Source organism: Ranitomeya variabilis, chromosome 3, assembly GCF_051348905.1.
Source record: "Ranitomeya variabilis isolate aRanVar5 chromosome 3, aRanVar5.hap1, whole genome shotgun sequence".
Classification (NCBI taxonomy): domain Eukaryota; kingdom Metazoa; phylum Chordata; class Amphibia; order Anura; family Dendrobatidae; genus Ranitomeya; species Ranitomeya variabilis.
The window spans coordinates 230,846,674-230,990,852 of NC_135234.1; positions in this window are offsets into that span (position 1 = coordinate 230,846,674).

Genomic DNA, 144,179 nt, shown 5'->3' on the forward strand with positions numbered 1-144,179 from the left:
CACATGTGCTTTTTATTATTTTTTTGTATAAAAATTTTTTTTCTTATGGAATAAAAATGGATGCTAGGGAGTAGATATACTTACCCATATAGATACCGGGGTTGAGACATCATGGTCTGGAAAGATGTGTTTCCCTAAGGTGCTACTTGGTGACTGGAGGTAGCCCGGACAGGGTGCCGTCCGGTCCACCAGGGTAGGTTAAAATACCTTTAAAAACCCTAAAAGCGCCCACATTCCTATTATGTTCACCTCTGTAAAATAGCAACTTGAAACATAGCTAAAAGTGTAATATAATTGCCTTTTTAAAAAAAAAAAAATAAACAGTAGTTGCCAATCAGAGAAGTGACAATATCTATATAAGAAATGGGAATTCTAAGTTTTCCATCACAAATAGGGTTAAGGCAGCTTTACGTGCGCTAGAGATGCGCTGTGAATTGAAAGCGCCGCCCTTTGAGATTCAGATGGATTTCTCTGCAACATAAGCTTGGATTATTTCATTATGCCACATCTAAGATGGTGCCAAGATGTCAGTAGTATGGAAGTGTGCAAGCACGAGTCGGAGGTGCCACACACTCCATAGGATTGGCTGACAGCCTATGACAAGGTAGTGATGTGCCCAAACAGCGTGAATGGCATTCTCCATGTGGAACAGCATGATCCCATGGGGTAGGACATATATTTTTGTTACACAGCTGCACTAAATATAATAGTGTGATTAAGCCTCGTTTGATGCATGATGGTATTACATACAAGAAATGGGTATAGAATTAATTTTAATATGGATATAAATGACACTTTAGCACATAAGAACTTTTTTGACAATATATACGAAATGGTGTCACATGAATAATAATGGATTTGTATATATTTCATGAAATGTTTTCCCGATGCACTTTACCATATGATAATGAATATTCAATGAATGTTCATTATGTCTATAAAAGCACACTTGTTTGTAACACCCACTGCTTGAGAAAGGCTCAGTGTGAGCCGAAACGTTGCCCAGACATGTGGGTCTGAATAAACTTTACCACTTTTTCACTTTGAATACCATGGAGCGCTGCCTTCATTTTTATTACATATACATATATATATATATATATATATATATATATATATATATATATATATATATATATATTGTAAGGTTGCACTCGCTCAGGTGCGACGGGTGACACTCAGGAGACACGTTTCCTTAAAAGTTCACAGGGTTTATTGCTCCATAAACCACATTGCAGCAGGAATAACAGGTAAACAGTCTTACGTCAGACAGATGATTCCTCAATGTCCATTATAGAGCTCCGCTCTCTCAGGTCTGTGGGCACACAGACTGTGCTATGTCCAGCACGTAGGTGCTCCAGCCTAAATATGGTCTGTGTGTTGTTCAGGACGTCGGTCCCCACGTGGAACCGTCCAACACACAGGCCACTCTGCAGTGTCCAGCCAGGATACATGGAAGTGTGTCCACCCTGACAGACTCCCGCATACTCACACCATGTGCTACACACACCTCCTTTACATAGGTGCAACCACACCCAGGTACCTGTCACATGGCTAGTCAGGTGAGCGTGACATCACCACAGGTCCTTAAAACACAAAACCATCTTACATGTTCAGACATGCCTCTTTGGGTGGGTTTGTAGGTGACTGGATCCACCCATCTCTCCAATCACCTGGAAGCCTTCACAATGTAAACAAATCCCTCAGCAGTAGATCTGCTTGAGCAAAACATACCCAGGCTTCCATCACAGGGCCACCCACCTCTGCGATACATACCGTCCATTAATCACATGACCAGTCGCTATGCCACTATATATATATATATATATATATATATACACTGTATATATATATATATATATATATATATATATAAATAGTTTGTAGCCAAAAAAAGTCAAATATACAATAGATCAATGGCCAAACTTATATGTGCTAAAAAACAGGGAAATGTGAAATATGTGAAATATGAATAGCATACTGGCTTATGAACTTTATGAACAAACACATGAGATTTTTAGCACAAGATTTGCAAACGTTGTGAGCCCATTCACCAAAACGTCAAGGTAATCTCAGATCGAATGGGTAACTACACTGACTGTCTGGTGTGAACACTTACCTATGGTATCTGAGCTGAATGCCTAATGTGAACACTTGCTTATGGCTAATGACAGGGTAAAGCCTACTTATATAGGACGCTCAGAACCAATTGTGTTGAGATGTAATTAAAACATGGAGAAGGGCAGGGCGTTCAAGTCAGAAAATAATATATAGTAAATAGATCAACTGACCGAACAATATATATATATATATATATATATATATATATATATATATATATATATATATATATATATATATATATAATATATATATATATACATAAGCAAGTGTTCACATTAGGCATTCAGCTCAGATACCATAGGTAAGTGTTCACACCAGACAGTCAGTGTAGTTACCCATTCGATCTGAGATTACCTTGACGTTTTGGTGAATGGGCTCACAACGTTTGCAAATCTTGTGCTAAAAATCTCATGTGTTTGTTCATAAAGTTCATAAGCCAGTATGCTATTCATATTTCACATATTTCACATTTCCCTGTTTTTTAGCACATATAAGTTTGGCCATTGATCTATTGTATATTTGACTTTTTTTTGCTACAAACTATTTATATATATATATATATATATATATATATATATATATATATATATATATATATATATATATATATATATATATATATATATATATATATATATATATATATATATATTGTTCGGTCAGTTGATCTATTTACTATATATTATTTTCTGACTTGAACGTCCCGCCCTTCTCCATGTTTTAATTACATCTCAACACAATTGGTTCTGAGCGTCCTATATAAGTAGGCTTTACCCTGTCATTAGCCAAAAGCAAGTGTTCACATTAGGCATTCAGCTCAGATACCATAGGTAAGTGTTCACACCAGACAGTCAGTGTAGTTACCCATTCGATCTGAGATTACCTTGACGTTTTGGTGAATGGGCTCACAACGTTTGCAAATCTTGTGCTAAAAATCTCATGTGTTTGTTCATAAAGTTCATAAGCCAGTATGCTATTCATATTTCACATATTTCACATTTCCCTGTTTTTTAGCACATATAAGTTTGGCCATTGATCTATTGTATATTTGACTTTTTTTTGCTACAAACTATTTATATATATATATATATATATATATATATATATATATATATATATATATATATATATATATATATATATATATATATATATATATATATATATATATATATATATTGTTCGGTCAGTTGATCTATTTACTATATATTATTTTCTGACTTGAACGTCCCGCCCTTCTCCATGTTTTAATTACATCTCAACACAATTGGTTCTGAGCGTCCTATATAAGTAGGCTTTACCCTGTCATTAGCCAAAAGCAAGTGTTCACATTAGGCATTCAGCTCAGATACCATAGGTAAGTGTTCACACCAGACAGTCAGTGTAGTTACCCATTCGATCTGAGATTACCTTGACGTTTTGGTGAATGGGCTCACAACGTTTGCAAATCTTGTGCTAAAAATCTCATGTGTTTGTTCATAAAGTTCATAAGCCAGTATGCTATTCATATTTCCCATATTTCACATTTCCCTGTTTTTTAGCACATATAAGTTTGGCCATTGATCTATTGTGTGCCACTTTATTAGGTACACTATGCTAGTAACGGGTTGGACCCCCTTTTGCCTTCAGAACTGCCTCAATTCTTCATGGCATAGATTCAACAAGGTGCTGGAAGCATTCCTCAGAGATTTTGGTCCATATTGACATGATGGCATCACACAGTTGCCGCAGATTTGTCGGCTGCACATCCCAAAGATGCTCCATACAAGGCAGGATGGATCCATGCTTTCATGTTGTTTACGCCAAATTCTGACCCTACTATCCGAATGTCGCAGCAGAAATCGAGACTCATCAGACCAAGCAACGTTTTTCCAATCTTCTACTGTCCAATTTCGATGAGCTTGTACAAATTGTAGCCTCAGTTTCCTGTTCTTAGCTGAAAGGAGTGGTACCCGGTGTGGTCTTCTGCTGCTGTAGCCCATCTGCCTCAAAGTTCGACGCACTGTGTGTTCAGAGATGCTCTTAGGCCTACCTTGGTTGTAACGGGTGGCGATTTGAGTCACTGTTGCCTTTCTATCAGCTCGAACCAGTCTGCCCATTCTCCTCTGACCTCTGGCATCAACAAGGCATTTCCGCCCACAGAACTGCCGCTCACTGGATTTTTTTTCTTTTTCGGACCATTCTCTGTAAACCCTAGAGATGGTTGTGCGTGAAAATCCCAGTAGATCAGCAGTTTCTGAAATACTCAGACCAGCCCTACTGGCACCAACAACCGTGCCACGTTCAAAGGCACTCAAATCACCTTTCTTCCCCATACTGATGCTCGGTTTGAACTGCAGGAGATTGTCTTGACCATGTCTACATGCCTAAATGCACTGAGTTGCCGCCATGTGATTGGCTGATTAGAAATTAAGTGTTAACAAGAAGTTGGACAGGTGTACCTAATAAAGTGGCCGGTGAGTGTATATATATATATATATATATATATATATATATATATATATATATATATCCTAAAAGCCTAGAAGTGTGTCATCTTTAACTTGCCTAACTGTTCACAATAGCAGTAATTTTGACCGGAGGTGCCAAATCATTTACACGCCACTGTCTAGTATGTGCAATCTCTATATACCCTTATTAAGTGTCTGATCTCTATGGTATACATATCTTCTGTTCTGTTTCACCATTTTTTGACTTATTGTTTTTGGTCTTCTGTCAATACATTTTTTTAGATTTGTCTTTGTGGTTATTTCCTACTTGGTACAGTAGTACAGTGCAGTAAAGTGCTATTTTATCATAGTCACACCCTAGTTTAAATCACATCTTTTAAATGCTTTTAATAATGCTTTATTAGGTGTCCTATGTCTTAACCCCTTACCCAGGAGCTTTTTTTGTTTTTTTTCGTTTTTCGCTCCCCTTTTTCCAAGAGCCATAACTTTTTTATTTTTCCGTCAATATGGCCAAGTAAGGGCTTATTTTTTGTGGGATGAGTTATACATTTGAACAATATCATTGGTTTTAACATGTCATGTAACAGAAAACGGGAAAAAAATTCCAAGTGCGATGAAATTGCAAAAAAAGTGCAATCCCACACTGGTTTTTTGTTTGGCTTTTTTGCTAGGTTCACTAAATGCTAAAACTGACCTGCCATTATGATTCACCAGGTCATTATGAGTTCATAGACACCAAACATGTCTAGGTTCTCTTTTATCAAAAGTGGTTAAAAAAAAATCCAATGTTTGCGCAATTTTCCGATACCCGTAGCGTCTCCATTTTTCGTGATATGGGGTCGGGGGAGGGCTTATTTTTTGCGTGCCGAGCTGATGTTTGTAATTATACCACTTTTGTGCAGATACATTCTTTTGATCGCCCGTTATTGCATTTTAATGCAATGTCACGGTGACCAAAAAAAGTAATTTTGGAGTTTTTAATTTTTTTCTCGTTACTCCATTTAGCGATCAGGTTAATCCCTTTTTTTATTGATAGATTGGGCGATTCTGAACTCGGCGATACCAAATATGTGTAGGTTTGATTTTTTTATTGTTTTATGTTGATTCGGGCGAAAGGGAGGGTCATTTGAACTTTTGTATTTTTAATTTTTTTTTATATTTTTAAACACATTTTTTTTAAATTTTGGTATGCTTCAATAGCCTCCATAGGAGGCTAGAAGCATGCAGTACGCGATCGCTTCTGCTACATAGAGGAGATGCACATATCACCTCTATGCAGCCGATTTACGACCACAGGGAGGAGACCTCTGTTTGTGATGGCAACGCACCACTGACCCCCGATCACGTGACGGGGTCAGCGGTGAGCGTACTTCCGGCCGCGTGGCCGGCAGCGCTTGTTAAATGCCGCTGTCAGAGTTTGACAGTGGCATTTAACTTGTTAATGGACGCGGGCGGGTCGCGATTCCGCTCGTGCCCATTGCGCGCACATGTCAGCTGTTGAAAACAGCTGACATGTCGCGGCTTTGAGGTGGGCTCACCACTGGAGCCCACTTCAAAGCGGGGGATACTGCCAGCTGACGTACTATCCCATCAGCTGGCAGAAAGGGGTTAAAACAGATTTATAATTTATTGATGATCCTCTTCATATGTTACACTCTTCTTTGTCTTTTTCTGGTTTTTGCTGCTGCCTCCAGTGATACATGTAGCGCCCCCACTGCCGCAGGGCCGAGGGGTACCCGGTACCGGGCCTCTGAGTCTCTGCTCTGGGGTTGTCATGGTGGCTAGACCCGGTCCGTGACCCTGCTGAGGGGCGCCCAATGAAAGGTGTGGGTGGTGATGCTGTAGTGGTGCGGTGCAGGTCGCAGTAAATAATGAGGGCACCAGGTTGCAGTCTCTTTACCTCTTTACTGAAGGCTTCAGGATCCTCAGTACGGAATACGGTTAACCGGGCTGTGGGAGTCCGGCCGGTCCGATGGCACCTCCAGAGTTCCCTTTGCAGGTGGAAATCTGTGCCTACCTTCTAGCGCTTGTGTGTTGTGGTCCTCCCCTGCTGTGCTTACGGGATAGTCCCCACAACTGTTGTGTCTGTTTCTGAAGTTCCCTCACAACTCGATTATGATGTTCTTCTTCGTCCCCCAGATGATATGGCTAGGACGCACCCGTATGACGGGTAGGCTCGGAGCTCTTCCTGGACCCTAGTGTCGCCCCTCTCCTGTTGTTGCCCCCTATGTCTTCTTAGGTGATTTGGGTGAGACAGCCCGCCTATAACTGACTGTCCTGCCGTAGGTTTGAAGTTAGGCCTGGAGCTCTATACTTCCTCGCTGTTCCGGCCACCGGCTGCGCACCTCAGTAGGATGTTGCCTCGTCTTACAGCACGACTCCTACTGGTGTTTCTCCTTGTTGCGTTGATCTCGTTTCTCACTCAGCACAATAAACCTCGCTTCTTGTCCTTTCTTAGGGTACCGCCGCGATCAGGTGCAGGCGCGGTCCCGTAACGTTCTCTCAGTTCGCTAGGCCTCTGTCAGGATCCCACCCCTGACAGGGACCCCCTGAATCTTCCCCTGCAACACCCTCTGCCACAGGATGTTGCCTGGTTCCAACCCAGTCAGCTTCTAACTAACTTCCTATCCAACCCCCAGTTTTACCAGATTGTGAGGAGTGGCCTAATACATAGCACCCTTAGCTCCCCCTGGAGGCCAGACTGTGAAGTGTATTGGTGTCTGTGATACCTGGTCAGGTGAACTCCTTCAGTGCCATCAGATGTACCATAGCCCCCCTTAGCGGCGGAGCATCAGTACTGCAACGACCAGGACTCTGGGGCGCTGCACTCCCCCTTGGTTAAATCCAATACTCCTGGACTGGGAAGAAAACAACAATACATGTCAGCAAAAAGACATACAATTTTGAAACACAGTAACAATATGCAAATTTGAACAGAGCTTCCCTTTATGGGAGGTGAGGACACTTGAACGTTACAAACATGGTTAAATACTTTAAATAACGTACTATAAATAACTTTTTCTTACCCAACCGGGTATTCTACTAAGTGCAAATTTTTGAACAATAATTTAACGTTGCCTTTAAGGACGTACACACTGAATCCACTAAAGACCTTCTTATAAAACACTATAAGGCTAATCAACTTTTCTTCATTTTCCATCCTTACATCTGCAGGACCGCCTGTCTATCTGCCCCAGGCCTACTGCCTCTCGTTCTGTTGCAGGACCGCCCCTTTCCACCCGGGCCTACTGCCTTTCTGCTACTATACACAGTATAGAACGTATCATCCATCTCTCAGTTCAAGATCACTGAGCCATCTCTGTATGGCTCCTAAGAGGACTCACCGACTAACCCCGTACGGGTCCACTTCCTGTCCTCATTCTCTGACACATCATTAAACATTTCTTACTATCAACTGTCTGACTACATATAACTTTACATGTAAGCATTATCACTATTTCTCTTAAGGCATCATTATACTTTAAGTGCTATGAGTGAACGTTCCCTTTAAGAGGGGACCAAGTCTCTATGAGGTAGTGCAACTTCTCAAGCTGCAAGTCCGTATGCACTAAGGACTCTGGTGCTGTTTCCAGGAACAGTTTCTTCGCAAAGAGTCCTTTCTTTTGTAAAACCAGTAGAGGGCACCTTTAAGAAGGTGCAAACTATTTACAATGAGTTTGTAATAATGCAGTGTTCATGATCCAGCAGTTCTTTTAACAATGATAAAACAGGAAACAAAAGCAGGAGAAGGGATCCCGGGTCTACAAAGGGATCCCTTTAAGAGTTAACCCTAGTCAGGTTGTAGCAGCAAGAAGACACATAGAAGAACGGACAGTTAACTATATACAATTGATGAAGCATTCTTGCTTATTCAGTTTCTGGCTGAGCAGGAGGCGGCCTCCTTCCGGGCCTCACCTGGCAGACGGGTCGTGGTGGCGTGACAAGGACCGGTCCTGGATTCAGCAACGACAGGATTCCTCGTCGGGACACCCTCCTTGCTCGTGGGTGAGCACAACCCGTAGCTACACGGTGGGCCTGGATTCCCTGTGGTTCCGCGGGGGCAGGTTCCGGCATCTTCCCTGCAGGAGGCTCGTCTTCCGACGTCCCGGCAGCGGCCTGGAGTGCGACGCACTGCTGGACACCCCGAGCTATGCAGCCAACCTCCCTCCTCCACCGGGTGTAAGTTACCACGTCTCCGAGCTCCAGGTCGTGACTGTAACTTCCCCCGCAGGGTTCCACCTCTTTCCGATCCACACGGACCCGCAGTGGCTCTCCAATTTCTTGTATAACTCCCCGTCCTTCCTGGGAGTTGAAGAACACCACCACACCCCAGTCTGACGGGGGAACCTCCTCAGCATCCGTCAGGTCAATCTGGACCACAGGTGGGGGTCTATTCCTCCACGCCGTCATCAGGCGCCGCAGATTTTCTGCCTCCGGCAGGATCCTCATGCCCTGTGCCTGTACCTCGCACTCTGCCGCGGCCGGGATGGAGGAAGCGGGGAACAACGGAGTTAGGCGGACTTCCTTAGGTTGGCCCAGCCGAGCGGTCACATGGGCGTCGGCCTCCCGGCGGCGTGCTATCTGCCAGGCCTCGGCTGCGGCCACACACTCCTCAGACGGCGGCCAGTTGGGTCTGCCCATCGGTAACTCCGTAAGGGCCAGTCCCTGCAACGATGGCGCATCTGGGGCTGTGTCGGGGGGTGCAGCCTCATGCTGGGTCAGGTCGTCCCCACGCGGTACTCCCGGCGTCGCCATCTTTGCTTCCTCTCCAGTGTCTTCTTCCCGCGGCCTCTTTCGTGGGCGGCCCCGTCTCCATGGTCTCCACCCTCCAAAGAGGATGAGAAGGCGGACCTCGGCTGCTGACGGACACGTCCTCAGGATGCAGAAATATTTAGACTGGGCGGCCATTGTCTTTCGCGCTCTTCAACTGGTCCACGCCTACTCCACGCCCCTCTTCTCCTCCTGCGCTCTCCTCAGCGCTGCAATGGCGGCGGTTTTTGGCGGCAAATGGCAATGCACAGTCTTTACAATAAGTCACAGTCCAAGCACAATAAATCACAGTTCCAAGGCACACATGACCTGATTCTTCAGGCTTAAGTAGATCCTGTTCGTGACGCCAAGTTGTAGCGCCCCCACTGCCGCAGGGCCGAGGGGTACCCGGTACCGGGCCTCTGAGTCTCTGCTCTGGGGTTGTCACGGTGGCTAGAACCGGTCCGTGACCCTGCTGAGGGGCGCCCAATGAAAGGTGTGGGTGGTGATGCTGTAGTGGTGCGGTGCAGGTCGCAGTAAATAACGAGGACACCAGGTTGCAGTCTCTTTATCTCTTTACTGAAAGCTTCAGGATCCTCAGTCCGGAATACGGTTAACCGGGCTGTAGGAGTGCGGCCGGTCCGATGGCACCTCCAGAGTTCCCTTTGCAGGTGGAAATCTGTGCCTACCTTCTAGCGCTTGTGTGTTGTGGTCCTCCCCTGCTGTGCTTACGGGATAGTCCCCACAACTGTTGTGTCTGTTTCTGAAGTTCCCTCACAACTCGATTATGATGTTCTTCTTCGTCCCCCAGATGATATGGCTAGGACGCACCCGTATGACGGGTAGGCTCGGAGCTCTTCCTGGACCCTAGTGTCGCCCCTCTCCTGTTGATGCCCCCTATGTCTTCTTAGGTGATTTGGGTGAGACAGCTCGCCTATAACTGACTGTCCTGCCGTAGGTTTGAAGTTAGGCCTGGAGCTCTATACTTCCTCGGCGTTCCAGCCACCGGCTGCGCGCCTCAGTAGGATGCTGCCTCGTCTTACAGCACGACTCCTACTGGTGTTTCTCCTTGTTGCGTTGATCTTGTTTCTCACTCAGCACAATAAACCTCGCTTCTTGTCCTTTCTTAGGGTACCGCCGCGATCAGGTGCAGGCGCGGTCCCGTAACGTTCTCTCAGTTCGCTAGGCCTCTGTCAGGATCCCACCCCTGACAGGGACCCCCTGAATCTTCCCCTGCAACACCCTCTGCCACAGGATGTTGCCTGGTTCCAACCCAGTCAGCTTCTAACTAACTTCCTATCTAACCCCCAGTTTTACCAGATTGTGAGGAGTGGCCTAATACATAGCACCCTTAGCTCCCCCTGGAGGCCAGACTGTGAAGTGTATTGGTGTCTGTGATACCTGGTCAGGTGAACTCCTTCAGTGCCATCAGACGTACCATAGCCCCCCTTAGCGGCGGAGCATCAGTACTGCAACGACCAGGACTCTGGGGCGCTGCACTCCCCTTTGGTTAAATCCAGTACTCCTGGACTGGGAAGAAAACAACAATACATGTCAGCAAAAAGACATACAATTTTGAAACACAGTAACAATATGCAAATTTGAACAGAGCTTCCCTTTATGGGAGGTGAGGACACTTGAACGTTACAAACATGGTTAAATACTTTAAATAACGTACTATAAATAACTTTTTCTTACCCAACCGGGTATTCTACTAAGTGCAAATTTTTGAACAATAATTTAACGTTGCCTTTAAGGACGTACACACTGAATCCACTAAAGACCTTCTTATAAAACACTATAAGGCTAATCAACTTTTCTTCATTTTCCATCCTTACATCTGCAGGACCGCCTGTCTATCTGCCCCAGGCCTACTGCCTCTCGTTCTGTTGCAGGACCGCCCCTTTCCACCCGGGCCTACTGCCTTTCTGCTACTATACACAGTATAGAACGTATCATCCATCTCTCAGTTCAAGATCACTGAGCCATCTCTGTATGGCTCCTAAGAGGACTCACCGACTAACCCCGTACGGGTCCACTTCCTGTCCTCATTCTCTGACACATCATTAAACATTTCTTACTATCAACTGTCTGACTACATATAACTTTACATGTAAGCATTATCACTATTTCTCTTAAGGCATCATTATACTTTAAGTGCTATGGGTGAACGTTCCCTTTAAGAGGGGACCAAGTCTCTATGAGGTAGTGCAACTTCTCAAGCTGCAAGTCCGTATGCACTAAGGACTCTGGTGCTGTTTCCAGGAACAGTTTCTTCGCAAAGAGTCCTTTCTTTTGTAAAACCAGTAGAGGGCACCTTTAAGAAGGTGCAAACTATTTACAATGAGTTTGTAATCATGCAGTGTTCATGATCCAGCAGTTCTTTTAACAATGATAAAACAGGAAACAAAAGCAGGAGAAGGGATCCTGGGTATACAAAGGGATCCCTTTAAGAGTTAACCCTAGTCGGGTTGTAGCAGCAAGAAGACACATAGAAGAACGGACAGTTAACTATATACAATTGATGAAGCATTCTTGCTTACTCAGTTTCTGGCTGAGCAGGAGGCGGCCTCCTTCCGGGCCTCACCTGGCAGACGGGTCGTGGTGGCGTGACAAGGACCGGTCCTGAATTCAGCAACGACAGGATTCCTCGTCGGGACACCCTCCTTGCTCGTGGGTGAGCACAACCCGTAGCTACACGGTGGGCCTGGATTCTCTGGGGTTCCGCGGGGGCAGGTTCCGGCATCTTCCCTGCAGGAGGCTCGTCTTCCGACGTCCCGGCAGCGGCCTGGAGTGCGACGCACTGCTGGACACCCCGAGCTATGCAGCCAACCTCCCTCCTCCACCGGGTGTAAGTTACCTCGTCTCCGAGCTCCAGGTCGTGACTGTAACTTCCCCCGCAGGGTTCCACCTCTTTCCGATCCACACGGACCCGCAGTGGCTCTCCAATTTCTTGTATAACTCCCCGTCCTTCCTGGGAGTTGAAGAACACCACCACACCCCAGTCTGACGGGGGAACCTCCTCAGCATCCGTCAGGTCAATCTGGACCGCAGGTGGGGGTCTATTCCTCCACGCCGTCATCAGGCGCCGCAGATTTTCTGCCTCCGGCAGGATCCTCAGGCCCTGTGCCTGTACCTCGCACTCTGCCGCGGCCGGGATGGAGGAAGCGGGGAACAACGGAGTTAGGCGGACTTCCTTAGGTTGGCTGTTGTGATCCGCTTTTTGGGCTCCCCTAGTGGTGGCTGGTGGTACTGGAGACTTGTGTGTTCTTTTCTGCCTCAGCTCACCTGCTTCCATCAGTTTTGGGAGTTCCCTATTTAGCCTTGCTCTCCAGTCACTTCCTTGCCGGTCATTCATTGTAACCTGAGTCTTTCACTTGCATGTTCCTGCTACCAGTCTGCTGATCAGCTAAGTGGACTCTTGTCCTTTTTGTTTTGTATTTTTTGTCCAGTTTACAGTTTGTCATTTCCTGTTACTGGAAGCTCTTGTGGACTGAAATTGCCACTCCTGTGTCATGAGTTGACACAGGAGTCTTAAAGTAATTTCAGGATGGGTTTTTGAAAGGGTTTTTCAGCTGACCGTGAAGTCCTCTTTTGTATCCTTCCTCTATCTAGTAAGTGGACCTCGCTTTGCTAAATCTACCTTCATACTGTGTATGTCTTTTCCTCTGAACTCACCGTTAATATATGTGGGGGCTACTATCATCTTTGGGGAATTTCACTAGAGGTAAGCCAGGTCTGTTCCTTCCTCTTCCAGGCGTAGTTAGTTCTCCGGCTGGCGCATGGCATCTAGGCAGCCGTAGGAATGCTTCCTGGCTACTGTTAGTTGTGTGGTAGATTTAGGTCACGGTCAGCTTGAGTTTCCATCACCCGAGGGCTAGTCTGTTATTTTGTGTTTCTGATGTTCCCATGCCATTGGGGAATCATGACAGTATGACCGGCCACTGTTAAAGTAATTGGCAGAAGAAAGGAGAGTAAAAGAAGTCTGTAGATTTTTATTTTTTTTTTCCTCACATGTTTGCTACTTAGTTGGCTCAGTTGTATTTCTGCTCTATTTACAGCCTTGCCTTTCTCTCCTTCTAATCCTTGAATGGCTCTGATCTCTCCGGTTTAAGGATGGACTCTCAGAGTTTGGCTGCAGGTTTAAATAATCTTGCTACGAAGGTTCAGAATTTACAAGATTATGTTATACGTACTCCTATTTCTGAACCTAAGATTCCTACACCAGAGGTATTTTCCGGAGATAGATCTCGGTTTCTGAATTTCAAATGTAATTGTAAATTATTCCTTTCTCTCAGACCTCACTCCTCTGGAGATCCTGTTCAGCAGGTTAAGATTGTGATTTCTTTGCTGCGAGGTGACCCTCAAAATTGGGCATTTTCATTGACACCAGGGGATCCTGCGTTGCTCAATGTGGATGCGTTTTTTCTGGCTTTAGGGTTGCTGTATGAGGAACCTAATTTGGAGATTCAAGCTGAAAAAGCTTTAATAGCCCTGTCTCAAGGGCAAGATGAAGCTGAGATATACTGCCAAAAATTTCGTAAATGGTCTGTGCTTACTCAGTGGAATGAGTGTGCCCTAGCGGCAATTTTCAGAGAAGGCCTTTCTGATGCCGTTAAGGATGTCATGGTGGGGTTTCCTACGCCCACAGGTCTGAATGAGTCCATCACAATGGCGATTCAGATTGATCGGCGTTTGCGGGAGCGCAAACCCGTGCACCATTTGGCGGTATCTTCTGAAGGGACGCCAGAGAAAATGCAATGTGACAGAATTCTGTCTAGAAGCGAGCGGCAGAATTATAGGCGCAAAAATGGCTTGTGCTTCTACTGTGGTGATTCCGCGCATGTTATATCAGCATGCTCTAAACGTACTAGGAAGGTTGACAAGTCTGTTTCTATTGGCACTTTACAGTCTAAATTTCTTCTGTCTGTAACTCTGATTTGTTCATTATCAGTTATTACCGTGGATGCCTATGTGGACTCTGGCGCCGCTCTGAGTCTCATGGATTGGTCCTTCGCCAGGCGCTGTGGGTTTGATTTGGAGCCTCTGGAAGTTCCTATACCTCTGAAGGGTATTGATTCTACACCTCTGGCTTGTAATAGACCACAGTTCTGGACGCAAGTGACTATGCGTATGACTCCAGACCATCAGGAGATGATTCGCTTCCTCGTGTTGCATAATTTACATGATGTGTTAGTGCTTGGATTACCATGGTTGCAATCTCATAACCCAGTACTGGACTGGAAAACTATGTCTGTGTTAAGCTGGGGATGTCGGGGGGCTCATGGGGACATACCTTTGGTTTCTATCTCGTCATCTATTCCCTCTGAGGTTCCGGCATTTTTGTCGGATTTTGGGGATATTTTTGAAGAGCCTAAAATTGGTTCTCTCCCTCCCCACAGAGAGTGTGATTGCGCCATAGATCTGATTCCAGGCAGTAAATTTCCAAAGGGTCGTTTGTTTAACCTATCTGTACCTGAGCATGCTGCCATGCGAGAGTATGTTAAGGAGTCCCTGGAAAAGGGACATATTCGTCCTTCTTCATCACCTTTAGGAGCTGGGTTTTTCTTTGTCTCTAAAAAGGATGGCTCGCTGAGGCCTTGTATTGATTATCGACTCCTGAATAAAATTACTGTCAAATATCAGTATCCGTTGCCGCTGCTTACTGATTTGTTTGCTCGCATAAGGGGGGCTAAGTGGTTCTCCAAGATTGATCTCCGTGGGGCGTATAATTTGGTGTGAATTAAGCAAGGGGATGAGTGGAAAACCGCATTTAATACGCCTGAGGGCCACTTTGAGTATTTAGTAATGCCTTTCGGCCTTTCTAATGCACCTTCTGTTTTTCAGTCCTTTATGCATGATATTTTCCGTGAATATCTGGATAAATTTATGATTGTGTATTTGGACGATATTTTGATTTTTTCTGAGGACTGGGAGTCTCATGTTCAGCAGGTCAGGAGGGTTTTTCAGGTCTTGCGGGAGAATTCTCTGTGTGTAAAGGGTTCTAAGTGTGTTTTTGGGGTTCAAAAGATTTCCTTTTTGGGGTACATTTTTTCCCCTTCTTCTGTTGAGATGGACCCTGTCAAGGTTCGGGCTATTTGTGACTGGACGCAGCCTACTTCTCTAAAGGGTCTTCAGAAGTTCTTGGGCTTTGCTAATTTTTATCGTCGATTTATAACTGGTTTTTCTGGTGTTGCTAAGCCTCTTACGGATTTGACTAAGAAGGGTGCTGATGTTGCCAATTGGTCCTCTGCCGCTGTGGAGGCCTTTCGGGAACTTAAGCGCCGCTTTTCGTCTGCCCCTGTGTTGTGCCAGCCTGATGTCTCTCTCCCCTTTCAGGTTGAGGTCGATGCTTCCGAGATCGGAGCGGGGGCGGTTTTGTCGCAGAAAAGTTCCGATTGCTCAGTGATGAGACCTTGTGCGTTCTTTTCTCGAAAATTTTCTGCCGCCGAAAGAAATTATGATGTCGGTAATCGGGAGCTTTTGCCCATGAAGTGGGCATTTGAGGAGTGGCGTCATTGGCTTGAGGGTGCTAGACATCAGGTGGTGGTTTTGACTGATCACAAGAATCTGATTTATCTTGAGTCTGCCAGGCGCCTGAATCCTAGACAGGCGCGCTGGTCGTTGTTTTTCTCTCGGTTTAATTTTGTGGTCTCATATCTACCAGGTTCTAAGAATGTGAAGGCAGATGCCCTTTCTAGGAGTTTTGAGCCTGATTCCCCTGGTGATTCGGAACCTACAGGTATCCTTAAGGATGGGGTGATATTATCCGCTATTTCCCCAGATCTGCGACGTGCTTTGCAAGAGTTTCAGGCGGATAGACCTGATCGCTGTCCACCTGGCAGACTGTTTGTTCCTGATGATTGGACCAGTAGAGTCATCTCGGAGGTTCATTCTTCTACGCTGGCGGGTCATCCTGGAATTTTTGGTACCAGGGATTTGGTGGCTAGATCCTTCTGGTGGCCATCTCTGTCTCGAGATGTGCGTGTTTTTGTGCAGTCTTGTGATGTGTGTGCTCGGGCCAAGCCTTGTTGTTCTAGGGCTAGCGGGTTGTTGTTGCCCTTGCCTATTCCGAAGAGGCCTTGGACGCACATCTCGATGGACTTTATTTCTGATCTTCCTGTCTCTCAGAGGATGTCTGTTATCTGGGTGGTGTGTGACCATTTTTCTAAGATGGTTCATTTGGTGCCATTGCCGAAGTTGCCTTCCTCGTCTGAGTTGGTTCCTTTGTTTTTTCAAAATGTGGTTCGCTTGCATGGTATTCCTGAAAATATCGTTTCTGATAGGGGTACCCAGTTCGTTTCTAGATTTTGGCGGGCATTCTGTGCCAGGTTGGGCATTGATTTGTCTTTTTCGTCTGCCTTCCATCCTCAGACTAATGGCCAGACGGAGCGAACTAATCAGACTTTGGAGACGTATTTGAGGTGTTTTGTGTCTGCGGATCAGGATGATTGGGTTGACTTTTTGCCGTTGGCGGAGTTTGCTCTTAATAATCGGGCTAGTTCGGCCACTTTGGTTTCCCCTTTCTTTTGCAATTCGGGGTTTCATCCCCGTTTTTCTTCTGGTCAGGCGGAGTCTTCGGATTGTCCTGGAGTAGATGCTGTGGTGGATCGGTTGTATCGGATTTGGGAACAAGTGGTGGACAATTTGAATTTGTCCCAGGAGAGGACTCAGCGGTTTGCTAACCGCCAGCGTCGGGTTGGTCCTCGCCTTCGTGTTGGGGACTTGGTGTGGTTGTCTTCCCGTTTTGTCCCAATGAGGGTTTCTTCTCCTAAATTTAAGCCTCGGTTCATCGGTCCCTATAGGATTTTGGAGATTATTAACCCTGTTTCCTTTCGTTTGGACCTCCCGGCATCTTTCGCTATCCATAATGTGTTCCATCGGTCGTTGTTGCGGAGATACGAGGTGCCGGTGGTTCCTTCTGCTGAGCCTCCTGCTCCTGTGCTGGTTGAGGGTGAATTGGAGTACGTTATAGAGAAGATCTTGGACTCCTGTATTTCCAGGCGGAGACTCCAGTATCTGGTTAAATGGAAGGGCTATGGTCAGGAAGATAATTCTTGGGTAACTGCCTCTGATGTTCATGCCTCGGATTTGGTTCGTGCCTTTCATAGGGCTCATCCAGGTCGCCCTGGCGGTTCTTGTGAGGGTTCGGTGCCCCCTCCTTAAGGGGGGGGTACTGTTGTGATCCGCTTTTTGGGCTCCCCTAGTTGTGGCTGGTGGTACTGGAGACTTGTGTGTTCTTTTCTGCCTCAGCTCACCTGCTTCCATCAGTTTTGGGAGTTCCCTATTTAGCCTTGCTCTCCAGTCACTTCCTTGCCGGTCATTCATTGTAACCTGAGTCTTTCACTTGCATGTTCCTGCTACCAGTCTGCTGATCAGCTAAGTGGACTCTTGTCCTTTTTGTTTTGTATTTTTTGTCCAGTTTACAGTTTGTCATTTCCTGTTACTGGAAGCTCTTGTGGACTGAAATTGCCACTCCTGTGTCATGAGTTGACACAGGAGTCTTAAAGTAATTTCAGGATGGGTTTTTGAAAGGGTTTTTCAGCTGACCGTGAAGTCCTCTTTTGTATCCTTCCTCTATCTAGTAAGTGGACCTCGCTTTGCTAAATCTACCTTCATACTGTGTATGTCTTTTCCTCTGAACTCACCGTTAATATATGTGGGGGCTACTATCATCTTTGGGGAATTTCACTAGAGGTAAGCCAGGTCTGTTCCTTCCTCTTCCAGGCGTAGTTAGTTCTCCGGCTGGCGCATGGCATCTAGGCAGCCGTAGGAATGCTTCCTGGCTACTGTTAGTTGTGTGGTAGATTTAGGTCACGGTCAGCTTGAGTTTCCATCACCCGAGGGCTAGTCTGTTATTTTGTGTTTCTGATGTTCCCATGCCATTGGGGAATCATGACAGTTGGCCCAGCCGAGCGGTCACATGGGCGTCGGCCTCCCGGCGGCGTGCTATCTGCCAGGCCTCGGCTGCGGCCACACACTCCTCAGACGGCGGCCAGTTGGGTCTGCCCATCGGTAACTCCGTAAGGGCCAGTCCCTGCAACGATGGCGCATCTGGGGCTGTGTCGGGGGGTGCAGCCTCATGCTGGGTCAGGTCGTCCCCACGCGGTACTCCCGGCGTCGCCATCTTTGCTTCCTCTCCAGTGTCTTCTTCCCGCGGCCTCTTTCATGGGCGGCCCCGTCTCCATGGTCTCCACCCTCCAAAGAGGATGAGAAGGCGGACCTCGGCTGCTGACGGACACGTCCTCAGGATGCAGAAATATTTAGACTGGGTGGCCATTGTCTTTCGTGCTCTTCAACTGGTCCACGCCTACTCCACGCCCCTCTTCTCCTCCTGCGCTCTCCTCAGCGCTGCAATGGCGGCGGTTTTTGGCGGCAAATGGCAATGCACAGTCTTTACAATAAGTCACAGTCCAAGCACAATAAATCACAGTTCCAAGGCACACATGACCTGATTCTTCAGGCTTAAGTAGATCCTGTTCGTGACGCCAAGTTGTAGCGCCCCCACTGCCGCAGGGCCGAGGGGTACCCGGTACCGGGCCTCTGAGTCTCTGCTCTGGGGTTGTCACGGTGGCTAGACCCGGTCCGTGACCCTGCTGAGGGGCGCCCAATGAAAGGTGTGGGTGGTGATGCTGTAGTGGTGCGGTGCAGGTCGCAGTAAATAACGAGTACACCAGGTTGCAGTCTCTTTACCTCTTTACTGAAGGCTTCAGGATCCTCAGTCTGGAATACGGTTAACCGGGCTGTGGGAGTGCGGCCGGTCCGATGGCACCTCCAGAGTTCCCTTTGCAGGTGGAAATCTGTGCCTACCTTCTAGCGCTTGTGTGTTGTGGTCCTCCCCTGCTGTGCTTATGGGATAGTCCCCACAACTGTTGTGTCTGTTTCTGAAGTTCCCTCACAACTCGATTATGATGTTCTTCTTCGTCCCCCAGATGATATGGCTAGGACGCACCCGTATGACGGGTAGGCTCGGAGCTCTTCCTGGACCCTAGTGTCGCCCCTCTCCTGTTGTTGCCCCCTATGTCTTCTTAGGTGATTTGGGTGAGACAGCTCACCTATAACTGACTGTCCTGCCGTAGGTTTGAAGTTAGGCCTGGAGCTCTATACTTCCTCGGCGTTCCAGCCACCGGCTGCGCGCCTCAGTAGGATGCTGCCTCGTCTTACAGCACGACTCCTACTGGTGTTTCTCCTTGTTGCGTTGATCTCGTTTCTCACTCAGCACAATAAACCTCGCCTCTTGTCCTTTCTTAGGGTACCGCCGCGATCAGGTGCAGGCGCGGTCCCGTAACGTTCTCTCAGTTCGCTAGGCCTCTGTCAGGATCCCACCCCTGACAGGGACCCCCCTGAATCTTCCCCTGCAACACCCTCTGCCACAGGATGTTGCCTGGTTCCAACCCAGTCAGCTTCTAACTAACTTCCTATCTAACCCCCAGTTTTACCAGATTGTGAGGAGTGGCCTAATACATAGCACCCTTAGCTCCCCCTGGAGGCCAGACTGTGAAGTGTATTGGTGTCTGTGATACCTGGTCAGGTGAACTCCTTCAGTGCCATCAGACGTACCATAGCCCCCCTTAGCGGCAGAGCATCAGTACTGCAACGACCAGGACTCTGGGGCGCTGCATACAGGTTGGGAGTTCAATTCGTTAGAATACCAGACTTAAAGAAAAGAGGAGAAGGAGTTATTTAAATGACTTTAAGGGAAGCTTTCACATCAGGATACATCACAGACAGAGCAAGTGAAAGTCAGAATATAACCCTGGCCTCCCTGGAAAACGGGTTAACTACGCCAACCGAAACAGTCCTGCTGAATCTGGGATGGTTATCATTATTATTTATTTTTGGAGCACCATTGATTCCATGGTTCTGTACATGAGAGCGAGTTACATACTGGATACAAATATAAAACACAGTGAGAAAACTAACAATGACAGACTGCTACAGAGAGGGCTCTGCCCTTGCAAGCTTACAGTCTACAGGATGATAGGGAAGGAAACTGTAGGGTAGGGGGTTGTGGCAGCATCAGTGGTGGTGAGGTAGCAGCAGGGTAATTGTAGGCTCCAAGCCTTCCTGAAGAGGTGGGTTTTCAAGTTCTGTCTTAAAGGGAACCTGTCACCCTGGTTTTTCACTCGGAGATAAAAATACCACTACATAGGGCATGAGCTGTGCTTTACAAAAGTGTTTTTTTTCTACCCTGATTCCCTACCTAAGCTGCTGAAATTAGTTACCAAAGTCGCCGTTTTCGCTTGTCAATCATGCTGGTCTGGTCATAGGGGCGTGGTGACAAAGCTGTTTCTTCCCCCAGATCTTGCTTAGGTTTCTGTTGGTGGCGTAGTGGTTTGCGACTGCGCAGGTGACGAAAAACAGCGCGCTCTGCGCTATATCCCTGGTGATCGGTGGGGGCGGCCATCTTCCTGTGGCCGCGCGTGCGCAGTTGGAGCGCTCTGCTGCCCGGGGCTTCAGGAAAATGGCCGCGGGATGCCGCGCGTGCGCAGATGGGGATCGCGGCGGCCATTCTCCTGAAGCAGAGTTCGCATCTTGGCTTCAGGAAAATGGCCGCTGCGATCTCCATCTGCGCACGCGCGGCAGTCCGCGGCCATTTTCCTGAAGCCCCGGGCAGCAGAGCGCTCCAACTGCGCACGCGCGGCCACAGGAAGATGGCCGCCCCCACCGATCACCAGGGATATAGCGCAGAGCGCGCTGTTTTTCGTCACCTGCGCAGTCGCAAACCACTACACCACCAACAGAAACCTAAGCAAGATCTGGGGGAAGAAACAGCTTTGTCACCACGCCCTATGACCAGACCAGCATGATTGACAAGCGAAAACGGCGACTTTGGTAAGTAATTTCGGCAGCTTAGGTAGGGAATCAGGGTAGAAAAAAAACACTTTTGTAAAGCACAGCTCATGCCCTATGTAGCGATATTTTTATCTCCGAATTAAAAACCGGGGTGACAGGTTCCCTTTAAGGCTCCAATTGTGGCAGATAGTAGGATGTGTTGAAAAATAACTTGGCACACACGTGATCTGATGCTGGGTGAGGTTTAATAAAGAGAGTACATACAAACGTTTCGGTCATAGACCTTCTTCAATGTACTAAACAAAATAATGAATAACGTAATAAATAAAGTATATACACAAAATACATACAATTAATTAATGGTCTCATGTAGATTCAAACTGAATAAAAGGTACAACTGCTAGAGATTCATCATGTGCTAAATATACCACTCTCTTATGGAGTGCAGTTGTTATGAAGAAACGTGCCAATAATCATGCACTAGGGTGTGAGAAGGCTTATACCATAGTGACCGTAGGAGTGGAGAGTAAAGTTCATGTTACATATAAGAGGGAGAAGGAGAACTTACCCTCTCACAGGATAAATTATCTGACAAGCGGATTATTTGGGGAAAATAGACCTGTAATTGTATATACAGCGTCTCAGACTACTATACTTTGTGGTGGCGCACTCTGCAGGTGGTAATAAGAAACAACATACCCCTTGTAAATCCCGTTGGGAATAATCGCGGGCTGTGTGTCAGTTAGGCACTGTGGGGGAAGAGAGCACACATTGCTGTACAGGCTCTAACGTGACGTATTGGAGAAGTACTTAGTCCGTGATGTGGTGCTCCGCTTACCTAGGGTGATCCCGTCTGGATGCGGTATCCACCGCTTGTCCTCAGTGTGGGGAGGCTGCAGTGTTAGTGCCGTATATAAGCGCGTTAAGAAGCGCGCTACCGGAAGTGCCTGACCGGAAGTGACCCGGCGATGTGGGTATGATTTTAGATGCGTTCCACTATTGCTGGAGTAGGTGGGGCCGTGCGTTCCACTGCAGGCATGCGTAGTGAGACTGTGCTTGAAGGTCTGGGAAACAGGACCCGCTCATCCAGAGTAATGTAGCAATGTTCTGGCTGACAAGTGGTGAACACGTGATCTTACTTGGTGACCACTAGCTGTGAGTTTTAATAGGGGTGATCCATTTGCTGTGAGTTTAGCAGAGGTGATATCTATTCCAGACTATATTAATAAAGCCGATTCTGTGGAAAAGAGATAATAATATTAGAATGGAGGTCACACATAAAGTCAGTATATAATTCAACAGTGCTTTATAACAAGAGGTGGCATTATAAGGGTCACATTAAAAATACTCAAAAAACGTAGTCCACTGAATTGACTCATATTTAAGAGAGGAAGGACTGGATGTCATAGTCTCTGTTCAGGCCCCTTGGGGCTAGGGTCTGTAGTTCATGTATCCAGTACGCCTCCCTCTTTTTAAGGAGGCTTATCCTGTCACCCCCTCTGCGTGGTACTGTTACCTGCTCGATCACTTGGAATCTTAATTGGGCTATAGTGTGGCCCTGAGTGATGAAGTGGTAGGGGATGGGTAATAGGGTGTTTTTGCACCTTATCGTGGATTTGTGCTTCGAGATCCTCTGTTTAATGGGTTGAGTAGTTTCCCCCACATAATAAAGTCCACAAGGGCACTTGATTATGTAAATTACATATGCTGAGTCGCATGTGAAGAAGCCTTTGATGGGATATTCCTTACCATTATGTGGGTGGTGTACAGTCGTGCCTCTTTGTATATTGTTACACTGTGTGCACTGGAGACATGGAAATGTGCCTGTCTTTGGATTGGTTAGAAAACGTTGTCTGGGTATAGATTGTATACTCCCTATATCTGCTCTCACCAACTTATCACGTATGTTGCGCGGTCTACGGAAGCAGGGGAGGAAAGGTTCAACGAATTCTTTAACCCCTGGGTGGGTTGCTCCTAGGATGTGCCAATGGCGTCGAATTGACTTATGGAGTAAGTAAACCAGGGGGTGATAGTTGTGGACGAAAGGGATGCGGTGTTTTGTGTCTCTCTTGCTACTAGGGGAAGGATTTGTAGAAGTGACATCTAGGGTATGCGGGGGATAACCCCTCTCTAGGAATTTTGTCCGCATCTCGTCCAGCCGTGTGTTTTGTAAGCCTTTGTCAGAGACTATTTTCTGGACTCTCTGAAATTGGGATTTTGGGATAGAGTCTTTCATTTTTGTGGGGTGGAAACTGTCATAGTGTAAAAGGCTATTGCGGTCTGTTGGTTTGACGTGTAAATCAGTGGAAAGTTCGCCTGCACTATTTTTGAGAATTGTGGTATCTAGGAAATGAACTTGGTCCTGATCGTATGTAATTGTGAAATCCAGGCCTGGCCAGGAAATCTTGAGGAATTCAAAAAAGGATAATAATGTTGTTTCGGGGCCATCCCAGATGCAGAATATGTCATCAATGTACCTTTTCCACACTATGGCGTGTGTGCGGAAAAGGTCATTGACATAAATGGTGCTGCTTTCGTAATCTGCCATATAGGCATTTGCATACGGTGGCGCAGCATTACTACCCATCGCGGTGCCTCTCTTCTGTAGGTAAAATTTGTCCTCAAATAAAAAATAATTTTTCGTGAGTACCAGAGATAATAATTCACAACAGAGGTTGACCTGATCTGGGTCTAGGTCTGAGGTATTGAGTAACCTCCTCACTGATCTGATTCCTTCCGCGTGGGGTATGGACGTGTATAAGTCCTTCACGTCAAATGTGACCAAATAGACTTCACACGCATAACCTGCTCTCAGGTACGAACCCCCTGGTGATTAACATTTCCTGTAAATCACTAAGTATCGCAGAACACCAGGTACTACAAAAAGGGCTATCCTTCTGCCCAAGTTATAGACTAAGCACTTTCAACTTAGAGATGGATCTACAGAGATTCTACAGATCCCTTAGACTGAAATTACACTTTGCGGATCTGAATACCGATAACCCACCCCGGAGTATCATAGAAGACCGACTCCTTACTTCAAGGAGCCTAGGCCTGAGGAACAAGAGTAATTACAGACCACCAACAGGTTCCCCGGCACTAGAAACATTTATCTCATTAGTGAATGACTCATTTCACAAATTAAGGGGTGACTTAGATAGAGGCAGACTACATGCTCCATCCAACCTTACTGCCCTAGATCAACAAGCGCTTAACTCTTTACAGGCAGACAGGGATATAATAGTGAAACCAGCAGACAAGGGGGGAGCCATAGTTGTACTTGATAAGTCCACATACAGACAGGAAGTCTACCGCCAATTAAACGACAGCTCCATCTACACACCGCTAGAAAGGGATCCAACCAACAACATCAGAGAACAAATACAAAATACACTTACCACATATAGGGAATTAAAAATATTGGACCAAAAAACATGTGAATTTCTGACCAGACAAAACCCCATCACGCCAGTTTTCTACGTACTACCAAAAATTCACAAAAGCTTATCAAATCCACCAGGGAGACCCATAGTGGCTTCAACAGACTCCATTCTCTCACCCATATCCAGATATCTAGAGAAAATTCTCACCCCCATGATTAAGCAAACTCCCTCTTTTCTATTGGACACAGGAGCCTTTTTGAAACTCATAGATGAGCTCAAAATTATTCCAGCAGAGGCCTATTTGGTCACATTTGACGTGAAGGACTTATACAAGTCCATACCCCACGCGGAAGGAATCAGATCAGTGAGGAGGTTACTCAATACCTCAGACCTAGACCCAGATCAGGTCAACCTCTGTTGTGAATTATTATCTCTGGTACTCACGAAAAATTATTTTTTATTTGAGGACAAATTTTACCTACAGAAGAGAGGCACCGCGATGGGTAGTAATGCTGCGCCACCATATGCAAATGCCTATATGGCAGATTACGAAAGCAGCACCATTTATGTCAATGACCTTTTCCGCACACACGCCATAGTGTGGAAAAGGTACATTGATGACATATTCTGCATCTGGGATGGCCCCGAAACAACATTATTATCCTTTTTTGAATTCCTCAAGATTTCCTGGCCAGGCCTGGATTTCACAATTACATACGATCAGGACCAAGTTCATTTCCTAGATACCACAATTCTCAAAAATAGTGCAGGCGAACTTTCCACTGATTTACACGTCAAACCAACAGACCGCAATAGCCTTTTACACTATGACAGTTTCCACCCCACAAAAATGAAAGACTCTATCCCAAAATCCCAATTTCAGAGAGTCCAGAAAATAGTCTCTGACAAAGGCGTACAAAACACACGGCTGGACGAGATGCGGACAAAATTCCTAGAGAGGGGTTATCCCCCGCATACCCTAGATGTCACTTCTACAAATCCTTCCCCTAGTAGGAAGAGAGACACAAAACACCGCATCCCTTTCGTCCACAACTATCACCCCCTGGTTTACTTACTCCATAAGTCAATTCGACGCCATTGGCACATCCTAGGAGCAGCCCACCCAGGGGTTAAAGAATTCGTTGAACCTTTCCTCCCCTGCTTCCGTAGACCGCGCAACATACGTGATAAGTTGGTGAGAGCAGATATAGGGAGTATACAATCTATACCCAGACAACGTTTTCTAACCAATCCAAAGACAGGCACATTTCCATGTCTCCAGTGCACACAGTGTAACAATATACAAAGAGGCACGACTGTACACCACCCACATAATGGTAAGGAATATCCCATCAAAGGCTTCTTCACATGCGACTCAGCATATGTAATTTACATAATCAAGTGCCCTTGTGGACTTTATTATGTGGGGGAAACTACTCAACCCATTAAACAGAGGATCTCGAAGCACAAATCCACGATAAGGTGCAAAAACACCCTATTACCCATCCCCTACCACTTCATCACTCAGGGCCACACTATAGCCCAATTAAGATTCCAAGTGATCGAGCAGGTAACAGTACCACGCAGAGGGGGTGACAGGATAAGCCTCCTTAAAAAGAGGGAGGCGTACTGGATACATGAACTACAGACCCTAGCCCCAAGGGGCCTGAACAGAGACTATGACATCCAGTCCTTCCTCTCTTAAATATGAGTCAATTCAGTGGACTACGTTTTTTGAGTATTTTTAATGTGACCCTTATAATGCCACCTCTTGTTATAAAGCACTGTTGAATTATATACTGACTTTATGTGTGACCTCCATTCTAATATTATTATCTCTTTTCCACAGAATCGGCTTTATTAATATAGTCTGGAATAGATATCACCTCTGCTAAACTCACAGCAAATGGATCACCCCTATTAAAACTCACAGCTAGTGGTCACCAAGTAAGATCACGTGTTCACCACTTGTCAGCCAGAACATTGCTACATTACTCTGGATGAGCGGGTCCTGTTTCCCAGACCTTCAAGCACAGTCTCACTACGCATGCCTGCAGTGGAACGCACGGCCCCACCTACTCCAGCAATAGTGGAACGCATCTAAAATCATACCCACATCGCCGGGTCACTTCCGGTCAGGCACTTCCGGTAGCGCGCTTCTTAACGCGCTTATATACGGCACTAACACTGCAGCCTCCCCACACTGAGGACAAGCGGTGGATACCGCGTCCAGACGGGATCACCCTAGGTAAGCGGAGCACCACATCACGGACTAAGTACTTCTCCAATACGTCACGTTAGAGCCTGTACAGCAATGTGTGCTCTCTTCCCCCACAGTGCCTAACTGACACACAGCCCGCGATTATTCCCAACGGGATTTACAAGGGGTATGTTGTTTCTTATTACCACCTGCAGAGTGCGCCACCACAAAGTATAGTAGTCTGAGACGCTGTATATACAATTACAGGTCTATTTTCCCCAAATAATCCGCTTGTCAGATAATTTATCCTGTGAGAGGGTAAGTTCTCCTTCTCCCTCTTATATGTAACATGAACTTTACTCTCCACTCCTACGGTCACTATGGTATAAGCCTTCTCACACCCTAGTGCATGATTATTGGCACGTTTCTTCATAACAACTGCACTCCATAAGAGAGTGGTATATTTAGCACATGATGAATCTCTAGCAGTTGTACCTTTTATTCAGTTTGAATCTACATGAGACCATTAATTAATTGTATGTATTTTGTGTATATACTTTATTTATTACGTTATTCATTATTTTGTTTAGTACATTGAAGAAGGTCTATGACCGAAACGTTTGTATGTACTCTCTTTATTAAACCTCACCAGCATCAGATCACGTGTGTGCCAAGTTATTTTACAAGATTATATGGTTTGGGCACCTACTTGCGCACCACCCTCAATAGTAGTGCCTACGGTTATCTCTCATAGTAGGATGTGTTGAGGCACATAATTCCGGAAGATGGGGGACACTTAAGGTACCGTCACATTAAGCGACGCTGCAGCGATAGCGACAGCGATGCCGATCGCTGCAGCGTCGCTGTTTGATCGCTGGAGAGCTGTCACACAGACCGCTCTCCAGCGACCAACGATGCCGAGGTCCCCGGGTAACCAGGGTAAGCATCGGGTTGCTAAGCGCAGGGCCGCGCTTAGTAACCCGATGTTTACCCTGGTTACCAGCGTAAAAGTTAAAAAAACAAACAGCACATACTCACCAGCGCGTCCCCCAGCCTCTGCTTCCTGACACTGACTGAGCTCCGGCCCTAACAGCACAGCGGTGACGTCACCGCTGTGCTTTCACTTTCAGTTTAGGGCCGGTGCTCAGTCAGTGTCAGGAAGCAGAGGCTGGGGGACGCGCTGGTGAGTATGTGCTGTTTGTTTTTTTAACTTTTACGCTGGTAACCAGGGTAAACATCGGGTTACTAAGCGCGGCCCTGCGCTTAGTAACCCGATGTTTACCCTGGTTACCAGTGTAAAATATCGCTGGTATCCTTGCTTTTGCTGTCAAACACGGCGATACACGGCGACCTAGCGACCAAATAAAGTGCAGACCTTCTAGCAGCGACCAGCAATTTCACAGCGGGATCCAGATCGCTGCTGCGTGTCAAATACAGCGATATCGCTATCCAGGTCGCTGCAACGTCACGGATCGCTGGCGATATCGCCTAGTGTGACGGTACCTTTAGGAAAAGTTTTTGAGGCAACTGGGTGTGGAATATATACAGTAAATGTGGAGGAGAGAGGGAGGTCTTGGGAGGACCAGAGGTTGTGTGTTGAAAGATATCAGGAGATTAGTTCGGAGATATACGGAGGAGTATATGGAGGAGACAGATTTTGGATGGCTTTATAGGTTAGTTTTAGCAGTTTGAACTCAATACATTGGGGAATTGGGAACCAATTAAGGGATTTGCATAGGGGATAAGAACAGGATTATCGTGGAGAAAGTTGGATTATTCAAGTAGCAGATTAAATGATGGACTGAAGAGCTGCAAGAGTATTACCAGGCAGACCTCAGAGGAGGATATGAGGGCATGTACTAACATTCTAGTAGATTCAGGGTTGAGGAAGGGACAGATTCTGGAAATATTTTGAAGGCAGCAGGAAGTAGCAAGAGCTTATATGTGTGGTTTGAAGGGATGGTTCAGAATCGAGAATAACTGTGAGGCAGTTGACTTCTGGTTCTACAGAAAGGGTGGTGTTGTTAATTGTGATAGATTGGATAAAAGGGTAAGGCGAGATGAAGGAAAGATGATGAGTTACGTTTTGTCCACATTGAGTTTTAGGAAGCGAGAGGAGAAGAAGGAGGATATGGCTCATAGACACCCTGGGATTCTGGACTGCAGAGCGGTGACATCTGTGCCAGAGAGATAGATCTGAGTGTCATCAGCATATAAGTAGAAATGGAAGCCAAGGAACTTCATGAGCTTTCCTAGGTGGTTGGGCGCTGTGTGTATTTGGAAACCAAAACCAACATAAAGGGAAAATATAACAGAGATTTGTACTTCTAGCATGTTTTGTGGATTAGGTTTGCAGTGGAAAAAAATCAGTGATAAATTCACTGCATTTTTGCAGCAAAATTTACAGTGGTTAGTATTATTGCCTTGTAGCACTGTATTCAAATCTTAGCCCATTCCTTATGAGCAATGGCCTCTAGCTGCTCACTAATATTCTTGGCAACCACCTTCAATTCCCATGACAGACTTTATATGGTGTTCAAGTCAGGCGATTTTAAGGCTGTGTGCACAAGTTGTGCTTTTTTCACGTTTTTGTGCGATAAAAACGCATTAAAAAACGCATACATATGCATCCCATCAATTATAATGCATTCTGCAATTTTTGTGCACATGATGCATTTTATTTCCGCGAAAAAACGCATCGCGGTAAAAAATGCAGCATGTTCAATAATTTTGCAGATTTTTTGCGTTTTTCCCGATATTTAATGCATTGGGAAGCTCCGGAAAAAAAATGCGAAAAAAACCGCATGCGGATTTCTTGCAGAAAATGTCCAGTTTTCTTCAGGAATTTTCTGCAAGAAATCCTGACGTGTGCACATACCCTAACAGCTACTTTAGAATTGTAGGCTCACCTAGTGAGGTGGATCCACTGAGCCTCTGGTCTGGGTGGGCACACAGACCCCTGGTTTTGGTGCAGCTTCATTGGGAACATATGGAACTATGATGAACTTGGGTAGACAGCAATTAGAGAAGTACTGTAGTAGGACAGATGAAGTGGATCAGTCAGAAAAACTGCTGAGGACACAGCTTAAAGTGTATGGTGCATTGGTTCACTGAACCTTGGCAAGCCTAATTAGCCATTAAAACACGCCGGAGTGGGCTAATGTGGAGATGTCTCCCAAGCAGAGTGTTGCAGACTTAGGGTATCGTCTCACAAAACGATTTACCAACGATCACGACCAGCGATACGACCTGGCCGTGATCGTTGGTAAGTCGTTGTGTGGTCGCTGGGGAGCTGTCACACTGCTCTCCAGCGACCAACGATGCCGAAGTCCCCGGGTAACCAGGGTAAACATCGGGTTACTAAGCGCAGGGCCATGCTTAGTAACCCGATGTTTACCCTGGTTACCGTCGTAAATGTAAAAAAAAACAAACAATACATACTCACATTCCGGTGTCCGTCAGGTCCCTTGCCGTCTGCTTCCCACACTGACTGACTCCCGGCCGTAAAGTGAAAGCAGATCACAGCGGTGACGTCACCGCTGTGCTCTGCTTTCACTTTACGGCCGGGAGTCAGTCAGTGCGGGAAGCAGACGGCAAGGGACCTGACGGACACCGGAATGTGAGTATGTACTGTTTGGTTTTTTTTACATTTACGACAGTAACCAGGGTAAACATCGGGTTACTAAGCGCGGCCCTGCGCTTAGTAACCTGATGTTTACCCTGGTTACAAGCGAATGCATCGTTGGATCGGTGTCACACACACCGATCCAACGATGACAGCGGGAGATCCAGTGACGAAAGAAAGTTCCAAACGATCTGCTACGACGTACGATTCTCAGCAGGATCCCTGATCGCTGCTGCGTGTCAGACACAGCGATATCGTATGGATATCGCTGGAACGTCACAGATCGTACCGTCGTAGCGACAAAAGTGCCACTGTGAGACGGTACCCTTAGTATTAGGTGGTGGCAAATGTTGAAGAGCTAGTTGTGGTGTAACGGTAGGAGTCTGAAACAATGCATTCATATGAGCTGAGAAGTTTTGGACAACCTGAACAAGTTCATGGCTGACAGCAAGTTGCACCACGAGTACTGGCAAATTGTTCATATCCCATAGCAATAGTGTTGCGGCTGCTGTACCATTGGGAACCATTCTGTAAGACTCACCTGGTGAGATGGATTCATAAATTCTCTAGTCCAGGTGCGCACACAGCCTTGGTGCAGCTTTCTCGAAGACACGTGGAACCGTGTGGACTTGGACAGACAGCAATCACAAAAGCAGTAAGACAGATGAAGTGAAATTCAGCAAAGATAAATGGAAGATAAAGGACAATAAAATGCTAAGACAGAGGTATGTGTCCTAATGGATGTTAAATAGGATTAGGAAGATGACGTCATTGAGACATGCTGTGCAACTTGTAAAACCAAAACCTGACGTGGAGCACAACAAAGAGCAACGGACAAAGTTGAAGGAAGCAGAGACGGATACCTGGACAGTTGTCCAACAGTACCCCCCTTAGGGCCCATCCCAGATGAGTCCGTAACAGGAGAAAGAGGATGCAGAACTGAGTTTTCGAAGATGTTTGGGTTAGAGCTATGAGGCAATAACGAAAGCAAGATGTACCCACACTGTGTAATCTGGTCAGTCAACCAGTCAATGACTGTAACAACCCTGCCGGCATCACTGCATGGCCTTCCATCCCTCACTTGCCTGATACATCAACTCACTCACCCTGTACCATGCTGTGAGATCTGTTTGCTGCCGGCTCCATGCCATGTGCTTCATGGCCACTTGCTTTGTGTACACTTCCTGGCTGTGTGCATAGGGGGGGGCGGCGTTGGCAAATCCAGATTCTTATTGAGACTGTGTGCACCTCCCTATGGTGTCCCCGGCCAATTGCCTAAAGGCCTCTGATACTTAGTGTCCTCACCCATTAGAGGATGCCTGAGCAAACTATTTCCCTCAGTTAGTATTTGCGATTGAGCTGCCAGGTCGTGTTCTGTCTCTGAGGGCTGCTATACGCAGGCCTTTATCCGTGTTCTGTTTGTGTATCCGTTCCTGTCTGAACTCTGGTCTATGTCTGTTCCTGTCTGTACTCTGGTCTATGTCCGTTCCTTCTTTGTTCATTTGCCATTCCCACTCTGCTGTGTGTACCTCTGCATTATCTCTCTGCTCTGTTTGCCACTACAGTGGCTCTGCACCTCTTTGCTCTGCATGCCACAATCAGTGGCTCTGCATCTCTCTGCTCTGTTCGCCACTACCTGTGGCTCTGTGCTTCTCTGCTTTGCTTGCCACAACCTGTGGCTCTGTGCTTCTCTGATTTGCTCACCACAACCTGTGGCTCTCCGCCTTCTGGCTCTTGGCATTGCCTACTGCGGTTCTGCTCTTGGCTCTGCCTCCAGCGGCTCCGCCTCCAGTGGCTCCGTCCTTAGCTCTGCCTTCTCCTTCTCTATCTTCTCCTTCTCTGCTCTTAGCTCCTCCCTCCTCTTCTCTGCCTTAGCTCTGCCTCCTCCTTCTCTGCTTAGCTCCGCCTCCTCCTTCTGTTCTTGGCTCTGCCTCCGGCTCTTGGCTCCGCCTCCTGCATTTCTGTTCTTAGCTCTGCCTCCTGCTCTTGGCTTCGCCTCCTATGTTTCTGCTCTTGGCTCCGCCTCCTGTGGTTCTGCCTTGCATCCGCTCTTGCTGTCCTGCTCTATCTCCGTTCAGCAACTGTCCAAACAGGTCCCTACCTGTTCTCCTATACTCTCCTGTCTGAACAGGTTTATACCTGTTCTCCTATTCTCTCCAGTCTGAACAGGTTCCTACCTCTTTCCATACACCCGCCTGTATACCAGTTCCTACCTGTCCTACCAAAGTATCTGCCATGTCCGCCTGTCCTGCCAGCTGTGCCCAGCTGCCTGTGTCTCTGCCGTGCCTGCCTGTCTGCCAGAGTGCCGGCCATACCCGCCTGCCTGCCAGTGTCTCAGTCATGCCCGTCTGTCTGCCAGTGTCACAGCCATGCCTGCCTACCTGTGTTCTGTCCCCTGATGGGATCAGCAGCCACTGCCAGACACCACCCTGGAGTGGTGCCTGGTAGCTACCTGCCGCATAAGTCTGACCTCAACATTAGAGGCTCCAGCGAACACCTAGGAAGCTACTTAGTTATGCCCCTTCCAGGGTAGTCTGGCCAGTGGTCCAGTGGGGCCACTCCCCCGGACGCCCGCGCCAAGCAGTCTGAGCGCGAGCGTTACAATGACCATAGCATAAAGCCATAGCCATGCAACTCCCATAATTACTGGTGCATCAGAATGTGGAAATTTAAAAAAAAAATAAATGTAATCAATGTTTAGTGCACCCATCTGAAGAGTTACCGTCTCTGTCTGGAATTAGAGACGACCACCAGGAATTACAGAGCCAGTTGCATAGATTAGTTGTAAATGTGTCTGCAAAAAAAACAAAAGGATTTTCAGCCTTTGGCCAACGAGAAGCCCATAAAATTCTCTGCTTCTCCAGAATAAATATATAATTAAAAAATGCATGTCCTGTGAACACAATGAAATCAAGGGGAACAAACATAGGCACAAGTTATTTATCTTTAATGGATGATAAATAGTGTTGAGCATTCCGATACCGCAAGTATCGGGTATCGGCCGATATTTGCTGTATCGGAATTCCGATACCGAGATCCGATACTTTTGTGGTATCGGGTATCGGTATCGAAACAACATTAATGTGTAAAATAAAGAATTAAAATAAAAAATATTGCTATACTCACCTCTCCGACGCAGCCTGCACCTTACCGAGGGAACCGGCAGCGTTGTTTGCTTAAAATTCGCGCTTTAACTTCCTTACGCGAAGTCCCGGCTTGTGATTGGTCGCGCGCCGCCCATGTGGCCGGGACGCAACCAATCACAGCAAGCCGTGACGTAATTTCAGGTCCTTCAGGATTTTAAAATTACGTTCCGGCGTTGTGATTGGTTGCGTCGCGGTCACATGGTCGACGCGACCAATCACAAGCCGTGACGTCACGGGAGGCTGGACACGCGCGCATTTTAAAATGCGCGCGTCTCCTGCCTCCCGTGACGTCACGGCTTGTGATTGGTTGCGTCGCCCATGTGACCGCGACGCAACCAATCACAGCAAGCCGTGACGTAATTTCAGGTCCTTCAGGATTTTAAAATTACGTTCCGGCGTTGTGATTGGTTGCGTCGCCCATGTGACCGCGACGCAACCAATCACAACGCCGGAACGTAATTTTAAAATCCTGAAGGACCTGAAATTACGTCACGGCTTGCTGTGATTGGTTGCGTCCCGGCCACATGGGCGGTGCACGACCAATCACAAGCCGGGACTTCGCGTAAGGAAGTTAAAGCGCGAATTTTAAGCAAACAACGCTGCCGGTTCCCTCGGTAAGGTGCAGGCTGCGTCGGAGAGGTGAGTATAGCAATATTTTTTATTTGAATTCTTTATTTTACACATTAATATGGTTCCCAGGGCCTGAAGGAGAGTTTCCTCTCCTTCAGACCCTGGGAACCATCAGGAATACCGTCCGATACATGAGTCCCATTGACTTGTATTGGTATCGGGTATCGGTATCGGATTAGATCCGATACTTTGCCGCTATCGGCCGATACTTTCCGATACCGATACTTTCAAGTATCGGACGGTATCGCTCAACACTAATGATAAAGTTACTTCCAGGGCAGTACCCTCTCCTCACATAGGGTTTGATTCCATGTGAAAGTCAGCAGGATCTTTCAGCCAGTGACAATCTGTCAACCTGATGGATCTTGAACCCATTACACAATGGGCTGGGCTTACACTGAAGAGGTGTAACTAAGCAGATACCTGGTTTTCATTAGAGCCCCTGATGGTAGAGTTAGGCTTCAGCTGCAGTTAGCTGCAGGTAAGATTCCAGGGCAGTCGCCGGTACTGCGGCAGCTGATCCCAAGGGTCAAGTATAGCAGTCAAGGACTCAGAATCACAGGCACAATAGGATTCGGATAACTGGTAGAGCAGATATCGGAGCCGATTCAGACAGAACAGGGTCAGGCATGAGCAGAACAGGACAATCAGCCAGGATGGACTCAAGGTTTAGACAAGATAATTTCTGGATCACTAGTAGATAACATCGGCACAGGTTCAGACAGGATGGGTTCAGGACTCATGATTAGGTTTGGGCAGGATGGACTTAGGAATAGGTTCAGGTTCAGACAGGATGGGCTTAGGAACAGAGAACTAACAACAGACTAGTGGGTACAAACACAAACTAGGAACTAACATTGCTCAGGCACCTCCCTACAGAGGAAGGTGCCTTAAATACTTAATGCCTCCCAGATATTGGCTGGGGGTATTTCCAAGAGTACGTGTGCTGCCCCTTAAAGAAGCAAGGAGCGTGAGTGCCTTAAGCACAAAGCCAGGAGACCTGTGCAATGTGCGCAAACCCTGGGAGCAGGAAACCGTGGCAGAATGAGACACTGCTGAGGGGCCATGGTGCTAAGTATGTTGGCATCTCTGCCAGGAGGAAGGACAGGGCCAATGAAGGAAGGCTGCGGTGCTGGCATTACATAATCTCTTCTGACCGATTTGCATAGGTTCTGGTGCGACCACTCTGAGAGGAGGTTTTGAAGATGATTTTAAAAGTGATACACAGTTTTTTCCCTAGGTCATTTTTTAAAATGTCAGTCCACATGAGTAGCTAGGGAAATTAAATTCTCAAGTGAAGAAGGCAAATCTCTACTCATAAGTTCATCTTAGACATGATTGGACAGTCTGGGGTAGATGATAGCCAGGAGGGCATCATTGTTTCAGGCCAATTCAACAGACAGGTTATGGAACTCGCATAATGTCCCACTACGTCTGTCCCTTGTTTTAGACGCATTATGGAATCAGCAGCTGAGTGAATGTGACCTGGTTCATCAAACATTCGGCGAAATGCAGTCAGGAAAAAAATGTATCATAGGGTCATCACGCGCCCGCCATGGCATAGCACAGGGAATCTCCAGAAAATAAATTAAAACTATTTGCCACTTAGAGTGGTCAGAAAAACCAGTTGACAACATAACTCAAAGTGTACAGTGCATTGGTTCACAAAACCTAAGCAAGCCATCTGATATTAAAAGATGCAGGAGTGGACAAATGTGGAGATGTCTCCCAAGCAGAGAGTTGCAGGCTGAGTATTGCGTAGTGGCAAATGTTGAGGAGCTATGGTGCAACTGTAGGAGTGCAAGGCATTGCATCCATATGGGCTGAGAGGTTTTGTACAGCCTGGGCAAGTTAACGTAGGCTGACAACCAGTTGCACCACCAGTCCAGGCGAATCATCCGTATCCCACGGCAATAATGTTGTGGCTACTGTAAATATGATATCCATTGTCTTAGGATTCTGTAATGTTCAGCTGGTGAAATAGATCCACTAATCCTCTAATTCGGGTGGGCATACAGACCCTGGGCCATAGTACAGTTTTCTCAAAGACACGTGGAACCACGTGGAATTGGACAGACAGCAATCACAGAAGCAGTAGGACAGATGAAGAGGAATCCAGCAAAGGTGAATGGAAGTTAAAGGGAACCTGTCAGGAGGATGGTGCTGAGTAACCTACAGACAGTGTCAGGTTGGCGCCGTTATACTGATTAAAATTAAACCTTGGTTTATGAAATCCAACATGTGGTTGTTGTTTAATCTTTATTTTCAGTTTTTAGTTAATGATATGCTCGTGCTCAGGGGCGGCTCTTTATGTGGTGCTCTGCTTAGCTATTCATCTGTATGGCTTCTGACGGGTCACTGATCCCTCAGTGACCTGCCCCCTATTTTACATAATGAATATTCTATATATTGGAAAAAAAAAAAAAACACCTTCAGCAGGCAGGCGGCAGCGGCACCTGCGCTGCAGCATGATCGCATGTAAAATGTGCATACAATTCTTTTATTTGATACTATAAATAAAATCATTAAAAAAAGTCTCAAAATGGCGCTGGCTGTTTCTGCGCAGTAGCTGCTATCGGCAATCCGATAATTCCTACTGCGCAGGTGCTGGCGGCGCCATCTTGTAGGAGGCAATTTTTTTTCTCTGGGAAGATGGCGCCACCGGTGCCTGTGAAGTAGCATCTATTAGATCGTTGATAGCTGCTACTGCGCAGGCACTGATGGTGCCATTTTGAGACTGTTGTTTTTTCTATGAATTTATTTATAGCATCAAATAAAAGAATTATATCTATCGGCAATCCGATAGATGCTACTGCGCAGGTGGAGACATTTTCTTCCCTCTAGTAAAATGGCACCAGCGGCACCTGCGCAGTAGCATCTATCGGATCACTGATAGATGCTACTGTGCAGGCACTGCCGGCATCATCTTGGTGGAGACAAATTTGTTTTCCTCTAGCTAAATGGTGCTGGCAGTGGTGCCAGCGCAGCAGCATCTACAGCGTTCCAAATTATGCTACTGCGAAGGTGCGGCCGGCACCATTTTGAGAAAGATCATGCTACAGTGCAGGTGATGCCGCTGGAGCCTGCATGATGAATGCTTTTTCAAAACCATAAAATATACCGTAAGTAGAATAGGAGGCAGGTCACTGAGGGATCATTGACCTGTCATAAGCCATACAGATGAATATGCAAGCAGAGCACCACATGAAGACCCCCCACAGGCCGCCCCAGAGCACGAGAAGCTCATTAACTGAAAACTACAAAGATTACACAACCACAAGACAGATTTCATCAACCAAGGTATCATTTTAATCTGTATAAGGCCGGCGTGACACTGGCGTATTGCATCCGATGCGTGATCATCGGATGCGATATGCTAATGACACTCGGCTCCTGCTCGCAGCAGAGCAGGAGCCCAGTGTCATGCGTTTGTGCTCCGATTCTCTCGCACAGGGAGGATCGGAGCACAGCTGCGGAGGAGGCGGAGAAATGAATTTCTCCATCTCCTCCATTGCTGGGGTCCGCTTATAACGCACATCACTCGGATAATATCCGAGTGGTGTCCGCTGTCTCACTCGCACCCATAGGCTTATATGGGTGCGAGTGAGCCGAGAGTTTTCCTCGGTCCGAGACAATCGCAGCATGCTGCGATTGTCTCGGACCGAGGAAAACGGCCGACAAAAAGTGGGCTGGTGAGAGCTGCCCCATAGCTTACCGTAACATTGGTCCGAGTGCAATGCGATTTTTTTTATCGCATTGCACTCGGCCGTTTAAAACACCAGTGTGACGCCGGCCTAACGGTGCCGACCTGACACTGTCCTGCTGACAGGTTCCCTTTAACAACCATCACAGTCAATTATGGCACAGCCCAGACATCTGGAACAGTAAAGCAGTTTTCAGATATCTTGAAAAACCCCTTTAATCATTCATCACATTATTTTAGTTTTTAGCCCTATCTATAAATAGTATGCATTTTTTGCAAAGAAATGTGATAAATGCTGTGGTTTTTTCTGAGAACTTCTTAGAAAAGCAGAGGATGAACTGACATCAGCGGACTGATGCTTATCTATCACAAATGTCTATACACAAAGATTTCACCACAGCCTTTTCAATATTAAGCAACAGCTGCTCATGTAACAGACTTTTGTAAGGCAGCAAAAATTCTTTATTAGGCTAGGTTCACTTTTGCGGTTGAGTCCGCAGCGTATCGTCCGCAACCGCAAACGCATGATAACGCAGCGTTTTTTTATCCGCATCAGCTTACGCAAGACGGCAAAAAAACCACAGCGTTTGCATGCGTTTTTACATGCGTTTGCGCTTTTTATGCGTTTGATATTTCCAGGAGGGCGTGTCTCAATGGGCGTGTCTAAATCAGTTCCTGGACATGCGCAGTCCAAAGTACGCAAGTGCATCGAACGCATGCGTATGCAAAGACATGCGTACGCATGCGTTCCCATAGACAGTAATGCGATCTTTAACACACTCATCTGCATACGCATGCCTGCGCTTATTTGATGGAAATTTGCCGCCTCAAAAATTGCAACATGGTGCATTAGCCGCGCCCCGCCGCACATCGCAAAAAGATGCATGCGTAAGCAAACGCGGGCGAGCGCATGCAAAAGCATGCACCTGCGTCTACAATGTTTTAGGTAGGAAATCTAGACGCATGTGGATGTATGCGTCAGAAACGCTGCGGACACAACCGCAAATGTGAAACCAGCCTTAGTTGGTAAATGACCTATAATTGTTTTTAAGAACATATTTAAGGAAATTTTAAAAACAATATTTTTTTAAATATCAATACAAATTTGCAAAAAATGAGAGTTAACATTATGTATTAATATATAGAATGGTTATTATAAACATAGAGAGTTCAAGTACCTCTCTTCGATATCACAATGTTTTGTTGCTTGGAATTAATTAAAAATGTTCCTCTTTCCAGATATTGCTGTATATGTTAGATGTTACAAGCACTGGATATATTATGTCCAATAGATATTCTGCGAGTGAATAAAAAATTTCTGAGGATGAGTTCAGACATGACAGATTTGCTGCAAATTTGAGGTATGAATTCCGCACTACAAATCTGCAGCAAATTAAAGAAGTTGTCAAGTGAAAACAGATTATCACACATTTGCAGGGCTGTCCAACTGCTAAGGGTATGTTTGCACATTCAGGAAACGCTGCGTGTTTGACGATGCATAGAGCCGCAGCGTCAAACACGCAGCGTCCAGATGTTACAGCATAGTGGAGGGGTAACACGCATCCGGCGGTCCTGCGATTCCGGACATGCGGCGCGTCTTTTTAGATCGCAGCATGTCCGTGTACCTTGCGGCGGCAAACACAGGGCCCTATGTGTGGGGTGTGATGATTCCGGATGTGTGCAATGAACACATCCGGCATCATCGCGTCTCCAGAAGGGGGCGGAGCTTTGGTCAGAGCGGGTTTGCCGCTCCGTCCAAACCGCCGGCCATCCTGAACGTGGACACGTACCCTTAGACCCCCACTACAAAAGTTTGCGGCCGGTTGGACCCTCCATTCATTCTCTTTGGGGCTGCCTGATAAATCTAAGTGCAGCACTGGAAAACCCCATAGGAAATTAACCCCTTCACTCTGCAGTCCTTTTTCGTGTGTGTACTCGAAAATGCGAAACAAAAATCCAAGTACTGTGAAATTGCAAAAAAAAGCAATTCCACAACTGTTTTTTGGATTTTTTTTACCATGTTCACCAAATGCTAAAACTTACCTGCCATTATGATTCTCCAGGTCATTATGAGTTTATGTATGCCAAACATGCTTGTTGAAAAAAAAAAATTGTGTCATTTTTGAGACCTGTAGCTTCTCTATTTTTCATGATCTGGGTCCGGGTGAGGGCTTATTTTTTGCGTGCTGAGCTGACATTCTTAATGGTACCAATTTTCTGTGGATACGATCTTTTGATTGCTTGTTACTGCATTTTATTTCAATGCTGAGGTGACCAAAAAAACTTAATTCTGGAAATTGGGCTTTTTCGCTACGTCGTTTGCCGTTCAGAATAGTTCTTTTCATAGCTTGATAGATCTGGCGATTCTGAATGCAGCGATACCAAATATGTATATATATTTTTTTATTGCTTTATTTTCTGGCGAATGGGGGGGTGATTTGATCTTTTATGTGTATATATATATATATATATATATATATATTTTTTTTTTATATATATATTTTTTAAAACTTCTTTCTTACTTTTTGCATGCTTCAATAGTCTCCATGGGAAACTAAAAGCTGCGATAACCCGATCTGCTCTGCTACACACAGGTGATGACCAGATCTCCTGTGTGTAACAGAAATGCTCACTTGCTATGAGTGCCAACCACCAGGCAGGGCTCATAGCAATCTTTCAATGACAACCATAGAGGTCTGCTGGAGACCTCTGGTTGTCATGCCGTCCCATCGGTGACCCGTGATCATGTGACGGGGTCACCGATGGGTGGGATTAGTGATGCGCTTCTGGCATGATCACATTAAATGCCGCTGTCTGCGATTGACAAAGGCATTTAATGGGTTAACAGCTGTGGAAGGATCGTGGTTCCACCTGCGACTGTTAGGGGCACATGTCAGTTGTTCAAAACATCCGACATATGCCAGGAAAGGGACACAACGTGTGCCGTACTAGTACGGCGCATGTCGTGAAGGGGTTTCAATGTAATGCAGGTTGCGCAAAGAAAGTTACTCGTTCTGCTGATTGATGTGCGTCCCGGAAGTCGAACTCTCACAAATCAACAAGTTATCACCAATCCCAAAAACATGTGATAACTCGGTTTCACAGAGCAACCCCTTTAAGGTACAATACATGTGGATGGAGTTTTGAAAACTTAATTCAGAAGTAGAAGAATAATTCTGTGTAGGTAAACAAGAATGTTTATTAAATCTGATTTAACCCCTTAAAGACCTCCAATACGCCTTTTAACGGCGGTAGTTAAGGGTACTTAAACCAAAGCGCCGTTAACGGCACTGTGGAAAAAGTGCATAGCGCCTCCCAGGGTCGGATTTTCTCCGGGGTCTTGGCTGCCGGAGTTAGCTGAGACCCCAAAGAACATGATCCAGGTCGGTTTTTACGGAACCCCGGGTTGCGATTGACATTATTAACCATATAGCGGCGATAAAAAAAAAAATCCGCTGTGCCATTTAATTTCTCTGTCCTCCAATGTGATTGCACATCAGAGGACAGAGAAATAGGGTCCCCGATCGCCCCCCGATGCTCACCAGTGTCTCCCGGTGCTCCTCTGCTCTCCTGCTTCCCCCGATGGGTGCCACCATCTTTTTGTGGGAAGAAAATGGGGGGCACATGTGCAGTGCGCCCGCCAAGATCTGCCGACCGGCACCCGGCAACAATAGGAAGATTTTTCCTATTGGTTCATTTTGGTCACTGTGATAGACCTTATCACAGTGATCAAAATAAACAAAATCGTAAATAAACCCCCCCTTTATCGCTCCCTTAGTTATGAAAAAATAATAAAATAAAGAAAATTTATTTATTTCCATTTTCCAATTTGGGTTTGAGTTGGGCTAAAGTGAGTTGGGCTAAAGTTAGGGTTAGGGTTGGGGCTAAAGCTAGTGTTAGGGTTAGGGCTAAGGTTAGGGTTGGGGCTAAAGTTAGGGTTAGAGTTGGGATTAGGGTTTGGATTAGGGTTAGGGTTGAGATTAGGGTTAGGGTTGGTATTAGAGTCAGGTTTGGTATTAGAGTTAGGTTTGGGATTAGGGTTAGGTTTGGGATTAGGGTTAGGCTTGGGATTAGGGCTAGGCTTGGGATTAGGTTTGGGATAAGGGTTATAGTTAGGGTTGGGATTAGGGTTAGGGGTGCGTTGGGGTTAGGATTGTGATTAGGGTTATAGTTAGGGTTGGGATTAGGGTTAAGGGTGTGTTGGGATTAGAGTTGTGTTTAGGACTATGGATAGGGTTGGGATTAGGGTTAAGGGTGTGTTGAGGTTAGAATTGGGGAGTTTCCACTGTTTAGGTACATCAGGGGGTCACCAAACAGGACATGGCGCCACCATTGATTCCAGCCAATTTCACTTTCAAAAAGTCAAATGGTGCTCCCTCCCTTCCGAGCTCTGCCATGCGCCCAAACTGTGGTTTACTCCTACATATGGGGCATCAGAGTACTCATGACAAATTGGACAACTTTTGGGGTCCAGTTTCTCCTGTTACCCTTGGGAAAATAAAAAAAAATTAGTGGCTAAAAAATCATTTTGTGGAAAAAAAATGTTTTTTTATTTTTATAAACTTCTGTGAAGCACTTGGGGGTTCAAAGTGCTCACCACACATCTAGATAAGCTCCTTGGGGGATCTTGTTTCCAAAATGGGGTCACGTGTGGGGGATTTCTACTGTTTAGGCACATCAAGGGCTCTGCAAGCACAACATGATGCCCGCAGACCATTCTATCAAAGTCTGCATTCCAAAGCATCACTACTTCCCTTCTGAGCCCCGATGTGTGCCCAAGCAGTAGTTTTTTTTCCCACATATGGGGTATCAGCGTACTCAGGACAAATTGGACAACAACTTTAGCAGTCCAATTTTTTCTGTTTCCCTTGGGAAAATAAAAAATTGGGTTCTAAAAATTTTTGTGGAAAAAAATGATTTTTTATTTTCACGGCTCTGCATTATAAACTTCTATGAAGCACTTGGGCGTTCAAAGTGCTCATCACTAGGGTTGAGCGAAACGGGTCGATCATTTTCAAAAGTCGCCGACTTTTGGCTAAGTCGGCGTCTCATGAAACCCGATCCGACCCCTGTGCTTGTCGGCCATGCGGTACGCGACTTTCGCGCCAAAGTCGCGTTTCAATGATGCGAAAAGCGCCATTTCTCAGCCAATGAAGGTGAACGCAGAGTGTGGGCAGCGTGATGACATAGATCCTGGTCCCCACCATCTTAGAGAAGGGCATTGCAGTGATTGGCTTGCTGTCTGCGGCGTCACAGGGGCTATAAAGGGGCGTTCCCGCCGACCGCCATCTTACTGCTGCTGATCTGAGCTTAGGGACAGGTTGCTGCCGCTTCGTCAGAAGCAGGGAGAGCGTTAGGCAGGGTCCACTAACCACCAAACCGCTTGTGCTGCAGTGATTTCCACTGTCCAACACCACCTTCGGTGTGCAGGGACTGTGGAAGCTATTTTTTTTTTTTTTCCCCCTCAGCGCTGTAGCTCATTGGGCTGCCCTAGAAGGCTCCGTGATAGCTGTATTGCTGTGTGTACGCCACTGTGGAAACCAACTGCTTTTTTCAAAGCACATATCCTCTTGTTCCTTCCTTTCTGCACAGCTATCTTTTTTGTTTGTCCACACTTTTTATTTAATTTGTGCATCAGTCCACTCCTATTGCTGCCTGCCATACCTGGCTTACATTACTGCAGGGAGATAGTAATTGTAGGACAGTCCCTGTTTTTTTTTGTTTTTTTTGTGGGAGATTAAGATTGGCATTTCTGCTACAGTGCCATCCCTGTGTGTGCCATCTCTCACTGAGTGGGCCATAGAAAGCCTATTTATTTTTTCCGTGATTTGTGTTCTAAATTCTACCTCAACACAAAAACACTACATCAATCAGTGGGAGAAAAATATTGGCCTCAGTCAGGGCTTGTGTGCCACTGCTGTGTGTGCTATCTCTCATTCAGTGGGCTATAGCAAGCCTATTTTTTTTTTTTTTTTTTTTTTTAATATTATTTGGTTTCTAAAGTCTCCCTGAAAAAAAAACAAAAACCTAAAAAAACAGTGGGAGAGTAATATTGCCCTTTCAGCTTGTGTGCCAGTCTTGACTCCTGGGTGTGCCACCTCTCTCCCTCTCATTCAGTGGGCCATAGAAAGCCTATTTATTTATTTTTTTAAATATTATTGGGTTTCTAAAGTCTCCCTTAAAAAACAAAAAATACATAAAAAAACAGTGGGAGAGTAATATTGCCCTTTCAGCTTGTGTGCCAGGCTTGACTCCTGGGTGTGCCACCTCTCTCCCTCTCATTCAGTGGGCCATAGAAAGCCTATTTATTTATTTTTTTAAATATTATTGGGTTTCTAAAGTCTCCCTTAAAAAACAAAAAATACATAAAAAAACAGTGGGAGAGTAATATTGCCCTTTCAGCTTGTGTGCCAGTCTTGACTCCTGGGTGTGCCACCTCTCTCCCTCTCATTCAGTGGGCCATAGAAAGCCTATTTATTTTTTTTTTTTAATATTATTGGGTTTCTAAAGTCTCCCTTAAAAAACAAAAAATACATTAAAAAACAGTGGGAGAGTAATATTGCCCTTTCAGCTTGTGTGCCAGTCTTGACTCCTGGGTGTGCCACCTCTCTCCCTCTCATTCAGTGGGCCATAGAAAGCCTATTTATTTTTTTTTTTAAATATTATTGGGTTTCTAAAGTCTCCCTTAAAAAACAAAAAATACATAAAAAAACAGTGGGAGAGTAATATTGCCCTTTCAGCTTGTGTGCCAGTCTTGACTCCTGGGTGTGCCACCTCTCTCCCTCTCATTCAGTGGGCCATAGAAAGCCTATTTATTTTTTTTTTTAAATATTATTGGGTTTCTAAAGTCTCCCTTAAAAAAAAAAAAAAACATAAAAAAACAGTGGGAGAGTAATATTGCCCTTTCAGCTTGTGTGCCAGTCTTGACTCCTGGGTGTGCCACCTCTCTCTCATTCAGTGGGCCATAGAAAGCATTTTTTTTTTTCCTTGATTTGTGTTCTAAAATCTACCTCAACACAAAAACACTACATCAATCAGTGGGAGAAAAATATTGGCCTCAGTCAGGGCTTGTGTGCCACTGCTGTGTGTGCTATCTCTCATTCAGTGGGCTATAGAAAGCCTATTTATTTATTTATTTTTTTTCTTATTATTTGGTTTCTAAAGTCTCCCTGAAAAAAAAAAAAAAAAACATAAAAAAACAGTGGGAGAGTAATATTGCCCTTTCAGCTTGTGTGCCAGTCTTGACTCCTGGGTGTGCCACCTCTCTCCCTCTCATTCAGTGGGCCATAGAAAGCCTATTTATTTTTTTTTTTAAATATTATTGGGTTTCTAAAGTCTCCCTTAAAAAAAAAAAAAAACATAAAAAAACAGTGGGAGAGTAATATTGCCCTTTCAGCTTGTGTGCCAGTCTTGACTCCTGGGTGTGCCACCTCTCTCTCATTCAGTGGGCCATAGAAAGCATTTTTTTTTTTCCTTGATTTGTGTTCTAAAATCTACCTCAACACAAAAACACTACATCAATCAGTGGGAGAAAAATATTGGCCTCAGTCAGGGCTTGTGTGCCACTGCTGTGTGTGCTATCTCTCATTCAGTGGGCTATAGAAAGCCTATTTATTTATTTATTTTTTTTCTTATTATTTGGTTTCTAAAGTCTCCCTGAAAAAAAAAAAAAAAAACATAAAAAAACAGTGGGAGAGTAATATTGCCCTTTCAGCTTGTGTGCCAGTCTTGACTCCTGGGTGTGCCACCTCTCTCCCTCTCATTCAGTGGGCCATAGAAAGCCTATTTATTTTTTTTTTAAAATATTATTGGGTTTCTAAAGTCTCCCTTAAAAAACAAAAAATACATAAAAAAACAGTGGGAGAGTAATATTGCCCTTTCAGCTTGTGTGCCAGGCTTGACTCCTGGGTGTGCCACCTCTCTCCCTCTCATTCAGTGGGCCATAGAAAGCCTATTTATTTATTTTTTTAAATATTATTGGGTTTCTAAAGTCTCCCTGAAAAAAAAAAAATACATAAAAAAACAGTGGGAGAGTAATATTGCCCTTTCAGCTTGTGTGCCAGTCTTGACTCCTGGGTGTGCCACCTCTCTCCCTCTCATTCAGTGGGCCATAGAAAGCCTATTTATTTTTTTTTTTAAATATTATTGGGTTTCTAAAGTCTCCCTGAAAAAAAAAAAAATACATAAAAAAACAGTGGGAGAGTAATATTGCCCTTTCAGCTTGTGTGCCAGTCTTGACTCCTGGGTGTGCCACCTCTCTCCCTCTCATTCAGTGGGCCATAGAAAGCCTATTTATTTATTTTTTTAAATATTATTGGGTTTCTAAAGTCTCCCTTAAAAAACAAAAAATACATAAAAAAACAGTGGGAGAGTAATATTGCCCTTTCAGCTTGTGTGCCAGTCTTGACTCCTGGGTGTGCCACCTCTCTCTCATTCAGTGGGCCATAGAAAGCATTTTTTTTTTTTTTCCTTGATTTGTGTTCTAAAATCTACCTCAACACAAAAACACTACATCAATCAGTGGGAGAAAAATATTGGCCTCAGTCAGGGCTTGTGTGCCACTGCTGTGTGTGCTATCTCTCATTCAGTGGGCTATAGAAAGCCTATTTATTTATTTATTTTTTTTCTTATTATTTGGTTTCTAAAATCTCCCTGAAAAAAAAAAAAAAAACATAAAAAAACAGTGGGAGAGTAATATTGCCCTTTCAGCTTGTGTGCCAGTCTTGACTCCTGGGTGTGCCACCTCTCTCTCTCATTCAGTGGGCTATAGAAAGCCTATTTTTTTTTTTTTTTTTTTTTTTTTTTTTTTTATATTATTTGGTTTCTAAAGTCTCCCTGAAATAAAAAAAAAACTTAAAAAAACAGTGGGAGAGTAATATTGCCCTTTCAGCTTGTGCGCCAGTCTTGACTCCTGGGTGTGCCACCTCTCTCTCTCTAATTGTGGGCCATAGAAAGCCTTTTTTTTTTTTTTTTTTTTTTAATATTATTTGGTTTCTAAAGTCTCCCTGAGAAAAAAAAAAAAATAAATTAGGTGGGAGATTAATATTGACATTAGTGCTTGAGTGACAGTCCTGCGTGTGTGTCATCTCTGTGATTTTGTGCCACAGAAAACAGAGTGTGTAACATTGTGCCTGATTTTCCTTGTGGTCTCACCAACCTGTTAAGGGATATTGAAATCATACTGAAGTTATAGCTCACCGTGTAAGTTGTTTGACAGCAACAAATAAAGTTACTTTGGTTAAGATTTTAAAACAATGAGGAAGTCTGGTGCAAGAGGTCGTCGTGGGCGTTCATTGTCAGCTGGTAATGATGGTAGTGGTAGTGGAGCATCAGGTGGTCGTGGGGATAAAAATATTCCACCTAAGTCTGGAGCTGTGGAGCCAGTTTCGTCGTCAGGCTACACAAGGCCTCGAACGCTCTCTTTTCTGGGAGTAGGAAAACCGCTTTTAAAGGCGGAGCAGCAACAGCAAGTTTTGGCTTACATTGCAGACTCAGCCTCTAGCTCTTTTGCCTCCTCTTCCGAAACTGGTAAATGTAAAAGCAGCGCGTCGCTTGTGGATGTTCACGGTCAGGGACAAGTCGCTTCCTTGTCCTCCTCAGCAAAAACTACAACAAGAGAGAAGGATGCAGCAGGCGACACAACGGGTCACTCCATGGAGCTCTTTACACATACCGTCCCTGGCTTAGAAAGTGAAACATTTAACAGGCCATGCCCATTACAAGTATATTCTGACATGGAGTGCACTGATGCACAGCCACAGCCAGAGTACTATGCTGCTCCTTTGACTCAGACCACCACATTGCCCTCTCAGGGTACAGATCCACAATCAGACCCTGATGAGACTATGTTGCCCCGCCACGAACGCTATACCACCGACCGACACAGTGACACAGACGAAGTTGCACACGAGCTCGAAGAGGAGGTAATAGATGACCCAGTTATTGACCCCGATTGGCAGCCATTGGGGGAACAGGGTGCAGGCGGCAGTAGTTCAGAAGCGGAGGTGGAGGAGGGGCCGCAGCAGGCATCAACATCGCAACAGGTTCCATCTGCCGGGCCCGTATCTGGCCCAAAACGCGTGTCAAAGCCAAAACCTGTTGGAGCACAGCGTTGCCATCCGGTTAAAGCTCAGTCTGCAATCCCTGAAAAGGGATCCGAGTCTAGGAAGAGTGCAGTCTGGCATTTTTTTAAACAACATCCAACTGATCAGCGTAAAGTCATCTGTCAAAAATGTTCAACTAGCTTAAGCAGAGGTCAGAATCTGAAAAGTCTAAATACTAGTTGCATGCATAGACACTTAACCACCATGCATTTTCAAGCCTGGACTAACTACCAAACGTCCCTCAAGGTTGTAGCACCCTCGGCCAATGAAGCTAGTCAGCAACGCAACATCCCTTCCGTCACTGTAAGGCCACCATTTTCCGCACCACCGGCAGTATCTGTGCAGGTTTCTTTGCCAGCCAAAAGCAGTCAGGGTCAGGGAATCACCAGTTTTGTAGGAGGAAATATTGCATCTAGGGCACCGGCGGAAACAATACCGTCTCCAACCGTCTCTCAGTCTGCCATGTACACCGGCACACCCGAAAGTTCCACGATCTCCAGCTCTCCAGTCCAGCTCACCCTACATGAGACTCTGGTTAGAAAAAGGAAGTACTTATCCTCGCATACGCGTACACAGTGTTTTAACGCCCACATAGCTAGACTAATCTCGTTAGAGATGATGCCCTACCGGTTAGTTGAAAGCGAAGCTTTCAAAGCCCTGATGGAGTACGCTGAACCACGATACGAGCTACCCAGTCGACACTTTTTTTCCAGAAAAGCCATCCCAGCCCTGCACCAGCATGTTAAACAGCGCATCGTCCATGCACTCAGGCAATCTGTGAGTACAAAGGTGCACCTGACTACAGATGCATGGACCAGTAGGCATGGCCAGGGACGTTATGTGTCCATCACGGCACACTGGGTGAATGTGGTGGATGCAGGGTCCACAGGCGACATCAATTTAGGGACAGTTGTGCCTAGCCCACGGTCTAGGAAACAGTTGGCTGTAGGCGTTCGCACCCCCTCCTCCTCCTCCTCCTCGTCCTCCTGCAGAAGCTACAGCTCTTCCACAGAACGCAGTCTGCCAACCACTCCATCGGCAGATGACACTGTTGCACACCAGTTGTCCCATTATGGGCCAGCTACTGCCAAGCGTCAGCAGGCTGTATTGGCTATGAAGTGCTTGGGCGACAACAGACACACCGCGGAAGTTCTGTCTGAGTTCTTGCAACAAGAAACACAGTCGTGGCTGGGCACAGTAGATCTTGAGGCAGGCAAGGTAGTGAGTGATAACGGAAGGAATTTCATGGCTGCCATCTCCCTTTCCCAACTGAAACACATTCCTTGCCTGGCTCACACCTTAAACCTGGTGGTGCAGTGCTTATTGAAAACTTATCCTGGGTTCTCCGACCTGCTCCTCAAAGTGCGTGCACTTTGCTCACATATCCGACGTTCGCCTGTACACGCCAGCCGTATGCAGACCTATCAGCGGTCTTTGAACCTTCCCCAGCATCGCCTAATCATAGACGTTGCAACAAGGTGGAACTCAACACTGCACATGCTTCAGAGACTGTGCGAACAGAGGCGTGCTGTTATTTATTTGTGGGAGGATACACGGGCAGGCAGTAGGATGGCAGACATGGAGTTGTCAGGTGTGCAGTGGTCTAAGATACAAGACATGTGTCAAGTCCTTCAGTGTTTTGAGGAATGCACACGGCTGGTTAGTGCAGACAACGCCGTAATAAGCATGAGCATCCCCCTAATGCGTCTGCTGATGCAAAGTTTGACGCACATAAAGGAGCAGGCGTCTGCACCAGAGGAAGAGGAAAGCCTTGATGACAGTCAGCCATTGTCTGGTCAGGGCAGTGTACAGGACGAGGTAGCGGGCGAAGAGGAGGTGGAGGACGAGGAGGATGATGGGGATGAGTATATTTTTAATGCCGAACCTTTCCCGGGGGCACAGGAAATTGGTTGCGTGTCACGGCCGGGTTCTGGTTTTTTGAGGGACACAAGTGACGTAGATTTGCCTGCAACTGCCCCTCAACCAATCACAACCGGAGATTTTACAACTGGAACTTTGGCCCACATGGCGGATTATGCCTTACGTATCCTAAAAAGGGACACACGCATTACGAAAATGATGAACGATGACGATTACTGGTTGGCCTGCCTCCTTGATCCACGCTATGAAGGCAAATTGCAAAATATTATGCCACATGAGAACTTGGAACTAATATTAGCAACCAAACAATCAACTCTTGTTGACCGTTTGCTTCAGGCATTCCCAGCACACAGCGCACGTGATCGTTCTCACACGAGCTCCAGGGGGCAGCAGACTAGGAGTGTTAGGGGTGCACACATCAGAAGTGGCGTTGGACAGAGGGGTTTTCTGACCAGGTTGTGGAGTGATTTTGCTATGACCGCAGACAGGACAGGTACTGCTGCATCAATTGAAAGTGACAGGAGACAACATTTGTCCAGTATGGTTACTAACTATTTTTCATCCCTTATCGATGTTCTCCCTCAACCGTCATTCCCATTTGATTACTGGGCCTCCAAATTAGACACCTGGCCAGAATTGGCAGAATATGCATTGCAGGAGCTTGCTTGCCCGGCAGCAAGTGTCCTATCAGAAAGAGTATTCAGTGCTGCAGGTTCAATATTAACCGAAAAAAGGACTCGTCTGGCTACCCAAAATGTTGACGATCTAACATTCATTAAAATGAACCACAACTGGATTTCGAAATCTTTTGCCCCACCTTGCCCGGCCGACACCTAGCTTTCCTATGAAAGGCTCTTGCCTGTGAATTACTTTTCTAATGTCTAATTTGCTGCAGCTGATTGTACAGCATACGACATGTTTACACCTCCCTAAATGGCCAAACTCCCCACACGGGGCCGTGGTATCGCGACTTGGCGCAAGCACCCGTGAGACTGCTGTTTGTCTGAAGAGGTGGGTGTGCTCGCTTTTGGTTGACGGCATTGCTACTGGGTCCCTCATAGTACAATGTAGTGTCTCTGGCGGTGGTGGTGCACACCCAACGTCAGACACACCGTTGTAACATGAGGGGCCCTGGGGCGGTCCCGCCGGCCTCTAGAGAGTTCCCCCCTACCCCAGCTCAAAATGTGCTCTACCACATGCAAAATTATGTCGCACAGCTCCACCAATCTTTAGTCTATTCGCTGACATCATTCAATGTCTGGCACTGACAATACAAATTTGTAGACATCTACGATGCAACTTAAAGTAGTCTGTGTCTGTGTCCTATATTGGCACCATTAAATAGTTACTGCCAAATTACTATGTCAGAAACTCAGCAGATGAGCCCACCCCTGTACCTAAGTATGCCACCTTTTTTTTTGTTTTGGTTGTTTTGCGAGACATTAACATCTATTTATATTTTGGGAGTACTGGGACAGACACTCCTTGCACTACTCCTCCACTCACCACCAAGCTGCCCGTGTATCCATGTAACCGCTGTAAAACTGCCATGAGCCTATTGTTTGTTATTTTAGGCCTTTGAAGCCTGTCTGCGGTCCCTCCTTCCACTAGTCCTCCACTGACCAGACCACTGCTGCCCGTGTACCCCTGGAACCAATTATAAAGTGCCTACAGCCAGCCCATTTTTTTATGTTAGGCCTTTGAAGCCTGTCTGCGGTCCCTCCTTCCACTAGTCCTCCACTGGCCAGACCACTGCTGCCCGTGTACCCCTGGAACCAATTATAAAGTGCCTACAGCCAGCCCATTTTCTTATGTTAGGCCTTTGAAGCCTGTCTGCGGTCCCTACTTTAAATACTCCTCCACTGACCACCAAGCTGCCTGCCCGTGTATCCATGTAACCGCTGTAAAACTGCCATGAGCCTATTGTTTGTTATTTTAGGCCTTTGAAGCCTGTCTGCGGTCCCTCCTTCCACTAGTCCTCCACTGACCAGACCACTGCTGCCCGTGTACCCCTGGAACCAATTATAAAGTGCCTACAGCCAGCCCATTTTTTTATGTTAGGCCTTTGAAGCCTGTCTGCGGTCCCTCCTTCCACTAGTCCTCCACTGACCAGACCACTGCTGCCCGTGTACCCCTGGAACCAATTATAAAGTGCCTACAGCCAGCCCATTTTCTTATGTTAGGCCTTTGAAGCCTGTCTGCGGTCCCTACTTTAAATACTCCTCCACTGACCACCAAGCTGCCTGCCCGTGTATCCATGTAACCGCTGTAAAACTGCCATGAGCCTATTGTTTGTTATTTTAGGCCTTTGAAGCCTGTCTGCGGTCCCTCCTTCCACTAGTCCTCCACTGACCAGACCACTGCTGCCCGTGTACCCCTGGAACCAATTATAAAGTGCCTACAGCCAGCCCATTTTTTTATGTTAGGCCTTTGAAGCCTGTCTGCGGTCCCTCCTTCCACTAGTCCTCCACTGGCCAGACCACTGCTGCCCGTGTACCCCTGGAACCAATTATAAAGTGCCTACAGCCAGCCCATTTTCTTATGTTAGGCCTTTGAAGCCTGTCTGCGGTCCCTACTTTAAATACTCCTCCACTGACCACCAAGCTGCCTGCCCGTGTATCCATGTAACCGCTGTAAAACTGCCATGAGCCTATTGTTTGTTATGTTAGGCCTTTGAAGCCTGTCTGCGGTCCCTACTTTAAATACTCCTCCACTGACCACCAAGCTGCCTGCCCGTGTATCCATGTAACCGCTGTAAAACTGCCATGAGCCTATTGTTTGTTATTTTAGGCCTTTGAAGCCTGTCTGCGGTCCCTCCTTCCACTAGTCCTCCACTGACCAGACCACTGCTGCCCGTGTACCCCTGGAACCAATTATAAAGTGCCTACAGCCAGCCCATTTTCTTATGTTAGGCCTTTGAAGCCTGTCTGCGGTCCCTACTTTAAATACTCCTCCACTGACCACCAAGCTGCCTGCCCGTGTATCCATGTAACCGCTGTAAAACTGCCATGAGCCTATTGTTTGTTATGTTAGGCCTTTGAAGCCTGTCTGCGGTCCCTACTTTAAATACTCCTCCACTGACCACCAAGCTGCCTGCCCGTGTATCCATGTAACCGCTGTAAAACTGCCATGAGCCTATTGTTTGTTATTTTAGGCCTTTGAAGCCTGTCTGCGGTCCCTCCTTCCACTAGTCCTCCACTGACCAGACCACTGCTGCCCGTGTACCCCTGGAACCAATTATAAAGTGCCTACAGCCAGCCCATTTTTTTATGTTAGGCCTTTGAAGCCTGTCTGCGGTCCCTCCTTCCACTAGTCCTCCACTGGCCAGACCACTGCTGCCCGTGTACCCCTGGAACCAATTATAAAGTGCCTACAGCCAGCCCATTTTCTTATGTTAGGCCTTTGAAGCCTGTCTGCGGTCCCTACTTTAAATACTCCTCCACTGACCACCAAGCTGCCTGCCCGTGTATCCATGTAACCGCTGTAAAACTGCCATGAGCCTATTGTTTGTTATTTTAGGCCTTTGAAGCCTGTCTGCGGTCCCTCCTTCCACTAGTCCTCCACTGACCAGACCACTGCTGCCCGTGTACCCCTGGAACCAATTATAAAGTGCCTACAGCCAGCCCATTTTTTTATGTTAGGCCTTTGAAGCCTGTCTGCGGTCCCTCCTTCCACTAGTCCTCCACTGACCAGACCACTGCTGCCCGTGTACCCCTGGAACCAATTATAAAGTGCCTACAGCCAGCCCATTTTCTTATGTTAGGCCTTTGAAGCCTGTCTGCGGTCCCTACTTTAAATACTCCTCCACTGACCACCAAGCTGCCTGCCCGTGTATCCATGTAACCGCTGTAAAACTGCCATGAGCCTATTGTTTGTTATTTTAGGCCTTTGAAGCCTGTCTGCGGTCCCTCCTTCCACTAGTCCTCCACTGACCAGACCACTGCTGCCCGTGTACCCCTGGAACCAATTATAAAGTGCCTACAGCCAGCCCATTTTTTTATGTTAGGCCTTTGAAGCCTGTCTGCGGTCCCTCCTTCCACTAGTCCTCCACTGACCAGACCACTGCTGCCCGTGTACCCCTGGAACCAATTATAAAGTGCCTACAGCCAGCCCATTTTCTTATGTTAGGCCTTTGAAGCCTGTCTGCGGTCCCTCCTTCCACTAGTCCTCCACTGGCCAGACCACTGCTGCCCGTGTACCCCTGGAACCAATTATAAAGTGCCTACAGCCAGCCCATTTTCTTATGTTAGGCCTTTGAAGCCTGTCTGCAGTCCCTCCTTCCACTAGTCCTCCACTGGCCAGACCACTGCTGCCCGTGTACCCCTGGAACCAATTATAAAGTGCCTACAGCCAGCCCATTTTCTTATGTTAGGCCTTTGAAGCCTGTCTGCGGTCCCTACTTTAAATACTCCTCCACTGACCACCAAGCTGCCTGCCCGTGTATCCATGTAACCGCTGTAAAACTGCCATGAGCCTATTGTTTGTTATGTTAGGCCTTTGATAGCCTGTCTGCGGTCCCTACTTTAAATACTCCTCCACTCACCACCAAGCTGCCTGCCCGTCTATCCATGTAACCGCTGTAAAACTGCAATGAGCCTATTGTTTGTTATTTTAGGCCTTTGATAGCCTGTCTGCGGCCCCTACTTGCAATACTCCTCCACTGACCACAATGCTGCCTGGAGTGCCTGCCTGTGTATCCATGTAACCGATGTAAAACTGCCATGACTGCCTACTGTTTGTTATTTTAGGCCTTTGATAGCCTGTCTGCAGCCCCTACTTGCAATACTCCTCCACTGACCACACCAATGCTGCCCGTGTACCCCTGGAACCTATTTAAAAGTTCATAGAGCCTAGTTATATATTTTATTTACTATTAATAAGGCCATGATGGACTACGCTGTACCACGCTACAAGCTAACCAGTCGACACTTCTTTTGCGAGAAAAGCCATCCCAACCCTCCACCAGCATGTAGAAGACCGCATTGTCCATGCACTCTGGCAATCTGTGAGTACAAAGGTGCACCTGACAACAGACGCATGGACCTGTAGGCATGGCCACGGAAGATTACGTGTCCATTACGGCGCAATGGGTTAATGTGGTGGATGCATGGTCCACAGGGGACAGCCTACTAAGTCTGTCTGCAGTCCCTAATTCAAATTGTCCTCCACTGTCTAAATCGGAGCTTCCACCTTCTGGCTTTCGGCCTATAGTATCAGAAATTAAACTGCATTTGGCCTTCAACTTTGGTTAGGGCCTACTAACGGCTTCTGCCCCTCCCTGGTGTTGCCCTCAACTAAATAAAGCTGAGCTTCAACCTTCCGGCTCTCATTAAGTGGTTTTAAAAAAAAAAAATGGTGGTTAGGGCCTACTAACGGCTTCTGCCCCTCCCTGGTGTTGCCCTCAACTAAATAAAGCTGAGCTTCAACCTTCTGCTCCAAATTACCATTTTAAAAAATGCAATAGGCTTTTCCGGCCTACTAAAGGTGTCTGTCTGTGTGCCCCTGCCTGGTGTTGCCCTCAACTAAATAAAGCTGAGCTTCAACCTTCTGCTCCAAATTACCATTTTAAAAAATGCAATAGGCTTTTCCGGCCTACTAAAGGTGTCTGTCTGTGTGCCCCTGCCTGGTGTTGTCCTCAACTAAATAAAGCTGAGCTTCAACCTTCCGGCTCTCATTAAGTGGTTTTAAAAAAAAAAAATGGTGGTTAGGGCCTACTAACGGCTTCTGCCCCTCCCTGGTGTTGCCCTCAACTAAATAAAGCTGAGCTTCAACCTTCTGCTCCAAATTACCATTTTAAAAAATGCAATAGGCTTTTCCGGCCTACTAAAGGTGTCTGTCTGTGTGCCCCTGCCTGGTGTTGTCCTCAACTAAATAAAGCTGAGCTTCAACCTTCCGGCTCTCATTAAGTGGTTTTAAAAAAAAAAAAGGGTGGTTAGGGCCTACTAACGGCTTCTGCCCCTCCCTGGTGTTGCCCTCAACTAAATAAAGCTGAGCTTCAACCTTCTGCTCCAAATTACCATTTTAAAAAATGCAATAGGCTTTTCCGGCCTACTAAAGGTGTCTGTCTGTGTGCCCCTGCCTGGTGTTGTCCTCAACTAAATAAAGCTGAGCTTCAACCTTCCGGCTCTCATTAAGTGGTTTTAAAAAAAAAAAAGGGTGGTTAGGGCCTACTAACGGCTTCTGCCCCTCCCTGGTGTTGCCCTCAACTAAATAAAGCTGAGCTTCAACCTTCTGCTCCAAATTACCATTTTAAAAAATGCAATAGGCTTTTCCGGCCTACTAAAGGTGTCTGTCTGTGTGCCCCTGCCTGGTGTTGTCCTCAACTAAATAAAGCTGAGCTTCAACCTTCCGGCTCTCATTAAGTGGTTTTAAAAAAAAAAAATGGTGGTTAGGGCCTACTAACGGCTTCTGCCCCTCCCTGGTGTTGCCCTCAACTAAATAAAGCTGAGCTTCAACCTTCTGCTCCAAATTACCATTTTAAAAAATGCAATAGGCTTTTCCGGCCTACTAAAGGTGTCTGTCTGTGTGCCCCTGCCTGGTGTTGTCCTCAACTAAATAAAGCTGAGCTTCAACCTTCTGCTCCAAATTACCATTTTAAAAAATGCAATAGGCTTTTCCGGCCTACTAAAGGTGTCTGTCTGTGTGCCCCTGCCTGGTGTTGTCCTCAACTAAATAAAGCTGAGCTTCAACCTTCCGGCTCTCATTAAGTGGTTTTAAAAAAAAAAAATGGTGGTTAGGGCCTACTAACGGCTTCTGCCCCTCCCTGGTGTTGCCCTCAACTAAATAAAGCTGAGCTTCAACCTTCTGCTCCAAATTACCATTTTAAAAAATGCAATAGGCTTTTCCGGCCTACTAAAGGTGTCTGTCTGTGTGCCCCTGCCTGGTGTTGCCCTCAACTAAATAAAGCTGAGCTTCAACCTTCTGCTCCAAATTACCATTTTAAAAAATGCAATAGGCTTTTCCGGCCTACTAAAGGCGTCTGTCTGTGTGCCCCTGCCTGGTGTTGTCCTCAACTAAATAAAGCTGAGCTTCAACCTTCCGGCTCTCATTAAGTGGTTTAAAAAAAAAAAAATGGTGGTTAGGGCCTACTAACGGCTTCTGCCCCTCCCTGGTGTTGCCCTCAACTAAATAAAGCTGAGCTTCAACCTTCTGCTCCAAATTACCATTTTAAAAAATGCAATAGGCTTTTCCGGCCTACTAAAGGTGTCTGTCTGTGTGCCCCTGCCTGGTGTTGTCCTCAACTAAATAAAGCTGAGCTTCAACCTTCTGCTCCAAATTACCATTTTAAAAAATGCAATAGGCTTTTCCGGCCTACTAAAGGTGTCTGTCTGTGTGCCCCTGCCTGGTGTTGTCCTCAACTAAATAAAGCTGAGCTTCAACCTTCCGGCTCTCATTAAGTGGTTTTAAAAAAAAAAAATGGTGGTTAGGGCCTACTAACGGCTTCTGCCCCTCCCTGGTGTTGCCCTCAACTAAATAAAGCTGAGCTTCAACCTTCTGCTCCAAATTACCATTTTAAAAAATGCAATAGGCTTTTCCGGCCTACTAAAGGTGTCTGTCTGTGTGCCCCTGCCTGGTGTTGTCCTCAACTAAATAAAGCTGAGCTTCAACCTTCTGCTCCAAATTACCATTTTAAAAAATGCAATAGGCTTTTCCGGCCTACTAAAGGTGTCTGTCTGTGTGCCCCTGCCTGGTGTTGTCCTCAACTAAATAAAGCTGAGCTTCAACCTTCCGGCTCTCATTAAGTGGTTTTAAAAAAAAAAAATGGTGGTTAGGGCCTACTAACGGCTTCTGCCCCTCCCTGGTGTTGCCCTCAACTAAATAAAGCTGAGCTTCAACCTTCTGCTCCAAATTACCATTTTAAAAAATGCAATAGGCTTTTCCGGCCTACTAAAGGTGTCTGTCTGTGTGCCCCTGCCTGGTGTTGTCCTCAACTAAATAAAGCTGAGCTTCAACCTTCTGCTCCAAATTACCATTTTAAAAAATGCAATAGGCTTTTCCGGCCTACTAAAGGTGTCTGTCTGTGTGCCCCTGCCTGGTGTTGTCCTCAACTAAATAAAGCTGAGCTTCAACCTTCCGGCTCTCATTAAGTGGTTTTAAAAAAAAAAAATGGTGGTTAGGGCCTACTAACGGCTTCTGCCCCTCCCTGGTGTTGCCCTCAACTAAATAAAGCTGAGCTTCAACCTTCTGCTCCAAATTACCATTTTAAAAAATGCAATAGGCTTTTCCGGCCTACTAAAGGTGTCTGTCTGTGTGCCCCTGCCTGGTGTTGCCCTCAACTAAATAAAGCTGAGCTTCAACCTTCTGCTCCAAATTACCATTTTAAAAAATGCAATAGGCTTTTCCGGCCTACTAAAGGCGTCTGTCTGTGTGCCCCTGCCTGGTGTTGTCCTCAACTAAATAAAGCTGAGCTTCAACCTTCCGGCTCTCATTAAGTGGTTTAAAAAAAAAAAAATGGTGGTTAGGGCCTACTAACGGCTTCTGCCCCTCCCTGGTGTTGCCCTCAACTAAATAAAGCTGAGCTTCAACCTTCTGCTCCAAATTACCATTTTAAAAAATGCAATAGGCTTTTCCGGCCTACTAAAGGTGTCTGTCTGTGTGCCCCTGCCTGGTGTTGTCCTCAACTAAATAAAGCTGAGCTTCAACCTTCTGCTCCAAATTACCATTTTAAAAAATGCAATAGGCTTTTCCGGCCTACTAAAGGTGTCTGTCTGTGTGCCCCTGCCTGGTGTTGTCCTCAACTAAATAAAGCTGAGCTTCAACCTTCCGGCTCTCATTAAGTGGTTTTAAAAAAAAAAAATGGTGGTTAGGGCCTACTAACGGCTTCTGCCCCTCCCTGGTGTTGCCCTCAACTAAATAAAGCTGAGCTTCAACCTTCTGCTCCAAATTACCATTTTAAAAAATGCAATAGGCTTTTCCGGCCTACTAAAGGTGTCTGTCTGTGTGCCCCTGCCTGGTGTTGTCCTCAACTAAATAAAGCTGAGCTTCAACCTTCTGCTCCAAATTACCATTTTAAAAAATGCAATAGGCTTTTCCGGCCTACTAAAGGTGTCTGTCTGTGTGCCCCTGCCTGGTGTTGTCCTCAACTAAATAAAGCTGAGCTTCAACCTTCCGGCTCTCATTAAGTGGTTTTAAAAAAAAAAAATGGTGGTTAGGGCCTACTAACGGCTTCTGCCCCTCCCTGGTGTTGCCCTCAACTAAATAAAGCTGAGCTTCAACCTTCTGCTCCAAATTACCATTTTAAAAAATGCAATAGGCTTTTCCGGCCTACTAAAGGTGTCTGTCTGTGTGCCCCTGCCTGGTGTTGTCCTCAACTAAATAAAGCTGAGCTTCAACCTTCTGCTCCAAATTACCATTTTAAAAAATGCAATAGGCTTTTCCGGCCTACTAAAGGTGTCTGTCTGTGTGCCCCTGCCTGGTGTTGTCCTCAACTAAATAAAGCTGAGCTTCAACCTTCCGGCTCTCATTAAGTGGTTTTAAAAAAAAAAAATGGTGGTTAGGGCCTACTAACGGCTTCTGCCCCTCCCTGGTGTTGCCCTCAACTAAATAAAGCTGAGCTTCAACCTTCTGCTCCAAATTACCATTTTAAAAAATGCAATAGGCTTTTCCGGCCTACTAAAGGTGTCTGTCTGTGTGCCCCTGCCTGGTGTTGTCCTCAACTAAATAAAGCTGAGCTTCAACCTTCTGCTCCAAATTACCATTTTAAAAAATGCAATAGGCTTTTCCGGCCTACTAAAGGTGTCTGTCTGTGTGCCCCTGCCTGGTGTTGTCCTCAACTAAATAAAGCTGAGCTTCAACCTTCCGGCTCTCGTTAAGTGGTTTTAAAAAAAAAAAATGGTGGTTAGGGCCTACTAACGGCTTCTGCCCCTCCCTGGTGTTGCCCTCAACTAAATAAAGCTGAGCTTCAACCTTCTGCTCCAAATTACCATTTTAAAAAATGCAATAGGCTTTTCCGGCCTACTAAAGGTGTCTGCCCCTCCCTGGTGTTGTCCTCAACTGAACAAAGCTGAGTTTCCACATTCTGGCTTTCGCCCTATACTATCAGATATTAAACTGCATTTGGCCTACTAGTGTGGTTAGGCCCTTGAAACAGTGTCTGCTGCTCTTGGGTTTGCTACTCCACTGAACAAAGCAATGCCGCCTGTTTAGTCCTGTTACCAATTTTGAACTGCATGTAGCCTACTTTATTCTTTGGCCCTATATCTGTTTCCTCCTCATCCTGCCCATTGCCCAGCCACTGCTAAATGAGTCTGCTGGTACATTGACCTAGACCACTACATTCCCCTTGTACTCTACACAGCCAGAATCTGACCCTGCTGAAAGTAAGGTTCCCCTTCCCGCATGTTATACCACCTTACACAGGGACAAAGAGGAAGGTGCAGATGAAAGTGCAGGTTCCTTCATCAGGTGGGGGGGCATACTCGTTGGCGACGTCACTGGCACAGGGCCCCTCAGAGTACGCAAAAGTGTCGCTGCTGGTGGGAGGCGCCCCCGCCATGCAAACACACCGCCGTACTTTGAGGGGCCCTGTGCCAGTGGCAATGCGAACGAGTGGGCCCCCCCCTGCTTGCTCAGGATCACAGCACTTGCAACTTTTAAATACTTACCTTTCCCTGCAACACCGCCGTGACGTAGTCCGCATTTCCTGGGCCCACGAAAAACTTGAGCCAGCCCTACTCCCCCCACAACTTTCCCCCAATTCCCTATGCCCAACTATTATTATACAGTTAATTAAGATTGGCAAGCTTCAGAAACAAGAATGGATGTTTTTGGCATTAAAATGGGCACTGTAGGTGTTTTCCTGGCCTCCACTCACTGCCGACTATGCTTCCCCATTGACTTGCATTGGGTTTCGTGTTTCGGTCGATCCCCGACTTTTAGCGATAATCGGCCGACTGCACTCGACTCGACTCTGGACAAAATCGGGTTTCCCAAAACCCTACTCGATCTTAAAAAAATGAAAGTCGCTCAACCCTACTCATCACACATCTAGATATATTCCTTGCGGGATCTAGTTTCCAAAATGGGGTCACGTGTGGGGGGTTTCTACTGTTTAGGCATATCAGGGGCTCTGCAAATGCAACATGACGCCCGCAGACTATTCTATCAAAGTCTGCATTCCAAAAGGGCACTCCTTTCCTTCCGAGCTCTGCCATGCGCCCAAACGCCACCCCCCCACATATGGGGTATCCGTTTACTTTAATTGCACAACAACTTTTATGGTCCATTTTCTCTTGTTACCCTTGTGAAAGTAAAAATTTTGGGGTGAAAAGATCATTTTTGTGGAAAAAAACATGATTTTTTTATTTTTACGGTTCTGCATTATCAACTTCTGTTAAGCACTTGGGGGTTAATAGTGCTCACTACACATCTAGATAAGCTCCTTTGGGGTCTAGTTTCCAAAATGAGGTCTACTGTTTAGGTACATCAGGAGCTCTTCAAATGCAACATGACGCCCGCAGACCATTCCATCAAAGTCTGCTTTTTAAAACGTCACTACTTCCCTTCCGAGCCCGGATGTGTGCCCAAACAGTGGTCCCCCCACACATGGGGTATCAGCATACTCAGGACAAACTAGACAACAACTTTTGGGGTCCAATTTCTCCTGTTACCCATGGGAAAATAAAAAATTGTGGGCTAAAAAATCATTTTTGAGGAAAATAGAAAGATTTTTTATTTTCATGGCTCTGTGTTATAAACATCTGTGAAGCACTTTGGGGTTCAAAGTGCTCACCACACATCTAGATAGATTCCTTAAGGGGTCTAGTTTCCAAAATGGTGTCACTTGTGGGGGGTTTCCACTGTTTAGGCACATCAGGGGCTCTCCAAACGCGACATGGCATCCGATCTCAATTCCAGTCAATTCTGCATTGAAAAAGTCAAACGTCGCTCCTTCCCTTCCGGGCTCTGCCGTGCGCCCAATCAGTGGTTTACCCCCACATATGGGGTATCAGCATACTCAGGACAAATTGCACAACAACTTTTGTGGTATAATTTCTCCTGCTACCCTTGTGACAGTAAAAATTTGGGGGCGAAAATATTTTTTTTGTGGAAAAAATACCATTTTTTATTTTCACGGCTCTACGTTATAAACTTCTGTGAAGCACTTGGGGGTTCAAAGTGCTCACCACACATCTAGATAAGTTCCTTAAGGGGTCTAGTTTCCAAAATGGTGTCACTTGTGGGGGTTTCCACTGTTTAGGCACATCAGGGGCTCTCCAAACACGACATGGCGTCCGATCTCAATTCCAGCCATGCTTAATTGAAAATGTCAAACGGCGCTCCTTCCCTTCCAAGCTGTGCCATGCGCCCAAACAGTGGTTTACCCCTACATATGGGGTGTCGGCATACTCAGGACAAATTGGAGAACATCTTTGGTGGTCTAATTTCTCCTGTTACCCTTGTGAAAATAAAAATTTAGGGGCGAAAAAATCGTTTTTGTGGAAAAAATGCCTTTTTTTATTTTCACGGCTCTACATTATAAACTTCTGTGAAGCACTTGGAGGTTCAAAGTGCTCACCACACATCTAGATAAGTTCCTTAAGGTGTCTAGTTACCAAAATGGTGACACTTGTGGGGGGTTTCCACTGTTTAGGCACATCATGGGCTCTCCAAAAGCGACATGGCTCCGATCTTAATTCCAGCCACTTCTGCATTGAAAAAGTCAAATGGCGCTCCTTCTTTTCCAAGTTCTGCAGTGCGCTCAAACAGTGGTTTATCCCCACATATGGGGTATCGACGTATTGAAGAGAAATTGCACAACTAATTTTGTGGCTTATTTTCTCTTCTTACACTTTTGAAAATAAAAAAATTGATTCTGAAGTAAAATATTCGTAAAAAAAGTTAAATGTTATTTTTTTCCTTCCACATTGCTCCAGTTCATGTGAAGCACATAAAGGGTTAATAAACTTCTTGAATGTGGTTTTAAGCACCTTTAGGCTATGTGCACACGCTGCGGATTTTGCTGCGGATCCGCAGCGGTTCAGTACAATGTAAACCTATGGCCGTCACACTAGGCGTATGAAAAAACGGTCCGTTTTTTTACGGCCGTAATACGCAGAAATGTTCCCAAAATAGTGATCCGTATGTCATCCGTAGGCAGGGTGTGGCAGCGTATTTTGCCCATGTCATCCTCCGTATGTAATCCGTATGGCATCCGTACTGCGATATTTTCTCGCAGGCTTGCAAAACCGAAATAAAATGGATCCATGGGCTCAAATATTCGTTAAAACATATATACAGTCTATATATATATATATATATATATATATATATATATATATATATATAAATATATATATATATATATATATATATATATATATATGTCAGTGAGATATATATATATATATATATATATATATATATATATTAGCAAAAAATTGGAACAGCACAACTTCTTTACTTATCTTTGGGTGCAAAGCCCCCAGACCACCCGTCCACTGGTCGTCTCTAGTCAATATGTTTCCAAAAAAGCAGGCAGCACTCCATTTTCTTAAAGATAATATGTAGGATTTTAATGAACCCACATGTCTCTGCGACGTTTCGGCTCTGAATGAGCCTTTCTCAAGCAGTGAGTGTTACATCTTAGTGCATATATATAGACAATCCCATCATCCAATTAAAGTGCCATATTTAACTTGTTATCGTACATATTTACATTGATTACATAAAGTGCTTAAGTGCTAAATAGTGTCCGGTGTTCACACATCTCCACATTTCATCTAGTGGATTATTAATAATCTCAGCAGTTGTTCCTGCTTACCTCTGGAGAGACATGCTGTCAATGGAGGATATCAGCGTTCTAAATTGGTCACTGCGCATGTCCCAGCGCTTACCAATACGTCATAATCACGTGTGTGACTGAAGGCCAATCAGAGACCAAGAGGCGGTATCCAAAACCAGGCGCATGCGCTGTAGCGTCTATTAGCGCCATATTGGATGTGGCGAACCACACAGAGTTCTATCGCCATCTTAGTTGTGGAATATCAAGGTATTAACGATAAACATATATTCTAAACGGGAGATCAAATGCCTCTATGCCGCTTCTACAAACAGGCACACGCGCAAAGCGCCTATTATCGCCATATTAAGTATGGCATACCTCCCATATCCATAGAAGTTGTGGCATGCCTCACAGGGTACTTTATCTCCACTAGGGTTGAGCGAAACGGATCGTTCATTTTCATAAGTCGCCGACTTTTGGCAAAGTCGGCGTCTCATGAAACCGAGCCGATCCCTGTGTGGGGTCTGCCATGCGGTACGCGACTTTCGCGCCAAAGTCGCGTTTCAATGACGCTAAAAGCGCCATTTCTCAGCCAATGAAGGTGGACGCAGAGTGTGGGCAGCGTGATGACATAGATCTCAGTCCCCACCATCTTAGAGAAGGGCATTGCAGTGATTGGCTTGCTTTCTGCGGCGTCACAGGGGCTATAAAGGGGCGTTCCCGCCGACCGCCATCTTACTGCTGCTGATCTGAGCGTAGGGAGAGGTTGCTGCCGCTTCTTCGGAAGCAGGGATAGTGATAGGCAAGGTACATAAAGCTACAAACCGCTTGTGCTGTAGCGATTTTCACTGTCCAACACCACCTTTTGATTGCAGGGACAGTGGAAGCTACATTTTTTTTTCCTCAGCGCTGTAGCTCATTGGGCTGCACTAGAAGGCTCCCTGACCCTGATAGCTGCGTTGCTGTGCCTGTGTGTACGCCGCTGTGCAAACCAACTGCTTTTTTCAAAGCACAAATCCTGTTTTTCCTTCCTTTCTGCACAGCTATCTTGTGTGTTTGTCCACACTTTTGTGTGCAGCAGTCCTTTTTATAGCTGCCTGCCATACTTTTCTGAGATAACTGCAAGGAGATAAATATTGGCAAGTCTGCCTCCGTGCCATTGCTGTGTGTGGCATCTGTCTCTCATTGTGTGGCACCGAAAACACTGTGTAATACTTGGACATTTTTTTTTTGGGGGGGGTACATTCTCCTTTTTCCAAAAAAAAAATTAGTGGGAGATAAATATTGGCAAGTCTGCCTCCGTGCCATTGCTGTGTGTGGTATCTGTCTCTCATTGTGTGCCACCGAAAACACTGTGTAATACTTGGCCTTTTTTTTTTTTTTTGGGGTACATTCTCCCTTTTCCAAAAAAAAAATTAGTGGGAGATAAATATTGGCAAGTCTGCCTCTGTGCCATTGCTGTGTGTGGCATCTGTCTCTCATTGTGTGCCACCGAAAACCACTGTGTAATACTGGGCCTTTTTTTTTTTTTAGGGTAAATTCTCCCAGAAAAAAAAAAAAATAGTGGGAGATTAAGATTGGCATTTCTGCTTGAGTGCTGGTCCTGTGTGTGCCATCTGTCTCAAATTATTGGGGCACAGAAAACCTAGTGTGTAACATTGGGCCTGATTTTCCTTTCAGTGTCAGGCACCTATAAAGGTATATATAAATCCTACTGAAGTTTGAGTTCACCTGATAAGTTGATTTACAGTAACAAATAGCGTTACTTTGGTTACGTTTTGCAAACCATGAGGAAGTCTAGTGGAAGAGGTCGTGGCCGTGGGCGGTCATTGTCAGCTGGTAATGATGGTAGTGGTGGTGGAGCATCAGGTAGTCGTGGTAGAAGCAGTACAGCACCTAAGTCTCGAGTTGTTGAGCCAGGTTCGTTGTCTGGCTACATAAGGCCTCGAACGCTCTCTTTTCTGGGAGTAGGAAAACCACTTTTGAAGCCGGAGCAGGAGGAACAAGTATTGGCTTTCATTGCTGACTCTGCCTCTAACTCTTTCGCCTCCTCCTCGGAAAGTGCCAAATGTCAGAGCAGTGCATCGTCAGTGGATGCTCCTGGTCAGGAACAAGTTGCTTCCTTGTGTCCTTCACTAAAAACAACAGTGAAGGATGCGTCAGTCGACACAACAGGTTACTCCATGGAGCTCCTTACACATACCGTTCCTGGGTTACACAGTGAAACAGTTAACAGGCCATGCCCATTAGAAGTTGAATCGGACATGGAGTGCACAGATGCACAGCCACAGCCAGATTACTATGCTGTTCCTTTGACTCAGACCAGAACATTGCCCTCGCAGTGTACTGAGGCAGAATCAAAACCAGCGGAGACTATGCTGCCCCGTCACGAACGCAATACCACCGGCTTACACGGTGACACAGACAAAGTTGCACACGACATAGAAGAGGAGGTCATAGATGACCCAGTTGTTGACCCCGATTGGCAGCCATTGGGGGAACAGGGTGCAGGCGGCAGTAGTTCTGAAGCGGAGGAGGAAGAGCCGCAGCAGGCATCAACATCACAACAGGTTCCATCTGCCGGGCCCGTATCTGGCAAAAACGCGTGGCAAAACCAAAACCAGTTGGAGGACAGCGTGGCCATCCGGTTAAAGAAGCTCAGTCTGCAATGCCTGAAAAGGTATCCGATAGTAGAAAGAGTGCAGTCTGGCATTTTTTTAAACAACATCCAAATGATCAACGCAAAGTCATCTGTCAAAAATGTTCAACTACCTTAAGCAGAGGTCAGAATCTTAAAAGTCTAAATACCAGTTGCATGCATAGACATTTATCCACCATGCATTTGCAAGCCTGGACTAACTACCAAACGTCCCTAAAGGTTGCAGCACCCTCGGCCAATGAAGCTAGTCAGCAACGCTACATCCCTTCCCTCCCTGTAAGCCGACCATTTCCCACACCACCTGCAGTATCTGTGCAGCTTTCGTCGCCAGGCCAAAGCAGTCAGGGAATCACCAGGTTAGTAGTAGGAAACACTGCATGTAGGGCACCGGCAAGAATACCATCTCCAACTCTCTCTCACTCACCCATGTCCACCGGCACCACCGCTAGTTCCACGATCTCCAGCTCTCCAGTCCAGCTCACCCTACATGAGACTCTTGTTAGGAAAAGGAAGTACTCATCCTCGCATCCGCGTACACAGGGTTTGAACGCCCACATTGCTAGACTAATCTCATTAGAGATGATGCCCTACCGGTTAGTTGAAAGCGAAGCTTTCAAAGCGCTGATGGACTACTGTTATGGTTCTCAATGGCAAGAGAACATAGCCCAGCATACATAGGAACTAGCTCTTGGAAGGATGGAAACTTAAACTGACCATGAACTAAACCTGCCGCACAACTAACAGTAGCCGGGTAGCGTAGCCTGCGTTTTATCCCTAGACGCCCAGCACCGGCCGGAGGACTAACTAATCCTGGCAGAGGAAAATATAGTCCTGGCTCACCTCTAGAGAAATTTCCCCGAAAGGCAGACAGAGGCCCCCACATATATTGGCGGTGATTTAAGATGAAAATGACAAACGTAGTATGAAAATAGGTTTAGCAAAATCGAGGTCCGCTTACTAGATAGCAGGAAGACAGAAAGGGTACTTTCATGGTCAGCTGAAAACCCTATCAATACACCATCCTGAAATTACTTTAAGACTCTAGTATTAACTCATAACATCAGAGTGGCAATTTCAGATCACAAGAGCTTTCCAGACACAGAAACGAAACTGCAGCTGTGAACTGGAACAAAATGCAAAAAACAAACAAGGACAAAAGTCCGACTTAGCTGGAAGTTGTCTGGTAGCAGGAACATGCACAGAAAGGCTTCTGATTACAATGTTGACCGGCATGGAAGTGACAGAGGAGCAAGGTTAAATAGCGACTCCCACATCCTGATGGGAACAGGTGAACAGAGGGGATGATGCACACAAGTTCAATTCCACCAGTGGCCACCGGGGGAGCCCAAAATCCAATTTCACAACAGACTACGCTGTACCACGCTACGAGCTACCCACTCGGCACTTCTTTTCTAGAAAAGCCATCCCAGCCCTCCAACAGCATGTTAAAGACCGCATCGTCCATGCACTCAGGCAGTCTGTGACTACAAAGGTGCACCTGACAACAGATGCATGGACCAGTAGGCATGGCCAGGGACGTTACGTGTCCATCACGGCACACTGGGTGAATGTGGTGGATGCAGGCTCCACAGGGGACAGCAATATTGGGACAGTTCTGCCTAGCCCATGGTCAAGGAAAGAGTTGGCTGTAGGCGTTCGCCCCCCTCCTCCTCTTCCTCCTCCTCCTGCAGAAGCGAGAGCTCGTCCACAGACCGCAGTCGCACATCCACTCCATCCGCAGCTGCCACTGTTGCACACCAGGTGTGCCATTATGGGACAGCTAGTGGCAAGCGTCAGCAGGCTGTATTGGCAATGAAGTGTTTGGGCGACAACAGACACACCGCGGAAGTTCTGTCCGAGTTCTTGCAGAAAGAAACTCAGTCATGGCTGGGCACTGTACATCTTGAGGCAGGCAAGGTAGTGAGTGATAACTAGTGTTGAGCGATACCGTCCGATACTTGAAAGTATCGGTATCGGAAAGTAACGGCCGATACCGGCAAAGTATCGGATCTAATCCGATACCGATACCCGATACCAATACAAGTCAATGGGACTCATGTATCGGACGGTATTCCTGATGGTTCCCAGGGTCTGAAGGAGAGGAAACTCTCCTTCAGGCCCTGGGAACCATATTAATGTGTAAAATTAAGAATTAAAATAAAAAATATTGCTATACTCACCTCTCCGACGCAGCCTGGACCTCAGCGAGGGAACCGGCAGCGTTGTTTGCTTAAAATTCGCGCGTTTACTTCCTTACTTGAAGTCCCGGCTTGTGATTGGTCGCGTGCCGCCCATGTGGCCGCGACGCGACCAATCACAGCAAGCCGTGACGTAATTTTAGGTCCTTCAGGATTTTAAAATGACGTTCTGGCTTGTGATTGGTCGCGTCGCGGTCACATGGGCGACGCGACCAATCACAAGCCGTGACGTCACGGGAGGCAGGACACGCGCGCATTTTAAAATGCGCGCTTGTCCTGCCTCCCGTGACGTCACGGCTTGTGATTGGTCGCATCGCGTCGCGACCAATCACAAGCCAGAACGTAATTTTAAAATCCTGAAGGACCTAAAATTACGTCACGGCTTGCTGTGATTGGTCGCGTCGCGGCCACATGGGCGGCACGCGACCAATCACAAGCCGGGACTTCAAGTAAGGAAGTAAACGCGCAAATTTTAAGCAAACAACGCTGCCGGTTCCCTCGCTGAGGTCCAGGCTGCGTCGGAGAGGTGAGTATAGCAATATTTTTTATTTTAATTCTTAATTTTACACATTAATGTTGTTTCGATACCGATACCCGATACCACAAAAGTATCGGATCTCGGTATCGGAATTCCGATACCCGATACTTGCGGTATCGGAATGCTCAACACTAGTGATAACGGAAGGAATTTCATGGCTGCCATAGCCCTTTCCCAACTGAAACACATTCCTTGCCTGGCTCACACCTTAAACCTGGTGGTGCAGTGCTTCCTGAAAAGTTATCCGGGGTTACCCGACCTGCTCCTCAAAGTGCGCAGACTTTGCTCGCATATCCGCCGTTCGCCTGTACACTCCAGCCGTATGCTGCTCTTTGAACCTTCCTCAGCATCGCCTAATCATCGACGTTGCAACAAGGTGGAACTCCACACTGCACATGCTTCAGAGAGTGTGCGAACAGAGGCGTGCTGTTATGTATTTGTGGGAGGATACACGGGCAGGCAGTTGGATGGCAGACATGGAGTTGTCAGGTGTGCAGTGGTCGAAGCTACAAGACCTGTGTCAAGTCCTTCAGTGTTTTGAGGAATGCACACGGCTGGTTAGTGCAGACAACGCCATAATAAGCATGAGCATCCCCCTAATGCGTCTGCTGATGCAAAGTTTGACGCACATAAAGGAGCAGGCGTCTGCAGCCGAGGAAGAGGACAGTCAGCCATTGTCTGGTCAGGGCCGTGTAGAGGATGCGGTAGCGGGCGAAGAGGAGGAGGAGGACGAGGAGGATGATGGGGATGAGTACTTTTTTAATGAGGAAGCTTCTCCTGGGCCAACAGAAATTAGTGGCGTTGCAAGGCCAGGTTCTGTTTTTGTAAGGGAGACAAGTGACGTAGATTTGCCTGTAACTGCCCCTCAAACCAGCACAACCGCAGATTTGCCAACTGGAACTTTGGCCCACATGGCGGATTATGCCTTACGTATCCTCAAAAAGGACCCACGCATTATTAAAATGATGAGCGATGACGATTACTGGTTGGCCTGCATCCTTAACCCTCGCTATAAAGGCAAATGCAAAATATTATGCCACATGAGAACCTCGAACAAATATTAGCAAGCAAACAAGCTAATCTTGTAGACCGTTTGATTCAGGCATTCCCAGCACACAGCGCCGGTGATGGTTCTCACACAAGCTGCAGGGGGCTACAGGGCAGAGGTGTTAGAGGTGCACAAATCAGAAGTGGCGTTGGACAGAGGGGTTTTCTGACCAGGTTGTGGAGTGATTTCGCAATGACCGCAGACAGGACAGGTACTGCAGCATCTATTCAAAGTGACAGGAGACAACATTTGTCCAGTATGGTTACTAACTATTTTTCAGCCCTTATTGATGTTCTCCCTCAACCGTCATTCCCATTTGATTACTGGGCATCCAAATTAGACACCTGGCCTGAATTGGCAGAATATGCGTTGCAGGAGCTTGCTTGCCCAGCAGCTAGTGTGCTATCAGAAAGAGTATTCAGTGCTGCTGGTTCAATATTAACCGAAAAAAGGACTCGTCTGGCTACCCAAAATGTGGATGATCTCACCTTCATTAAAATGAACCACTCCTGGATTTCAAATTATTTTGCCCCACCTTTCCCGGCTGACACCTAGCTTTCCTATAAAAAGGTCTTGCTTGTGGACTGGTCTTACTGAGTGTTCCAATCTGTTAATTTGCAGCAGCTGTTTGTCCAGCATACAACATGTTTACACCTCACCCAATGGGAAAAATCCCCCCACGGGGCCGTTGTCTCGCCACTTGGCGCAAGCACCCGTTAGTTACAGTGCTGTTTGTCAGAAGAGGTGGGTGTGCTCGCTTTTGGTCAACGGCACTGCCACTGGGTCCCTCATAGTACAATGTAGTGTCTCTGGCGGTGGTGGTGCGCACCCAACGTCAGACACACCGTTGTAACATGAGGGGCCCTGGGGCGGTACCGCCGGCTACAAGAGAGTTCCCCCCCCCCAGCTCAAACTGTGCTCTACCACGTGCAAAATTATCTCGCACAGCTCCATCAATGTTTAGTCTATGCGCTGACATCATTCAATGCCTGGCACTGACAAACAATACCAATTTGTTGACATCTATGATGCTAGTTAAAGTAGTCTGGGTCAGTGTCCTATATTGACACCAGTAAATACTAATTTACTGCCAAATTACTTTGTCATAAACTCTGCAGATAAGCCCACCCCTGTACCTAAGCATGCCACCCTTTTTTTTTATTTATAGTTGTTTTGCTAGACATTAACATCTATTTATTTTTTGGGAGTACTAACTGTGTCAGACACTTCTTGCAATACTCCTCCACTGACCACAATGCTGCCTGCCTGTGTATCCATGTAACCGATTTAAAACTGCCATGCCTGCCTATTGTTTGTTATTTTAGGCCTTTGTTAGCCTGTCTGCGGCCCCTACTTGCAATACTCCTCCACTGACCACAATGCTGCCTGCCTGTGTATCTTGTAAATCTCACCACCAATCAGATGAATAGTATAAGCAGCAAGGTAGGACTGCAGTTACTATGTAAAAAATAACTTTTAATATATTTCTCTAAAAACAGGCCAAGCCTAGAAACACCCAAACATGTACCCCCCAAAAAAAGCAAAGGGAAAAGAAAAAAACAACACAAAATACACATAAAAAACGCCCCTATTGAGCGTTATACCACTACTAGCCAGGTGAGATAATCAAGTTTTGAGCTAAAAAGCTCCCCACCAAACCAAAGATAACAAAGATACAAGGCGGCCTCCTTTGCTACTTATGCTACAATCTGCACATAACAATTTCAAATTCTGCAGAGAGCAAAGATAGGCACAATAGAATAAGGAACAATTTCACCCAAGGTGTGAACACCTTCCTTCTCAGTGTGAGATGCCGCAGTGCGTGATGCCAGTGTTCCTGGGACCCGTCTTTATCATGACCAATTGTAGTCCCATTCCTTTCATTTGCATCCGGACTGCATTAGTATGCTCCCTCCTCGATATATCTCCCACACACGCACAATGCTGCCTGGAGTGCCTGCCTGTGTATCCATGTAACCGATTTAAAACTGCCATGCCTGCCTATTGTTTGTTATTTAAGGCCTTTGATAGCCTGTCTGCGGCCCCTACTTGCAATACTCCTCCACTGACCACAATGCTGCCTGCCTGTGTATCCATGTAACCAATTTAAAACTGCCATGCCTGCCTATTGTTTGTTATTTTAGGCCTTTGTTAGCCTGTCTGCGGCCCCTACTTGCAATACTCCTCCACTGACCACACCAATGCTGCCCGTGTACCCCTGGAACCTATTTAAAAGTTCATAGAGCCTAGTTATATATTTTATTTACTATTAATAAGGCCATGATGGACTACGCTGTACCACGCTACAAGCTAACCAGTCGACACTTCTTTTGCGAGAAAAGCCATCCCAACCCTCCACCAGCATGTAAAAGATCGCATTGTCCATGCACTCTGGCAATCTGTGAGTACAAAGGTGCACCTGACAACAGACGCATGGACCTGTAGGCATGGCCACGGACAGATTACGTGTCCATTACGGCGCAATGGGTTAATGTGGTGGATGCATGGTCCACAGGGGACAGCCTACTAAGTCTGTCTGCAGTCCCTAATTCAAATTGTCCTCCACTGTCTAAATCGGAGCTTCTACCTTCTGGCTTTCGGCCTATAGTATCAGATATTAAACTGCATTTGGCCTTCAACTTTGGTTACGGCCTACTAACGGTGTCTGCCCCTGCCTGGTGTTTGTCCTCAACTGAATAAAGCTGAGCTTCCACCTTCTGGCTTTCGGCCTATAGTATCAGATATTAAACTGCATTTGGCCTTCAACTTTGGTTACGGCCTACTAACGGTGTCTGCCCCTCCCTGGTGTTTGCCCTCAACTGAATAAAGCTGAGCTTCCACCTTCTGGCTTTCGGCCTATAGTATCAGATATTAAACTGCATTTGGCCTTCAAGTTTGGTTATGGCCTACTAACGGTGTCTGCCCCTCCCTGGTGTTTGTCCTCAACTGAATAAAGCTGAGCTTCAACCTTCTGGCTCTCATTAAGTGCTGTGTTTAAAAAAATTGGTGGTTAGGGCCTACTAAAGGTGTCTGCCCCTCCCTGGTGTTTGCCCTCAACTGAATAAAGCTGAGCTTCCACCTTCTGGCTTTCGGCCTATAGTATCAGATATTAAACTGCATTTGGCCTTCAACTTTGGTTACGGCCTACTAACGGTGTCTGCCCCTGCCTGGTGTTTTTCCTCAACTGAATAAAGCTGAGCTTCAACCTTCTGGCTCTCATTAAGTGCTGTGTTTTAAAAAATTGGTGGTTAGGGCCTACTAACAGTGTCTGCCCCTCCCTGGTGTTTGCCCTCAACTGAATAAAGCTGAGCTTCAGTCTTAGGCTTTTGGCCTAAAGTATCAGATATTAAACTGCATTTGGCCTATTAGTGTGTTTGGGCCCTTAAAACAGTGTCTGCTGCTCCTGGGTTTGCTACTCCACTGAACAAAGCAATGCCGCCTGTTTAGTCCTGTTACCAATTTTGAACTGCATTTAGCCTACTTTATTCTTTGGCCCTATATCTGTTTCCTCCTCATCCTGCCCATTGCCCAGCCACTGCTAGATGAGTCTGCTGGTACATTGACCTAGACCACTACATTCCCCTTGCAGTCTACACAGCCAGAATCTGACCCTGCTGAAAGTAAGGTTCCCCTTCCTGCATGTTATACCACCTTACACAGGGACAAAGAGGAAGGTGCAGATGAAAGTGCAGGTTCCTTCATCAGGTGGGGGGGCATACTCGTTGGCGACGTCACTGGCACAGGGCCCCTCAGAGTACGCAAAAGTGTCGTTGCTGGTGGGAGGCGCCCCCGCCGTGCAAACACACCGCTGTACTTTGAGGGGCCCTGTGCCAGTGCCAATGCGAACGAGTGTGCCCCCCCTGCTTGCTCAGGATCACAGCACTTGCAACGTTGAAATACTTACCTCTCCCTGCTCCACCGCCGTGACGTAGTCCACGATTCCTGGGCCCACTAAAACCTTGAACCAGCCCTACCCCCCACAACTTTTGCCAAATGACCCCCAAGTTCCATTGAACAACTATTATTATAAAGTTAATTAAGATTGACAAGCTTCAGAAACAAGAATGGATGTTTTTGGCATTAAAATGGGCACTGTAGGTGTTTTCCTGGCCTCCACTCACTGCCGACTATGCTTCCCCATTGACTTGCATTGGGTTTCGTGTTTCGGTCGATCCCCGACTTTTAGCGATAATCGGCCGACTGCACTCGACTCGACTCTGGACAAAGTCGGGTTTCACAAAACCCGACTCGATCTTTAAAAAATGAAAGTCGCTCAACCCTAATCTCCACTAATCCATTTACTTATTAAACAGCGCTTATGATACAAGCCTGTTCTAACGCCCTATAAAATAGGAAATTCTCACTAAGATGTAATTCACTTGTACACAGCACTCTTTCACTGCCGCTCGGACGTTTTTATGCCTAATCCCGCCCTGGCAGCCAGAACTGGCCTTATTACAGACCATCCTCCAGTAACCAAACAGTGTCTAGAGGGTGCACTAAGCCTTTCATGGCAAACTGCCTCACCTCCTGACTCCTGCATAGCGGTAGCAATACAGTCCCGGCTACCATCTAACCAAAGATGTAATTCACTTGTACACAGCACTCTTTCACTGCCGCTCGGACGTTTTTATGCCTAATCCCGCCCTGGCAACCAGAACTGGCCTTATTACAGACCATCCTCCAGTAACCAAACAGTGTCTAGAGGGTGCACTAAGCCTTTCATGGCAAACTGCCTCACCTCCTGACTCCTGCATAGCGGTAGCAATACAGTCCCGGCTACTACCTAACCAAAGCTGTGTGAACAAAACACAATAATATGAACCACAAAAGAACTATTAACCCTTTCAGGCAAAAGCCACAACTCCTGGACTTTTATATACCACATCACAATCTATTAGTATAGCAAAAAAAAAACAGAAAAATAGCAAAAAAATACTAACATATCATTTTGCAAAAATTTATTCATTGGCCTTCAATCACATCAAATGTATGACTAATTATTTCACATTAAATTTGTTTCATTTCTTGAAGATAATCTTTTAAAGAAAGATTCAATTTCTCTCCATCACCACACGTCCCTCCAGGCGAGATCTTATAACCGTATGTAAGCAGCAGAATCACCTAGATAAAACAAATATATAAAATTAGGAACATAACCACAACCGATCAAATATTCCTAAATGTAAAATTACAGTAATAAACCATCACTTCTGTATCCTCAACAACACAGTACAAGACGAAAAACGGTATATTACAAAATTGCATGCATTTTGAAATCCACATTTAGACCGTTGGGCCTGAGAGTATTCAAGTTATTCAACAAACCCAAGGCACAACCCCAGAAGACTATAAACCTCAGGAGGAGGGAACAGAACTCATAGTAAATATCTCGAAAAAGGTACTAACGGACATGCAAATTTCTGTATTAAGCAAGGGATTAAGTTTTAGCCCATGTGCACATATAGACTGGTTCGAGCTACAGCTGGATCTTGAACGTTTTTTTTAGAGAGCTCAAACTAAGAGTATGGTTTAATGATAAAGACATTAGCAAAAAGGCTAGAGTTAGTGAATTTGACTTAAGTGCGGTACAATTAAAGAAAAACAGTAGATTTATTCCACCAACCAACTCAGCAGCAATTGAGGCCTTTGAAACAGCAGTAAAATTAGACATTGAGCAAATAAGGAATAATGTAGTAAAAGAATACACACATCCAAACATTCTTAAGGAAGAGTTTGAGGCAATGCAGGAACTTGTCCATGACGACGACATTGTGGTGAAACCCGCAGATAAGGGAGGAGCAGTCGTCGTCATGGACAAGGAAATGTATGTTGCTGAAGTTATAAGACAATTAAATGATGACAGTGTGTACCTAAAAATGGATTGTGATCCTAAATTTGACATAAGTAAAGAGATTAAAGCTTGCTTAAAAGAAGCGCTGGATGCGGGTGTGATAGACCAGGATCTGTATGATTACCTATTTGAGAATAGCCCACGCACTCCGGTGGTATATATAATTCCGAAGATTCATAAGTCGTTGGTCAACCCTCCAGGGCGACCTATAGTGTCGGGGGTGGGCTCTATCTTTAATAAGATGGGTATCTTCCTCGACAAAATCCTCAACCCTATGGCTAAACAATGCAAGTCATATGTCAGAGATACAACTGATTTTCTAAAAATATTGGAGGCACTACATCTAGAGGGTGATGTGATAATTGCATCCTTCGATGTAGTGTCTCTTTATACATGTATTGACCATGAACATGGTCTGAGGGCAGTTGAAAGGAAGTTAGATCCATCAAGGTTCACGCTGGAATGTAAAACATTTCTATTGAAAATGCTAGAAATTATTTTGAAACAAAATTACTTCATGTTTGGTGATGCGTTTTACACGCAAAAGCGTGGAACCGCTATGGGGGCCAATATGGCCCCCGCTTATGCAAGTTTGGTCATGGAGGTCCTGGAGGAGGACCTCATCTATGTATCCCACCACTTCCGACATGTTTTGGTGTGGTGGAGGTACATAGATGATGTCTTCCTCCTATGGACAGGGTCTCAGAGAGAGTTGGAGAATTTCCATTTATTCTTAAACACTATTAATGATACTATCAAGTTCACATTGGTCATGTCTAGAGAGAATATTCAGTTTCTTTATGTACTTGTCAGTCTGGATAGAGGGGAATTAAGTACCACACTGTTTGTAAAAAATACTGATAGAAACAATCTTTTGTTGTTTGACAGTCAACATCCACGGTCTATGATAAAGTCTATTCCGTTAAGTCAACTGCTTAGAGTAAGACGTATTGTTAAAAAAGAGGAGGATCTGGGTACAGTGGTGGACTTAATGGTTAAAAAAATTCTGGATAGGGGTTACCCTAGAAATTTGTTGGAATTAACTAAAAAGAAGGTATTACAAGAAAATAGAATAAAGCTTATACAGAAGGATGTAAAAGATGAATGTAAAAGAATACAAAGACGTGTCCCATTTGTTACCACATATGGAGAGGGGAGTAAGTTGGTAGCAAATGTCATAACTAAACATTGGGGGATGCTGGGGAAATGTTTGCCGGATTGAAAAGAGTTGAAATTACCACCTTTATATTCATATAAAAAAAACAAGAATATTAGGGACTTTTTGATTAAATCTGATGTAGGCCCAAGTAAGACGAGCAGACAGTTGATCCTGACTGGCTCCAGAAAAAATGGGTGTTTTCCTTGCTTGAGTTGCGTAAATTGTACGTATATGGTCAAGGGTGAAACATTTGAACACCCAATAACGGGAAAGACGTATAAAATTAAACACTATTTGACATGTAACTCAGATTATGTCATCTACCTCCTGATTTGTCCGTGTAATCTGTGGTATGTCGGTGAAACGACCTGTGAGTTCAAGGTTAGGATGAACCAGCACCGATACACTATAAGAAAGAAGAGAACTGATCTCCCTGTGCCTAAACACTTTACTGAATGTAATCATTCCGAGAGAGATTTAAAATTTAAAATTATAGATAGGGTACCAGTGGATAGGAATGGAGGTGATAGGGAGCAAGTCCTCAAGAAGAGGGAATTAATGTGGATATATAAGTTGAATACTCTCAGGCCCAACGGTCTAAATGTGGATTTCAAAATGCATACAATTTTGTAATGTACCGTTTTTCGTCTTGTACTGTGTTGTTGAGGATACAGAAGTGATGGTTTATTACTGTAATTTTACATTTAGGAATATTTGATCGGTTGTGGTTATGTTCCTAATTTTATATATTTGTTTTATCTAGGTGATTCTGCTGCTTGCATACGGTTATAAGATCTCGCCTGGAGGGACATGTAGTGATGGAGAGAAATTGAATCTTTCTTTAAAAGATTATCTTCAAGAAATGAAACATAAATTTAATGTGAAATAATTAGTCATACATTTTATATGATTGAAGGCCAATGAATACATTTTTGCAAAATGATATGTTAGTATTTTTTTTGCTATTTTTCTGTTATTTTTTTGCTATACTAATAGATTGTGATGTGGTATATAAAAGTCCAGGAGTTGTGGCTTTTGCCTGAAAGGGTTAATAGTTCTTTTGTGGTTCATATTATTGTGTTTTGTTCACACAGCTTTGGTTAGGTAGTAGCCGGGACTGTATTGCTACCGCTATGCAGGAGTCAGGAGGTGAGGCAGTTTGCCATGAAAGGCTTAGTGCACCCTCTAGACACTGTTTGGTTACTGGAGGATGGTCTGTAATAAGGCCAGTTCTGGTTGCCAGGGCGGGATTAGGCATAAAAACGTCCGAGCGGCAGTGAAAGAGTGCTGTGTACAAGTGAATTACATCTTAGTGAGAATTTCCTATTTTATAGGGCGTTAGAACAGGCTTGTATCATAAGCGCTGTTTAATAAGTAAATGGATTAGTGGAGATAAAGTACCCTGTGAGGCATGCCACAACTTCTATGGATATGGGAGATATGCCATACTTAATATGGCGATAATAGGCGCTTTGCGCGTGTGCCTGTTTGTAGAAGCGGCATAGAGGCATTTGATCTCCCGTTTAGAATATATGTTTATCGTTAATACCTTGATATTCCACAACTAAGATGGCGATAGAACTCTGTGTGGTTCGCCACATCCAATATGGCGCTAATAGACGCTACAGCGCATGCGCCTGGTTTTGGATACCGCCTCTTGGTCTCTGATTGGCCTTCAGTCACACACGTGATTATGACGTATTGGTAAGCGCTGGGACATGCGCAGTGACCAATTTAGAACGCTGATATCCTCCATTGACAGCATGTCTCTCCAGAGGTAAGCAGGAACAACTGCTGAGATTATTAATAATCCACTAGATGAAATGTGGAGATGTGTGAACACCGGACACTATTTAGCACTTAAGCACTTTATGTAATCAATGTAAATATGTACGATAACAAGTTAAATATGGCACTTTAATTGGATGATGGGATTGTCTATATATATGCACTAAGATGTAACACTCACTGCTTGAGAAAGGCTCATTCAGAGCCGAAACGTCGCAGAGACATGTGGGTTCATTAAAATCCTACATATTATCTTTAAGAAAATGGAGTGCTGCCTGCTTTTTTGGATATATATATATATATATATATATATATATATACTAGATGGTGGCCCGATTCTAACGCATCAGGTATTCTAGAATATGCATGTCCACGTAGTATATTGCCCAGCTACATAGTATATTGCCCAGCGACGTAGTATATTGCCCAGTCACGTAGTATATTGCCCAGCTACATAGTATATTGCCCAGCTACATAGTATATTGCCCAGCCACATAGTATATTGCCCAGTCACGTAGTATATTGCCCAGCTACATAGTATATTGCCCAGCCACATAGTATATTGCCCAGTCACGTAGTATATTGCCCAGCGACGTAGTATATTGCCCAGCTACCTAGTATACAGCACAGCTACGTAGTATATTGCACAGAGCCACATAGTATATTGCACAGCTTTGTAGTATATTGCCCAGCCTTGTAGTATATTGTCCAGCCACGTAGTATATTGCCCAGCCTTGTAGTATACAGCAGAGCCACGTAGGATATTGCCCAGTGACGTAGTATATTACCGAGGCACGTATGTGACAGGTCCAAAAAATAAAAAATAAACATACTCACCTAACGATCCAAGGGCCCCTTGTAGTGTATCATACTCACCATTGTTGTCGCTGCTCCTCTGCGTCCCGTGTCTCCTCTTCGTGGGATCTTGGGCAGATGGTAGTGCTCGGCTTCAGGAAAATGGCCGCGGGATGCCGCGCGTGCGCAGATCGAGATCGCGGCGGCCATTTTCCTGAAGCCGAGTTCCATTGCAAGTGCCAGGGCTGGTGGGAGCAGGACCTATGAAGACGTCGCGGTCACATGACCGTGACGTCACGGAAGGTCCTTGCCGCACACCAGCCCTGGGACGGGACCTCACCGCAAGCTGACGGTTGTAATGGAGTGGTCCGGGGAGCGTGGCGAGGAGCGAGAAAGGCGGCGGAGGGTGAGTATAGCAGGTTTTTTTTTTATTTATTATTTTTAACATTACATTTTGTACTATTGATGCCGCATAGGCAGCGTCAATAGTACAAAGTTGGGGACACACAGGGTTAATAGCAGCGGTAACGGAGTGCATTACCCGCGGCATAACGCAGTCCGTTACCGCCGGCATTAACCCTGTGTGAGCGGTGTATGCGGGCGCCTGGCAGTGAGTGCGGGGAGTAAGGAGCGGCCATTTTTTTCTGGACTGTGCGCGTCGCTGATTGGTCGCGGCAGCCATGACAGGCAGCTGGCGAGACCAATCAGCGAACGAATAACGGTGACAGAAAGACATTTATTTATATTTAATTCAGCGCTAGATAGCAGAAAAGCCGGTAATTCAATTGTCGGCTTTTCCTCTCTCCTTCACAAACCCGACAGGATATGAGACATGGTTTACATACAGTAAACCATCTCATATCCCTTCTTTTATTACATATTCCTCTTTACTAGGGTTGAGCGAAATGGGTCGGCCATTTTCAGAAGTCGCCGACTTTTGGCAAAGTCGGGTTTCATGAAACCCGACCCGACCCCTGTGTGGGGTCCGCCATGAGGTCGGCGATCTTCTGAATCTGGTATCGGAATTCCGATACCGAGTTCCGATATGTTTGCGATATCGGAACTCGGTATCGGAATCCACATTTAAGTGTAAAATAAAGAATTAAAATAAAAAATATTGATATACTCACCTCTCCGACGCAGCCTGGACATCGCCGCTGGTAACCGACATCTTCCGTTCCTAAGAATGGCGCTTGAAAGACCTTCCGAGGACGTCACGGCTTGTGATTGGTCGCGGCGGCCCACGTGACCGCTGAGCGACCAATCACAACAAGCCGTGACGTAATTCTCAGGTCCTAAATTCCTCATTCTAGGAATTTAGGCCATGAGAATTACGTCACGGCTTGTGATTGGTCGCTGAGCGGTCACGTGGGCCGCCGCGACCAATCACAAGCCGTGACGTCATCGAAAGGTCTTTCAAGCGCCATTCTTAGGAACGGAAGATGCCAATTACTACCAGGGCGCGTCAGAGGGTGAGTATATGAATATTTTTTATTTTAATTCTTTATTTTACACTTAAATATGGATCCCAGGGCCTGAAGGAGAGTTTCCTCTCCTTCAGACCCTGGAAACCATAGTATCCCATTGCACTGCATTGGGTTTCGCGTTTCGGCCGACCCCGACCCCGACTTTTTTATAGGATCGGCCGATTTCACTCGACCCGACTTTTGAGAAAGTCGGGTTTCGTGAAACCCGACCCGATCCTATAAAAATAAAAGTCGCTCAACCCTACTCTTTACTAATGTAAGAGGTTTCTCTGTATAAAATTTGGGGTCTCTAGCTATTAAATTAAAGGGTTAAATCCCGGAAAAAATTGGCGTGGGCTCCCGCGCAATTTTCTCCGCCAGAGTGGGAAAGCCAGTGACTGAGGGCAGATATTAATAGCCTAGGGAGGGACCATGGTTATTGGCCCCCCCTGGCTAAAAACATCTGCCCCCAGCCACCCCAGAAAAGGCACATCTGTAAAGATGCGCCTATTCTGGCACTTAGCCTCTCTCTTCCCACTTCCGTGTAGAGGTGGGATATGGGGTAATGAAGGGTTAATGTCACCTTGCTATTGTAAGGTGACATTAAGCCAGGTTAATAATGGTGAGGCGTCAATTATGACACCTATCCATTATTAATCCAATAGTACGAAATGGTTAATAAAGCACACACATTATTAAAAAGTATTTTAATGAAATAAAGACACATGTTGTTTTAATATTTTATTATACTCTTAATCCACCTGAAGACCCTGGGCCTTGTAACCTGAAATAGTTAAACAAAACAAACAACAATATTCCATAACTTCCGTCGATCAGTCTTGTCCCTAGCTGTAAATCCATCTGAAGGGGTTAAATCATTTTACACCCAGGAGCTCTGCTAATGCAGCTGTGCTTCTGTCTGTAAAACTTGGTGAATGAATGGAGTGCAGGGGAATGTACTGTAGTTACCTCGAGTCACGGTGATGTGCCCCCTGCTGGATGAACTCATATAAACTCGAGCCTGGAAAATATTCTGAAAAGTTCCCAGGCTCGAGTTCATGTGAGTTCATCCAGCCGCTTCCACTCATCCCCTTGACGGACTCTTATGAGGTTGTACGCTCCTCTGAGATCAAGCTTTGAGAACCACTTAGCACCAGCCACCTGGTTGAACAAATCAGGTATCAGTGGCATAGGGTATGGATCATGGTAATCTGGTTTAACTCCCTGAAATCCAGACACGGAGGTAATCCGCCATCTTTCTTCTTAATGAAGAAGAATCCCGCTGCCACAGGGGAAGTCGAAGGTCTGATGTGCCCTTTGCTCAGACTCTCAGCAATGTAGTCTTTTAAGGCTTGCCTCTCAGAACCAGAAATGTTAAACATCCTCGCTTTAGGCAATTTGGCCCCTGGTTTTAACCTTATAGTACAGTCATAGGGTCGATGTGGTGGCAATTCTGAGCAACCCTTCTCAGAGAACACATCCGCGAAATCCAGTAGTGACTCAGGAATACAAGGAGTCACAGTGGACACACATGTGGCCAGGCAATTCTCCTGACAGAATCCGCTCCACTGGATTATATCCTGGGTTTTCCAGTCAATCACCGGGTTGTGCATAGACAACCATGGAAAACCCAGAACCATTTGTGCAGGAAGATTACTGAGCACCCTACATGTAACCTGCTCAAAATGTAGGACCCCAATGTGGAGTTTAACCTCAGCCACAAACTCAGTGATCTCCCCCTGAGGGAGAGGAGTGGCATTGATGGTGACCACCCGGATAGGATGAGGCAGTTTTTCGATCCTGAAACCGGCTGTGCGCGCAAACTCCTCATCAATGAGATTAGTGGCGGAACCACTATCCACAAAAACAGTGATTGGCAGCTCTCTGCCGGCAATGATAACTTTAGCAGGAAGCATACACTGAGAGACCACTATGGAGGATATACTTAAGCTCAGATTGGCCTCCTCCACACCCTCTGAGCTTATTAGTTTTCCGCCGTTGCGCTTTTCTTAGACAGCAGAGGACAAGCATTAACATAATGACCACTTTTACCACAGCAAAAACAGGCTCCCTGCTTCGTGAGCAAAGGGGCTCGACGCTTATCATGTGACACCCCTGCGATTTGCATAGGCTCCGTGGGCTCACATGCAGCAACCTCACGTGCACCTACGCCCTCCCCAATAGACGGTGTCTCTTGCGCCCCCTGACGCAAATGACGATCAATGCGGACAACAAGAGTCATAGCAGAAGCCGGAGTCTCATACATCAGGAGGGCTTGTTTAACCCTTCCTGAAACCCAATGAACAAACTCACTCCGCAGGGCGGGGTCATTCTGTTGTGTGTCCACCGCCCAGCGGCGAAATTCAGTACAGTAATCCTCCGCCATATGCTCCCCCTGGCGGAGAGAGCGTATTTTAGATTCTGCTAGAGCCATTCTGTCAGGATCATCATATATGAGCCCTAGAGCAGAAAAAAAACTGTCCACTGAGTTAAATACAGCTGAATCAGATGGTAAAGAAAAAGCCCATGCTTGGGGGTCCCTGTTCAATAAAGACAAAACCAGGCCCACACGCTGAGCCTCATTAACGAAGGAGATCGGGCGCATACGAAAGTATAATTTGCAAGTTTCATGAAAAATAACAAATTTACTGCGTTCCCCAGCAAACTTTTCAGGTAAAGGGATCTTTGGCTCTGCAACCCTACCTGCAGTTTCAGCTTGCACGTTAGATACTACTAGGCCCTGTTGCTGAACCGCCCCCTTTAACTCAGTGACCTGTAAGGAGAGCGCCTCCAACTGACGGGTAATGGAAGTCATGAGATCCATAGAATACAAAAATATGGGCCGATAATAATGTTACGGAGAGCCCAGGGAAGTTAAGGCTGGTGTTATGTTGGGCTGGTGGTTAGGAACACTAGAAATGACCAGATGAGCAAACTAGCGACACAGGACGAGCTCTGGGAAGTGGGAGCTCTGCTGACCGCAATCCCTAATCCTATCACAACAACTAGAAATAGCCGTGGAGCGTTCCTGACTCTGCCTAGATGCCTCTTCACAGCCTAAGAGCTAACTACCCCTAAGATAGAAAATACAGCCTAGCTTGCCTCAGAGAAATTCCCCAAAGAAATAGGCAGCCCCCACATATATTGACTGTGAGTTAAGATGGAAGTCACAAACACAGGAATGAAATAGGTTTCAGCATAGGAGGCCAGACTTGACTAAACAGACTGAGGATAGAAAAGGTATCTTTGCGGTCAGCATAAAAAACTAACAAAAAAACCACGCAGAGTGTGCAAAAGAAACCACCGCACCGACTCACGGCACGGTGGTGCCACTCTGCATCCCAGAGCTTCCAGCTAACAAGATAAATTCATTAAAGCAAGCTGGACAAAAACACAGTGGTAACAAATAAGCTAGCAGGGACTTAGCTTTTGCTGAAGTAGACAGGTCATCTGAAAGATCCAAGTGAACTGAACCAGTACTAGGACATTGACAGCTAGCATCAAGTAACGATCTGAGTGGAGTTAAATAGAGCAGCCAGCCAAGACCTGAACGAGATCAGCTGGAGAAGGAATCTCAGAACCAGCAGCTCCACTCACAGCCACCAGAGGGAGTCCATGAACAGAACTCACCGAAGTACCATTCATAACCACAGGAGGGAGATCGAGAACAGAATTCACAACAGTACCCCCCCCTTGAGGAGGGGTCACCGAACCCTCACCAGAGCCCCAAGGCCGCTCCGGGCGAGCCAAATGAAAGGCACGAACAAGATCGGCAGCATAAACATCAGAGGCAACCACCCAGGAATTATCCTCCTGACCATAACCTTTCCACTTGACTAGATACTGAAGTTTCCGTCTCGAAATACGAGAATCCAAAATCTTCTCCACCACATACTCCAACTCCCCCTCAACCAACACCGGGGCAGGAGGATCAACGGAGGGAACCATAGGAGCCACATATCTCCGCAACAACGACCTATGGAACACATTATGGATGGCGAAAGAAGCTGGAAGGTCCAAACGAAATGACACAGGATTAATAATTTCAGAAATCTTATAAGGACCAATGAAACGAGGCTTAAACTTAGGAGACGAAACCTTCATAGGAACAAAACGAGACGACAACCAAACCAAATCCCTAACACGAAGTCGGGGACCAACACAGCGAAGGCGGTTAGCGAAACGTTGAGCCTTCTCCTGGGACAATGTCAAATTGTCCACTATGTGAGTCCAAATTTGCTGCAACCTGTCCACCACAGAATCCACACCAGGACAGTCCGAAGGCTCAACCTGCCCTGAAGAAAAACGAGGGTGGAAACCATAATTACAGAAAAAAGGCGAAACCAAAGTAGCCGAGCTGGCCCGATTATTAAGGGCGAACTCAGCCAAAGGCAAGAAGGACACCCAATCATCCTGATCAGCAGAAACAAAGCATCTCAGATATGTTTCCAAAGTCTGATTGGTTCGTTCGGTTTGGCCATTTGTCTGAGGATGGAAAGCTGAAGAAAAAGACAAATCAATGCCCATCTTAGCACAAAAGGACCGCCAAAATCTTGAAACAAACTGGGAACCTCTGTCCGACACGATGTTCTCCGGAATGCCATGTAAACGAACCACATGCTGGAAAAACAATGGAACCAAATCAGAGGAGGAAGGCAATTTAGGCAAAGGTACCAAATGGACCATCTTAGAGAAGCGATCACAAACCACCCAGATAACTGACATCCTCTGAGAGACAGGGAGATCTGAAATAAAATCCATGGAAATATGCGTCCAGGGCCTTTTCGGGACCGGCAAGGGCAAAAGCAACCCACTGGCACGAGAACAGCAGGGCTTGGCCCGAGCACAAGTCCCACAGGACTGCACAAAAGAACGCACATCTCGTGACAAGGAAGGCCACCAAAAGGATCTAGCCACCAAATCTCTGGTACCAAAGATTCCAGGATGACCAGCCAACACCGAACAATGAACCTCAGAGATAACTCTACTAGTCCATCTATCAGGGACAAACAGCTTCTCCGCTGGGCAACGGTCAGGTCTATCAGCCTGAAACTCCTGCAGCACCCGCCGCAAATCAGGGGAGATGGCAGACAAAATTACCCCCTCTTTGAGAATACCAGCCGGCTCAGGAACTCCCGGAGAATCAGGCACAAAACTCCTAAAAAGGGCATCAGCCTTCACATTCTTAGAACCCGGAAGGTACGAAACCACAAAATTGAAGTGGGAGAAAAACAGCGACCATCGAGCCTGTCTAGGATTCAAACGCTTGGCAGACTCGAGATAAGTCAGATTCTTGTGATCCGTCAAGACCACCACGCGATGTTTGGCTCCTTCAAGCCAATGTCGCCACTCCTCAAATGCCCACTTCATAGCCAACAACTCTCGATTACCCACATCATAATTGCGCTCAGCAGGCGAAAACTTTCTAGAAAAGAAAGCACATGGTTTCATTACAGAGCCATCAGAACCTCTTTGAGACAAAACAGCCCCTGCTCCAATCTCAGAAGCATCCACCTCGACCTGAAACGGGAGCGAAACATCTGGCTGACACAACACAGGGGCAGAAGAAAAACGACGCTTCAGCTCCTGAAAAGCCTCAACGGCCGCAGAGGACCAATTCACCACATCAGCACCCTTCTTGGTTAAATCAGTCAATGGTTTAACAACACTAGAAAAATTAGCGATGAAGCGACGGTAAAAATTAGCAAAGCCCAGAAATTTCTGAAGGCTCTTCACAGAAGTAGGCTGAGTCCAATCATAAATGGCCTGAACTTTAACAGGGTCCATCTCGATAGTAGAAGGGGAAAAAATGAAGCCCAAAAATGAAACCTTCTGAACTCCAAAGAGACATTTAGACCCCTTCACAAACAAGGAATGAGCACAAAGGACCTGGAACACCATTCTAACCTGCTTCACATGAGACTCCCAATCGTCCGAAAAGACCAAAATATCATCCAAATATACAATCATGAATCTATCCAGGTACTTTCGGAAGATGTCATGCATAAAGGACTGAAACACAGATGGAGCATTAGAAAGCCCGAATGGCATCACCAAGTACTCAAAATGGCCCTCGGGCGTATTAAATGCTGTCTTCCATTCGTCGCCCCGTTTAATACGCACAAGATTATATGCCCCTCGAAGATCTATCTTGGTGAACCAGCTAGCTCCCTTAATCCGAGCAAACAAATCAGACAGTAGCGGCAAAGGGTACTGAAATTTGACGGTGATTTTATTAAGAAGGCGGTAATCTATACAAGGTCTCAGAGAACCATCCTTCTTGGCCACAAAAAAGAACCCTGCTCCCAACGGTGATGAAGACGGGCGAATATGCCCTTTCTCCAAGGACTCCTTTATATAACTCCGCATTGCAGCATGTTCTGGCACAGATAAATTGAACAGTCGGCCCTTCGGAAACTTACTACCAGGAATCAAATTAATAGCACAATCGCAATCCCTATGAGGAGGTAGGGCACTGGACCTGGGCTCATCAAATACATCCCGGTAATCTGACAAGAACTCAGGGACTTCAGAAGAATGGGAGGACGAAATAGACAACAATGGGACATCCCCATGTACCCCTTGACAACCCCAACTGGATACAGACATTGATTTCCAGTCCAATACAGGATTATGGACCTGTAGCCATGGCAAACCCAAAACGACCACATCATGCAGATTATGCAACACCAAAAAGCGAATATCCTCCTGATGTGCAGGAGCCATGCACATGGTCAATTGAGTCCAGTACTGAGGCTTATTCTTGGCCAAAGGTGTAGCATCAATTCCTCTCAATGGAATAGGATACTGCAAGGGCTCCAAGAAAAAACCACAGCGCCTGGCAAACTCCAAGTCCATCAAATTCAGGGCAGCACCTGAATCCACAAATGCCATAACAGAATAGGATGACAAAGAGCAAATCAGAGTAACAGACAAAAGAAATTTTGGCTGTACCGTACCAATGGTGGCAGACCTAGCGAACCGTTTAGTGCGCTTAGGACAATCAGAGATAGCATGAGTGGAGTCACCACAGTAAAAACACAGCCCATTCTGATGTCTGTATTCTTGCCGTTCAGCTCTGGTCAAGGTCCTATCACATTGCATAGGCTCAGGCTTCTGCTCAGGAAACACCGCCAAATGGTGCACAATTTTGCGCTCACGTAAGCGTCGATCGATCTGAATGGCCAAGGACATAGACTCATTCAGACCAGCAGGCGTGGGGAATCCCACCATAACATCCTTAAGGGCCTCAGAAAGACCCTTTCTGAAAATTGCCGCCAGGGCACACTCATTCCACTGAGTAAGCACAGACCACTTTCTTAACTTCTGACAATATACCTCCGCTTCATCCTGACCCTGACACAAAGCCAGCAAAATTTATTCTGCCTGATCCACTGAATCTGGTTCATCATAAAGCAATCCAAGCGCCAGAAAAAACGCATCTACATTACGCAATGCAGGATCTTCTGGTGCAAGGGAAAATGCCCAGTCTTGAGGGTCGCCACGTAGCAGAGAAATAATGATTTTTACTTGCTGAATGGGGTCACCAGAGGAGCGGGGTTTCAAAGCAAAAAACAGTCTACAATTATTTTTGAAATTCAGGAACTTAGATCTATCCCCAGAAAACAAATCAGGAATTGGAATTCTGGGTTCTAACATCGGGTTCTGAACTACATAATCTTGAATGCTTTGTACCCTTGCAGTGAGTTGATCCACACAAGAGGACAGACCTTGAATGTCCATATCTACACCTGTGTCCTGAACCACCCAGAGGTTAAGGGGAAAAGAAATACAAAACACACTGCAGAGAAAAAAAATGGTCTCAGAACTTCTCTTATCCCTCTATTGAGATGCATTAACACTTTGCGGGCCAGCTGTACTGTTATGTTGGGCTGGTGGTTAGGAACACTAGAAATGACCAGATGAGCAAACTAGCGACACAGGACGAGCTCTGGGAAGTGGGAGCTCTGCTGACCGCAATCCCTAATCCTATCACAACAACTAAAAATAGCCGTGGAGCGTTCCTGACTCTGCCGAGACGCCTCTTCACAGCCTAAGAGCTAACTACCCCTAAGATAGAAAATACAGCCTAGCTTGCCTCAGAGAAATTCCCCAAAGAAATAGGCAGCCCCCACATATATTGACTGTGAGTTAAGATGGAAGTCACAAACACAGGAATGAAATAGGTTTCAGCATAGGAGGCCAGACTTGACTAAACAGACTGAGGATAGAAAAGGTATCTTTGCGGTCAGCTTAAAAAACTAACAAAAAAACCACGCAGAGTGTGCAAAAGAAACCACCGCACCGACTCACGGCGCGATGGTGCCACTCTGCATCCCAGAGCTTCCAGCTAACAAGATTAATTCATTAAAGCAAGCTGGACAAAAACACAGTGGTAACAAATAAGCTAGCAGGGACTTAGCTTTTGCTGAAGGTCATCTGAAAGATCCAAGTGAACTGAACCAGTACTAGGACATTGACAGCTGGCATCAAGTAACGATCTGAGTGGAGTTAAATAGAGCAGCCAGTCAAGACCTGAACGAGATCAGCTGGAGAAGGAATCTCAGAACTAGCAGCTCCACTCACAGCCACCAGAGGGAGTCCTGTTATGGTTCTGGTGGTTAGGAACACATGAACTGACCAGATAAGTAAACCAAAAATAAGGACAAGCTCTGGGAATGTGGGAACTTTACTGACCGCAATCCTGATCCTATCACACACACACTAAAGGCAGCCGTGGAGCGTACCTGACTAGGCCTAGACGCCTCTTCACAGCCTGAGAAACTAGCTACCCCTAGAGAGAAACAAAGCCTCACTTGCCTCAGAGAAATTTTCCCCAAAGTGAGAGCAGCCCCCCACAAATAATAACGGTGAGATAAGAGGAAAACACAAACATAGAAATGAAAACAGGTTTTAGCAAATGAGGCCCGCTAATAACGAAATAGTCAGAAGATAGCAAGGAATCTGTGCGGTCAGTATAAAATACTACAAAAATTATCCACGCAGAGAATACAAAAAGACCCCCACACCGACTCACGATGTGACGGGCGCAACTCCGCACCCCAGAGCTTCCAGCTAGCAATCAAATAGCATATAAGCAAGCTGGACTGAACTTATCATATACTGAGAAACATTTTCAAATAGCAATGAGCAAAAATAGACTAGAATGAACTTAGCTTCTCCACGAGGAGACAGGTCACAAGGGAAGTCCCAGAGAGATCTGAACCAGTACTGAATACAACGACAGCAGGCAACAAGTAAAGGTCCAGGTGGAGTTAAATAGGCAGCAAGCCTAGCAGGAAACGAGGCAGCTGGAGTCCAGCTACAGACCAGCCGTAACACTCAAAGCCACCAGAGGGAGCCCATGAACAGAACTCACAAAGTACCACTCATGACCACCGGAGGGAGCCCGAGAACGGAATTCACAACAGTACCCCCCCCTTGAGGAGGGGTCACCGAACCCTCACCAGAGCCCCCAGGCCGATCAGGACGAGCCAAATGAAAGGCAAGAACCAAATCGGCAGCATGGACATCAGAGGCAACAACCCAGGAATTATCCTCCTGACCATAGCCCTTCCATTTAACCAAGTACTGAGGCTTCCGTCTCAAAATACGAGAATCCAAGATCTTCTCCACCACATACTCCAATTCTTCCTCGACCAACACCGGAGCAGGAGGATCAACAGAAGGAACCACAGGCTCGACATACCTCCGCAACAATGACCTATGGAACACATTATGAATGGCAAAAGATGCTGGGAGGTCCAAACGAAATGACACAGGATTGAGGATTTCTGAAATCTTATAAGGACCGATGAAACTAGGTTTAAACTTAGGAGAGGAAACCTTCATAGGAACGTAACGAGATGACAACCATACCAAATCCCCCACACGAAGTCGGGGACCCACACAGCGACGGCGATTAGCAAAGCGCTGAGCCTTCTCCTGTGACAACGTCAAATTGTCCACCACGTGGTTCCAAATCTGCTGCAACCTATCCACCACAGAATCCACCCCAGGACAGTCAGAAGGCTCAACCTGACCTGAGGAAAAACGAGGATGAAAACCAGAATTACAAAAAAAAGGCGAAACCAAAGTAGCAGAACTAGCTCGATTATTGAGGGCGAACTCAGCCAATGGCAAAAAAGTCACCCAATCATCCTGATCAGCAGAAACAAAACATCTCAGATAAGCTTCCAAGGTCTGATTAGTTCGTTCGGTTTGGCCATTCGTCTGAGGATGGAAGGCCGAAGAAAAAGACAAATCAATGCCCATCTTAGCACAAAAGGACCGCACATCCCGCGACAAGGAAGGCCACCAAAATGACCTGGCCACCAGATCCCTGGTACCAAAAATCCCAGGATGACCCGCCAACACCGAAGAATGAACCTCGGAAATAACTCTACTGGTCCATCTATCTGGGACAAACAGTCTCTCCGGTGGACAACGGTCAGGTCTATCGGCCTGAAATTCCTGCAGCACCCGCCGCAAATCAGGGGAGATGGCAGACAAAATCACCCCCTCTCTGAGGATACCAGCCGGCTCAGAAACTCCCGGAGAGTCAGGCACAAAACTCCTAGAAAGGGCATCAGCCTTCACATTCTTTGAGCCCGGAAGATACGAAACCACAAAATCAAAACGGGAGAAAAACAGCAACCAACGAGCTTGTCTAGGATTTAACCGCTTGGCCGACTCGAGATAAATCAAACTCTTGTGATCCGTCAAGACCACCACGCGATGCTTGGCTCCCTCAAGCCAATGTCGCCATTCCTCGAATGCCCACTTCATTGCCAACAACTCCCGATTACCAACATCATAATTCCGCTCGGCAGGCGAAAACTTTCTAGAAAAGAAAGCACATGGTCTCATCACCGAGCCATCAGAGCTTCTCTGTGACAAGACAGCCCCTGCTCCAATCTCAGAAGCATCAACCTCGACCTGAAAGGGAAGAGAGACATCAGGCTGACGCAAGACAGGAGCCGAAGAAAACCGATGTTTCAGCTCCTGAAAGGCCTCAACGGCCGCAGAAGACCAATTCGTCACATCAGCACCCTTTCTAGTCAAATCCGTCAAAGGTTTAACCACACTAGAAAAATTAGTGATGAAGCGACGGTAAAAATTAGCAAAGCCCAAGAACTTCTGAAGACTCTTCACCGATGTAGGTTGAGTCCAGTCATAGATGGCCAGGACTTTAACTGGATCCATCTCGATAGTAGAAGGGGAAAAAATAAAGCCCAAAAAGGAAACCTTCTGGACTCCAAAGAGACATTTAGAGCCCTTCACAAACAAGGCATTGGCACGCAGGACCTGAAACACCATCCTGACCTGCTTCACATGAGACTCCCAATCATCAGAAAAGACCAAAATATCATCCAGGTACACAATCATAAATCTATCCAGATACTCTCGGAAGATGTTGTGCATGAAGGACTGAAACACGGAAGGGGCATTAGAAAGCCCAAAAGGCATCACCAAGAACTCAAAATGACCTTCGGGCGTATTAAATGCTGTTTTCCATTCATCGCCCTGCTTTATACGCACAAGATTATAAGCTCCTCGAAGATCTATCTTGGTGAACCAACTAGCCCCCGTAATCCGAGCAAACAGATCGGACAGCAGAGGCAAAGGGTACTGAAATTTGACCGTGATTTTATTTAGAAGGCGATAATCTATACAGGGTCTCAGAGAACCATCCTTCTTTGCCACAAAAAAGAACCCTGCACCCAAAGGTGACGAGGACGGACGAATATGCCCTTTCTCCAAAGACTCCTTTATATAAGTCCGCATAGCGGTATGTTCTGGTACAGATAAATTAAAAAGTCGACCCTTAGGGAACTTACTACCAGGAATCAAATTTATAGCACAATCACAATCCCTATGAGGAGGTAGGGCACTGGATTTGGGTTCATCAAATACATCCTGGTAATCCGACAAAAATTCAGGGATTTCAGAAGGAGTAGAAGAAGCAATTGACACCAAAGGAACATCGCCATGTACCCCTTGACAACCCCAACTTGATACAGACATTGCTTTCCAATCCAGGACTGGATTATGAACCTGCAGCCATGGCAGACCCAACACGACAACATCATGCAAATTATGCAACACCAGAAAGCGAATAACCTCCTGATGTGCAGGAGTCATGCACATAGTCACTTGAGTCCAGTACTGAGGCTTTTTCTTGGCCAATGGCGTAGCATCAAATCCCTTTAGTGGAATAGGGAATTGCAATGGCTCCAAGATAAAACCACAGCGCCTGGCAAATGACAAATCCATCAAATTCAGGGCAGCGCCTGAATCCACAAAAGCCATAACAGAGTAGGATGACAGAGAGCAAATCAAAGTAACAGACAAAATGAATTTAGGCTGTACAGTACCAATGGTGACAGACTTAGCGAACCTCTTTGTGCGCTTAGAACAATCAGAGATTACATGAGTGGAGTCACCACAGTAAAAGCACAACCCATTCTGACGTCTGTGATTTTGCCGTTCCATTCTGGTCAGAATCCTGTCACATTGCATAGACTCAGGCTTCTGTTCAGAAAACACCGCCAGATGGTGCACAGGTTTGCGCTCCCGCAAACGCCGATCAATCTGAATGGCCAAAGACATTGACTCATTCAGACCCGCAGGCGTGGGGAACCCCACCATAACATCCTTAAGGGCTTCAGAAAGACCCTTTCTGAAAATCGCTGCCAGGGCACACTCATTCCATTGAGTGAGCACAGACCACTTCCTAAACTTTTGACAGTAAACCTCTGCTTCATCCTGACCCTGAGAGAGAGCCAGCAAAATCTTTTCTGCCTGGTCTACTAGATTAGGTTCCTCATAAAGCAATCCAAGCGCCAGAAAAAACGCATCCACATTTAGCAATGCAGGATCTCCTGGCGCCAGGGAGAATGCCCAATCTTGAGGGTCACCACATAACAAAGAAATAATAATTTTAACTTGCTGAGCAGGGTCACCAGAGGAACGAGGTCTCAGAGAAAGAAACAATTTGCAATTATTTTTGAAATTCAAAAACCTAGATCTATCTCCAGAGAACAGCTCAGGAATTGGTATTTTAGGTTCAGACATAGGACTGTGAACAATCCTGAATGCTTTGTATCCTTGTAGCGAGCTGATCCACACAAGAGGACAGACCTTGAATGTCCATATCTGCAGCTGAGTCCTGAACCACCCAGAGATTAAGGGGAGGAGAGAGGCTAAACACACTGCAGAGGAAAAAAAAAACCTCAGAGCTTCTCTTATCCCTCTTTTGCGATGCATTAACACTTTACTGGCCTGCTGTACTGTTATGGTTCTGGTGGTTAGGAACACATGAACTGACCAGATAAGTAAACCAAAAATAAGGACAAGCTCTGGGAATGTGGGAACTTTACTGACCGCAATCCTGAACCTATCAAACACACACTAAAGGCAGCCGTGGAGCGTACCTGACTAGGCCTAGACGCCTCTTCACAGCCTGAGAAACTAGCTACCCCTAGAGAGAAACAAAGCCTCACTTGCCTCAGAGAAATTTTCCCCAAAGTGAGAGCAGCCCCCCACAAATAATAACAGTGAGATAAGAGGAAAACACAAACATAGAAATGAAAACAGGTTTTAGCAAATGAGGCCCGCTAATAACGAAATAGTCAGAAGATAGCAAGGAATCTGTGCGGTCAGTATAAAATACTACAAAAATTATCCACGCAGAGAATACAAAAAGACCCCCACACCGACTCACGATGTGAGGGGCGCAACTCCACACCCCAGAGCTTCCAGCTAGCAATCAAATAGTATATAAGCAAGCTGGACTGAACTCATCATATACTGAGAAACATTTTCAAATAGCAATGAGCAAAAATAGACTAGAATGAGCTTCTCCACGAGGAGACAGGTCACAAGGGAAGTCCCAGAGAGATCTGAACCAGTACTGAATACAACGACAGCAGGCAACAAGTAAAGGTCCAGGTGGAGTTAAATAGGCAGCAAGCCTAGCAGGAAACGGGGCAGCTGGAGTCCAGCTGCAGACCAGCCGTAACACTCAAAGCCACCAGAGGGAGCCCATGAACAGAACTCACAAAGTACCACTCATGACCAGCGGAGGGAGCCCGAGAACGGAATTCACAACAGAGTCCATGAACAGAACTCGCCGAAGTACCATTCATAACCACAGGAGGGAGCTCGAGAACAGAATTCACAACAGCTGGTTACCCGGGACCCTGTGATATCCCTCAGACTAAGGGAAACCCTGTCTGTCCCTCTCCCAGAATTTACACTAATCGTGTGCTTGTCTGGGCCACCAGGCCTGGCACTGACTCCTGTTTCAACCCTAAGCTGAAACCACCACCCGCCACCCAGTGAAGTGATATCACACCAACCCCCACAGAAAGCACAGACAGGGTAAACTAAAAACGCACCACGCCGCAGACAAACAGGAAAACACTATAATGTGCTCAGGGCAAAGCAAATACAAATATAGGAAGGAGAAATATAGCAAAGGTTAATACACCACCAGATACGATATATCTCCTACAAGACCACCACTCCAGAACGGAATCACGAGGCACAAGCTATAATCGGCGACGCCCAAAGTCCAGCACAACTATTTAAAGGCCGTGGGCGTGACCCAGACTCCAACCCGAGTACCAGCTAGATTAACCCCGGACAACCTGAATAAAGTCTTGCCGGCGCCACTGAAAAATAGTGGACGTGTGTGGAATTACCTCGGACGCCCTAGTGTGAATAGTGTGATAGAAATATATATATCATGTAGATCTCACTTGCATGTATACTCCTCTATAATCAAATATATACTTATATGCTCACAGCTAATATATACATTATAATCAATGGTTTAAAATGTCTGACAGGGAACTGATATAACCCAGACAGATCATAAAATGGCTGACATGAACTGATATAAGCCTGATATAACCCAGACAGATCATATGGGGTTTTCCATCCCAAAAAGCGGAATAGTGTCAGATGTATTAACTGCTGATCAAATGTCTCAACTCTGTCCTACATGCAGAGAGCTACATTTTACTTGCTTGGTCAGCAGTCATATGAGCATTAATCACAATATTCCATATATGTTTAGATAACCAATGACAGAGGAGCTAGACAATATGGTAATTAACTAACCACCCTTGACAACCCCTAACCACTCCTTTCTATCTGCTATCATAAAACTATGTATGTACAATAAAGTTTCAGTATTGATGGAATGTTGTTCTGACACAATGGTGTTGCAGTCTCATTCCTTTGAGCGCTCAAAATACTCAGTCTAATTGGGAGCGGCCACAGCACACACAGGGATATATTTATTCAACCCAAATATTTCCATAACAATAGCATCCGACATGACAGTCGCTTCCTGAAGCTTTTAATGAGTTCCTGGATGAAGGTATTTTTGACCATTCCTCTTTACAAAATAATTCCAGTTCAGTTAAGTTTGATGGTCGCCGAGCATGGACAGCACTCTTCTAATGATCCTACAGATGTTCAATGATATTCAGGTCTGGGGACTGGGATGGCCATTCCAGAACAGTGTAATTGTTCCTCTGCATGAATGCCTGAGTAGATTTGGAGCGGTGTTTTGGATCATTGTCTTGCTGAAAGATCCATCCCCTGCATAACTTCAACTTTGTCACTGATTCATGAACATTATTGTCAAGAATCTGCTGATACTGAGAGGAATCCATGCGTCCCTCAACTTTAACAAGATTCCCGGTGCCGGCATTGGCCACTCAACCACAAAGCATGATGGAAGCTCTACCAAATTTTACTGTGGGTAGTGTTGTGAGTTTGGTTTTTGGGCTCCCCCGGTGGTCACTGGTGGTACTGGACTTGTGTGCTTCACTTTCTCTGTTCACCTGTTTCCATCAGGATATGGGTGTATCCTATTTAGCCTTGCTGCTCAGTTATTCTAGTGCCGGCCATCAATGTAACCAGAGCCTTTCTGTTGCATGTTCCTGCTTCTAGACTACTATCAGCTAAGCTGGACTCTTAGTCCTAAGTTTGTTTTGCATTTTTGTTCCAGTTCACAGTTATGTTATTTTTCTGTAGCTGGAAGCTCTTGTGGGCTGAAATTGCCACTCCGGTGTCATGAGTTGACACATGAGTCTTAAAGTAATTTCGGGATGGTATTTTAATAGGGTTTTCAGCTGACCGTGAAGTTCCCTATTGTATCTTCTTGCTATCTAGTAAGCGGACCTCGCTTTGCTGAACCTACCTTCATACTGCGTATGTCTTTTCCTCTGAACTCACCGTCAATATATGTGGGGGGCTTCTGTCTCCTTTTTGGGGGAATTTCCCTAGAGGTAAGCCAGGTCTGTCTTTTCCTCTATTAGGGTTAATTAGTCCTCCGGCTGGCGCTAGGCGTCTAGGGATAAAACGTAGGTACGCCACCCGGCCACTGTTAGTTGTGTGGTAGGTTTAGCTCATGGTCAGCTCGAGATTCCATCACCCAAGAGCTGTTCTGTTATTTATGTTCTCTGACGTTCCCTTGCCATTGGGAACCATGACAGTATGGCCGGCCCAGTGTTAAAACCGTTGGCAGAAGAAAGGAGAGAAAAGAAGTCTGCAGATTTTTATTTTTTTTTTTTCCTCTGAGCTTGCTCTATAGTTGACTTAATTGCATTTCTGCTCTAATTGCAGCCTTTGTCTCTCTCTCTCCTTCTAATCCTTGAATGGCTCTGATCTCACCTGATTAAAATGGATCCTCAGAGTTTGGCTACAGGTTTGAATAATCTTGCTATGAAGGTTCAAAATTTACAGGATTTTGTTATTCATGCTCCTATATCTGAACCTAGAATTCCTATACCAGAATTTTTCTCCGGGGATAGATCTCGTTTCCTGAATTTCAAAAATAATTGTAAATTATTTCTTTCCCTGAGATCTCGCTCCGCTGGAGATCCCGCACAGCAGGTTAGGATAGTAATTTCCTTGCTGCGGGGTGACCCTCAAGACTGGGCATTTGCATTGGCACCCGGGGATCCTGCGTTGCTCAATGTGGATGCGTTTTTTCTGGCTTTGGGGTTGCTTTATGAGGAACCTAACTTAGAGATTCAGGCTGAAAAAGCCTTGATGGCCCTATCTCAAGGGCAAGATGAAGCTGAAATATACTGCCAAAAATTTCGTAAATGGTCTGTGCTTACTCAGTGGAATGAGTGCGCCCTGGCGGCGAATTTCAGAGAGGCTCTTTCTGATGCCATTAAAGATGTTATGGTGGGGTTCCCTGCACCTACAGGTCTGAATGAGTCCATGACAATGGCTATTCAGATTGATCGGCGTTTGCGGGAGCGCAAACCTGTGCACCATTTGGCGGTGTCTTCTGAGAAGGCTCCAGAAAATATGCAATGTGATAGAATTCTGTCCAGAAGCGAACGGCAGAATTTTAGGCGAAAAAATGGGTTGTGCTTCTATTGTGGTGATTCAACTCATGTTATATCAGCATGCTCTAAACGTACAAAAAAGGTTGATAAGTCTATTTCAATTGGCACTTTACAGTCTAAGTTTATTCTGTCTGTGACCTTGATTTGTTCATTATCGTCAATTACCGCGGATGCCTATGTCGACTCTGGTGCCGCTTTGAGTCTAATGGATTGGTCCTTTGCCAGGCGCTGTGGGTTTGATCTAGAGCCTCTGGAAGTTCCTATACCTCTGAAGGGTATTGACTCTACACCATTGGCTAGTAATAAACCACAATACTGGACACAAGTGACTATGCGTATGAATCCAGACCATCAGGAGATGATTCGCTTCCTTGTGTTGTACAATCTACATGACGTTTTGGTGCTCGGATTACCATGGTTACAATCTCATAACCCAGTCCTTGACTGGAAAGCAATGTCTGTGTTAAGCTTGGGATGTCAGGGGGCTCATGGGGACGTACCTTTGGTTTCCATTTCGTCATCTATTCCCTCTGAGATTCCGGAATTTTTATCTGATTATCGTGATGTTTTTGAGGAGCCTAAGCTTGGTTCACTACCTCCTCACAGAGATTGCGATTGTACCATAGATCTGATTCCGGGCAGTAAATTTCCAAAGGGTCGTTTATTTAATCTATCTGTACCTGAACATGCTGCTATGCGAGAATATATTAAGGAGTCCCTGGAAAAGGGACATATTCGTCCTTCTTCATCTCCCTTAGGAGCCGGTTTTTTCTTTGTATCTAAAAAAGATGGCTCTTTGAGGCCGTGTATTGATTATCGACTCTTGAATAAAATTACAGTCAAATATCAGTATCCTCTGCCACTGCTGACTGATTTGTTTGCTCGAATAAAAGGGGCTAAGTGGTTCTCTAAGATTGATCTCCGTGGGGCGTATAATTTGGTGCGAATTAAGCAGGGGGATGAGTGGAAAACCGCATTTAATACGCCCGAGGGCCATTTTGAGTATTTAGTAATGCCTTTTGGTCTTTCAAATGCCCCTTCAGTCTTTCAGTCCTTTATGCATGACATTTTCCGTGAATATTTGGATAAATTTATGATCGTGTATCTGGATGATATTTTGATTTTTTCGGATGACTGGGATTCTCATGTCCAACAGGTCAGGAGGGTTTTTCAGGTTTTGCGGGCTAATTCCTTGTGTGTGAAGGGTTCTAAGTGTATTTTTGGGGTTCAAAAGATTTCTTTTTTGGGGTACATTTTTTCCCCCTCTTCCATTGAGATGGATCCTGTCAAGGTTCGGGCTATTTGTGATTGGACGCAACCTTCTTCTCTTAAGAGCCTTCAGAAATTTTTGGGCTTTGCTAATTTTTATCGTCGATTTATAACTGGTTTTTCTGATGTTGCTAAACCTTTGACTGATTTGACCAAAAAGGGTGCTGATGTTGCTGATTGGTCCCCTGCTGCTGTGGAGGCCTTTCGGGAGCTTAAGCGCCGCTTTTCTTCCGCCCCTGTGTTGCGTCAGCCTGATGTTACTCTTCCTTTTCAGGTTGAGGTCGATGCTTCCGAGATCGGAGCTGGGGCGGTCTTGTCGCAGAAAAGTTCCGACTGCTCCGTGATGAGACCTTGTGCGTTCTTTTCTCGAAAATTTTCGCCCGCCGAGCGAAATTATGATATTGGTAATCGGGAGCTTTTGGCTATGAAGTGGGCTTTTGAGGAGTGGCGTCATTGGCTTGAGGGGGCTAGACATCAGGTGGTGGTATTGACCGATCACAAGAATTTGATTTATCTTGAGTCTGCCAGGCGCCTGAATCCTAGACAGGCGCGCTGGTCGTTGTTTTTCTCTCGGTTTAATTTTGTGGTCTCATACTTACCAGGTTCTAAAAATGTGAAGGTGGATGCCCTTTCTAGGAGTTTTGAGCCTGATTCCCCTGGTGATTCTGAACCTACAGGTATCCTGAAGGATGGGGTGATATTATCTGCTGTTTCCCCAGACCTGCGACGGGCTTTGCAGGAGTTTCAGGCGGATAGACCTGATCGTTGCCCGCCTGGTAGACTGTTTGTTCCTGATGATTGGACCAGTAGAGTCATCTCGGAGGTTCATTCTTCTGTGTTGGCAGGTCATCCCGGGATCTTTGGTACCAGGGATTTGGTGGCTAGGTCCTTCTGGTGGCCTTCCCTGTCTCGAGATGTACGAGTTTTTGTGCAGTCTTGTGATGTTTGTGCTCGGGCCAAACCTTGTTGTTCTCGGGCTAGCGGATTGTTGTTATCTTTGCCTATTCCGAAGAGGCCTTGGACTCACATCTCTATGGATTTTATTTCTGATCTCCCTGTTTCTCAGAAAATGTCTGTCATCTGGGTGGTGTGTGACCGTTTTTCAAAGATGGTTCATTTGGTGCCCTTGCCTAAGTTGCCTTCCTCATCCGAGTTGGTTCCTCTGTTTTTTCAAAATGTGGTTCGCTTGCATGGTATTCCGGAGAATATCGTTTCTGACAGGGGGACCCAGTTCGTGTCTAGATTTTGCGGGCGTTCTGTGCTAGGATGGGCATTGATATGTCTTTTTCGTCTGCGTTCCATCCTCAGACTAATGGCCAGACTGAGCGAACTAATCAGACCTTGGAGACTTATTTGAGGTGTTTTGTGTCTGCGGATCAGGATGACTGGGTTGCCTTTTTGCCGTTGGCGGAGTTTGCCCTCAATAATCGGGCTAGTTCTGCCACTTTGGTTTCTCCTTTCTTTTGCAATTCGGGGTTTCATTCTCGTTTTTCTTCCGGTCAGGTGGAGTCTTCGGATTGTCCTGGAGTGGATACTGTGGTGGATAGCTTGCATCGGATTTGGGGACAGGTGGTGGACAATTTGGAGTTGTCCCAGGAGAAGACTCGGCATTTTGCTAACCGCCGTCGTCGTGTTGGTCCTCGTCTTCGTGTTGGGGACTTGGTGTGGTTGTCTTCTCGTTTTGTCCCTATGAGGGTTTCTTCTCCTAAGTTTAAGCCTCGGTTCATCGGCCCGTATAAGATTTTGGAGATTCTTAACCCCGTGTCCTTTCGATTGGACCTCCCAGCATCTTTTTCTATCCATAATGTCTTCCATCGGTCATTATTGCGCAGGTATGAGGTACCGGTTGTGCCTTCCGTTGAGCCTCCCGCTCCAGTGTTGGTTGAGGGTGAATTGGAGTACGTTGTGGAGAAGATCTTGGACTCCCGTGTTTCCAGACGGAAACTTCAGTATCTGGTCAAGTGGAAGGGCTACGGTCAAGAGGATAATTCTTGGGTGACAGCCTCTGATGTTCATGCCTCTGATTTGGTCCGTGCCTTTCATAGGGCTCATCCTGATCGCCCTGGTGGTTCTTGTGAGGGTTCGGTGCCCCCTCCTTGAGGGGGGGTACTGTTGTGAGTTTGGTTTTTGGGCTCGCCCGGTGGTCACTGGTGGTACTGGACTTGTGTGCTTCACTTTCTCTGTTCACCTGTTTCCATCAGGATATGGGTGTATCCTATTTAGCCTTGCTGCTCAGTTATTCTAGTGCCGGCCATCAATGTAACCAGAGCCTTTCTGTTGCATGTTCCTGCTTCTAGACTACTATCAGCTAAGCTGGACTCTTAGTCCTAAGTTTGTTTTGCATTTTTGTTCCAGTTCACAGTTATGTTATTTTTCTGTAGCTGGAAGCTCTTGTGGGCCGAAATTGCCACTCCGGTGTCATGAGTTGACACATGAGTCTTAAAGTAATTTCGGGATGGTATTTTAATAGGGTTTTCAGCTGACCGTGAAGTTCCCTATTGTATCTTCTTGCTATCTAGTAAGCGGACCTCGCTTTGCTGAACCTACCTTCATACTGCATATGTCTTTTCCTCTGAACTCACCGTCAATATATGTGGGGGGCTTCTGTCTCCTTTTTGGGGGAATTTCCCTAGAGGTAAGCCAGGTCTGTCTTTTCCTCTATTAGGGTTAGTTAGTCCTCCGGCTGGCGCTAGGCGTCTAGGGATAAAACGTAGGTACGCCACCCGGCCACTGTTAGTTGTGTGGTAGGTTTAGCTCACGGTCAGCTCGAGATTCCATCACCCAAGAGCTGTTCTGTTATTTATGTTCTCTGACGTTCCCTTGCCATTGGGAACCATGACAGGGTAGCAAGTGTTTTTCTTGGAACGCGGTTTTTTTTTGCCGCTATGCATAACACCTTTTTGTATGACCAAACAACTCAATCTTGGTTTCATCAGTCCACAGGACCTTCTTCCAAAAAGAAATTGGCTTCTCCAAATGTGCTTTTGCATACCTCAGCCAAATCTGTTTGTGGCGTGCATGCAAAAACGATTTCTTTCGCATCACTCTCCCATACAGCTTCTCCTTGTGCAAAGTGCGTTGTATAGTTGACCGATGCACAGTGACACCATCTGCAGCAAGCTGATGCTGCAGCTCTTTGTAGGTGGTCTGAGGATTGTCCTTGACTGATCTCACCATTCTTCTTCTCTGCATTTCTGATGTTTTTCTTGGCCTGCCACTTCTGGCCTTAACAAGAACTGTACCTGTGTTCTTCCATTTCCTTACTATGTTCCTCACAGTGGAAATTGACAGGTTAAATCTCTTTGACAGCTTTTTGTATCCTTCCCCTGAACAACTATGTTGAATAATCTTTGTTTTCAGATCATTTGACAGTTGTTTTGGGGAGCCCATGATGCCACTCTTCAGAGGAGATTCAAACAGGAGAACAACTTGCAAGTGGCCACTTTAAGTAGCTTTTCTCATGATTGCATACATCTGGTTATGAAGTTCAAAGCTCAATGAGGTTACAAAACCAAAAAAAGTGCTTTAGTAAGTCAGTAAAAAGTAGGTAGGAGTATTTAAAACAAGAAAATGATAAGGGTGCCCATACTTATGCACCGGTCAAATTTTGTTTGAATGCAGATTGCACATTTTCAGTTAGTACAATAAACCTCATTTCAAGGCAGAAACATTACTGTGTCCAACAATTATTAGATATATGAAACTGAAATAGCTGTTGCAAAAAAAACCAATTTTTATAAAACATTAAGCTTAAGATTAATAGGGGTGCCCAAACTTTTTCATATAACTGTATCTCTCTGATTTAAGGGCATAAAAATTCAAAGTTTGAAAATTGCAAAATTTAAAACATTTTCACCATATTTCCATTTTTTTCATAAATAAACGGAAGTAAAATAGAAGAAATTTTACCACTAACATGAAGTACGATATGTCACGAAAAAACATTCTCAGAATCAGGGGGATCCGTTAAAGTGTTCCAGAGTTATAACCTCATAAAGTGACAGTGGTCAGAATTGTAAAGATTGGCCTGGTCATTAAGCTGCAAATTGGCTCCGTCACTAAGGCGTTAATATATAGGGGCAAAATGTGTTCAATAATTTTGCTGTGGACTCAGTTTTGCAGCAAGATCCACATGTGCACCCAACTTAACGAATGTAACAACAAATACGAATTAGTAAATCTAGACAAACCAGAATTTTTGGTTTTAATTTTACAACCCTTCTAGGCAATAAGTGTTTTTTTTTCTGCTGCCCACAGAGCATAGGTTGTGCCCACACATGTCAACAACAGCTTTGTTACACTTTTACCAGGAAAACATTTCAGAAGCATAAAAGACAGAACAAGGTAAAACAATGAGTCATTCATGTGTAGAAAAAAGTGCTGCAACGGGCAACATAATTAAAATCGCCTGAAGTGGGAGAAGCAATGTTGTAAAGGGCCTTTGGCTTCAGAAGATGACACTTCAACTACATTTGATGATTCATATAACATGTAGATTTCACTGTAGGAAAGATGAATGTACTTCTTTCCTGACTTGCCAGAAAGCCTTGCAAATGACAAGTAAATACCCTGCAGTAAATAAATAAGCAGCAATAGTGCAGTAAATAATATAGGGCACTTGGTTAATATTATTTTGATTAAAAAAAAATCTAAAAACCACCCCACCGCTTCACCGTGAACCTAATTGGGACAGTCCTACACTAATATTAAAACCTTATAGTTTGTCAAGTGACATGCTTATGGATAAGGGCTGAGAATGACTGAGCCCAGCAAGCAGACAGCCACGGGAACCACATCAATATAATGCAAAACTCAAAGAAAAGGCAGGCCACATCTTTATATCCACATGGTGCAAACAGACTGAAAGAAACTAATTAAAGGAACTGGGATACAAACTTGTGTGCATGCAGCATGTATGCGCAGGTTCACACTGGCCACTGAACATTGTATTTTTTGGAGAGAAAAAAAAAATTGGAACTCTGTGCCGAACTCTGTGCCATAAAAACATGTTGCTCTGTGTCATAATAGCCTTGAGGTGAGTGCCCAAACCCAGCCTCTTGCCTAAGAGGTATTTTTTAAGGGAGAAAAACATCAGGAGAGCAGCAAATAGGGGACGTGGACGTGGTGCTGCAGGTGGTGATGCTGTAGCTGCTGCAGGTAGAGAATATGGTCAATCTGCGCTTGTTATGTGTCCAACTGCAACACCTTCCTCAGGTGAACGCAGGCGACAGGATGTTTGGCGTTATTTAGTAGGCTCCAATACCACAGAATGAATGGTGAGGCCAGAACTTGTGAAGCCTATGTAAGATTGGATGACTGAGAGTGCCTTCAGTTTCTTCACATTTTCTTCCACCTAGTCTCTTGCAGAAAGCAATCAGTTGGCACCTGAGGATCTTAGGCTTCTTTCACACTAGCGTCGGTACGGGGCCGTCGCCATGCGTCGGCCCGACGTACCGACGGACGTTGTGAAAGAAATGCACAACGGGGGCAGCGGATGCAGTTTTTCAACGCATCCACTGCCCCTTTGTAATGTCTGGGGAGGAGGGGGCGGCTGACGCGACGCACAAAAAAACGTTACATGTAACTTTTTTTGTGCTGATGATCCGCCAAAACACGACACATCCGTCGCACGACGGATGCGACGTGTGGCCATACGTCGCAATGCGTCGCTAATGCAAGTCTATGGAGAAAAAACGCATCCTGTGGGCAACTTTGCAGGATGCGTTTTTTCTCCAAAACGATGCATTGTGACGTCCGTCACACAACGCAAGTGTGAAAATAGCCTTAGTCATTGTTCTTCCACTTCACCCCCTTGCAAAACATCCAAGCAGTCTGAGCCCCAAGTCATGCAGCAGTGTCTTCTGCTGTTCAATGCATCCACTGGCTCTGGTTCCGTGGCCCATCCACCTGGCCCTGCCCCAGAAATGGAAGAGACTTCATGCCTGCCTGATTCTTATTGAGCCATCTCCCTCCTCCAAACTGACATCAAACTGCTGGCTAAGATTCTTGCAAATAGATTATCCAAGGTGATTACAAGGGTAATACACGATGGTCAAACTGGATTTATACCAAGCAAGTCCACCTCAAATAATATAAGGTGGTTATGTATGAGCAGAGTCGGACTGGAGTAGCTTGGGCCCACCAGAGAAAATCATTCTAAGGGCCCGCCATGCTTAAGGGGTACTAGCTGCAGAGTCGTCCCTTAGCTTCCATCTAGTCAAGCACCCTTATCGGCAGCAGATAATTTTGGGTAAACAAGACAAGTGCTGCCGAGAGCAATGATATTCTATAAGAACAGAAAGATTTTATTATTTAGACATGTGCCACTTACACACACTAGACATGACACATACGCACCAGTCACACACTAGACACAGGATGCATACACGTGACAGACACCAGTCACACGCTAGACACAGGATACATACAAGTGACACACACCAGTCACATGCTAGACACATGACACACTCACACAGCATACAAACACCAGTCACACACTAGACACAGGATTAGAGATGAGCAAACCCTTGGATGTTCGGGTCCGGCCGAACAGTTAAAAAAAAGTCCAGGTTCCGGTACAGAACAGTACCCGGACCCCATTCACTTAAATGGGGGGCCCGAACATCCAGGGTTTACCACTCTGTGAGGTGCAAGACAGAGCAGCAAACACTGCTTCTGATCGGTGGTAAAATCATCCCTGCCAGTCAGACAGCTGAGATCCACATGCTGTCAAATGATGTGAGCCCGCAGCTGTTATCGGAGGTATAAAGTTTACCTCTGGTCACTAGCGTCGGCTAACCTCATCGAGGTTATGGCAAGTCACTGAGGCTGTGTTCCCAGCTGGGCCCCTGAACTGCGGTGACCTACGTGAGATCCCCCCTTCTCCACACAGCTTCTCATCATCCCTCCTTCTCCACACAGTCCCCTCATCACCCCCCCTTCTCCACACAGCCCCCTCATCATCTCCCCTTCTCCACACAGCACCCTCATCATCTCCCCTTCTCAACACAGCTCCTCATCATCCCTCCTTCTCCACACAGCCCCCTCATCATCTCCCCTTCTCCACACAGCCCCCTCATCATCCCCACTTCTGCACACAGCCCCTCATCATCCCCCCTTCTCCACACAGCCCCTCATCATCCCTCCTTCTCCACACAGCCTCATCATCCCCCCTTCTCCACACAGCTCCTCATCATCCCTCCTTCTCCACACAGTCCCCTCATCACCCCCCCTTTTCCACACAGCCCCTCATCATTTCCCCTTCTCCACACAGCTCCTCATCATCCCTCCTTCTCCACACAGTCCCCTTATCACCCCCCTTCTCCACACAGCCCCCTCATCATCCCCCCTTCTCAACACAGCTCTTCATCATCCCCCTTCTCCACACAGCCCCTCATCATCCCTTCTCCACACAGCCCTCATCATCCCTTCTTCTCCACACAGCCCCCTCATCATCCCCCATTCTCAACACAGCTCCTCATCATCACCCCTTCTCCACACAGCTCCTCATCATCCCTCCTTCTCCACATAGCCCCCTCATCATCCCCCTTCTGCACACAGCCCCTCATCATCCCCCCTTCTCCAAACAGGCCTCATCATCCCTCCTCCACACAGCCTCATCATCCCTCCTCCACACAGCCTCATCATCCCCCTTCTCCACAAAGCTCCTCATCATCCCTCCTTCTCCATACAACCCTCTCATCATCCCCCTTTTCACACAGCCCCACATCATGACCCTTTTTCTATGCAGCCCGTCATTATCATCTCCCCTTCTCCACACAGCCCCTCATCATCTTCCCTATACAAGCCCCACTCAAGTTACATCAACCCTTTCCAAAATACATCCTCTCACCAATCTCACTGATTCCTGGGTCTTCATTCCTACTTGTGCAAGGGTCCATTGTGCAGCCCCTCAGTCCTCTCCTCACACAGTTCCATTGTGCAGCCCCTCGTTCCTCTCCTCATGGGGCTTTGCAGCGCCCCAGAGTTCTGGTTGTTGCAGTACTGTGGCTCTGCCGCTAAGGGGAGCCATGGTACGTTCGATGGCACCGAAGGAGTTCCTCCAATCAGGTATCACAGACACCAATATGTTTCACAGCTGGGCCTCCGGGGGGAGCTAAGGGTGCTATTCATTAGGCCACTCCCCACCATAGTGGGTAAACTGGGGGTCAGGCAGAAAGTTAGAGAGAACGCTGACGGGATTGAACGGAGCAACACCCTGTGGCAGGGGGTGTTGTGAAGGGAGAGACTGTAGGGTCTCTGCCAGGGGTGGGATCCTGGCAGAGGCTTGGCATTGAAAGAACGTAACGGGTCCGCGCAGGCTCCTGGAAGCGGCGGGACTCAAAGAAAGGACTAGAAGCGAGACAGATTGTGCTGAGTGAGAAATGAGATCAAGCAGAAGGAGAATACCAGCAGGGGTTGTGCTGAAAGAGGCAGCACCTTGCTGAGGCGCAATACCGGTGGCCGGAACGCCGAGGGAGTGGATTAGAATACAGCTTCAAGCCATACTCCAAACAGCGGCAGGACAGTCGGTCTCAGGCGGGCTGTCTACCACATATCACCTATGAAGTCTTGGGGGGCAATTGCGGGAGAGGGGCGTCTCTAGGGTCCCGGAAGAACTCCAGGCCTACCTGACAAACGGGTGCCATTCCAACCTGAATACAGGGAAGGGGTGGATTACAGAGGAACATCAAATCGAGTTGTGAGGGAACTTAAGAAACAGACACAACCGTTGTGGGGTCACTTTCCGTGAGCACAGCAGGGAAGGACTACAACACATAGCGCTAGAAGGAAGGCACAGATTTCCACCTGAGAGGAGGGCTCTGGAGGTGCCATTGGACCGGCCGGACTTGCGCAGCCTGGTGAACCGTATTCTGGACTGAGGACTCAGAGATCTCCAGTAAAGAGGTAAAGAGACTGCAAACTGGTGTCCTCGTTATTTACCGCGACTTACACCCCACAACTGCACCGTTACATCGCTACCATTACTACCACCTATTTCACCGGACGTCCCCCACTGACGGACAGGGCCACGGACCGGGTCTAGCCACCGTGACAACCCCAGGACGGAGACCTAGAGACCCGGCTCCGGGTACCCCTCGGCCCTGCGGCGGTGCGGGGGCGCTCCAACTTGGCGTCACGAACAGGATCTACTTAAGCCTGAAGAATCAGGTCATGTGTGCCTAGAGACTGTGATTTACTGTGCTTGGACTGTACTTTATTGCAAGACTGTGTGCTGTGCCATTTGCCGCCAAAATCCGCCGCCATTGCAGCGCTGAGGAAAGCACAGGAAGAGAAGAGGGGCGTGGAGTGGGCGTAGACGAGCTGGAGAGCGCGAAGAATAATGGCCGCCCAGTCTAAATATTTCTGTGCAGTGAGGACGTGTCCGTCAGCAGCAGAGATCCGCCTCCTAATCCTTAATGGGGGGCGGAGGCAGAGAAAACGAAACTGCTCACGCAGGAGAGAGCGGGAAAAAGACCAGGAAGCGACCCACGTGGAGGACGCTATGGCCAGCAGCTCCGAACCCGACAGCGGGGTTGAAGTGGAAGTCTCCCCTGACTACCCGGCTGAGCCCAGCAGCTTGTCCTCCGTGGATAACACCAAATTCCTGAGAGCCGAGATGGAGGATTTATATAACCAGCTCCTCCAACTGCATGTAAGAGTCCAGGCCCCGCATCAGGTGGGACCGGCAGTGGATTCCCGGACATCGGAAGAACCAGCGGGACCTGTCGCGGAAAGTGGAATCGTACCAGTGGGTGAGTCCGCCGATCCTACCCCACTAGCAGAGGGTGTGTTAGTGGGTCCCGTAGCAGCACCACCTCTCCCGGGGACCCATAGACTTCAGCGCCTGTTACCATGGGAGGAAGCCACGGGCATGGAACACCGTATGCGAGCCCCAATCACCCCTACTCCCTTGCCGTGTGAGGTCAGCGCGGAGCGCACGGTGTGCCGCTGGGTGAACCCTGGATCCAATCTCATGGGGTTCCCCGGGGTGGAGACCCAGAAGGGAGAAATGGTGCAGGCCCTAAGCTGGGAGGAATACCAGATCCAGCTAGAACAGCGGTGGCGAGAGGAAGAGAAAACACATCAGGCTAAACGGGAGGCCTATCATCAAAAAGATTTGGCGGTCAAGGACCGGGCCCGTAAGGACCCCACCACTCACCAGGCCCCGCGCAGGCAGGGCATCATCACCGTCTTTAAACTCCAAGGAGGCTGGGGCTTCATTAAAGAACCGGGGCTATACGCAGAGGTCTTTGTTAACCGACGGGATGTCGAGTCACACCTTAGAGAGGGTCACCCCGATCGAGACCTCTATCCGGGAGACAGTGTTACCTACACCCGGCACCTTGGGGAAAAGGGGTGGTTCGCTCTGAACGTCTACAAGAAAGAGAAACCAGCCCCTGTGGCCAAAGTGCCGCCGTGTGACCGATCTGTAACCACCCTGGTCGGCCCCACCTGCCTGACCACGGAACTTGCGATCTGCCACCCGATCGCCGCCACCACTGTCGTGCCTAAAGAGGTGCCCCTTCGAGTGACCGATGTTCCGGATGTGCCAGCACAGAGAGAAGTGGGAACACAGACCTTGATCGCCGCGCACGACCTGGTCGTGCAACAGACCCGAACCCATGGGGTGTATCTGGCAGCGGGAGTGGACCTGAAACCTGGATTGCAGGGGTCCGCCCGCCAGGAGGCGCCTCATGGAAACTTCTGAAAGAAGAGTCACTTTGTGAAAATGTAAATAGTTACTGTTTGTCTTTTATTCCTTTAAGTTGCTGCTAAACCCGCCCAGGGTTAATGGATCCCTCTGTTAACCCGGGATCCTCTTTGTTTGTTTTCCTTTTCTGAAGTTGTTGCACAAAAGTTATACAAACTGCAGAAATCATGGACTGTGCATGATTCGAACTTCCCTTGTAAATAGTTTGCACCTTCTTAAAGGTGCACCCTACTGGTTTTAGCCAAAGACACTTTGCGAAGATATTTGCCCTATTTGTTTGAGCCAAAGACACTTTGTGAAGATACCTTTCCTACCGGTTCTAGTTAAAGACACTTTGCGAAGATACCATGCCGGAACCTTTGCATGGGCCGGTAGGCTGAGAAGACGAGCTACCTTAGAAAGACTTGGTCTCCTCTTAAAGGGGATGTGAGAAACTGAACTTGAGAGAGATACTGTTGCAGAACAGTAATGCCATAATGATGCCTTGAAAAGAAATGTAACTGTTTTACGTGCTAAGTTATATGTGTTGAATTTGTTGAAATGTCTAAATAATGTTTTGCAGAAAGAAAAGATGCAGAGAGCCCGTAGGGGTAGAGATAGAGGTCTGCATAGTTGAAAGTAAGCAAAGTAATAATGAAGGTGAGGATAGAAGGTAAACCCCGCGTCCCCATTGAAAGTTACTTTGTTACTAAGGACAGAGAGTGAACCCGTAGGGGTTAGAGAGTGAGTCCTTAAAGGAGCCGAGTAGAGCTGGCTCAGAGTTCTTTAAACGAAAGGAATGTTATGTCTATACCATGTATAGTAGAGAAAGGCAGTAGGCCCTGGATGAACAGGGCGGTCCTGTAAAAGAAAGGAGAGGCAGTAGGTCTGGTGCCATAGGGACAGGCGGTCCTGCAGGTTCAAAGTAGGAGAATGTGAAGTTACCTTACCCTGTAATGTGATTATAGGAAGGCCTTTGGTAAACTAAGAGTGTATGTTTCCTAAAGGCAATGTTAATTTATTGTTCCAGAATTTGCACTAAGTAGAATACCCGGTTGGGTAACAGGAGTTATGCATAGCCTGTAATTTATAATGTTGACCATGTTTGTAACGTTAAAAGTGTCCTCACCTCCCATAAAGGGAAGCCTGTTCAAGTATACTTATCGTTTTGCACTCAACAAAATTGTATGTCTTTTTGCTAATCTGTATTGTTGTTTTTCTTCCCAGTCCCGGAGTACTGTGTTTAACCAGGGGGGAGTGCAGCGCCCCAGAGTTCTGGTCGTTGCAGTACTGTGGCTCTGCCGCTAAGGGGAGCCATGGTACGTTCGATGGCACCGAAGGAGTTCCTCCAATCAGGTATCACAGACACCAATATGTTTCACAGCTGGGCCTCCGGGGGGAGCTAAGGGTGCTATTCATTAGGCCACTCCCCACCATAGTGGGTAAACTGGGGGTCAGGCAGAAAGTTAGAGAGAACGCTGACGGGATTGAACGGAGCAACACCCTGTGGCAGGGGGTGTTGTGAAGGGAGAGACTGTAGGGTCTCTGCCAGGGGTGGGATCCTGGCAGAGGCTTGGCATTGAAAGAACGTAACGGGTCCGCGCAGGCTCCTGGAAGCGGCGGGACTCAAAGAAAGGACTAGAAGCGAGACAGATTGTGCTGAGTGAGAAACGAGATCAAGCAGAAGGAGAATACCAGCAGGGGTTGTGCTGAAAGAGGCAGCACCTTGCTGAGGCGCAATACCGGTGGCCGGAACGCCGAGGGAGTGGATTAGAATACAGCTTCAAGCCATACTCCAAACAGCGGCAGGACAGTCGGTCTCAGGCGGGCTGTCTACCACATATCACCTATGAAGTCTTGGGGGGCAATTGCGGGAGAGGGGCGTCTCTAGGGTCCCGGAAGAACTCCAGGCCTACCTGACAAACGGGTGCCATTCCAACCTGAATACAGGGAAGGGGTGGATTACAGAGGAACATCAAATCGAGTTGTGAGGGAACTTAAGAAACAGACACAACCGTTGTGGGGTCACTTTCCATGAGCACAGCAGGGAAGGACTACAACACATAGCGCTAGAAGGAAGGCACAGATTTCCACCTGAGAGGAGGGCTCTGGAGGTGCCATTGGACCGGCCGGACTTGCGCAGCCTGGTGAACCGTATTCTGGACTGAGGACTCAGAGATCTCCAGTAAAGAGGTAAAGAGACTGCAAACTGGTGTCCTCGTTATTTACCGCGACTTACACCCCACAACCGCACCGTTACATCGCTACCATTACTACCACCTATTTCACCGGACGTCCCCCACTGACGGACAGGGCCACGGACCGGGTCTAGCCACCGTGACAACCCCAGGACGGAGACCTAGAGACCCGGCTCCGGGTACCCCTCGGCCCTGCGGCGGTGCGGGGGCGCTCCAACTTGGCGTCACGAACAGGATCTACTTAAGCCTGAAGAATCAGGTCATGTGTGCCTAGAGACTGTGATTTACTGTGCTTGGACTGTACTTTATTGCAAGACTGTGTGCTGTGCCATTTGCCGCCAAAATCCGCCGCCATTGCAGCGCTGAGGAAAGCACAGGAAGAGAAGAGGGGCGTGGAGTGGGCGTAGACGAGCTGGAGAGCGCGAAGAATAATGGCCGCCCAGTCTAAATATTTCTGTGCAGTGAGGACGTGTCCGTCAGCAGCAGAGATCCGCCTCCTAATCCTTAATGGGGGGCGGAGGCAGAGAAAACGAAACTGCTCACGCAGGAGAGAGCGGGAAAAAGACCAGGAAGCGACCCACGTGGAGGACGCTATGGCCAGCAGCTCCGAACCCGACAGCGGGGTTGAAGTGGAAGTCTCCCCTGACTACCCGGCTGAGCCCAGCAGCTTGTCCTCCGTGGATAACACCAAATTCCTGAGAGCCGAGATGGAGGATTTATATAACCAGCTCCTCCAACTGCATGTAAGAGTCCAGGCCCCGCATCAGGTGGGACCGGCAGTGGATTCCCGGACATCGGAAGAACCAGCGGGACCTGTCGCGGAAAGTGGAATCGTACCAGTGGGTGAGTCCGCCGATCCTACCCCACTAGCAGAGGGTGTGTTAGTGGGTCCCGTAGCAGCACCACCTCTCCCGGGGACCCATAGACTTCAGCGCCTGTTACCATGGGAGGAAGCCACGGGCATGGAACACCGTATGCGAGCCCCAATCACCCCTACTCCCTTGCCGTGTGAGGTCAGCGCGGAGCGCACGGTGTGCCGCTGGGTGAACCCTGGATCCAATCTCATGGGGTTCCCCGGGGTGGAGACCCAGAAGGGAGAAATGGTGCAGGCCCTAAGCTGGGAGGAATACCAGATCCAGCTAGAACAGCGGTGGCGAGAGGAAGAGAAAACACATCAGGCTAAACGGGAGGCCTATCATCAAAAAGATTTGGCGGTCAAGGACCGGGCCCGTAAGGACCCCACCACTCACCAGGCCCCGCGCAGGCAGGGCATCATCACCGTCTTTAAACTCCAAGGAGGCTGGGGCTTCATTAAAGAACCGGGGCTATACGCAGAGGTCTTTGTTAACCGACGGGATGTCGAGTCACACCTTAGAGAGGGTCACCCCGATCGAGACCTCTATCCGGGAGACAGTGTTACCTACACCCGGCACCTTGGGGAAAAGGGGTGGTTCGCTCTGAACGTCTACAAGAAAGAGAAACCAGCCCCTGTGGCCAAAGTGCCGCCGTGTGACCGATCTGTAACCACCCTGGTCGGCCCCACCTGCCTGACCACGGAACTTGCGATCTGCCACCCGATCGCCGCCACCACTGTCGTGCCTAAAGAGGTGCCCCTTCGAGTGACCGATGTTCCGGATGTGCCAGCACAGAGAGAAGTGGGAACACAGACCTTGATCGCCGCGCACGACCTGGTCGTGCAACAGACCCGAACCCATGGGGTGTATCTGGCAGCAGGAGTGGACCTGAAACCTGGATTGCAGGGGTCCGCCCGCCAGGAGGCGCCTCATGGAAACTTCTGAAAGAAGAGTCACTTTGTGAAAATGTAAATAGTTACTGTTTGTCTTTTATTCCTTTAAGTTGCTGCTAAACCCGCCCAGGGTTAATGGATCCCTCTGTTAACCCGGGATCCTCTTTGTTTGTTTTCCTTTTCTGAAGTTGTTGCACAAAAGTTATACAAACTGCAGAAATCATGGACTGTGCATGATTCGAACTTCCCTTGTAAATAGTTTGCACCTTCTTAAAGGTGCACCCTACTGGTTTTAGCCAAAGACACTTTGCGAAGATATTTGCCCTATTTGTTTGAGCCAAAGACACTTTGTGAAGATACCTTTCCTACCGGTTCTAGTTAAAGACACTTTGCGAAGATACCATGCCGGAACCTTTGCATGGGCCGGTAGGCTGAGAAGACGAGCTACCTTAGAAAGACTTGGTCTCCTCTTAAAGGGGATGTGAGAAACTGAACTTGAGAGAGATACTGTTGCAGAACAGTAATGCCATAATGATGCCTTGAAAAGAAATGTAACTGTTTTACGTGCTAAGTTATATGTGTTGAATTTGTTGAAATGTCTAAATAATGTTTTGCAGAAAGAAAAGATGCAGAGAGCCCGTAGGGGTAGAGATAGAGGTCTGCATAGTTGAAAGTAAGCAAAGTAATAATGAAGGTGAGGATAGAAGGTAAACCCCGCGTCCCCATTGAAAGTTACTTTGTTACTAAGGACAGAGAGTGAACCCGTAGGGGTTAGAGAGTGAGTCCTTAAAGGAGCCGAGTAGAGCTGGCTCAGAGTTCTTTAAACGAAAGGAATGTTATGTCTATACCATGTATAGTAGAGAAAGGCAGTAGGCCCTGGATGAACAGGGCGGTCCTGTAAAAGAAAGGAGAGGCAGTAGGTCTGGTGCCATAGGGACAGGCGGTCCTGCAGGTTCAAAGTAGGAGAATGTGAAGTTACCTTACCCTGTAATGTGATTATAGGAAGGCCTTTGGTAAACTAAGAGTGTATGTTTCCTAAAGGCAATGTTAATTTATTGTTCCAGAATTTGCACTAAGTAGAATACCCGGTTGGGTAACAGGAGTTATGCATAGCCTGTAATTTATAATGTTGACCATGTTTGTAACGTTAAAAGTGTCCTCACCTCCCATAAAGGGAAGCCTGTTCAAGTATACTTATCGTTTTGCACTCAACAAAATTGTATGTCTTTTTGCTAATCTGTATTGTTGTTTTTCTTCCCAGTCCCGGAGTACTGTGTTTAACCAGGGGGGAGTGCAGCGCCCCAGAGTTCTGGTCGTTGCAGTACTGTGGCTCTGCCGCTAAGGGGAGCCATGGTACGTTCGATGGCACCGAAGGAGTTCCTCCAATCAGGTATCACAGACACCAATATGTTTCACAGCTGGGCCTCCGGGGGGAGCTAAGGGTGCTATTCATTAGGCCACTCCCCACCATAGTGGGTAAACTGGGGGTCAGGCAGAAAGTTAGAGAGAACGCTGACGGGATTGAACGGAGCAACACCCTGTGGCAGGGGGTGTTGTGAAGGGAGAGACTGTAGGGTCTCTGCCAGGGGTGGGATCCTGGCAGAGGCTTGGCATTGAAAGAACGTAACGGGTCCGCGCAGGCTCCTGGAAGCGGCGGGACTCAAAGAAAGGACTAGAAGCGAGACAGATTGTGCTGAGTGAGAAACGAGATCAAGCAGAAGGAGAATACCAGCAGGGGTTGTGCTGAAAGAGGCAGCACCTTGCTGAGGCGCAATACCGGTGGCCGGAACGCCGAGGGAGTGGATTAGAATACAGCTTCAAGCCATACTCCAAACAGCGGCAGGACAGTCGGTCTCAGGCGGGCTGTCTACCACATATCACCTATGAAGTCTTGGGGGGCAATTGCGGGAGAGGGGCGTCTCTAGGGTCCCGGAAGAACTCCAGGCCTACCTGACAAACGGGTGCCATTCCAACCTGAATACAGGGAAGGGGTGGATTACAGAGGAACATCAAATCGAGTTGTGAGGGAACTTAAGAAACAGACACAACCGTTGTGGGGTCACTTTCCGTGAGCACAGCAGGGAAGGACTACAACACATAGCGCTAGAAGGAAGGCACAGATTTCCACCTGAGAGGAGGGCTCTGGAGGTGCCATTGGACCGGCCGGACTTGCGCAGCCTGGTGAACTGTATTCTGGACTGAGGACTCAGAGATCTCCAGTAAAGAGGTAAAGAGACTGCAAACTGGTGTCCTCGTTATTTACCGCGACTTACACCCCACAACCGCACCGTTACATCGCTACCATTACTACCACCTATTTCACCGGACGTCCCCCACTGACGGACAGGGCCACGGACCGGGTCTAGCCACCGTGACAACCCCAGGACGGAGACCTAGAGACCCGGCTCCGGGTACCCCTCGGCCCTGCGGCGGTGCGGGGGCGCTCCAGCTTCATGGTGCAGCCTCATTTCATTCCTCTCCAGCAGCCTCAGAAAAATGCTGCTTCCTGCTTTCAGGTCATTGGTCTGATGGAGGCCCTGCCCCTCCCGGTGACATCATGCCATTGCCCTCAAAAAATCAACTCCACTCTAGAGGCTGTGTGCGGTCTCACAGCCTGTGGCTCTGTGCTGTGTGTGGTGTGTTATTCCACACCCAGTGCCGGCCGTCTGCACTGCTCAGCAACAAGTGATGTGAGATGAGCGCTTTCTCATCACCTGCTGCTGCCACTTCTATTGATCTCATCCAGCATGCCACAGCTGATAGAGCGGTTAGTGCCACGAGATCAGTAGAAGCCGCAGCAAATGATGAGAAAGGTCTCACCTCACATCACTTGTTGCTGAGCAGTGCAGACGGCCGGCACCGGGTATGGAATAATGAACTCACCGCTGGGTGCACGCAATCCTAATACAGGGCAGAGTAGGCACTAATGAATGAGGCAGGAGTCTGTTGTTGGTGAGGGGGAGGGCCCACTGGGAGACAGGCCCACCGGAGGATTCTCCAATCTCCCGGTGGGCCAGTCCGACCCTGTGTATGAGGATGCATCTTAGTTCAAAATCCACAGGAACAAGGGCGATCCTTTCCTTAGACGCTGCCAAGGCATTTGTGGGCTGTGTTAAAGGGCATGAGATTCAGTGATAAATTTAATTCAATGATCCAGTTATTATACAGTTCTCCTAGGGCAAGACTCTGGGTTAACAATCATATATCGGGATCATTTGAACTGGGTAGGGGAAAAGGGCAGGGTTGTACCCTGTCACCCCTTCTTTTTGCAATAGCCGTAGAGTCACTTGCCTGTTGGACCATTACTGGTCCATAGAGTCCCTTGGACCAGTAATGGACATAATTAAAACATGCGGGAAATAGTCAAGCTTTCTAATTAACTGGAGCAAATTATGCCTGTTGAGCCTCTTCCAGAGGAATACTCATTGGAGCATACATAAATTCAAACATCAAACTCTTTTAAATATTTGGGGGTAATAGCCTCTGCTAACCCTCACAACTTTTATTCACATGATTTAGCCCCCTGCTGTTAAAATTTAGACAAAAGAAAAAATCCAGCTCACCATAGTTGTAGTCCCTGGAGGCTCGGAGCACGGAAACACTGTGTTTCATGACTAAGGGTGCTATGTCACCAGAAACGCGTAGATAGTGTTTTTAATCATATTGTGCTGTTGTTTTATCCTCTATTTTTTGATATGAAGTGAATAAAGTACCAAGACTTTGCTTTTTCACCACCTCGTTGAGCTGGATTTTTTTCTATTTCCTGTGTTAAAATTTAGGTCTAAAGTGGATACATGGTATCGCCTCCCAATGTCTCCAGTGGGAAGAAGTAATCTTTTGAAAATAATCCTAATACCACAACTCCTTTATTTTCTTCATAATACACTGATTTGGATTCCTATGTCTTTCTTTCATAAAATACATGGGCTGTTTCAGGAACTCATCTGGAAAAAACAGCAACCCAGAATTAAACTTGAAACCCATCAAAGGGGAAAGGATAATGGGGCCTAGCAGTTCCAAACTCTTGGTTATACTTCATATCCTCGCAGCTACAGCATTTTCAGGGCTGGGGCACAACTGACCACTGTGGAGCTTCGGGTCAGCTAATAAAGGAGGGCACTAAATGGGAGATACCACTATTAGCTATTGAGGCTGGTATTATCAGGGAAAATGAGTCAACAGTTCACACTCTAAATGGTAAATGGGAATGCAGAGGGATTTTGCTATTGACCTAAATAATAAGTGACAGATCAATCCAAAGTTTTGATCAGATTCACTATGGGTTTGCCATTCCACTTGAGTCTTCTATCAGTATTTGCAGCTTCATCATGCCTTCCAGACACAAATTAAGACTACTAAAGTAGATATCATTAATCACTATATCTTAGATTTAATCACTACAGCATCTAATACGAAGAGCCTTATTTCCTCCATTTATAGGATATTATTACCCTTGTATCTAGATAAGCATCCCGTGTAGGTCAAATCAAAGTGGGAAGAGAATGTTGGCCCCATATCTGAAGAACAATGGAATGAAATACTAGAAACAACACCTATACTATCTTTATCTGAGTCACAGAGAATGTACAAAATTTTCCTTATCCACAGGGTGTATAAGACACCTAATATATTGTTTAAAATTGGGGCTCGGACTGAAGACTCATGTCCGAGATGCATATGCTATGGAAATGTGTTGATATAGGCCACTACTGGGTGGGGGTGACCTACCTGATTAAACGAGTATTCATGATACACATACAACTTGATCCTAGGGTGTGCATACTGGGCCTTCTGTGGGTACGGGTAGATTTAAGATCCCCTGTGACTACCGCCATTCTGAGAATTCTGTTTCTGGCCAGGAAATTGTTAACATTGCACTGGTTAGACTGTAATCCCCCAACATTGGAGGAATTGAAAGCTAAAATTAATAATACCATATGCCTGGAGAGAGGTACTTACTAGGATTGAGCGACTTTCATTTTTTTAAGATCGAGTCGGGTTTTGCGAAACCCGACTTTGTCCAGAGTCGAGTCGAGTGCAGTCGGCCGATTATCGCTAAAAGTCGGGGGTCGACCGAAACACGAAACCCAATGCAAGTCAATGGGGAAGCATAGTCGGCAGTGAGTGGAGGCCAGGAAAACACCTACAGTGCCCATTTTAATGCCCAAAACATCCATTCTTGTTTCTGAAGCTTGTCAATCTTAATTAACTTTATAATAATAGTTGGGCATTGAAAATTGGGGGTCATTTGGCAAAAGTTGTGGGGGGTAGGGCTGGTTCAAGGTTTTAGTGGGCCCAGGAAACGTGGACTACGTCACGGCGGTGGAGCAGTGAGAGGTAAGTATGTCAAGTTTGCAAGTGCTGTGATCCTAAGCAAGCAGGGGGGGCCCACTCGTTGGCATTGGCACTGGCACAGGGCCCCTCAAAGTACAGCGGTGTGTTTGCACGGCGGGGGCACCTCCCACCAGCAGCGACACTTTTGCGTACTCTGAGGGGCCCTGTGCCAGTGACATCGCCAACGAGTATGCCCCCCCACCTGATGAAGGAACCTGCACTTTCATCTGCACCTTCCTCTTTGTCCCTGTGTAAGGTGGTATAACATGCGGGAAGGGGAACATTACTTTCAGCAGGGTCAGATTCTGGCTGTGTAGAGTGCAAGGGGAATGTAGTGGTCTAGGTCAATGTACCAGCAGACTCATCTAGCAGTGGCTGGGCAATGGGCAGGATGAGGAGGAAACACAGATATAGGGCCAAAGAATAAAGTAGGCTAAATGCAGTTCAAAATTGGTAACAGGACTAAACAGGCGGCATTGCTTTGTTCAGTGGAGTAGCAAACCCAGGAGCAGCAGACACTGTTTTAAGGGCCCAACCATACTAGTAGGCCAAATGCAGTTTAATATCTGCTACTATAGGCCAAAAGCCTAAAGACTGAAGCTCAGCTTTATACAGTGGAGGACAACACCAGGGAGCGGCAGACCCCGTTAGTAGGCCGTAACCACCAAGCTTTTTAAAAAACAGCACTTAATGAGAGCCATAAGGTTGAAGCTCAGCTTTATTCAGTTGAGGTCAACACTAGGGAGCGGCAGACACCGTTAGTAGGCCGCAACCAAAGTTGAAGGCCAAATGCTGTTTAATATCTGATACTATAGGCCGAAAGCCAGAAGGTTGAAGCTCAGCTTTATACAGTTGAGGAGAACACCAGTGTGCGGCAAACAGAGGTATTAGGCCCCAAACACCAATTTTTTTTAAAAAAAGCACTTAATGAGAGCCAGAAGGTTAAAGCTCAGATTTATTCAGTTGAGGAGAACACCATTGAGTGGCAAACAGAGGTATTAGGCCCCAAACACCAATTTAAAAAAAAATAAAAAATGAGAGCCAGAAGGTTGAAGCTCAGATTTATTCAGTTGAGGAGAACACCAGTGAGCGGCAAACAGAGGTATTAGGCCCCAAACACCAATTTTTTTTTAAAAAAAGCACTTAATGAGAGCCAGAAGGTTAAAGCTCAGATTTATTCAGTTGAGGAGAACACCAGGGAGCGGTAGACACCGTTAGTAGGCCGTAACCACCAAGCTTTTTAAAAAACAGCACTTAATGAGAGCCAGAAGGTTGAAGCTCAGCTTTATACAGTTGAGGACAAACACCAGGGAGCGGCAGACACCGTTAGTAGGCCGCAACCAAAGTTGAAAGCCAAATGCTGTTTAATATCTGATACTATAGGCCGAAAGCCAGAAGGTTGAAGCTCAGCTTTATACAGTTGAGGACAAACACCAGGGAGCGGCAGACACCATTAGTAGGCCGCAACCAAAGTTGAAGGCCAAGTGCTGTTTAATATCTGATACTATAGGCCGAAAGCCAGAAGGTTGAAGCTCAGCTTTATACAGTTGAGGAGAACACCAGTGTGCGGCAAACAGAGGTATTAGGCCCCAAACACCAATTTTTTTTAAAAAAAGCACTTAATGAGAGCCAGAAGGTTAAAGCTCAGATTTATTCAGTTGAGGAGAACACCATTGAGCGGCAAACAGAGGTATTAGGCCCCAAACACCAATTTTTTTTAAAAAAAGCACTTAATGAGAGCCAGAAGGTTGAAGCTCAGATTTATTCAGTTTAGGAGAACACCAGTGAGCGGCAAACAGAGGTATTAGGCCCCAAACACCAATTTTTTTTAAAAAAAGCACTTAATGAGAGCCAGAAGGTTGAAGCTCAGATTTAGACAGTGGAGGACAATTTGAATTAGGGACTGCAGACAGACTTAGTAGGCTGTCCCCTGTGGACCATGCATCCACCACATTAACCCATTGCGCCGTAATGGACACGTAACCTTCCGTGGCCATGCCTACAGGTCCATGCGTCTGTTGTCAGGTGCACCTTTGTACTCACAGATTGCCAGAGTGCATGGACAATGCGGTCTTTTACATGCTGGTGGAGGGTTGGGATGGCTTTTCTCGCAAAAGAAGTGTCGACTGGTTAGCTTGCAGCGTGGTACAGCGTAGTCCATCATGGCTTTATTAATATTAAATAAAATATATAAATAGGCTCTATGAACTTTTAAATAGGTTCCAGGGGTACACGGGCAGCATTGTGGTCAGTGGAGGAGTATTGCAAGGAGGGACCGCAGACAGGCTAACGAAGGCCTAAAATAACAAAAATTAGTCTCAAGGCAGTTTTAAATCGGTTACATGGATACACAGGCAGCATTGTGGTCAGTGGAGTATTGCAAGGAGGGACAGCAGACAGGCTAACGAAGGCCTAAAATAACAAAAATTAGGCTCATGTCAGTTTTAAATCGGTTACATGGATACACAGGCAGCATTGTGGTCAGTGGAGGAGTATTGCAAGGAGGGACCGCAGACAGGCTAATGAAGGCCCGCAGACAGGCTAACAAAGGCCTAAAATAACAAAAATTAGGCTCATGGCAGTTTTAAATCGGTTACATGGATACACAGGCAGCATTGTGATCAGTGGAGGAGTATTGCAAGGAGGGACAGCAGACAGGCTAATGAAGGCCTAAAATAACAAAAATTAGTCTCAAGGCAGTTTTAAATCGGTTACATGGATACACAGGCAGCATTGTGGTCAGTGGAGGAGTATTGCAAGGAGGGACCGCAGACAGGCTAATGAAGGCCCGCAGACAGGCTAACGAAGGCCTAAAATAACAAAAATTAGGCTCATGGCAGTTTTAAATCGGTTACATGGATACACAGGCAGCATTGTGGTCAGCAGAGGAGGATTGCAAGGAGTGTCTGACACAGTTAGTACTCACAAAAAATAAATAGATGTTAATGTCTCGAAAAACAACAAAAAAAAAAGTGTGGCATACTTAGGTACAGGGGTGGGCTTATCTGCTGAGTTTCTGACAAAGTAATTTGGCAGTAAGTATTTACTGGTGTCAATATAGGACACTGACCCAGACTTCTTTAACTAGCATCATAGATGTCAACAAATTGGTATTGTCAGTGCCAGGCATTGAATGATGTCAGCGCATAGACTAAACATTGGTGGAGCTGAGTGAGATAATTTTGCACGTGGTAGAGCACAGTTTGAGCTGGGGGGAACTCTCTTGTGGCCGGCGGTACCGTCCCAGGGCCCCTCATGTTACAACGGTGTGTCTGACGTTGGGTGCGCACCACCACCGCCAGAGACACTTCATTGTACTATGAGGGACCCAGTGGCAGTGCCGTCGACCAAAAGCGGGCACACCCACCTCTTCAGACAAACGGCACTCTAACGGGTGCTTGCGCCAAGTGGCGAGACCACGGCCCCGTGGGGGGAGTTTTCCCATTGAGGGAGGTGTAAACATGTCGTATGCTGGACAAACAGCTGCTGCAAATTAAGAGATTGGAACACTCAGTAAGACCAGTCCACAAGCAAGACCTTTTTATAGGAAAGCTAGGTGTCAGCCGGGAAAGGTGGGGCAAAATTATTTGAAATCCAGGAGTGGTTCATTTTAATGAAGGTGAGATCATCCACCTTTTTTTGGTTAATATTGAACCAGCAGCACTGAATACTCTTTCTGATAGCACACTAGCTGCTGGGCAAGCAAGCTCCTGCAATGCATATTCTGCCAATTCAGGCCAGGTGTCTAATTTGGATGCCCAGTAATCAAATGGGAATGACGGTTGAGGGAGAACATCGATAAGGGATGAAAAATAGTTAGTAACCATACTGGACAAATGTTGTCTCCTGTCACTTTGAATAGATGCTGCAGTACCTGTCCTGTCTGCGGTCATTGCGAAATCACTCCACAACCTGGTCAGAAAACCCCTCTGTCCAACGCCACTTCTGATTTGTGCACCTCTAACACCTCTGCCCTGTAGCCCCCTGCAGCTCGTGTGAGAACCATCACCGGCGCTGTGTGCTGGGAATGCCTGAATCAAACGGTCTACAAGAGTTGCTTGTTTGGTTGCTAATATTTGTTCTAGGTTCTCATGTGGCATTATATTTTGCAATTTGCCTTTATAGGAGGGTCAAGGATGCAGGCCAACCAGTAATCGTCATCGCTCATCATTTTAATAATGCTTGGGTCCCTTTTGAGGATACGTAAGGCATAATCCACCATGTGGGCCAAAGTTCCAGTTGTCAAATCTGCGGTTGTGCTGGTTTGAGGGGCAGTTACAGGCAAATCTACGTCACTTGTCTCCCTTACAAAAACAGAACCCGGCCTTGCAACGCCACTAATTTCTGTTGGCCCAGGAGAAGCTTCCTCATTAAAACAGTACTCATCCCCATCATCCTCCTCGTCCTCCTTCTCCTCTTCGCCCGCTACCGCGTCCTCTACACGGCCCTGACCAGACAATGGCTGACTGTCATCAAGGCTTTCCTCTTCCTCGGCTGCAGACGCCTGCTCCTTTATGTGCGTCAAACTTTGCATCAGCAGACGCATTAGGGGGATGCTCATGCTTATTATGGCGTTGTCTGCACTAAACAGCCGTGTGCATTCCTCAAAACACTGAAGGACTTGACACAGGTCTTGTAGCTTCGACCACTGCACACCTGACAACTCCATGTCTGCCATCCAACTGCCTGACCGTGTATCCTCCCACAAATACATAACAGCACGCCTCTGTTCGCACAGTCTCTGAAGCATGTGCAGTGTGGAGTTCCACCTTGTTGCAACGTCGATGATTAGGCGATGCTGGGGAAGGTTCAAAGAACGCTGATAGTTCTGCATACGGCTGGAGTGTACGGGCGAACGGCAGATATGCGAGCAAAGTCTGCGCACTTTGAGGAGCAGGTCGGGTAACCCCGGATAACTTTTCAGGAAGCACTGCACCACCAGGTTTAAGGTTTGAGCCAGGCAAGGAATGTGTTTCAGTTGGGAAAGGGCTATGGCAGCCATGAAATTCCTTCCGTTATCACTCACTACCTTGCCTGCCTCAAGATGTACAGTGCCCAGCCATGACTGAGTTTCTTTCTGCAAGAACTCCGACAGAACTTCTGCTGTGTGTCTGTTGTCGCCCATACACTTCATTGCCAATACAGGCTGCTGACGCTTGCCACTAGCTCTCCCATAATGGCACACCTGGTGTGCAACAGTGGCAGCTGCGGATGGAGTGGATGTGCGACTGCGGTCTGTGGACGAGCTCTCGCTTCTGCAGGAGGAGGAGGAAGAGGAGGAGGGGGGCGAACGCCTTCAGCCAACTCTTTCCTTGACCGTGGGCTAGGCAGAACTGTCCCAATATTGCTGTCCCCTTTGGACCCTGCATCCACCACATTCACCCAGTGTGCCGTGATGGACACGTAACGTCCCTGGCCATGCCTACTGGTCCATGCATCTGTTGTCAGGTGCACCTTTGTAGTCACAGACTGCCTGAGTGCATGGACGATGCGGTCTTTAACATGCTGTTGGAGGGCTGGGATGGCTTTTCTAGAAAAGAAGTGTCGACTGGGTAGCTCGTAGCGTGGTACAGCGTAGTCCATCAGCGCTTTAAAAGCTTCGCTTTCAACTAACCGGTAGGGCATCATCTCTAATGAGATTAGTCTAGCAATGTGGGCGTTCAAACCCTGTGTTCGCGGATGTGAGGATGAGTACTTCCTTTTCCTAACAAGAGTCTCATGTAGGGTGAGCTGGACTGGAGAGCTGGAGATCGTGGAACTAGCGGTGGTGCCGGTGGACATGGGTGACTGAGAGAGGGTTGGAGATGGTATTCTTGCCGGTGCCCTACATGCAGTGTTTCCTACTGCAAACCTGGTGATTCCCTGACTGCTTTGGCCTGGCGACGAAAGCTGCACAGATACTGCAGGTGGTGCGGGAAATGGTGGGTTGACAGTGAGGGAAGGGATGTAGCGTTGCTGACTAGCTTCATTGGCCGAGGGTGCTGCAACCTTTAGGGATGTTTGGTAGTTAGTCCAGGCTTGCAAATGCATGGTGGATAAGTGTCTATGCATGCAACTTGTATTTAGACTTTTAAGATTCTGACCTCTGCTTAAGGTAGTTGAACATTTTTGACAGATGACTTTGCGCTGATCATTTGGATGTTGTTTAAAAAAATGCCAGACTGCACTCTTTCTACTATCGGATACCTTTTCAGGCATTGCAGACTGAGCTTCTTTAACCGGATGGCCACGCTGTCCTCCAACTGGTTTTGGTTTTGCCACGCGTTTTTTGCCAGATACGGGCCCGGTAGATGGAACCTGTTGTGATGTTGATGCCTGCTGCGGCTCCTCCTCCTCCGCTTCAGAACTACTGCCGCCTGTACCCTGTTCCCCCAATGGCTGCCAATCGGGGTCAACAACTGGGTCATCTATGACCTCCTCTTCTATGTCGTGTGCAACTTCGTCTGTGTCACCGTGTAAGCCGGTGGTATTGCGTTCGTGACGGGGCACCATAGTCTCCACTGGGTTTGATTCTGCCTCAGGGCAATGTTCTGGTCTGAGTCAAAGGAACAGCATAGTAATCTGGCTGTGGCTGTGCATCTGTGCACTCCATGTCCGATTCAACTTCGAATGGGCATGGCCTGTTAACTGTTTCACTGTCTAACCCAGGAATGGTATGTGTAAAGAGCTCCATGGAGTAACCTGTTCTGTCGACTGACGCATCCTTCACTGTTGTTCTGGGTGAAGGACACAAGGAAGCGACTTGTTCCTGACTGGGAGCATCCACTGACGATGCACTGCTCTGACATTTTGCACTTTCCGGGGAGGAGGCGAAAGAGCTAGAGGCAGAGTCAGCAATGAAAGCCAATACTTGTTCCTCCTGCTCCGGCTTCAAAAGTGGTTTTCCTACTCCCAGAAAAAAGAGCGTTCGAGGCCTTGTGTAGCCAGACAACGAACCTGGCTCAACAACTCAAGACTTAGGTGCTGTACTGCTTTTACCACGACCACCTGATGCTCCACCACCACTACCATCATTACCAGCTGACAATGACCGCCCACGGCCACGACCTCTTCCACTAGACTTCCTCATTGTTTGCAAAACGTAACCAAAGTAACGGTATTTGTTACTGTAAAACAACTTATAAGGTGAACTCAAACTTCTGTTGGATGTATATATACCTTTATAGGTGCCTGACACTGAAAGGAAAATCAGGCCCAATGTTACACACTAGGTTTTCTGTGCCCCAATAATTTGAGACAGATGGCAGACACAGGACCAGCACTCAAGCAGAAATGCCAATCTTAATCTCCCACTATATTTTTTTTATGGGAGAATGTAAAAAAAACAAACAAAAAAAATAAAATAAAATAAAAACCAATATTACACACTAGGTTTTTGGTGGCACACAATGAGAGACAGATGCCACACACAGGACTGGCACAGAGGCAGACTTGCCAATCTTTATCTCCCAGACTCCCACTATTATTTTTTTTTTTTTACAGGGAGAATTTACCCCCCCCAAAAAAAATGGCCCAGTATTACACAGTGGTTTTCGGTGGCACACAATGAGAGACAGATGCCACACACAGCAATGGCACAGAGGCAGACTTGCCAATCTTTATCTCCCACTAATTATTTTTTTTTTTACAGGGAGAATTTACCCCCCCCAAAAAAAATGGCAAAGTATTACACAGTGGTTTTCGGTGGCACACAATGAGAGACAGATGCCACACACAGGACTGGCACAGCGGCAGACTTGCCAATCTTTATCTCGCACTAATTATTTTTTTTTTAAAAGGGAGAATTTAGAAAAAAAAAAAAAAATCCCAGTATTACACAGTGGTTTTCGGTGGCACACAATGAGAGACAGATGCCACACACAGGACTGGCATAGCGGCAGACTTGCCAATCTTTATCTCCCACTAATTATTTTTTTTTTTACAGGGAGAATTTACCCCCCCCCCAAAAAAAGGCCCAGTATTACACAGTGGTTTTCGGTGGCACACAATGAGAGACAGATGCCACACACAGGACTGGCACAGAGGCAGACTTGCCAATCTTTATCTCCCACTAATTATTTTTTTTTTTTACAAGGAGAATTTACCCCCCCCAAAAAAATGGCCAAGTATTACACAGTGGTTTTCGGTGGCACACAATGAGAGACAGATGCCACACACAGGACTGGCACAGCGGCAGACTTGCCAATCTTTATCTCGCACTAATTATTTTTTTTTTAAAAGGGAGAATTTAGAAAAAAAAAAAAAATCCCAGTATTACACAGTGGTTTTCGGTGGCACACAATGAGAGACAGGTGCCACACACAGGACTGGCACAGTGGCAGACTTGCCAATCTTTATCTCCCACTAATTATTTTTTTTTTTACAGGGAGAATTTACCCCCCCCCAAAAAAGGCCCAGTATTACACAGTGGTTTTCGGTGGCACACAATGAGAGACAGATGCCACACACAGGACTGGCACAGCGGCAGACTTGCCAATCTTTATCTCCCACTAATTATTTTTTTTTTAAAAGGGAGAATTTAGAAAAAAAAAAAAAGCCCAGTATTACACAGTGGTTTTCGGTGGCACACAATGAGAGACAGATGCCACACACAGGACTGGCACAGCGGCAGACTTGCCAATCTTTATCTCCCACTAATTATTTTTTTTTTTACAGGGAGAATTTACCCCCCCCCAAAAAAAGGCCCAGTATTACACAGTGGTTTTCGGTGGCACACAATGAGAGACAGATGCCACACACAGGACTGGCACAGCAGCAGACTTGCCAATCTTTATCTCCCACTAATTATTTTTTTTTTAAAAGGGAGAATTTAGAAACAAAAAAAAAAAGCCCTGTATTACACAGTGGTTTTCGGTGGCACACAATGAGAGACAGATGCCACACACAGGACTGGCACAGAGGCAGACTTGCCAATCTTTATCTCCCTGCAGTAATCTCAGGAAAGTATGGCAGGCAGCTATAAAAAGGACTGCTGCACACAAAAGTGGGGACAAACACACAAGATAGCTGTGCAGAAAGGAAGGAAAAACAGGATTTGTGCTTTGAAAAAAGCAGTTGGTTTGCACAGCGGCGTACACACAAAGCAACGCAGCTATCAGGGAGCCTTCTAGGGCAGCCCAATGAGCTACAGCGCTGAGGAAAAAAAAATGTAGCTTCCACTGTCCCTGCAAACAAAAGGTGGTGTTGGACAGTGGAAATCGCTACAGCACAAGCGGTTTGTGGCTTTATGTACCCTGCCTATCACTATCCCTGCTTCTGAAGAAGCGGCAGCAACCTCTCCCTACGCTCAGATCAGCAGCAGTAAGATGGCGGTCGGCGGGAACGCCCCTTTATAGCCCCTGTGACGCGGCAGAAAGCAAGCCAATCACTGCAATGCCCTTCTCTAAAATGGTGGGGACTGAGATCTATGTCATCACGCTGCCCACACTCTGCGTCCACCTTCATTGGCTGAGAAATGGCGCTTTTAGCGTCATTGAAACGCGACTTTGGCGCGAAAGTCGCGTACCGCATGGCAGACCCCACACAGGGATCGGGTCGGTTTCATGAGACGCCGACTTTGCCAAAAGTCGGCGACTTATGAAAATGAACGATCCGTTTCGCTCAACCCTAGTACTTACATTAAAAGGAACTCACTAAAAAAGTTTATAAATATATGGGAACGGTGGCTGGTCACCCCTGTCGTGGCATCTGTGGACCTACTCAGAATAAGTGTACTAGACCAGTTGGCTATTTTGCTTTTTAAATATTGTATGTTGAGAACATATAGATACCAATTATTTTCTGTTCGTAAGCATGGTGCTAGTGAACATACAACCAGTACTAGTTTTGGTATAGTCACTGTATTTAATAATGTATCACCAGTCTTTGCCAAAATCTTCATTTGGACAAAATTGATATCTTTATTTGGCATGGACTACCTTGGCAGGTATAGCACTATATAAACTTTAAGGGTTAAACTTGTTTATTAAGTTTATTGTGTTTGTACTATAATGAATAATGTATGTAATTGTTTATAAAATCAAATAATCAATAAAAATGACCTGATTTAAAAAAAATGAAATGGAAGAGACTGAGTGTACTGATGCCCAATCAATCACTCGTTCTGTCGGAGGATGAGTATGTGGGAGGGCCATTGAACTCGGTCAGCGTACCACCACAGAACATCTCTGCGGATGAGAAAACACAGAGGAAAACTTCTTCAGGGGTCAGGACTGGGTGAAAGATGATGTGGGAGATGATGAAGTCCTCGATCCCACATGGATTGAAGGGCCTCATAGTGAAGTGTGCAGTTCGGTGCAAGAGGAGGTTGTCATGAACCCCAATCAGCACAACAAAAGAGGGAGCAAGGTGTTTCATCACACAATTGAAAGGTTCGAATGGCCTAACTATTTCTGAGACCAAAGACATTGCTAATGAGTTTAAACATTTCTATGAGAATCTCTATAATTTAGATACACCAGAGGACATGGGAGAGCCTGGGACTGCCTTGGAAACAATAGACACCTTCCTTTCCTCCTTGAGACTCCCCTCCTTGTCTCCAGACGACACTTCATCTTTAATGGCCCCAATCACCCCTGAAGAGGTACTAGAAACTCTTTCTAACATTCCTAATGGGAAGGCTCCGGGCCCTGATGGCCTTCCCATCATCTATAATATAACGCTGGGAGCGTCACTCTGTCCGAAGCCTCTATAGACTGCGCAAGCGCAAGCGCCGGCGCAGTCTGGACCCCACAGAGCGACGCTCCCAGGAGATCGCGGTATGCGTAAACACTGAACGCACACCGCGATCTCCAACGGAGAAGCAGGGACCGCCAGGAGGGTAAGTATGATATATTTACCTGTCCCGTTCCTCCGTTGCGCGCTGCTCCTCCGACCTCCGGTCCACATCCTCTGCCTGTGACGTTCACAGTTCAGAGGGCGCGATGACGCGCTTAATGCGCGCCGCCCTCTGACTGAACAGTCACAGCCAGAGGACCCGGAAGACAGACCGGCGCGCAGCGCTGGATCAGGCCCAGGTAACTATAGCAAGTGCCGGGGGCCTGAGCTAGCGGCGACTCCGGCACCTGACCCCCACAGCGCGCCGGTGTCCCCGCCTGCTCAGGCCCCCAGCACCGCCGCGCACAGCCTGAGCCACCGCACCCAGCACAGCCTGAGCCACCGCACCCAGCACAGCCTGAGCCACCGCACCCAGCACAGCCACGCACAGCCGCCGCACCCAGCACAGCCACGCACAGCCGCCGCACCCAGCACAGCCGCCGCACCCAGCACAGCCTGAGCCATCGCACCCAGCACAGCCACGCACAGCCGCCGCACCCAGCACAGCCACTGCACCCAGCACAGCCACGCACAGCCACCCACCGCCACGCACACCCACCCACCGCCACGCACAGCCGCCCACACCCAGCACAGCCACGCACAGCCGCCTGCACTCAGCACAGCCACGCACAGCCGCCGCACCCAGCACAGCCGCCGCACCCAGCACAGCCACGCACAGCCGCCGCACCCAGCACAGCCACTGCACCCAGCACAGCCACGCACAGCTACCCACCGCCACGCACACCCACCCACCGCCACACCCAGCCGCCCACACCCAGCACAGCCACGCACAGCCGCCTGCACTCAGCACAGCCACGCACAGCCGCCGCACCCAGCTCAGCCGCCGCACCCAGCACAGCCATGCACAGCCGCCGCACCCAGCACAGCCACGCACAGCCACTGCACACAGCACAGCCACCCACAGCCACGCACAGCCGCCTGCACTCAGCACCGCCACGCACAGCCGCCCACACCCAGCACAGCCACGCACAGCCGCCTGCACTCAGCACAGCCTGAGCCACCGCACCCAGCACAGCCACGCACAGCCGCCGCACCCAGCACAGCCACACACAGCCCCCGCACCCAGCACAGCCGCCGCACCCAGCACAGCCTGAGCCATCGCACCCAGCACAGCCACGCACAGCCGCCGCACCCAGCACAGCCACTGCACCCAGCACAGCCACGCACAGCCACCCACCGCCACGCACACCCACCCACCGCCACGCACAGCCGCCCACACCCAGCACAGCCACGCACAGCCGCCTGCACTCAGCACAGCCACGCACAGCCGCCGCACCCAGCACAGCCGCCGCACCCAGCACAGCCACGCACAGCCGCCGCACCCAGCACAGCCACGCACAGCCGCCGCACCCAGCACAGCCACTGCACCCAGCACAGCCACGCACAGCTACCCACTGCCACGCACACCCACCCACCGCCACGCACAGCCGCCCACACCCAGCACAGCCACGCACAGCCGCCTGCACTCAGCACAGCCACGCACAGCCGCCGCACCCAGCTCAGCCGCCGCACCCAGCACAGCCACGCACAGCCGCCGCACCCAGCACAGCCACGCACAGCCACTGCACCCAGCACAGCCACCCACAGCCACGCACAGCCGCCTGCACTCAGCACCGCCACGCACAGCCGCCCACACCCAGCACAGCCACGCACAGCCGCCTGCACTCAGCACAGCCACGCACAGCCGCCGCACCCAGCACAGCCGCCGCACCCAGCACAGCCACGCACAGCCGCCACACCCAGCACAGCCACGCACAGCCACTGCACCCAGCACAGCCACCCACAGCCACGCACAGCCACCTGCACTCAGCACCGCCACGCACACTTGCCCACACCCAGCACAGCCGCCCACAGCCACGCACAGCCGCCTGCACTCAGCACCGCCACGCACAGCCGCCCGCACTCAGCACCGCCACGCACAGCCGCCCACGCACAGCACAGCCACATACAGCCGCCGCACCCAGCATAGCCACACACAGCCCGCGCACCCAGCACAGCCGCCGCACCCAGCACAGCCGCCGCACCCAGCACAGCCGCCCACATCGAGCACAGCCGCCCGCACCCAGCACAGCCACGCACAGCCGCCCGCACTCAGCACAGCCACGCACAGCCGCCTGCACTCAGCACCGCCACGCACAGCTGCCCGCACTCAGCACCCCCACGCACAGCCGCCCACGCACAGCACAGCCACATACAGTCGCCCGCACTTAGCACAGCCGCCCGCACTGATGGGGGCGCAGGATGGAGCATCACATGATAGGGTGGAGCAGCACATGACAGGATGGGGGCGCAGGATGGAGCACAGCCGCCGCACCCAGCACAGCCGCCGCACCCAGCACAGCCACCGCACCCAGCACAGCCACCGCACCCAGCACAGCCGCCGCACCCAGCACAGCCACCGCACCTAGCACAGCCGCCCGCAGCCACGCACAGCCGCCTGCACTCAGTACCGCCACGCACAGCCGCCCACAACTACGCACAGCCGCCCGCACTCAGCACCGCCACGCACAGCCGCCCGCACTCAGCACCGCCACGCACAGCCGCCCACGCACAGCACAGCCACATACAGTCGCCCGCACTTAGCACAGCCGCCCGCACTGATGGCCACCGCACCTAGCACAGCCGCCCGCAGCCACGCACAGCCCCCTGCACTCAGTACCGCCACGCACAGCCGCCCACACCCAGCACAGCCGCCGCACCCAGCACAGCCACGCACAGCCGCCGCACCCAGCACAGCCACGCACAGCCACTGCACCCAGCACAGCCACGCACAGCCACGAACAGCCGCCTGCACTCAGCACCGCCACGCACAGCCGCCCACACCCAGCACAGCCACGCACAGCTGCCTGCACTCAGCACCGCCACGCACAGCCGCCCGCACTCAGCACCGCCACGCACAGCACAGCCACATACAGCCGCCGCACCCAGCATAGCCACACACAGCCACCGCATCCAGCACAGCCGCCGCACCCAGCACAGCCGCCCACATCGAGCCACGCACAGCCGCCCGCACCCAGCACAGCCACGCACAGCCGCCCGCACTCAGCACAGCCACGCACAGCCGCCCGCACTCAGCACCGCCACGCACAGCCACCCGCACTCAGCACCCCCACGCACAGCCGCCCACGCACAGCACAGCCACATACAGTCGCCCGCACTTAGCACAGCCGCCCGCACTGATGGGGGCGCAGGATGGAGCAGCACATGATAGGGTGGAGCAGCACATGACAGCATGGGGGCGCAGGATGGAGCAGCACATGACAGGATGGGGGCGCAGGATGGCGCACAGCCACCGCACCCAGCACAGCCACCGCACCCAGCACAGCCACCGCACCCAGCACAGCCACCGCACCGCCGCTGCACCCAGCACAGCCACCGCACCTAGCACAGCCGCCCGCAGCCACGCACAGCCGCCTGCACTCAGTACCGCCATGCACAGCCGCCCACAACTACGCACAGCCGCCCGCACTCAGCACCGCCACGCACAGCCGCCCGCACCCAGCACCGCCACGCACAGCCGCCCGCACCCAGCACAGCCACGCAGCCGCCCGCACCCAGCACAGCCACGCACAGCGCCCGAACCCAGCACAGCCACGCCCAGCCGCCCGAACCCAGCACAGCCACGCGCAGCCGCCCGCACCCAGCACAGCCACATACAGCCGCCCGCACTCAGCACAGCCGCCCGCACTCAGCACAGCTGCCCGCACTCAGCACAGCCGCCCGCACTGATGGGGGCGCAGGATGGAGCAGCACATGATAGGATGGGGGCGCAGGATGGGAGCACATGACAGGATGGGGATGCAGGATGGAGCAGCACATGACAGGATGGGGATGCAGGATGGAGCAGCACATGACAGGGTGGGGGCGCAGGATGGAGCAGCACATGACAGGATGGGAGAGCAAGATGGGAGCAGCACATACCAGGATGGAGACCATATACCAATATAAATGCTCGCCACCCGGGCGTAGAACGGGTTCAATAGCTAGTTTAAGAAATTAATAAAAGCCCTACTACCCCATATAGTAACATTATTTAATTCTTTCCTGGCGGGGTAACCCCTCCCAAAACAAGCCTTGGAAGCTTTTATTATAGTGTTACCAAAAGAAGGTAAAGATCTCAATTTTTGCTCTAGCTATGGACCTATATCCCTCCTCAACACAGATACGAAGCTATGGGCAAAACTCTTAGCGACTAGGTTAGGTAACATACTCCCCAGATTGATTCACTCGGGCCAGGCAGGATTCGTGTGAGGAAGGGAGGGCAAGGATAATTCAACTAAAGTTCTCCAATCTATAATGTATGCTAGAAAGCGGAATCTGCCGTTGACTCTTCTATCTACTGACGCCGAGAAGACGTTTGATACAGTAAGCTGGAGATATATGGAGAGGGTCTTGCATAGGTTCGGCTTTCCTCCCCAGTTTATTACAGCGGTCTTGTCCCTTTACTCCTTTCCCACTGCCAGAGTCCGAGTGAATGGTGTTCTATCTGATGCTTTTAATATTAGTAATGGCACCCGGCAGGGATGCCCCTTGTCCCCATCTTTGTTTATATTGGTTATCGAAACGTTAATACAGAGAATTAGACAAGAAAATCAAGTTCAGGGATTACGGATAGGTAGATTAGAGATAAAAACATTGGCATTCGCAGATGACCTGCTTTTTCTTATTTCTAACCCGTTTGAAGCATTTCCCATTATCATCAATATACTTAACTATTTTGGCAAATTATCAAATTTCAAAATCAACAATACTAAATCGGAAGCACTCAACATTACTCTATCGGACTTTCAGCTAACCAATTTACGTAAACTAACCCCCTTCTCTTGGTCCACATCCTCCATAAAATAATTGGGCATCTGGATTACCAGAGACCCCATGGACCTATTCGGCTCTAACTTTTCACCGTTACTAAAGAAAATAGACGCGCAGTTGAAATCATATAATTTACCCACTTTATCATGGATAGGACGTGTCAACGTATTTAAAGCCTACCTTATGCCTTTAATATTGTACTTTATGAATATGGTACCCATTCGTCTCCCCCTCACCTTCTTCAAAAATATAAAGACCTTAATATCTAAATTTATATGGAGAAATAAACCAGCTAGGTTACCTTTTAAACTATTATCATACCCCACCTCAAGCGGTGGTTTGGGACTACCTGACCCTCACATCTATTACAAAGCCATACACTTAAGTAGATGGCTGAGAATTACAGTTGGCCTTGAGAAAGGTATACTAGACTCGGTAGACATGGCTCTGTTGGACAATGGGGGAATTCCATTCTTGTGGTCGCGTTCAAAACCAACGGCTTTTTTGGGTCTAGATGAAATAACTTTAGCTACCCTACATATTAGACGTTCTGTTTTGAACGAACTGCCTCCAGAATCATTTCCATCATCCTTAACTCCTATTGCAGTCATTCCTTATTTAATCAATCCTAACTTTGAGGACTCATATAACTTGTGGTCGAAGCTCCCTATGGATTCTCTCTCTAGTTTTTATGAGGGTAAAATTCTCAAAAATAATATTTGGCCCAGCAACGCCCTGGCGTCCCCAAGAAATTTTTTACAAGAACACCACACTAAACGAATACTTACGCAATTCAGAGATAGGTTCCCACACAGGTCCAACTGGTCATGGCTAGATCTCATGCTTAAAACAGGTTCAGCTAGATATAAAGTTATATCCCGCATGTACTCCCGACTCATTACTCCTTCTCAACCTCCAAACCCTCTTTTATATACTCTTGGGAATCTGAATTAAATTTTACTTTCTCGGATGACCAGATTTCTAAGATGTTGAAGTTTGCCCGAGGCTTCTCTCGATGTATCCTGCTGCAGGAAAACTCATATAAGATACTAACCAGATGGCATATGACACCGGTCAAGCTCCATCATCTTGGTTTGTCTGACTCTGACTTGTGTTGGTGGTGTCGAGTCACTCAAGGGAACCATACACACATATTTTGGGAATGTCCTATCATCAGAACGTTCTGGGAGGGAATTGACTCAACATTTAAAAAACTAAAACTAACCAAAACTAACCTACTAGCCGTTGAGGCTATTCTCTCGTGCCCGACAAATAACTTCAGACCATCCAGACATGGCCTTCTCCCCCTAATGCTTAGTGCGGCAAAGCATTTAATAACCACCCATTGGAAGAGTGAATCCTCTCCAACACTAGGTGAATGGTTTAACAAAATTGACCATACTTATAGATTAGAGGAACTCTCAAGTTGGGAAGCGCATGTCCATGAACGTTTTGTATCAAATTGGCTCCCCTGGAGAATGTTTCGATCCGAGACGTCCTAATATTGCTACTTACTTGTTCTTGCCATTTTGAAATGTTATACTACCGTACTGCTTATTTCTTCAGTGATATATTCACGTGTGTTTGATCTGTTATGTTAATTGTTCTCCCCTCCCCCTTTCCTATTCTCTCCCCCCTAGACTTTTCCACTCAGGCCCTCATTCCTTTTCTTTGTCCTTGTTTTCCCCTCCCCTTTTCACCTTCTCCTTCCCTACCTTTCTCCAATGTTGTCAGTCTGGGTCTACATAATGTCATTATTGAAATGGCTATGGTTTACTTACTCTATCACAAATTGTATGTAACGTCCCCAGTCTTTACTTTAAATAAAGAATTTACAAAAAAAAGAGGGAGCAAGGTGGAAAAGCACGGCAGCCGGCCCATAGCCTGTCTGCCTGGACGTCATCTGCTACTGCCTCCGTGCAAAGGGAATTAGCCTCAAATCTAGTTCAAAGGAGCTCCTTTTAATTTTTAGGTCTCCAAATTGGACATATGGCCTGAGCTTGTCCTGCCTTGAAGGTGCTGGCCAGCCTTGTGGCAAGTGTTCTGTCAGAATATGTATTTAACTGTCATGGGCTACGGAAAATCCTGTCACCAGTAAGTAACTAAGACTTTTTCTGGTAGTTTTATATAAATATATATTTTTAAATTTTTAAGTGAACTAATGAAAATAATGGAATCTAAATACAAAACAAGTATTATCTTGAACCAGGATGCCCAGGTCCAAGTGGAGAATGAGGTAGACGTTGTCATGTAGGTTTAGCAGTTATAGGAGTTATCCAACACTTTTTTTGCTTGTTTTTTTGGGGGGTGTATTTTTTTTTACTTCTGAAAGGGAACTAATGAAAATAACAGAAATTAAATACAAAAACAAAGTATTATCTTGAAATTAAATGAATGGCAAAAGGAGTCTAACCATGGCTGTGTATGGATGTAATTAAAATCACAGCATGGTGAAGGGCGAGGCGTTCAAGCCAGAAAAATAGTATATACTAAATATAAGATTTTAATTACATCCATACACAGTTGGTTCTGAGCTTCCTATATAAGCAGGCTTTACCATGTTATAAGCCATAGGTAAGTGTTCACACTAGGCAGTCAGCTCAGTTACCCATCCGATCTGAGATTACCTTGACGTTTGGTGGATGGGCTCACAACGTTTGGCCAAATATTGTGCTAAGAATCGCATGTGTTTTTTCATAAATTTCCCTAGCCATTATGCTATTCACATTTCATATGTTGCACATTTCCTTGTCTTAGCACAGTAAATTTTGAGTGCAGCCATTGATCTATTTGCTATATGACTTTTTTTGGTTATGCACCAGTTCAGATTATATTGTTGTTCAGTCAGTTTTCTTATAATTAGTATATACTATTTTTCTGGCTTGAACGCCTCGCCCTTCACCATGCTGTGTTTTTTATTACATCCATACACAGTTGGTTCTGAGCTTCCTATATAAGCAGGCTTTACCATGTTATTAGCCATAGGTAAGTGTTCACACTAGGCAGTCAGTTCAGTTACCCATCCGATCTGAGATTACCTTGACGTTTGGTGGATGGGCTCACAACGTTTGGCCAAATATTGTGCTAAGAATCTCATGTGTTTTTTCATGAATTTCCCTAGCCATTATGCTATTCACATTTCATATATTGCACATTTCCTTGTCTTAGCACAGTAAATTTTGAGTGCAGCCATTGATCTATTTGCTATATGACTTTTTTTGGTTATGCACCAGTTCAGATTATATTGTTGTTCAGTCAGTTTTCTTATATTTAGTATATACTATTTTTCTGGCTTGAACGCCTCGCCCTTCACCATACTGTGGTTTTAATTACATCCATACACAGTTGGTTCTAAGCTTCCTATATAAGCAGGCTTTACCATGTTATTAGCCATAGGTAAGTGTTCACACTAGGCAGTCAGCTCAGTTACCCATCCGATCTGAGATTACCTTGACGTTTGGTGGATGGGCTCACAATGTTTGGCCAAATATTGTGCTAAGAATCGCATGTGTTTTTTCATGAATTTCCCTAGCCATTATGCTATTCACATTTCATATATTGCACATTTCCTTGTCTTAGCACAGTAAATTTTGAGTGCAGCCATTGATCTATTTGCTATATGACTTTTTTTGGTTATGCACCAGTTCAGATTATATTGTTGTTCAGTCAGTTTTCTTATATTTAGTATATACTATTTTTCTGGCTTGAACGCCTCGCCCTTCACCATGCTGTGATTTTAATTACATCCATACACAGTTGGTTCTGAGCTTCCTATAAAAGCAGGCTTTACCATGTTATTAGCCATAGGTAAGTGTTCACACTAGGCAGTCAGCTCAGTTACCCATCCGATCTGAGATTACCTTGACGTTTGGTGGATGGGCTCACAACGTTTGGCCAAATATTGTGCTAAGAATCTCATGTGTTTTTTCATAAATTTCCCTAGCCATTATGCTATTCACATTTCATATATTGCACATTTCCTTGTCTTAGCACAGTAAATTTTGAGTGCAGGCATTGATCTATTTGCTATATGACTTTTTTTGGTTATGCACCAGTTCAGATTATATTGTTGTTCAGTCAGTTTTCTTATATTTAGTATTTACAAGTGCTACGTTCAGGCCGCTAAACAAGCGCGATCGACAATATTGAAGTCGTTCTACGCTTGTTTTCCAGCCTCTTTAGGGTAAGTGCAAACGTTCAGTAATTGGCAGCGCTTTGAACGCAGCACATGTCTGCTGCCGGCTATTGAACGCAGGTGAATCCGCATGTGTTCATTGAACCGTGCAGATTCACTGCGTCCAATACATTGTACCGGTGAAATTTATCTTGCGGAGACAAATAAAGATAAATTGACATGCTGCGGTCTGGAAAGACGAGCTGCATGTCCGTCTACGTGGGTGAGCTGCGGGCGTCTGTGCATGCATAGTGGGCAAGGGATTTCTTGAAATCCCATCCACTATGCTGTAGCATCTGGCCGTTGCACAAGTACGCAACGTCCAACCCCGCATAGTTTACTGATCAGGTGCACCTACCCTTACTCTGGCTGAGGTAGAATGTTTGGTACAGATAGTCCTCGATACAGCATAATGCAGGACCCATATAGTACATATAGTAAAAGGCACTTCTCATGGTCCTTGGTAGAGTATACTGCAGCCCCCTCAGAGTATAATGCATCCCCACACACAGTATAATGCAGGCCCCACCCCCACAAACACACACAGTATAGTGCAGCCCCCTTCACATACAGTGTAATGCAGACTCCCCCACTCAGAATATAATGCAGCTGCCCAGAGTATAATGCTGCCCCCTCAGAGTATAATGCAGCCCTACACACAGTATAATGCAGGCCCAACCCCAACACAGTATAATTCATCCCCCCACAAACACGCACATTATAGTGCAGCCCCCAAACACAATATAATGCAGACCCCTTCACATAGTTTAATGCAGACCCCCATACACAGAATAATGCAGCCCCCCAGAGTATAAAGCAGCTCCCTCAGAGTATAATGCACCCCCAGAGTATAAAGCAGCCCCCTCAGAGTATAATGCAGCCCTACACACAGTATAATGCAGCCCCCCACAAACACACACACAGTATAATGCAGCCCCCCACACACACATTATAGTGCAGTCCCCTACACACAGTATAGTGCAGCCCCCGCACACAGTATAATGCAGCTCCCTAAGAGTATAATGCAGCCCCCCACACACACACAGTATAATGCATATATTCCTTTGTTATATTTGTGATGTAGTGCAGCAGTATCCACACTGTGCAGTGATGAAAAAGTAACCCAGCGAAACAAAAAAGTCTCTTTAATGCTCAACTAACAAAAATACACAGAACATGATATCCTCCGGATCACAGCTGGGAAATATATCCTCCAGATTGCAGCCAATAAACACGCCAGTTTACCTCCGAGACCTGTTACCGAGGGTGACTGCACCGCCATGTACGCTGTGTATGTGCCAGGCCATTCAGCTCCACTTGCTCATGTTGCCTCACACAGGTAGAGCTCTGCAGTGCCTTTTGCTCTGCAAACTTGCAAAACCAAACGGACACTGATGCTGACACACCCAAACCCTTTACTGCTGGGTTTTTAACTGGCATTTGCGGCCACGAGCCACATGGAAAACCCAGGCCAGGGGAGGAAACGGACTGCTCCACTACCATCCTGTAGTCCATTTCAAAAATCGAAGCCCAGCAGGTTTTCTTAAATCTGCCCTGGACAAATAGCTTGTCCAAGACCTATACTCACTTTTATTCTACATTGCAATCATAGCTATGCCTGTGACTGCAATGCACTCCATGGCCTCAATTTGCCTCCATGTGCATCCAGGGGGGAACACACAGCAACCCTTACATTTGACACCAGTCACTGCCTCACAGTGAGCATATTTGCATGTTTGGTATTTTTATTACCCCTGTTCACGTTACATTGTTAGCCTGGTTGGTGTACTATGGTATACTACTACTCCCCTCTTCCCTGGGTGGGGGGAAGGGTACACACTAATGACAGATTCAGGAGCTAAGGCAAAGTACGTGGCCCTGGCATCTTCACCAACAGAAGTATTCTGTGGAGCAGGGTGAGCTAGGGCACACCCTAGCATTAGGGACAAGGAAGAAGCCCCTGGCCCAGGACACCCAACAACAGAATCATGATAGTGTCAACCCAGTAAACAGAACTGGTAATAATACTGTCAACTCGGCAATGTCAGATGTTGCATAGGCACAGCAGCATGTAGTGGCTCATTTATGCCAGGCTGCCCAGAGTGAACGACAAGCTGTCCTTGGAGATGGGACAGTGTTGACCACCATTTTGTAGGGGGCAGTGCTGATTATCATGCTCTATGGGGGCTGTGAAAACCGTCATACTGTGTGGGGGACAGTGGTGACCACCATCTTGGAGGAGGGAGGGCATTGGTATCACGCTACACGGAAGTGAGACAGAGGGAATGGAGAACCCGAGAGTGGACCCTCTGGGTCGTGGCCCCAGAGCCCCCAAGGGCGAGCAAACCTGATGGACGCACCCTCTATACAGGGAGTGTTAGGAGCAGGCCCAAGGAGGATGAAACCGCAACTGCCGGAGCCAAAAGGGTCGACTGGGTCAAGACGGTTAGCAGGAAGATAGGGAACATTCAGGATCAGAAGACAAGTGGAGGCAGAGAGCTGAAAAAGAAACAAAAATAGTAAGTGATGGCAATACTGGAGACTACGGAGACAGAGATGGACAATAGATCCAGGAACGGATGAGACAAGCAAGGAAGGGAAGGAGCACTTGGAGCTAGCAAGTGAGAAGGCAGGAGAAGGCCTGAGAACGACGCAGGATCAGCTAACTAAGCAGAATCACAGCAGCAAAGATACACAGGCGCTTACCTGGGTAAACGCCAAGCAGAAATACCCGATGGGCGCCGCCATATTGGAGGCAGGGCCACCGGGCCACAACCTCCCAGAAACCCGGGCGGCGGAAGAGACGCTATGGCGCATGCGCGGACCGCCGATGTGGCGGGAGCCAGAGAAGCCGGGCAGAAAAGAGCGAGGAGGGACGTCAGGAGCGCGCTGGCCGGAAGGTAAGTATCAGCGGTTGTGACAGTACCCCCTCTCTTACTCCCCCTCTTTTTAAAGCTAGAAAGAAACCTCTTTAAAATAAGGAGTGCATTGATGTTCTCTCGAGGTTCCCACGATCTCTCCTCAGGACCAAATCCCTTCCAGTCAATTAAAAATAACGTCCGACCCCTAACAGTTTTTTGGGCTAGAATATCCTTAACTTCAAATAAATCATCAGAAGTGGAGAAAGAAGGGACCAGAGATCGGGACGAGTGAAAACGATTAAAAACTGCAGGTTTAAGAAGCGAGACATGAAAAGTATTAGGAATACGCAAAGAGGCAGGCAACTTTAACTTATTAGCTACATCATTGATTCGACTAGAAATTTCAAAGGGACCAATGTAACGAGGGCCTAGTTTATGTGAGGGGATTTTTAAGTCTAATGTAATGAGAGGAGAGCCAGACCTTATCCCCTGCTTGGTATGGAGGAGCGTCAAGACGTCTCTTATCTGCATACCTTTTCATCCGATTACCAGCCTTTATAAGAGCCTCTTTAGTCTCCTGCCAAATTTTGGAGAACTCCAAGGACAGAGAATGCGCCGCCGGTACGCCTGAGGTGCAGGAAATGGGAAGGGGAATGCCGGGGTGTTGCCCAAAGACCACAAAAAATGGAGACTTAGTAGAAGATTCACTAGAATGATTCTTATAGGCAAATTCTGCCCATGGAAGCAAGGAAACCCAATCAATCTGATGAACAATGGAGAAATGTTGTAGATAAGACGTGAGAACTTGATTAACATGCTCAACCTGGCCATTGGACTGAGGATGATAAGCGGAGGAGAAATCTAGAGTCACTTTCATTAAACCGCACAGAGCCCTCCAAAATCGGGCGGTGAACTAGACTCCTCGATCCGATACAATATGTAGAGGGAAACCATGAAGTCGGAAGATATGATGAATGAAGATCTTCGCTAATTCAAGAGCAGGCGGTAAACTAGATAAGGGTACGAAGTGGGCCATCTTGGAAAATCGATCCACAACTACCAAAATAATGGAGCAATTCGAAGAGCGAGGGAGATCCATGATAAAGTCCATAGCAATATGACTCCAAGGACTTGAGGGCACTGGAATGGGATGCAAGAATCCAGAAGATAATTGCCGAGGAAATTTGTTCTTAGCAGAAGAGGAGCACGAAGCGGTGAAATCCAGGACATCTTGGTGAAGAGACGGCCACCAATAGTGGCGTGAAATAAGAGAGAGAGTCTTCTTGCCTCCTGTGTGCCCGGCAAACTTGGAGGAGTGACCCCACTGCAGAACTCTTCTGTCACCGCTTGCTGCAAAGGTCTTCCCTGGAGGAGAAATTACATCCAAAGAAGCCACAGAAATGATCCTAGCTGGATCAATAATATGTGCAGGACTCTCTACTTCATCCAAAGGTTGAAAGGATCAGGAGAGAGCATCGGCTCTGACGTTTTTATCTCCTGGACGAAAGTGGAGCTCAAAATCAAAACGTCCAAAAAACAAGGACCATCTGGCTTGTCGAGGATTTAGCCTTTGGGCAGACTGAACATAGGCCAGATTCTTATGATCCGTAAAAATAATGAAGGGATGAACAGCCCCCTCGAGAAGATAACGCCACTCCTCTAAGGCCAACTTAATGGCTAACAGTTCTTTGTCACCAAGGGAATAATTACGTTCTGAGAAGGAGAATGATTTAGAAAAGAAGCCACACATGACGATATGTCCAGAAACAGATCTCTGTAAAAGGACTGCTACAACTCCTACGGAAGATGCATCCACCTCAAGAACAAAGGGTTTGTTGGCATCCGGATGGTGCAGC